Genomic DNA, 140,379 nt, shown 5'->3' on the forward strand with positions numbered 1-140,379 from the left:
GGAGCTCTTTGGAGATCTGGGTGAGTTGGGGTAGGGAGGGGAGAGGAGCCAGGGTTGGAGACTCAGGGACTCCTGGGCTAACTCAAGCCTCTCTCCCCTTCCTTCCTCCTCAGAGTGTGATGAGACACACCCCTGCGAGGGCCTGGGCCGGCATGCCACCTTTCGGAACTTTGGCATGGCCTTCTTGACCCTCTTCCGAGTCTCCACAGGTGACAACTGGAATGGCATCATGAAGGTGAGAGCCCCCAGAGTGAGGACCCTCCCAGGGCTGGCTCTGGCCTCAAGGAGATGGCCCCACTTCTTGGCTCAGGTTGAACTCGATGTGAATGAAAGCATGTAGCCTTCTAGCCTCCATGCTGGAACACTCCGGGACTCCCTCTCCCCAGGACATCCTCTAACTCACACCTCCCAGGACAGTGGCTAATGCTCTCCTGCCCCCTCGGACACCAGCTCTCCGTCCTCCTGCCCTTCCTTGTCCCCTGCAGAGCTCTGTGACACTGGAGACCTGACTTCCTGTGAAAGCTCTGTCCACTGTCCTCCCAACCTCACTCCCCCAACCTGCCTCCCCAGGACACCCTCCGGGACTGTGACCAGGAGTCCACCTGCTACAACACAGTCATCTCCCCCATCTACTTCGTGTCCTTCGTGCTGACAGCCCAGTTTGTGCTGGTCAATGTGGTCATTGCCGTGCTGATGAAGCATCTGGAGGAGAGCAACAAGGAGGCCAAGGAGGAGGCCGAGCTGGAGGCTGAACTGGAGCTAGAGATGAAGACGCTCAGCCCACAAGCCCCCTCACCACTGGGCAGCCCCTTCCTCTGGCCTGGGGTCGAGGGCCCCGACAGCCCTGGCAGCCCCAAACCGGGGGCCCCACATGCCACACCCCACACTGGAACAGCTTCCCACTTCTCCCTGGAGCACCCCATGGTGAGCAGAGACACCCCCCCCCCGCCTCTAGAGACAGGTGCTGTGGGTGCTCAGTGGCTCGTTGGTGGGTGGCGTACAGGGAGTGGGCAGCAAGCAGACCCTAGGGCTCCTCCTGAATCATCTGACCCTCCTGCCTCGATGTGGAGAGGTAAGCAGGCCCTAGCCTGTCCCCAGAGATGGCTGCCCACACTTGCAGTGTGGGGCCGCCCCAGCAAGCCACTGGCACACTTGCTGGCTCATCTGTCCCGGTGCCTCCAGCTTGGCTGGGACTTCCCTTCCTGGCTTTTAGGTTCAAGGTTATTTTCTGTTTCCTACCTGTTTCTCTCTTACGCTTGCCCTGATTTTGCCAAACTTCCTTCCTCCCCGACCCTCAACCTGCCTGGTGCCATCTCTCAGTCTTTCTTCCTGATCTTTTCTTTCTTTCCCCTTCTCTCCCCCTGGGCTCCCCTGTTTTCTATCTCCTATCTCTCCTTCCTCCTCCCACACTCTCTCTTGCCCACCTTCCCCACTGCCCCCTTTCTCTCTCTCTGTTGTTATTGTTACATGTGTGCGCGCATGTGTGTACATATATGTGACCTCCTCTTTTTCTCTGTCTCTTCTCAATCCCTGCCATGACACTTCCCATCACTGCTCCTCTGACCCTCACTCCCCTGACTCTTTGGCTCCCCTTATGGGCTGGTCCTCCCCAGGACAGACAGCTGTTTGACACCATATCCCTGCTGATCCAGGGCTCCCTGGATGGGGAGCTGAAGCTGATGGACGAGCTGGCAGGCCCAGGGGGCCAGCCCTCTGCCTTCCCTCCTGCCCGCAGCCCAGGTGGCTCCGACCCACAGGTTACTGTGTCCCTGTGCTATGCCCCTTCCCCTGACTGTGCTGGGCTGTGCCATGCTGTGCCATGCTTCTGGGGAGGTGGGGCTCTTTCCTGCCCACTGGGTGTCTGGGGAAAGAACAGCTTTACTTCAGTTGAACTGGGCCTGGCAGGAGGTGGCCAGGGGTTCTTCAGGCTGAGATCCACCTCTGGAACACATAGTTGGAAGGTAGGGATGCCGAGATAACACTTCTGAGGGAGAAGAATAGATGGAGGAGGGGTTTGGAGAAGGCAATCTTAAGAAAGAACCTGGAAGAAAAGAGGAGCAGAAGACAAGTTGTCAGTGGGTTAGCAGATGGTCAGAGTGATGAGCGAGATCCAGGAGAGAGGTGCTCTGGGGGTGAGTGCAGGTGGCGAGGGGGCCCACTGAGGGACATGTCTTAGGCCACAGTCTGCTTCTTCTCTGTACCCACTGCCCTCCCCACTAGTTCTGTGTGGCGGCCTTTGAAGCTATGGAAACCGCTGGGCATGGTGGATGCTATCTGTAGCCTGTGGCTTCTGACCTGGCCCTGAGAGAGGATGGAAGGCTCCTGTCAGGAGTGGGTTCAAGGACCTCATTTGAAATAGGACTTGGCTTCTTCCCCAAGCTCTGCATCTTCCCACAGCAGCACATGCTTTTCTCCTCCAATCCCATCTCAGTGCAGTCTTCTGCTTCCTGGGGTCCTCTTCCTTCTCCTCCTGGGATCTGTCTTACCACCTTTGACCCCCTCCACTTGGAGGTGCACCCTAAAACCCTCCTCCTAAGTCACGGACTGCAGGAAAGTCCCTGGTAGACCCAGAGTGGAAGCAAGGAGACAAGTTTCAGCTGAAAGCCTAGTGTTCCATGGGGCATGATGGATGATGGTGGGGGGGCGGCAACCAGGTTCCCAGTACCTGGGACACCTGTTAGCCTGATCAAAGAAATGGACGGTGATCCTTAAATAGGAAGAGACCTTGCTCTAGGGTTCCTGACCTCTTCTTGGATTCAGGCTCAGATAGACTATAGGGTCCTGAATCTGGCAGTGACCTAGAATGATCCCTGAGAGATCAAGTCCATTCTTGAGTCCTCTCATCCTGAAGGAAGGTCACGGGGAAAGGTGCTGGGGGAGAAGATGTTGAGAAGGTGACCAGGCAGTCAGCTCATCTGGGAGGCATGGCCCCACTCTCCTCCAGGGTCCTGCAGGCACTGAAGCCCAGCTGCAGATCCCAGGTGAGCCAGCCAGATGGGGTACTAGCCCAACTGAGTGTGCCCAATTCAGGCCAGCGACAGGAGAGCCCTCCCAGAACCCAGGCTGGAGAGGGCAGGTGGAGGAGGGCCCAGGAGGGGAGATGCCAGAATTCGGAGGCAGGCCAAGTCCTGACAGGCTTTTGGAAGCAGAGGGAATAGGCAGAAAGCGGCCGTCAGGCTGGCAGCTTTGTCCCCAGCACGCCCTACGCTGCTCTGTCTTGCTGGGAGCAGAGAGGCGCTTTGCAGGCCTTTCTTCTTCTTCTTCTTCATTTTTTTTTTTTTTTCTGGTATCTTCTTAAGAGTCAGAAGCCCTCCCAGCTCCCTGCTCCCTCCCTGGATGGCGGTACTGTGGGAGGGGCTGTCAAGATTCCTGCTGCATCTTTAGAACGTGTTTCCCTGTCTCCTCGCTTTGTCAGTTGCTCCAGCTCTTTCCTGCCTGTGCAGCCTCTCTGATCAGAGCAGGGGTTTGAAGTGGGGGGAGGGGAGGTGCTCTCAGTTTACTTGGGAAGGGGGTGGGAAGAGAGAAGGGAGGGACTTTCTCCTTATGCTCTGTGAACAATGGGAAGAGGGACTCTGTGTGTGTGTGTGCATGTGTGTGTGTGCACATGTGAGAGTGCGCACTGTCCTGGTTTCTTATGCCTGATCATCTCTCTCCCTGTCTAGATCCCTCTAGCTGAGATGGAGGCTCTGTCTTTGACGTCAGAGATTGTGTCTGAACTGTCCTGCTCTCTAGCTCTGACGGATGACTGTTTGCCTGATGACACTCACACACTCTTACTTAGTGCCCTGGCGAGCAATGTACATACACACAGCCCCTCACTGCTCCCCGCCTCCCCAGGGGCGGGCTGACTGCAGGGGCTCCGGATCCCTCCCCCCTCACTCTGCCGCAAGTCCTACCCAGAGGCAGCACTTAGTGCCCTAGGCTTTACTAAGGTCTCCCACTGTGGACAAAGAAATTAAATAAGATTCAACTGGGGCCTTGCCCAGAGGGCCCAGGGGCAGCAGTTGCGAAAGGGTTAATCCAGATACCCAAGAGTGACAGAGCTCAAAACAGAGGTGTTATCAGACAGCTGACCAACGTGCCTGTCTGGCCACAGAGTTGGTTTTTGAATTTGGAGCCCCGTGCAGGCCAGCCCTCCCCCTCCCTGCACCCCTCCTTCCCACCTCCCCCCCTACCTCCCCCCAACATGAGCCATTCACCACCACACAGTGGGTGAGAGGCAAATCTCTGTTGCTACCATCATGCCCTTCTCCACCCAGTGGGGGGGTGGGTGTTCCTGTCTCCCCTGTCACTGTCCCTGGGTGTCCCCACGTCCAGAGGGGCTTCTTTGTGTTCTGACAGCTTCTCCACTTTACCCGGCTCTCCCATCCACATCTAACAGTGAGCAGCCCCCTCCTCCCTACCTGCCCCTCCTCTTGGGACTTAAGGAAGGACAGGGGCCCATTTCTCACAGCAGGGCTCTGTTGACCACTGATTCAGGGCCCCTGGGGGTCTTGGAGTGGTAGGCAGAAGTGGAGCCTGGGGCCGAGAGAGGAAGCAGAGGATCCAGACTGTTTTCTGACAGGCCTGCTGGGACTACTTAGCTGGCTGAGTCTGCAAGGGGCCAGGAATCTATGGCCTTTCTGAGACCTAGGAATGGACCTGAGAACTAGGAATGAGAACTAGAGATGGAGAAATCTCTCGGGAACAAATTTTGTTTCCCTCCATCTGGGGTCAAAAGCTGATGACTGCCTTTCTTTGAAATATGATTTAAAAAAATCCACTCTCATTTCTAGTCTGTCCACTAAGGAAAGGACCTGAGACCACGGTATCCAGGTCTTGCTCACCACCCACCACCTGCCAGAGTCACTGTTTAACTAAAGAGAGGTGGGGCGGTGGGTAAACCAGCTGTGACCCATCCCCTTAGTGTTCATCCATCATTCAGCTCACATTAACCCAGCCCTTGTCTAGTGCTGGGTGCTGCGGCTGCGTTAAGAACTGGATGATCAAACAGCCTCTGTTCTGCAGGGAGTCTCTGGCTGCCTCCTCTTCTACTCATTGGGAAGGTCCTCCCCAACCCATCAATCCCCCCACAGCCCCAGCGCAGTAATTGAGATAGGGAGTATGTGTGTGTTAAGTCGCTTCAGTCGTGTGCGACTCTTTGTGACCCTATGGACTGTAGCCTGCCAGGCTCCTCTGTCCACAGGATTCTCCAGGCAATCTCAGGTGGGATGCTGAGGGCGGCTGGTGCTGTTAGCTTTTAACTCTTCACTGTGCAGCTTCAGAGCCTCTCAGTGAGGCCTTGAGTATGAGCTCTTGGGCTGCCTGCAGGGCTGGGGGCTGGGGGCTGCTCTCCCTCCTTTGAACACCTCCTCACCTCTCCGTCATCCCCAGTGGGAAGCTCCAAGATGTAATATGAATAGTTTTCTGGGGGCAGGGCATCCTCCTACCCACTTCCTCTGTGTTTGGAAGGCTCATCCATGTGTCTGGTCCTTCTCCCCAACCACATTCATCCCGTCACCACCTTGTCCAGGGAGGGGATGGGGGCCAGGGTCTGGATGGGGTGGTGGGCTTCTGAGTCCCATCGCCTAGCTCCGCCTCATTACCCAATCTGATGCCCCTCTTCCTCCTACTTCCCCCCGCTCCCCCCCGCCCCCCACACTGTTCCTTTTGCAGATGGAGTCCCACCCTGAGGAGGTGCCCGTCATGCTGGGGCCAGATCTGCTGACTGTGCGGAAGTCTGGGGTCAGCCGAACGCACTCTCTGCCCAATGACAGCTACATGTGCCGGGATGGGAGCACTGCCGAGGGGTCCCTGGGACACAGGGGCTGGGGGCTCCCCAGAGCTCAGTCAGGTACCAAGGCTGGGGGCAGACCCGCTTGGCTCACACTGGGAGATCTGTCCTTGCCTAAGCTCAGTCCTGCCCTCTGGAAGTAGGGGTACTGAGGCAGCCAAAGAGGCCTCTCCTACCTCTGAGGAGCCCCCAGCCTGAAGGGGTCAGCTGCCCCTGCCTGAGGAAGCTCCCAGCCTGAGGGGAGCGGATTTCAATCCAGGGTGGGGATGGGGTGGTGAAAGCAGGGGCCCCAGCTTGGGGAGAGTGGACAGTGGATGGGAGGGACTCAGGTGGGGGCCAGCACATTGACTGTCCAGGTCTTTTCTCTCCCCACTCCCTCCCCTCACAGGCTCCATCTTGTCCGTCCACTCCCAGCCAGCAGACACCAGCTACATCCAGCAGCTCCCCAAAGATGCACCCCATCTGCTCCAGCCCCATGGTGCTCCCACCTGGGGCACCATCCCCAAATTGCCCCCACCAGGCCGCTCCCCTTTGGCTCAGAGGCCACTCAGGCGCCAGGTGAGCTGGTATAGTGGGTGGGCATGGGCCGGGGCTGGCCTCTCTGCTGGGAATCCTAGGCTGTTGGTGATGATGAGGCTTGCCACTTCCATTCTCCCAGGAAACAATTATTGTGTGCCAGTGATGTGCCAGACTGAGTTCTAGATGCTGGGGACCCAATTCTAGGCAAAGCAAAGTGGTCGAAAGAAGAAGCCAGAGACCAGAGGGGGTCATGGTTGTCCAGGGACACATGTCAGGTTGGAGACAGAACCTGGGTCTCTGGATTCCCTGTCCTTGGGCAGAGCTGTCCCACAAGTCTCTGTCCTTGTAGACCTAGCTAAGGGGCACGAGGCATGTTTTGGGTGTCTCCACTTTTGGTGACCCCCAGGGCCCAGCTTCCAAATCCCACACTCAAGGAGCACAGAACAAAGGCTCCGGTGGCCAGGTGAGGCTTGTCTGCCCGCCCCCCCCCACTGTGACAAGGCCGCTGGTCATGCTCTGTGTCCCATGTGTGAGGATAGCTACCTGAGCATCTGCTTTAATCCATCACCTTTGGGAGCAGGCACAGTCCTCAGCTGCTTCGCAAATATTCACTGAGCAGCCTCCATGTCTGGGCACTGGGGACAGGGACAGATGAGACCACGCCTGCCCTCTGGAGCCCATGGTATAATGGCAGAGACAAATACCCCATCAGGTCACTGCAGCAGCAGGCTGCTCACGTGTGTGGTGCAGCAGAGAGCAGAAGAGGAAGGAGTCAGTTTCACTTTGGGGTAAAGATGGTCGGATATTACATCACAGAGTACTTGAGCCCATAAAGTCAAAGGATGCTTGCCATTTGGGAAGGGTATGTAAGGCCAAAGAAATAGCCTGTGCAGAGACTAGGAGATGTGAAGGAGACAGCTGGGGAGCAGGGCTGGCCCGCTGCTTTCTGGGATCACATGGGTTGGGAGCTGCATGGAGCAATTCCTGCAGGCCCGGGGTGGGGACACAATGGACAACAGAGAGCAAACAGTGCATGACCCCTATCTCCCAGTAAGAGCAGACACTGAGAACCCCTGCTTAGGGTGGTCCTGCAGCTCCATGGAGGGGAAGGAGGGGTTGTCTGACCTGCCAGGTGGGACAGTTCATGGGGGAGAGGAAGGCTGCGGGCTGAGCCCTCCCCCCACCCTATACAGGCAGCAATAAGGACGGATTCCTTGGACATTCAGGGCCTGGGCAGCAGGGAAGACCTGCTGTCAGAGGTGAGTGGGCCCTCCCCGCCGCTGGCCCGGGCCTCCTCCTTTTGGGGCCGCTCCAGCACCCAGGCTCAGCAGCATTCCCGCAGCCAGAGCAAGATCTTGAAGCACATGCCCCCGTCAGCCCCCTGCCCAGGCCCAGAACCCAAGTGGGGCAAGGGCCCACCAGAGACCAGAAGCAGCTTAGAGCTGGACACGGAGCTGAGCTGGATTTCAGGAGACCTCCTGCCCATGGACAGTCAGGAGGAAGCCCCGTCTGCACGGGACCTGAAGAAGTGCTACAGCGTGGAGGCGCAGAGCTGCCCGCGCCGGCCGGCGTCCTGGCTGGATGAACAGAGGAGACACTCCATCGCGGTCAGCTGCCTGGACAGTGGCTCCCAACCCACCCTGGGCCCCGATCCCTCTAGCCTTGGAGGTCAGCCTCTAGGGGGAGCTGGGAGCCGGCCCAAGAAGAAACTCAGCCCACCCAGCATCTCCATAGACCCCCCTGAGAGCCAGAGCCAGGGCCCTCGGCCCCCACCCAGTCCTGGTGTCTGCCTCCGCCGGAGGGCTCCATCCAGTGACTCCAAGGATCCCTTGGCCTCTGGCCCTCCCGACAGCATGGCTGCCTCACCCTCCCCAAAGAAAGACGTGCTGAGTCTCTCTGGTTTATCCTGTGACCCAGCAGACCTGGACCCCTGAGTCCTGCCCTACTCTCCCACGCACCTCTCTCCACTGGGTGCCAAATCCTAGCTCCTCCTCCTGGGCTGTATTCCTGAAAGGTTCCAAATGGGCACCAAGGAGGTGCTCCTCCTTGCCTCAGTGACGCTGGGGACCGGCAAGCAGAATTTCCAGAGTTAACAGCAGCAGCCCCGGCTCTGGACAGCCCTGCCCACCTTGGCTCCAAGTGGAGAGAGAGACCCAGCAGAGCTGAGGTTCCCGACACCAGGAGCTGTTGGGAGAAAGCAATACGTTTGTGCAGAATCTCTATGTATATTCTATTTTATTAAATTAATTGAATCTAGTATTTGCGGGATGTACGACATTTTGTGACTGAAGAGATTCGTTCCCTTCTGCTTTTATGTGTCTCAGAATATTTTTGAGGCGAAGGCGTCTGTCTCTTGGCTATTTTAACCTAAAATAACTAGTCTAGTTATGTTCCCTCTTCTTACAAAGCACAAGCTGGGATCGAGAGTGCACTACAGCCTTGACGGGGGCCCATCTTCAGTGGAAAGCAACAACCATTTTGGAAACTGTAATGTAACTTATTTTTTTCCTTTAATCTTGTCATCATTTTCTGTAGGGAAAAAAAAGAAAAAGATTTTACAAATGAAATGGAACCTTTTTATATATACATACATACATATCTATATCTATAATAAAGTAATTTTCCAAAATAAAAAGTTAATCACGGTCCAGAGTAAAAGCCAAAGAGACAGAGTTAGGTATTTCCAGATGGCACTGGACAAAGATTCCTGGAGATGGGGAGTGGGTGGTGGGAAGGGAAGGAGTCAGAGCTGCCTGTGTGTGTGCATGTGTGTGTGCGCGTGCGCGCGTGCCCGTGTGTGTGTGTGCGCGCGCACGCGTGCTCACACAGTACCCAGAGAGAAAGAGAGAGGATACAGCCTGGCCGCCCAGGGGTGAGGGAAGAGAGAAGCCCCTCTGTTCGTGGCAGGCTGGACAAGCAGGGTATACTCCTGCTTCTATCAAAGCTTTATCGCTTCCTTTTAGCCAGGCAGCTCTGTGAATGTGAGTGATGCCAGATTAACTCTTATTTCTGCTGACAGCTATCAGCCCCACATTGAAAGCTGGAAATTGGCATAATGAAGCTGTTTTTGTTTAATGAGGCTGACTGAGGCTGGGGGAGGCGTCTCAGCTGCTGTAATGGGGATTCAGGGGGTGCTTTTTGGGGAGGAGGCAAGTGCTTCTGCGTTTTCCTTCTTCAGGCTTCAGCCAGGGTGACCTGAGTGGTCTGGGCTTCAGCCTGTTGCCCTGGGGGGGTTGGGGGGTCACCAACAGGGCCCTGGCACTGCAGGCACTGCCCCATCAGGGCTAGCAATGGGATTAAGCTATATAAACAGTGAGCTACTCCCTCCTAAGATGAGGGGCCAGGGCTGGGACCTCTCAGTGGAGTTGATAGGGAGATGGCCCCCTGGGGGGGTGATAAATGAGCATCGTCAAGGTGTTTACACTGGCTGCTGCCGCCTGCCCAGTGGGAACCCGCTGAGGAGGGGGGCGGGTTTGCGGGAGGGGAGGTGCGGGGGGAGCGGGGTGGGGGACGGTGAAGGCAGCCAGGCATTCTGGGGGAGGAGGTGGGGAGGAGGAGGCACCAGCAGCATAGCCCAGAACCTCCTTTCTGGTACTACCATAGGCAATATTCTTTTGTCTGAAACAAAATAGTGTCATCGTGCCAAGGGCACTAACCACAGGCTCACCCAGTCTGTCCCTGCCAGCCACCCCCAAACATCTGCCCCAACCCCAATCCCTTGAATACCCCTAACCCCTTACCCCTAGCACCTTCAAACCTCAGGACTCTTGAAACCTGAAAGGCAGCTCGGGCTTGGCAGCTCTCACCCACATCCCCCATTGGAACCTGGGATCCCGGTGAGGTGGGGGAGGCTGCTGGATGGTTGGACCTGGAAGTTTTGTCCAACCCAGTATTTTCTAAGCTGGTGAAAGTTTTTCTAACTGCTCTTTTGGACAGAAATAATACCACTCCTTGACACAAACACCTGTTTTCATCCTCTTAGGGTGTGCAGTAGCATAAAACTCTTTTTCCTCTGGGCTCTTTGGATAGGGAGATGGGGGTTGCATGTAGGAACTGCCTTTTTTTTTAAAAAAAAAAAAAAAGCAAATCTACACAAAATTCCTAGCGTTTTGTCACCTAGGTCTGTAGATTAAGCTTTTATATTTTGGTAGCATTCTGTAGCTGTCTATTCCTTAATGAGGGTAGGAGATTTGGGGAGGATGTTCTGGGGTCTTTTTTTCTTCTAATGGTTATTGGAATCTGGGTCAAGGTGAAGCCAGAGAATTGGGCTGCTTCTCCCTCCCCTCAATCCCAGACTTCCCAACCATCCCCTGCCCCCAGGACCCCTCAGAGTCAGAGTGAATATTTCAGGGGAGAGAATTGTGGCCTCCCTGCCAAAAATGTAAAATCTTTATCAATGATGAAAGCTTTTGTGTCTCATTAAAAGGGTTCTGAAGTAGAAATAATAACACGGCTGAATCTTATTAACACTACGTTATTAACAATCTTAACAACAAGGATGCTAATCTCATGATGCTTGTCTGGATGGTTCTTTGATTCTGCTCTAGGATACATCGGGGGTGGGGAGTGGAGGAGTCTGAAGTAGGCTAGGATGAGGGGCTGGTGGAGGCAGCAGGCCTTGGACTAGGGCCTCCAGGACAGGGTTAGAATGGCCAGGAGCTTCGGGGATGTGAGGGCTTTGGGAGGTAAGAAATCTACTTCTGGCACTTGTACTTCCAGCCTTCTCCTTGTGGGTTCAGAAGAAATTGTGTTAACAGCTGCAGGCCCTCATCTCAGGCTTGGCTGCCTCTTTTTCCTCCACCTCAAGGTCCAGGGAAAGGTCTCTCTAGGGGCGGGAGGACAAGGAAGAGCAAGTGGAGTGAGCGCTAAAAACGAATGCGAGACTCATCTGTAGCCTCTCACCTACTTCTCACAACACCCTAGCAAGCGAAGTACCACCGCTATCGTTTTCCCATGAGGCAATGGGTTCAGAAAGGTTTCAGTGACTTGCCCAAGATCACGCAGCCAGGGGATGGCAGAGCTGAGGTCTGAATCTTGATCTGGCCAACCTCTACACCACTGACTTCACACTACCCCAGCCTCTGTCCCAGTGTGGAAGGTATGGGACGTGGTGTGAGGCGTCCTAAACAAAAAATGCCTTGCTAGGGAGGGCTTCCCCAAAGCAGTCACGTTTGTGTTCGTGAAAATGTGTTCCTGCACGCCCACTTTGGTGTCCTCAGAGGCTTAGAGAAGCCCATAGCCCTCCACCTTGTGTGGAGAGAGGCCTGGCCACAAGGGAACGCGTCCCTCAGCTCCAGGTGCCTGGCCAAGAGCTCGCCAAGGCTGGCTCTGCCATTTCGCAGTCTCCCAAGCACCGCCGTTCCCTAGTGTGATGTTCCTCTTGAAGCTCAAGGCACCTGCTCCCTCCTCCTCCTCCCACCCTCTCCTTTGTCTCCTTCTGCCCTCTCTCCTGCCCCACCCAGACCTCTCCCGCTTTCCAAACATTGTCACCTCCATGTCACCCTTAATCCCCACCCATCAGAGCCCAGTGCACCATGACCTCCTCTCCTCCTCTCACCTTTCCTGGGGGGGCGGGAGGGAGGTGGGTGAAAGGCTGTTGCCAGCAGGGCAGTGAGCACCTTTACCTGTGGCACCTTGGTGCCCCTTCTGTAGAGGCACCTAGCCAGGAAGAGGACACCAACACTGATGGTCCCCTTCTACAAACAGGGGCTGTGTACACCCGCCACGGGAGCAAACAGGCTTGCAGGGCCAGTGAAGGACTCATCTGTGCCTGGGGAATCGCAGCCATCGGAGGGCTGAGCCCACGGTGCCCTGTGATCCCGGCCCACGGCCAGTGGACCCAGGACTAACCCAAGACAGTGGGTTCCAGGAGGGGAATTAATTCTCAAAAGCGAGTTTAGGTGTCAACGGGTGCCCTGCTCTGAGGACACAGCAAGGAAGATCAGGAGGTGGTGGCTTCAGTGAAAACCCAGGAGGGGATTCTGCTAAGAAATGTTGGAATTCTGTGTGTCTTAGCCCTGGTCCAGGTGTGGAAGCTGCTGACTGTGGCTCACCGAGCTAATTAATTCTTCTTGCTTTGAAAACTCCTGAAGCGGGCACAGCAGCCAGGGCTCACACACCTGCCAAATCAGGTCAAAGGGCAGACTGGGAGCACAAGGCCTCCTCGCAGACTCCACAAGTAGGGCCAATGTAGGCCCCACCAGGCTGGGGTCTGGAGGAATGAGGCCCCGCCCCCACCCACAGGAAAAGAAAGCTGAAGTTTGAGAGTTGGAGGTTGGTTTGGGGTTTGGGGGTGCTCCAAGCCTTCAAGAAGTCATGAGGGGTAAAGAAAACAAGCAGAGAGTGGAGGGGAGAACTGGCAGCCTTTCCTGTTCTAATACCTTCCCCTGTCTCATCAGTTCCTACCGACTCTCCCTGTTTGCAGGATTTCCTGTCTCTGGGTCTCCCTGACACCCACTTGCTCTGCTTTCTTCTCTCTGCTGTCACTGCTGCTCAAAGCTATACCTTGCAATTATCTTATCTTTCCATCTTTCTGCCAGGAAATTCCCGATGCTGAGTTCCCCTGGGATGCTCGCTGACAAGGGAGAAGCAGCACACTCTCTGTGCATCCTGCCTGGAGCTGCAGTCAGCTGGGGAGAGGGGATGGGGCTGGAGCCATTCAAGCTGGGGGAGGTTCAGTCCCTCTTTATGCTGCTGCTCAGCCCATAGGTCTTTACTGCTCCTCTCAGGAGCCTCAAGCTGGAAACATCTTGGGTCTGAAAACTCCGAAGAAGAGCAGACAGTGCTCACTGCTGGGCCTGTACCTAATGCTACAGCGGCCTTGCTACTTATGACCTCTTCTAAGGATACAGGATTACTGTTTAGTCAGTCGACAAGTATTTCCTAAAGACCCACTTTGCCAGGCACTATCCTGGGTGCTGAGGATATAGTGATAAACAAGATTATCCTTGGGAAGTCCCTGGTAATCCAATGGTTAGGACTCCACACTTCTACTATAAGGGGCACAGTGTTTGATCCCCGGTCGGGGAACCAAGACCCTGCATGCCATGTGGTCAAAAACAAACAAAACACAAACAATATTATATTTAAGATGTTCACGGTCTTTTGGGGGAGATAAGCAAGACAATCAGTGATAGAGTACAGGGAGGGAGGGCTGTGCAGAGAAAGGATCGCTACTCAGGACTGGGGTGGGGGAGGTTCAAGGAAGTCATGAGGGAGTAGGGCTTGAGCAAAATCTTTAGGGATGAGCAGTTTGTCAGGTACAGAAAGGGAAGTGAGGCATAGGGAGGAGAGCACGCCAAGCAGTCTTGAGGGGGACACAACAGCGAAGGACACAGGAAATTCATCCTGCCCAGAGGATGCATGGAAATAGCCCAGCATTCAGAAGACATGGAACTCATCCTGACTCTGCAGGACAAAAGGAGGGCCTCACTTCTCTTGCTTTGATGAGAATGACCAGCAGCTTAATGCCTAGGAATATTGTAGCTGTTATTCAATGGCTTTGTGAAAGGAGCCACATTCCATGAGAGGCCAGGAAGGGCAAACTCCCAATGAATGCCTCAAGAGAAAGGGGAGGAAGCAAGGACTGCTAGGTGTCCCACTATGATCTCAATCTTGAAGGCTCCCACCCAATGCCACAGGCTAGGGAAAGGCTCTCCAGTAGCAAACTGGGAAGGCTGGGGCCGGAAGGGATGGTGCTGCAGCCACAATGCTGAAGGCAGAACCCAAGCGTCCCAGCCCTAAACTTGAGGAAGGGTTGGCGGAGGATTCCCAGCTGCTCCACACAGAAGCCCAGATCAGCAGGGTGGAAAGAGACCCTAGATGGCATCTTGTCCAAGTTGCCCAAGAAACTGAGTCCCAGGGATATCAAGGAGCTTGTCACACAGTATACTAAAGATTCTACCCAAGCTGCGGCAGAGGGTGGAGGTGATACCGTTGATCTCTGCCCTCGGGAACCTCTCAGACTGGCAAAGAAGACTGATTCTTCACAACTAAATATAACCCAAGACAGACTGTGACAGAAGTGTGAAAACTCTGCAGAGACCTGCTCAAAGATGGAGGGGGCTGGGAGACTGGGTGAGTGGGGGGGCAGGGAGACAGACAAAGGGCCAAGAGGACTTGCCCAGTGGCAGGGGAGAGGCCCCTGGGGAAGGGGGAGTCTTGTCCACCCTGCTCCCACCTGCACCCCTTTCATGCTGGCTCAGATCTCTGTTCTGATAGCCCATGGCTGAAAAGACTTCCTTCTGGAGACTTCCTGCCTGCCCAGAGGGATAGGAGGTGGCTGTGGCTTCTGTGCTATCTTGCTGGCACCCACCTACACCTGTTGCTGAGCAGCCAAGCAAGAAAACACTTTCTTTCAAGAACAAGTGCAGGGAAGGGATCACCTGGGCAGATCCTACAGACAGGAACAAGGCTGGGAGGCAAAAGCAGGGAAGAGGTGCTGGAGGAACGGGAGATTCTTTCTCAACCTCAAGAGGGGTGATGAACTGGCTTCTGGGGTCACATTAGGGAAGAGAGGATGATTAGGGGGAGTGCAAAATTGAGGGAGGGAGGGGTCCAGCATGGCCAAGCTGTGGAAAGCAGGAGAAGGACGCCATTGACCCCTCAACACATAGTACAGATGGGGAACGTGGTGACTCGGTTTTAGGAGGGGCCCTTCCTGGAGCCTCACCTGCCCATCTCCCACCCTTACCAGGCTGAAGTGGAGCCTACTTAATGTGCCAGGAGATACGCTCTATGCTTTACATAGCTTTCACATTTAATCCTCACAGTAATCCTGTGACATAGGTACCTGGATTATCCTTGTTTTACAGAAGTAAAAGTGGATGCTGAAGCAGCTGGTGGAAAATCAGGGAGGGGCAGAACCTCAGGTGGGCAACTGTTCAAGAAAATCATGGGAAGAAGCCACCATCTGGACTATCCCGGGACTCCCCCGCCCATTCTCTCTCCTTGGGTGTACACACATGCGCGCGCGCGCACACACACACACGTGCACACTGTGTGTTGGTCTCTGCCAGTTCCCAGGTAACTCACAAGCTCTTCCCATTTCACAGATGAGGAGACTGACATTCAGAGATGAACGTGACAGGGGTTTATCCACGGAGAGAGTCCTGTTAAGTCCCTTTCCACGTTCCTCGACTCCTGGGGGCCCCTCCCCCAGCAGAGTTCGGGGGCGGGTTGGGTGTGTCCCTCTTGGAAACAGACCCAGCTCCCGCCCTAGCAGCTTCATCTCTCTGGGACTTCTCTCGACGCGGCGCAGGGGCCACCTGAAGGAGTTGTCACTGTGTCAGTGGCCTCCGCTCCTGTCCCCAAAACCTTCCTGGAGCCGCAGTTTCGGGGAGGCGCTGTCGCAATTCGACCCAAAGGGCCCGGGGGAAGGGCTTGCGGGGGCGGGCCTGGGCGGAACGCCGGGGCGGAGGCGGCTCCAGGCGGTCGCTAGGTCTGTCTGGGGCTGGTAGGCGATAGTGCTCGCCCTCCTCGCCGCCGCGCCCGGACCTCATGGACGCTCTGTGCGGTTCCGGGGAGCTCGGCTCCAAGTTCTGGGTAAGGAGGTGTCCCCGGACTGAGGGCGCGAACTGGCTAGCCCTTACACAGCCCCGGGGAAACGGCGATGTGGTGCGGGGAGGAGGCCTGGGTGGCACCGCCCAAAGCCTGGTTCCTGGTGGCCTCCCTGTCCTCCCCAGCCGCATGGCAGAGTCTGGGAAAGCCAAATACTAGGCTCCTCCAGGGCTCGGTGGCTGGCATCCTGAATTCAGAACGTGTCCCCGCCTGCCCCCTCACCCTAGTCCCTCTCTGAGGCTGACTGCAGAGGGCAGAAGAGGCATGTCCCCATCCCCAGATGCTGATAACCCTTCAGCACCTGCCCCATGGACTAGGACTTGGATGCCCCCCCCCACCCCCAGACCCTGGTTGACCAGGTGCTTTGGGAGCCTGGCTGCACTGGGCTTTCCTCTCCTTCAAGGGTTCCTGCTTCTTGGAAAGAGTTCCCTCTTTCCTCTGGGCAAGAGCCGCCAGAGGGCAGGCGGTCCGCACTGCCCCAGCCACAGGAGTGAGAGGCAGCCCTCACTCTGGAGGCAGGGCCTTCCAGGTACAGGGTATCAGGCTTTCCTGGTCCACCCTCTCGTTTTACAGATGGGGAAAGGGAGGCCTAGAGACTTGCTCAAAATCAGTCGGTTAGAGCAGCGTAGAGCTGGGACAGAAAAGCAGGCCTTCCGCTTCACACACCAGATCTCTTTCTGAGACATTAGGCTGCTTTTCAGGCCGCTGACTGCAGACTCCCCGCTAGCTCAGGTGCAGTCCGTGTAGACAGCCCAAGAGCTTCCTTACAGTTTTCAAAACCTGCTCCCGGCAGCTCCTTTGGTCACCATTGCCGCTCTGGGAGGCCAAGTGGTGCTGCGTCTCCGTTTGACGGATGAACTCAGCTCCGAGGTGGTTATCTGGGCCTGCCCAGCGTAGGCTGGCCTCAGATCCAGGGCCTCAGAACCCCAGTCTCTAAATCTTTCTCCCATTTTGGTGTTTGTACAGGTGTACTTGGTGTTACACGTAACTAGTGTGTGTTATCCATGGGTGGGTGCTTGTGTGGGTGCGTGTGCCTGTGTGTGCACCTGTGTGTACATAAGTGTGTGTATACAGTCAGGAACCCTACCCTTGGTCGGTGTTTGGGCTGGGCTGAGGGGAGTTACCTGGATTTTTTTTAATGTGTGGCATTGGAATACCTGTAATAAACGATTTGGGGGGTCACTCTTTTTCTCTGGGTCACTAATCGGCTCATCAGAGATGGTGTGGATTCTCTATGGCTCTCCTTCTTCCCCAGCCCCACTGGAACCCCATCTGTCATCCAGTCTGATCTGGTCACTTGTTACCAGATTCCAGAGATTGCTTCTTTGGCTCAGGAGTAGGCTTCCTCTCACTGCCACTTAAGCCTGGCTGATGTAGCCGTGGCAGATCACACTATCTGAGGTGGCCCAGCAGAGGACTTGTAAATCAAGGGGGCAGATGTGCCCAAGCCTCAAGTGCAAGGGCCCCTTGTTCCTGGGTAGACTGTTAACCCTAAGAGCTTAGGACTCTCCCAGGAACAGACTTTAAGGGACCAAGGGTTGAGGAACTCAGGACTCCTTTCCTGTTCTCAGGCCTTCCATGATGCTGTGGAATCCAAGTATCAGAGCTTGTGGGCTTGGAGCAGCCGGCTCCGCCCCTCATTACAGAGCTAGGGTAACTGAAGGAAGGGATTTTTCAAGGTCATATGACAGTCAGCTACGAATTGCTGGACTGGAAAACAGGACCCGGAGATATGGTTCTAACTTTGCCATTGCCTGACTGTGAACCTTTGGGCTTCTGGACTCCCTGGTCCCTGAATTTCCTGTTGCTTATGAGCTATGTGCCCCTCCCCTGAGAACCCCAGGGTCCATGGGAGTCGGTGCATCTCTGTTAGGTCCAAGAGGTGACTCCTTTGAGGTCTCTGAGTGGATACCTCAAATGACAAGGGAACTGACCACTCCTCTTCCTGACTTCAATGTCTAAGCACCTTCCATCTTCCATATTATCTTCTTGGCTCCTGAAATCTGTTCCAGGCTGTACCCAGTGTGGCTGGTGACTGGAGGTGAGGTGAAGAAAAAGCAGGAAGGTTCTCAGCTCATCCTCTGAGTGTTTGCAGAGCTGAGAGAAGGGGAGGAGGGTCTGAGGCCTGGAGGCTGGAGCTACAACCTCAGCTCTAGCTCAGTTACCCAAAAGACCTGGAGCTCAGGGCTCCTCATTGATGCTGTGCTAGTTTGCAGCTAGTATCCATTGGCTGTCAGGTATACTTGTCCCTAAACCTTTTATCTTTGAGACCTATGGATGACCCACTTTGTTGGAAGTTGGTTCAGGGCAGCCAGAAAATATGTGAGCCAAGGGTGTAAAGCAGGGGCAAGAGACATGGTTCAGGTCCCTCTGGGCCACTTGTTTATTCTACCCAGCCTTTTTGCTAGCTTATCCTCCCAGCCTGTTTTTCTACCTGTGAAATGGGGAAATAACCCATCTCCTAACTTATTTCACAAGACATATGGAGATCAAATTAGAAACAGAATGTGAAATGATTTGAGAACTTAAAACTCTGTTGGTAAGATGTTCATGGGTCATGATATCCCTGGGAAGAGGAATAAAGAGGAAAAGAGATGAGGTTAGCAGGTCTAGATTTGGGAAGACCTACAAAAAAGGGGCTGGCAAGGCCACTGGGCCAGGGGCTCCCATTGGCTGTTTCCTGGGTAATTTGTGGATAAATCCATCTGCCTTAGCCCCAGCTAAAGGTGAGAGTAGGAACCCCAAGGGGACTCCTAATCCCGCTGGACATGTGCACGTGTGCTTTGTACTCACACACACTGTGCACTGGATGAGTGATTCATCCTTTCTTCGACTCTCTCTCTTACCTCTACCCGCCTTGGGATGTATTACCAGCATCCTCTGATCATGCTTGGGAGTGTGTGGAAATAAATTGCAAGAGAATGAACTGTGGCCAGGTGGCCCAGGGATCATGGATCCAGAGATGCCTCTAGAACAAAGAAGGTGGAAGTGTCCGTTTGATGCACCATGTTGCCTCCTGCCTGGAGGATTAGGGGAACACCCACGTGGTGATGAGGGCGCACAGAGCAAGGGCCTCCAGCTGTTTGCCCTAAGGAGGTCTTGACCTGTTTGCAGAATTAGCTTTCATCTGATGGCTCCAGGGAGTTCCTGGGAGGCTGGTGCAGGCTTAGAAATCCAACAGTCCTAACCAGGAGAGCTGTTCAAAAATGGCACTGACTGCCTGAGCAATAGTGAGCTCCCCATCACTGGGGGGCTCAAGCACAGGATTAGTAACCACTTGGTGGTGGTGGTGGAAAGAGGAAGGAGACGGGGTCCTGCCCTGAAATTCTGCGACCAGCTGGGAAGAGAGAATGTGTGGTCAATAGGAAGCTCCCCAGGTCCTCCTCTGAGATTTTCAGACCTCTTTCCCTGACCCTCTCCACACTCTACACATGCTGCACTCTAGTAGCAGCTCTTGGCAGAGTCCTGAGGTCTCCTGCTGGTCAGGCACCATTTTTCACTTTCACTGCTCCCTTGGCTGTTTGCTCACCCTGGGGAGGGGCAGGGCTCTAGTCCCTAGACACTCCCTGTATCTCCCGCTCTGTTCCAGCTAGGGCCATTCTGTTATTCACTAGCTGTGTGACTTTAGGCAAATTGCTCACCCTCTCTGAGTTCCAGCTGGGACCTCCTTCAGGTCTAGTTGCTCCGTTCTGATTCTGAGGACCTGAGCCTCAGACTCAGGGTGGGTTATGACTAGGCTTCTGTGGACTTTAGGGCTCTGGGATGTCAGGGTCTTCCCCAGCCTCCTCCTGGGTCACTGCACAGTCGGAATAGGCGGCCACCATAACATATGAGTAACAGAAAAGGCTCTGATTTCAATGTATTTTGATTCTCAAATGAAGATAGTATCTCCCAAAGATTTGGGAAACTGGCAGAGGCAGGGATGGCTTAGACAGGTAGGTAGGAGGTAGACAACCCCTCAGCCTACTGGACACGAAACGCCACCCCCACCAGGAACCCAGTCCTCCCTGCCAAGCTAGGGGCTCTAGAATCCCTCTCTCCATCCCACCTGGGGCACCAAAACTGAGCCTCTGAACTTCTGGCTCCTGGTAGAAAGATTAGGTCCCCAGGCTGGCCTCTCCCAAGCCCTGATGTCCCGGACCTAGTCTGGAGAGCTGGAGACTTAGGGAAGGAAATGAGTCAAGGAAGTGGCACTTGGGAGGGAACTTTGCCAAGCCCGCCTGCTGGTCCTCTCACCAGGAAATGACCTTGGAGCCCAGGACAAGCCCCCAGGGAGGGAGGCCCCAGTGGGGCCTGCCAGCTGATTGACCGAGGAGGCAGGGTCAGAGCACCTGGGTTGTGTCCACCCCTCCCTGGTGTGGCTGACCCAGGGGCACAGATGCAACAGGATCCCTGTTGGGGTGGGGCAGTGAGACTTTGATGTGTCACTGCTGGGGGTGGGGGGGCTCCCCTCCCCCACCTGGAGCTGTTCCTTTTCCAGGGCTGGATCCAGGAGGTGTTCCTGGGCTGGGGTGGGTGCTCATGGGGGCTAATCCGTGGACTGGATTTCTCCTTCTAACTGGATAGTCAGGTTTCTAGTCCAGCGGCTCCCAGAATGCCAGCTAGTCTGTTACCCTGTGATGGCAGCCCCTTTCCCTCTGCTCTGTGAGAAGAACCACAGCAAGGAGGTGGTTTGAGGGCAGGCTGAACGGCTGAAAGGAGATTTTTAATGTTTCAGGTGATCTGGACACAACATGTTCTATCCCCAGGGTGGTTTGTCATGTTGGAGCCCTGACGGGGCCTGAGACTCTGGAGCTGCACGGCCTGGATTCAGGTCCATGCAAACCGGGGCTGGTCACTTTTCAGCCATGAGTCTCAGCTGTTGTGGACATTAAATAATAATCTTGGAACACAGTGGTGCTTAAGTACCTGAAGTTCTTGCTCGTCGCCAAGGCCCATTCAGAAGCAGAAGGGCCAGCCAGGCTGTGAGCCACAGACTTTTGCCTCCAGACCCAGACCCTTCCAAAGGCTATAGTTAGTGCGTGTGAACAGGCCCATGCCCTTTTTCTGTACCTCCATTTCTGCTGAGATAATGAACTTGTCAGTTGATCCCTTCTCCCCACAACACAGGATTAAGGAAGTAATTACTCTTCTCTTGACAGAGGCTATCAAAAAGCCTGGGGCTCTCGGGGACTGGAAAGTCCCTAAAGGCTCTGTGGCAGAGGGCTCTGGGGTCCTTACTGCCACCTGTCCCCTGGTGGGTAGGGGTCTGTAGGGATTTCAGTCTTGGTGCCCGTGAAGGGGCTCCCCGGTATGTGGTCCACTCTGGGTGCCAGACCTTATCAGTCCCATCCAGTTGTTTAATCACATTGTTAAGGTAGCTGTTGTTGCCATGGAAACTGTGTGGGTGGCAGTTGGGGAGGGCTGTGGTCTTGGCTCCCAGCCCAGCTGGTGTTCTTCAGAATGGGGACTGGGGGCTGGTGGTTTGAGAAGGGATCACCCATCCGACCCTGTGGGGTTGCAAGGAGTAGTATGGGGTCCATGACCTCCACCAACCCTGTCCTTTACACTTAGCTTTGTTTGGGTCAGAGACCCTCTCGAGTGCCTTGGTGTCAAGGAGAGAACAGTCTGAGCTCCTGGGCATTCAGCAGCACGTATGGGTTTTGGAGGGTAACTTTAACTTATTTGTCCATTTATTCTTTCTTTCTTTTGTTCCACAAACGCATAGGAGTGTGGTCTCTGTGCTAGGAACTCTTCTAGGCAGTGGGGCTGCCTAGCTGGCCCAGCAGAACTAACAAACTGGTCCTCACGGAAGACATATTCCAGTGGAAGAAGACAGAAAAATTATAAACATAGCAAATAACTCAGTTATATACTATCCTAGATAGGGATACTATCCCAGATAATGGTGAGGGCTATGGGAAAAGAGGACAGGCTACCAGGGGTGGGGATGCAGGAGCCGGGTGGGGGTCACAGTTCCAGTTTTAACTAGAAAGGTCAGGGTGGCTGTCCACAATCTGAGATCTGAGAACAAGCTTGCAGGTGGTGAGGGCATGAAGCAGCACTGCTGCCTCGAGACAAGCGCAGGCCTGAGGCTTGCACAGAGGGCGGGAGCTAGGTGAGAGAGGGGTGTGGGGAAGCTGGGGTCAGAGAGATGGGGGAGCAGATAATGTGGGTTTCAAGGGCACCCTGGGCTTTCACTCTGAGTGAAATGGGGAGCCCTTGACAGGTATTAACCAGAGCAGTGACATGGTGCGTCACTAAAATGTCCGGCTTAGGTTTCATGAAGACGTGCCTCTAACTGCTGTGCTGAAGGAGACTGCTGGGTAAGCGGCAGGAACAGAAGCAGGGAGACGAGAGAGGGGGTGATGCCACAAATCAAGTGAGAGAGTGGGGTGGAGAGGAGCAGTTAGATCCTGGATCTATCAGGGAGATCCAGGTGAAGATGCCTTTTTATAGATAAAAAGCATTGGATATAATCCTTTCATGTAGTTCAACCTAATAATTTGAAGGTAGAATAGACAGGATTTGCTGAAAAGTTGGGTGTGAATTATGAGAGAAAGAGAAAGAATCAAGGGTGACTCGGAGGATTCCAGCCTGAGAGAAGGAAAGCATTGCCCTGCGTCAAGGTGGGCAGTTTGGAGGAGGGACAGACAGGAGCTCTATTCTGGACGTGTTGTATGTGATGGGTCCTGTCATCGTCTTAGCAGGCTGCTGTGCTGTGCTCTGCTTAGTCATGTCTGACTCTGCGACCCCGTGGACTGTAGCCCCTCAGGCTCCTCTGTCCATGGAATTTTCCAGGCAAGAATACGAGAGTGGGTTGCCATTTCCTCCTCCAGGGGATCTTCCTGACCCAGGGATTGAACCCAGGTCTCTGGTGTCTCCTGCATTTGCAGGTGGGTTCTTTACCCGTGAGCCATCTGGGAAGTCCTCAGGTCTTAGCAGGATGTCTGAAGTAAATAGACGTCTGGGGACAGAGGCATGGTCTGGTACGCTATCTCCTGGAGAGGGCTCTGCCCAACTGTGCCCAGGCCGGATCTCCCTGTGGATCAAAACGGTCATCTGGTCCTCCTAAGATCTCTTGATTGTTGCCACAATGGAAGTTTATGAAACCACAACAAGGTCCCAGCAGCTTCTGCTCTGTCACCTGCTTCCTCCAGTATTACCCTGTTTGAGTCAAGGCGCCTTGCTGTTCATTCTCCCCCCGAAGTGAGCTGGCTGGGATGCTATCACGACTGCCATTACTCACGCGCACAGACAGGTTCAGAGGAATGAAGGTGCTCACCCACGATTCCACAGCTCACCCACGATTCCACAGCTCCTCCAATGAGGACCCACACTGGGTCCTCTACATCAGGGTCTGTTCTCATAGCCACTCCCAGCCTGCCTCAAAGAGCCTTGCCCTTGACCCATCGTAAGCGTGAGTCCTCGTTGTGCCTTTGAACTCAGGCTCTGAGCCCCTACACACACTCTCCCTCGTCAGTGAATGAATAGACCTTGACTGACAAAGTCAATCTGGGCTGCTCCTCGTGCTGACCCTGTGCTGGGAGTTGGAAGGTGTGGGGCAAGAGAGGAGAGGAGTAACAGTAAGGCCCAGTGTCTACCCTGAAGGGCTCACATCGCTGTAGAGAGAAGATATATTCACAGGTGCAGGTCCAAGCAGCACGAGATGGGAGTGGCTTGGTGTTACAAGGCCTGGGTGCTCCTCCCAGCTCCTGACTGCCAGGTATCCTTGGACCTGTTGCCAGAGCAAGTGGAACCTATTTTTTCTTTTGCAAACCAGGCCTAATACTGTTTCTCTTTTGGAATAATGACCTCTTAAGTGCTATAATAAAATGCTGCTGAAACATAAAGGGCCTCGATCACTCAGGTAATAAGTAATTTGCCTGAGTGCCAAGACCATACAAAACAAAGAAAAGCAAAGCCCCTTGGAGGCTGGAGCACCCCAGAAATGCTTTCTGTAGAAGGTATAGCTCGAGTTGGGCCCAGAGAGGTCAGTAGTTCACTCCCTCCAGGCCCAAAGACCAGGTGATAGAGTTGGGGATGGCCTTGGGCCAGCTATCGGACTGGTAACTAAGGGGATGGGATTAATGGGCTTGTGAAGGGTTAAACAGGGTGTGGCTGCCACTTGAGGGTGGCATGGATCAGTACATGGTCCTTTCATACAATGGACCATGTGTAAAAATGGGGAGGAAGGATCCTCACTTGCAACACCGAGGGTGAGATTTCCAAAATGCAGTGCAGAGCGAAGAAGCTAGACATGAGAGATCTAGGCTGTGTGGTTTCCTTATAGGAAGGTCCCACGTGGACAAAATCACATGTGTTTGGAACGCAGAACAGAATTCCCCTGGGATGAAGAGTGGCTAAGAGGAAGCCCAAGAGGAGCTTCCGGGCATCAGCCATGTCTTGTTTCTTGATTTGGGTTCTAGCTACACAAGCATGTTCAGTGTGTGAAAATTCACTGAGGTGTATACTTAAGCTGTGTGTGCTTTTCTGTAAGTATATTATACTTGGGTAAGAAATGTCTTAAAGAGGAAAGCCATGCAGGCCGGGGTGTCTGCCTCCCCGACCTTGGAAGAGCCTGACCAGGCCTACAGTATAATCCCGCTCTATGATCCAGCCCTTAGCCATGGGCCGAGTGCCAGTGCTCAGCAAGAGTTGCTGGTCCTTAGCTTGCTTTGCTTGGGTGACTACTGAGTACTGGGTTCTAGAATACAAGATGTATGTGGCCCAGCCTCTGCTTTCCAGGGTTTGAGTGAAACGCCCCCAAAGCAGGTGTCAGTGGACCTCATGCTCCCTAGAGGCAGGAACCATTTGTCCCAAGTGTACTTCTACCCCCAACCCCACCTCCCCAACCTCCCCACCGAGCCCATAGCAGGCCTTTACCAGAGCATCATCGAGTGGAATATTCTAGAAGGTGGTTCTTTAGGTCTTTAAGTGCTGAGTTCAGAGCTGGAAGGATGCTCAAGCTGGGAGAGGTGGGTCCTAAGCTGGGCCCGCCACCCTGCCCTGTCATTATTGGGATTTTGACAAGTGGAAAGAGGGACCCGACTGAAAAAGGGTGTAGGAGTGCAATTTAGAGTGAAGTGAGTTTGGCACTGGGGGAAAGGAGCAGTGGGAAGGCAGGAGGGGTGCTTGGACTTGGCTCCAGGAGTGGGTCTGGGGACACGATGCAAGGGGCACAAAAAAACTGCATTTCAGAAATCTTGCAACTGTAGGCAGGTGCATTAGAGGCAGAGTGCTGACCCAGATGGAAGTAAAGAGTGGGGACAGGCTGAGGAAGGGGAAGCAGGGTGTGCAGACCACCCCATGAGCTGTTTTCTTAAGATGATAGAACTCAGGCATATAGTTTAATAGTTTAGATAGCTGCTGCTGCTGCTGCTGCTAAGTAGCTTCAGTCGTGTCCGACTCTGTGCGACCCTATAAACGGCCTCCCACCAGGCTCCCCCATCCCTGGGATTCTCCAGGCAAGAACACTGGAGTGGGTTGCCATTTCCTTCTCCAATGCATGAAAGAGAAAAGTGAAAGTGAAGTCGCTCAGTCGTGTTGGACTCTTCGCAACCTCATGGACTGCAGCCCACCAGGCTCCTCCGTCCATGGGATTCTCCAGGCAAGAACACTGGAGTGGGTTGCCATTTCCTTCTCCAGTTTAGATAGCTAGCTAGATAGAAAATTCAAGGCCAGCTGTGGGACTTGAATGCCATGCTTGGACTTCATCTTCTAGTTAGTATAAACCCACTGAAGGTTTAGAGGGAGGGTATAAGGTTATCCTTTTGTTTATTCATTTATTCAACAAATTTTAATCTATTTTAAGCAAATTTTTGGTGCACACTTAGTATGTGCTGGGCATTGCTCTGGGTAGTTAGGATACATCCGTAAATGAAATAAAGATTCTTTCCTTCAAGAAACACATATGCCAGAAGGAAGAAATGAAGGAAAACATATTAAACTACTAAATTATATATATAGCATGTTAGAAGGCAGAAGGTATAGGGAAAAGAAAAAGCAGGGAAAGGTTAAGGGAATGCTGGAGATAAGGTGCAAGTCCAGTTCAGTTCAGTTCAGTCGCTCAGTCGTGTCTGACTCTTTGCGACCCCATGAACCGCAGCACGCCAGGCCTCCCTGTCCATCACCAACTCCTGGAGCCCACCCAAACCCATGTCCATTGAGTCGGTGATGCCATCCAACCATCTCATCCTCTGTTGGCCCCTTCTCCTCCTGCCCTCAGCAAGAGACAATAATAAACAGAGTGGTCAAGGTAGGCCTCAAAGAGAAATAAAGACGCAAGGATGTCTAAGGGAGGAGTGTTCCAGACAGAGAGCAGCAAGTGCAAAGGCCTTGAGGCAGGAACATAACCTGGTGTGTTCGGAAGTAGTACTGAGGCCATTAGCTGGAGTGATGGAGGGAGAAGCAGCAAGAGAGGCCACAGGTTGGCAGGAAGGTGCACTGTGGAGGCCTTGTAGGCTCTTGCACGATGTGTAAAGTGGAGATGTCCAGTAGGCAGCTGGATATAGACTTGAGGATTTGGAGGGTGGTGGGGTAAAGTTAGGGCTTCTCAGGTGGCACTAATAGTGAAGAACCTACCTGACAATGCAGGAGATATAAGAGATGTGGGTTCCATCCCTGGATCAGAAAGATCCCCTGGAGGAGCGCACGGCAACCCACTCCAGTATTCTTTCCTGGAGAATCCCGTGACAGAGGAGCCCGGTGGGTTACAGTCCATAGGGTCCCAAAGAGTTGGACACGACTGAAACGACTTAGCATGCATGCACGCGTGGGAAGAGATAAACTTGGGAGCCGTCGGCACGTAGATGAGACTGGATGAGATTGCCCTGGGGTTGAGTGCAGATGGAAAAGGAGATGGAGAAGAGGAAAGGACTGAGCTTAAAGGGCACTCTGATGCCAAGAGAGGGAACCAACAAAGAGGATTAGAAGGAAAGAAAGACCAGGAAGGAAGGGGAAGACCAGGAGAGTGTGGGCAGGGATCTGGGCCCATAGGGCATAGAAAGGAAGAGAATCCCATGGAAATTGCTCAGGAAGAGATGAGAGCTTGGGCTAGACTGATGGCTGAGGGGCCAGGTGGGAGGGGCCCTGTGGGAGATGTTATCATCCCAGTGTTACCCTCGAAGAAACTAAGGCCCAGAGAGGTAAAGCTCAAGCATCTTGCCGAAGGTCAAACTGTTTGAAAGGAGTAGAGTCAGTAGCAATGAACTTAGCAGTGAACAATATTTACATAGTCAAAAATATGTGAACTCTGAAGTTTATTTAGCAATAGCCTGTGATGTTTCTACACTGGAAGGCTAAGGGAGTTCAAGTGGAGAGGGAGATAAAAGCCTTACCTTCCAGTGAGAAGAAAATGGCAAAGAAAATAGCAAGTACCAAATAGTGGTAGATCATGTAATAATAATGAAAGCAAATTGCTTAAAAACATGAAGGTAGCTCCCAGAACAATGTTAGCATGTTTGAACATATTTACCCCAGGAAAATGGAGTTAGGGGTGGGGAGTAATGAAGCAGGGTAACATTTTCCTTTCCACAGTTAGACTTTTAAAATTATATTCATGTTATAACTTTGAGAAAAATAAAAATGGTAATTCTTTAAACTGGCAATTAGAAGGTAGGAGGTTCTATCCTTTGGTGTTGTCTCTAGGTGGATGGGCTTGTGGGTGATGCCTGTTTTTTATTTGTTTATATTTTATGAGCTTTCTGTAAAGAACGTCTAATACTTTGCAAGAAGGGAAAAAAGGATTAGTTCGTTGGTGGCCTTGGGGGAAAACAATTTTAGTAAAATATATGTTTGAATAGTTTCCCCCATCCATTTCCAAAAAAAAAAAAAATTCTTAGGTGCAAAGACAAAACGGAGGGTGGGGATCTTGTCTGGACTCAGTGCTTCCCAAGGACACAAGACTTTCAGTGCTAGAACCAGGACAGTCCTATGCAAAATGAGACGATGGGTCACCAGGGCTTTGTTTTACAAAGCTCTCTCCACATCACCTTGTTCCTTTGAATTCACTCCCACTGAGGGAGGTAGGCAGGGTTGGGGATGGCCTCCCCTATTTTAACAGAGAGGCAGCTAAAGCCGAAAGAGGCTCCCTATCCCTTCCCTGGGAGACTTAGAGAGGAAGTGGACTCTTCAACCATGTGCATATACTGCTTTGATAAAGTAAATTAATTTTTTAAAAAAGAGTGGAAATCTAGAATGACAGAAAGCAGATCAGTGGTTGCCCGAGAGGGATGGGCTGCAGAGGGGCACAAAGGAACTCGGATTATGGTGGGATATCTGATATCCTTATTGTGGGTAGCAGTTTTGCAGGTGTGTACAACTGTCGTTCATTGGATTGTGCACTTTAAATGGGTGCAGTTTATTGTGCTTGAATTATACGTCAGTTAGAGAGAAAATATGAGGAAATGAGGAAACTAGCACCCTTAGCCTCCTGGGAGAGCTCACACTTGGGACAATGCCTGCTTATTTGCACGCTTAGCCTTTCAAGGTCACACGCCTTCCACCCACTAGGGGGCATGGCGCAGCTCTCTGGCCCAGCCCCCCTCCTGGAGCGTGAGCCCCCTGCTGCCCCTGAATTCTCCTCTCCTTTCCCAGGACTCTAACCTGTCCCTTCACACGGACAACCCGGACTTCACTCCCTGCTTCCAGAACTCCGTGCTGGCCTGGGTCCCCTGCGTCTACCTGTGGGCCGCCCTGCCCTGCTACCTGTTCTACCTGCGGCGCCACCACCAAGGCTATATCGTCCTCTCTCACCTCTCCAGGCTCAAGACGGTCAGAGGCTTGGGGCTCTCCTGTGGGTGGGACCGGAACCCTCAGGGACTGGACTGGGTTCCCCAGCCTCACCCGCCCTGTGCTCAGGGCCTGTCAGCTGGGTCTACAGCCCAAAGAGATAATCTCTGGGGAAGTTCAGTCAAGGTCTCCAACAATGCTCTCCCCACTCTGGAGAAGCTTCCAGCCAGTGCCCAGCCTGGCCCTTGAGGGCAGGCCTGGGCAGATCTGTTGGTTTCAGGACCAAAGACCCCCTCCCCAAGGGGGGCTCTCCGATTCTTTGAGGGTGGAGGCTCCAACCTATGCCCCATTCATAGGCCTTGGGCGTCTTGCTGTGGTGTGTCTCCTGGGCTGACCTCTTCTACTCCTTCCACGGCCTGGTCCACGGCTGGGCCCCTGCCCCTGTCTTCTTTGTCACCCCCTTGGTGGTGGGGGTCACCATGGTCAGTGTGGGACCAGGGGATCTGGGTGGGGGATCTGGGTGGGTTGTGGGATGCTGATGGGGGGGACCATGGGCTCTGAGGAGAAGGCTGGACACCCTGGAAGTGGGTCACCCCAGAAACATCTAGCCATGGGGCATGGGGAGGAGTGGAGTCAGGTCCAGAGGTGTGCTCTGGCCCAGCGCCTGCTGCTCCCCCTGCGCAGCTGCTGGCCACCCTGCTGATCCAGTATGAGCGGCTGCAGGGGGTTCGGTCCTCGGGTGTTCTCATCATCTTCTGGTTCCTGTGTGTGGTCTGTGGCATCATCCCCTTTCGTTCCAAGATCCTTTCAGCTTTGACACAGGTAAGGGGAAAAGAGAAACCCGCCAGGTGCCACCGCTGTCTAGGGATTGGCCCCAGAGCTCAAGGCATTGTTGGCTCCCAGGCTCCTCCTCTCTGCCCCTCCTCAGCTCCCAGGACCTCCTCCGCTATTCAGTCCCTTTTGTGTCCTTCCTTACTTGTTGCGTCTCTGCTGAGAAGCAGGCTGGTGGGCAGGGTGAGAGTCAGTGTAACCAGGGAAATGCAGCAAGATGAGCCCTTTGGTGGCTGCTTGTGTAATGTAGCCACTGCAGTGGTTGCCACCACCGTCCAATGCAGTGTTTGTGCAGCGAGAACGTGTGTGCACCCATGAACAGCTGTGGCTTCCCTGGAATCCCATTATCTCGTTCTCCCCCTTTGTCGCACCCCCCCTCAGTCCCTGGTCTTCCTCTTGATTTTCAGTGGCAGCGGGGGGAAGGTGATGTGGTGGTAGGAGCGCCAGGGATCGATCTAGTGTCTCCCTATTTCTCTATCTCAAGAGAAGTCAGTCAAGTGTATTTAGAAGAGCACAGGCTGGGAACAGTCCAATTACTTTGTGATCTTGGGCAAGTTCCTGAGCCATTTGAAGCCTCATTCCTTCAATTACACAGGGGATGTAGGTGAGCAGGGCAAGTCTCCACCAAATAGCAGACCCCCTGTGATCTTTCCCTTCTCTCAGAGCCCTCTGGTGCCCCAAGAAGTCCTTTGGACTACAGGCCCAGGGAGCCCCAAGCTATGGTGTTGCTCCCCTTTCTCCCCCAGGGCAAGATCTCAGACCCTTTCCGCTTCACGACCTTCTACATCTACTTTGCTCTGGTGCTGTCTGCCCTCATCCTCTCCTGCTTCAGAGAGAAGCCACCGTTTTTCTCCCCCAAGAATATGGACCCTGTAAGTTTTAATGGATGGTGGTAAAGGTGGTTCCACAGCCCACTGCTCAGCCCAGTCCTTCTGGTTCACTCGATCTTCCTGTCACCTCCAGAGTGTGCAACCTGGGGCTTGGAGCAGAAAGGAGTGAGGCACCCTCCTCCCTCTGCTCTGCCTTGAGAGGAAAGATCCTGATTTCCCCTGTCTCACTCTTTTACCTTCTAGAACCCCTGCCCAGAGGCTGGAGCTGGCTTCCTCTCCCGCCTGTCTTTCTGGTGGTTTACAAAGTAAGTTTTCTCTTTCCTAAGCCTGGGAATCTAGGGGTGGGGATGGATAGTTGGGGAGTTAGAGAGAGGAACGGGAGCAGGCCAAGAATTCAGGAGCTTGAGGAACTGTGAACCCCAGTGAGCACGGGGCAGGCAAGGGTGGGGAAACCTGTCTGTTTGGGCTGGGGGCTGAGTGCAGAAGCCAGGCCTAGTCCAGTTCTGATCCCAGGGCAGGCCATGGGGACAGGCCCAGGGTTCTAGAGGGAGAATTAGTTCCCAGCTCTTTGGTCAGGGATAAGCTTGCAGCTGTCATTTCCTTGGGCATCTCTCAGAGTAGCTAAAGCAGGAGAATGATGTCTGTGACCTTGGTGACAGCTCATTAACCATGTTGCACTGAGGAAGCTCCTGGGCTAGGGCTCCATCCAGTGGGTCTTGTCATCACTCAGGGCCCCAGTCAGCATCAATTTCATCACCAGGGCCCAGGAGTCAATGGGGCATCTGAGAAGGAGGGAGAAAAGGCTGGAACTTGGAGTGGGAGTCAGTGACCCCCATCTTGCTCACTGTAGGAATAAAGGAGACACTCTTCTTGGCTACTGTCCCCCAGGGACATCCTCTTGTCTGGAGACCCTTGTCCCCAGGCTCCTAAACTCTGATCCAGTGTGGTGCTGCCTGCCCACTCCAGGTTGGCCATCCTCGGCTATAGGCGGCCCCTGGAGGAGCGAGACCTCTGGTCCCTGAACAAGGAGGACCGCTCCCAGATGGTGATGCAGAGGCTGCTGGAGGAGTGGAAGAAGCAACAAGATCAGGCAGCGCGGTGAGGCCCCCCTTCCCCCAGTCCCTGCACCCCTCCACCCCAGCCCCTTCACGCAGCCCAGGTCTCCTGCAGCCGAGGTTGGTAGATCACATGGCTGGGGGTGGAGGAAAAAACAGGTGCAAGTGGTCCTGGGGTGTGCAGTTTAGGCCTGCGTGGGGCCAGCTGGAGAATGGCTGACACTTCCACAAAACTGTCCAAGGGGCTTCCCTGGTGGCTTAGACAGTAAAGAATCTGCCTGCAGTGTGGGAGACCTGGGTTCAATCCCTGGGTTGGGAAGATCCCCTGGAGAAGGGAATGACTACCCACTCCAGTATTCTTGCCTGGAGAATTCCATGGACAGAGGAGCCTGATAGCTACAGTCCATGGGATCGCAAAGAACTGGACACAACAGAGCGACCAACACTCTGTCTGAGGGACAGTTCTACGATTAACCCAGCCAGTCTCTGACAGCCCTCCTGCACAAGCTCTAATGTCTTTGTGTCACACAGATGACAGATGACATCACTGAAGCGCTGAGGTTTGATGGTGCACCCAGGTGCCCTAGTTGGTGGTGGCATGGGCAGAATCCACACCCAACTGTCTGGCCCCCTACAGTCACCCCTGAACTGCCCTGACTGACTTGAAGGGTGGGTTCCAGAGACTTCCCTCAGGAGGGGCAAGGACCAGGGGAAGAAGGTTAAGGCCAGCATCCCCGCTTAATCCCGCCTTTTATGTGGAGCCAACAGCTGGAGGAGATTACCATCTGATTGAGGGCCTTCCCACTGACCCAGGAGTCTGTCTCTGGCTGACCACTCAGACAAAAAATCTGAGACTCTGAGTCCTCCTTCTTCACCCACATCCCCCCAGGACCAAACTCTTTTGCCTTCCAGCCACAGTCTGGGTCCCAGAAGTCCCATCCTGGTTCTGTCTGAGCCCCTGATGGCCAACTGGCTGTGGAGGAGCCAGGGATCTGGACTTGGTCATCCGTGTCTTGGGTTCATGGCTTGGAGCCTCTGAGACCTAACGGCCTCCAGTCTGCCTGCTGCACCCCATCTCTGTCCCTTCATGCCACCTCCACTCCCTCCCTGCTCAGCCCCCCAGTGACTAGGCCACTAGCCAGCCCTGCCCAAGTCTCCTTTCTCATAGCACTCTCCCTGGAGCCAGCAGTCCTGGAGAGGCAGATACTGGAAATTGCTGGGTGTATAGTTCTTGGAGAGCAGTTAAGCCACCCCTTTGTATATCCTCTAGAACCTGAAGACAGAATCACTTGGGGATTCTCAGCTGGAAAGTTGCATTGTCTGTCCCAATTCTGAGAGCCAAGAAAGCAGCTCCTCCTCTTACCTGCTCTTCAACAGCCCCGGTGGCCCTTGGCTTCATGGGGCTTTTGTACCCATTCCGACTCACTGTTCCTTCCTCCTCGGACCAGACGCCAGGCTGCAGAGGCTTCTGGGAAGAAACTGTCCAGCGAGGGTGAGGTGCTGCTTGAGGGCCGACCCCGGGCCCGGGAGGCCTCCTTCCTGCGGGCCCTGATGGCCACCTTCAGCTCCAACTTCCTCCTCAGCATGGGCTTCAAGCTGATCCAGGATCTGCTGTCCTTTATCAACCCACAGCTGCTCAGGTCTGTGCACGCTCTCTCCCGCACAGCCCTTCCCGGGACGAGGGGCTGGCCTGGGGGATGAAGAGTGGGGAAAGAGCCCCAGTCCAGGAACTGGGAGGGCATCCCCATTTTCTGTGAGACCCTTGGCAAGTGGCAGAGCCTCTGCACCTCCTTTCCCCATTCGCATCCAACTTACCTGACCCAAGTATAGCTGCCAGGCACCCTGATGTATACTTTAGCAAACATTCTCTCTTTAAATCCTCCCAACAGTCCTACAGAGGATGTCCCATTTCACAAATGAGGAAGCAGAAAAACAAAAAACAACAATAACAAATGAGGAAATAAGAACTCAGAGAAATGAAGTGATTTGACCAAGGGCACGCAGCTGGTGGAGATGGATTTGAGTTCAGAGCTCTGAACTCCAGCTATGGTGCCCTTTCCATTTGTCCCCTGAGTAGCTTGGGCTAGAAGGAGCTCTCAAGTGAGGGAATGGGAAGGAGCCCTCACTCCATTGCTCCTCCATTCATGAATTTGTCCATTTGTTCATTCAATGAACATTTTTTGAGCCTCCAGGGTCTCAGAATAGTACCAGACCCTAGGTATACAAAGATAAATAAGATATGGTCTTAAAGTCATGTGGGAGAAACCAGTGTGTAAATCTGTTAGAGCACAGAGTGGGCATAGGTGTACTCAGGTATCTGAAAAAGCCCTCAGAGGTACCCTGGGAAGGGGCAGGGTACTCTTGCCAGCCAGGGAGGTTGTTTAGTTTGGAAGGACAGGCAGCTAACTAACTAGGTGAAGAAGGAGGTGAAGGTTCAGAGTCACAAAGGCCTGAAACAGCATGACTCAGGAATTCCAAGCACTTATGAATGCTAGAGGGAGGGTGTCTGGAGGGAGGGGCAGAACAGCAAAGGGAGAGAGGGAAAGCTAAGAAAATCCTTGACAGATTTGAAGCCAGGGAGGGGCATCTGGCTTGCATCTGGAAGGATCCCCTGCTGGTAGTGTGGGTGGTGTAAGGCAGTGCAGCCAGATGGAAGTGGGCCAACTAGGTCTAAGGAAAGTCCAGGTCAGGAAGGAGCTGGATTCAGGAGCTACTCTGGAAATGGGTGCTTGTGTCAGGGAAAGGGAGGGGACAAATGTGACCTGGGTTCTTGGATAGCTAGAGAATGATGGAATTTTTTTTTTTTTTGCTGAGATAGTGAACTCAGCAGGAAGAGAGACCTGGGCACAGGGCATGGTAGTGAGCTTCATCTTCGCAATGTCAGGCCTGAGGAGCTGGTGGCCCCCAAGGGAGACTCCCAGCTAGACGGGGGTCAGAGAGTTTTCAGAGTCATCGTGGAAGCCCAGGGCTCCATCTCTTTGGCTGACCCCATCCAGAGAGGGGCCTTCATGTGAAGGCCCCAGACAGAGTCCTAGGGCATTCTGACAGGTATGGGGGAGCAGAAGACTAACCTGCAGGGGACAGAGTTGGGAAAAGAATCCAGATTGTGGACCAGGGCACAGAGGACACATCCAGGGGAAGCCATGGCCTCCAGTGAAGCGAGTTGACCAGGAAAATAGAGCCTGAGGAAGGCAACATGGAGTTTGTCGGCGACTTTGCCAAAAACAGAGGCTGAGACAAAGGGGAAGGGCCTGAGAGAAGGGTGTCTGCAGTGGAGATAGGGCCAATGAAGGTCTAGAAACTTCCTATTAAAGTTTTTAGTTTCCTAGGTAACAGAGTCCCACAAACTGGGTGGCTGAAAACAAGAATGTATTCTTTCATGATTCTGGAAGCATGGTCTGAAATCAAAGTGTCAGTGGGTTGGTTCCTTCTAGAGGCTCTGAGCGAGATCTGTTCAGCTTTTGGTGGTGCTAGCAGACTCGACTTCCTTGGCTTGAGACTCATCGCTCCAATCTCTGCCTCCATCTTTGCACGGCATCTTCCTGTGTGTGTGTGTGTGTGTGAGTGTGTGTGTGTGTGTGTGTGTCTGTCTGTCTGTCTGCATTTGTGTCTCTGTGTGCACATCTCCCTCTCTTTTCTCTTATAAAGATGGCAGTCACGGGATTCAGGGCCAGACTATTCCAGTACAACCTTATCTTAACTTGACTACATCTGTAAAGACTCTGTTTCCAAATAAGGTCACATTCATAGGTACCAGCGGAGAAGGCAATGGCAACCCACTCCAGTACTCTTGCCTGGAAAATCCCATGGATGGAGGAGCCTGGTGGGCTGCAGTCCATGGGGTCGCTAAGAGTTGGACACGACTGAGTGACTTCACTTTCACTTTTCACTTTCATGCATTGGAGAAGGAAATGGCAACCCACTCCAGTGTTCTTGCCTGGAGAATCCCAGGGACGGGGGAGCCTGGTGGGCTGCCGTCTATGGGGTCGCACAGAGTTGGACATGACTGACGCGACTTAGCAGCAGCAGCAGTAGCATAGGTACCAGAGGTTAGGACTTAAGCATGTGTTTGGGGGAGTCACACCCAACCCACAGCAGAAGAGGCCTGGCCATGACTGTGGAGGAAGCTCCATGGGGCCAAGGGGAGGTTTGTCCTAACATTGAAGAGACTTGATCATGTTAGTCGGCCAAGGCACAGAGCTGCCAGTGGAGAGGAGGTTCCTGGGGATGAGGCGAAAGGGGGCCAATGATAAAGCACGCTCCTGAAGAGGTGGGTGGGATCTGGGGCTTAGGGGGCAAAATCCAGCGTGGAAAGTCAGAAGGACGCCTCCTGTCCTGAGGCAGATGGAAGAGGGTGAATGTTTGCAGGGAAGTTTGTAGCTGGCAGGGAATTCTCAATGGGAGCAAGTAAGTGGGCCACTGCTGAGAGAGGTGGGGAGTGAGGACAGATCAGAAGGTAAGAGGTGAAGAGGACTGTGGGAGAGGAATTAGATTAGGGTCCTGGAGAAGGTCACTGGGCAGCTCTGGGGGCTGCTGATATTGAAGAGGATAGATTTCAGTGGCGAGAGCCTGTGTAGTCATGCACTGGACTTCAGAGCCCTCAGCAGTCCAAGAAAAGGTGCAGGAAAGTCTAATCAACGGACATGTGGCATTGCTTCCTGCCACATGGTCCAAGGAGGCAAAACAGGCAGGCCAGTGAGGTTGGTGGCCAGAGCGTAATAATGAGGTAGGTGGAGGGAAGCCATGGTAGATGGGAAAGAAGGTGGAGGAAGAGAGGAGTAAGGAGACAGAGCCTTGCGCCAGCTCTGGGCTGATTCTCGTGCTCTGGGTTGGGGCTGCCGAGGGCCAGCAGCCTCCAAATGAGAGGCTTGAGAGAGTGGAGGCTGAGGGGCAAGAAGAGAGCAGCGGTAGGGGGAACAGCCTAGGGGAGATTCCCCACGCTTATTGTTCTCTCCTCCATTTGCAGCATCTTGATCAGATTTATTTCAAACCCCACGGCCCCCAGCTGGTGGGGCTTCCTGGTGGCCGGGCTGATGTTCGTGTGCTCCGTGATGCAGACCCTGATCTTACACCAGTATTACCACTGCATTTTTGTGATGGGGTTGAGGTTTCGCACGGGCATCATAGGTGTCATCTATAGGAAGGTCAGCTGGAGCAGGAAATGAGGGGCTGGGGAGGCCAGCCCTGGGGAAATTTGAAGAGACTTGCATGACCAGTCCATCAGCCAACTGTCCACCTGCAGGCTCTGGTCATCAGCAATTCAGTCAAACGTGAGTCCACTGTAGGAGAAATTGTCAACCTCATGTCAGTGGATGCACAGCGCTTCATGGACGTTGTCCCCTTCATCAACCTGCTGTGGTCAGCCCCCCTGCAGATCATCCTGGCAGTGTACTTCCTCTGGCAGGTGACTCTTGAACCCTGATCTCTGCCTCCTTCCTCTGACTTCTCCTTCCTTCAGACGGGACAAGAGAGAGTTATGCTGGGTCAGCAGAGGGGTGGGGGACAGAACTGTGAGGATGCTGGAGTCTGCAATCAAGTCTTTCCAGCCTGTGAGATTGTCCCTCTCAGAGAACCTAGGGGAGGGAAGAGGGCCTTGGAGACAAGGTGGGTATGACTCTGGCTGTCATTGCCTATCTAGCTGTATTTGCCTTTCTGTGTGTCTGGACGCCCTTCAGTGGCTGCCTGTTTGTCCCTATCTGTTGTCATTATCTGATGGCTGGCTGTTTCTGCAAATGTTTTTGCAATTTTGGCTTTATCTGTATGTCTTCTTTTCACTGTTCATCTGTTTGGCTGACCACTAACTTTTGCTTCAGGCCCATCCCCGCATTTCAGGTCAATAGGCTTCTGTCTGTTGGGCTCTGTCTATATACTCTATATGTTGGTCTGTCTGTCTGTCTGTCTAATCTATCCATCGTGCATCCTCAGAACCTGGGTCCCTCCGTCCTGGCTGGAGTTGCTCTCATGATCTTGCTAATCCCACTCAATGGAGCTGTGGCTGTGAAGATGCGTGCCTTCCAGGTGGGTGCTAACAGACTGAGCTGCTCCTGCCTGGAGCCCTGGCCAGGTCCCTGGAGGAGTACAGTCACTAACCTGGGCCTTATCCACTACCTTGCTTACTGAGTACAAATGGCTGTAAGCCACTTTCACAAACCTTAGCTTACTCTAGCCTTGCAACCCTGGAAGGGTTTTAGAAACATTCTCATTTTGCAACTAAGGAACCAAGGCCCAGAGAGATTACAGCAATCCAGAATCAGACAGAACTTGCCTCTTCTGGTCTAATGAGAGTTTCTCCACCACATTGCACTTTTTAGTGTAAAGAGCCAGTCATTCAGTCCTTTATTGGCAAACATTTATTGAAGTCTTCCCTAGCTTCCCACTGTACACAGAATAAATGACAAATTTCCACTACCACCCACGAGGCCCCTGCTCACCTTTCAAACCCTCACTTCCTGGAATATGGCTAAATTTCAGCCAGTCTGGTCTGTCTTTTCTCCAAATCACCAAGCTCTGTATGCCTCTGGGCTACCATACATACTGTTCCCTGAAATGCGCTTCAGCCTTCCTTGCTTGCCCAGTTCCTTTCCTTCCTTTACCCCTAGCGTAAACTTGGATTTCCCAGTTCCCACCCAAATTATTCTCTCCCAGAATCCTGCTGCTCCCATGGGGGTATGCATACTGATTTAGCGTAAGCACTTATTCAGGTGATTGTTTGCATCCTAGCTACTTCTCCTATCAGATTGTCAGCTTTGTGATGGCTGTGGCCTTCAGTTGTTTATCATTATCTGTCCAAGCACGTGGCCTGGCGCATAGTAGGTACTCAATAAATTGGGGCTGAATGAATAAATTAGTGTGGCCTGCTACACCTTGGGTTGGGGCCTGGGGAACAAAGAGAAATAAGGGATCTGTTCCCTCAGGCTCGCGTGGCTTTGAGGCAGCATGCATGTTCAGGGTGGCCTATGAGAACGTGCCTTAGAAACCCAGGGGAGGGGCCTGGGATGGTCAGTGACGGGCATTGAGGCTGGAGCTGGATTTTGTCCAGCAGAGAGGAAGGGAGCTTGGCTTGGGCATACCAGGCTGGAGTACAGTACAGGCTGGCAGGGAGGAGTGGAGGGCAGTCTAGCTGCCGTGTGTCTGTGAATGCAGAAAAGATATGTGCCCCTATTGGTAGAGGTCTGGGGAGGGGCTCAGGTACGCCCTTGCCACGCTTTCCGTAGGTAGAGCAAATGAAGTTCAAGGACTCGCGCATCAAGTTGATGAGCGAGATCCTGGGCGGCATCAAGGTGCTGAAGCTATACGCCTGGGAGCCCAGCTTCTTGAAGCAGGTGGAGGGTATCCGGCAGGATGAGCTCCGGCTGATGCGCCAGGTTGCCTACCTCCACGCCATATCCACCTTCATCTGGATCTGCACCCCCTTCCTGGTGAGGCGCCCATACCTGGGCTGGTGTCCCGTCTCTTGCTTGGCCAGCCCGGGCCTCTGAATCCAGCAGACTCCACCCTGACACCCATCCCCACCGCTGCCCAGGTGACCCTGACCACCCTCGGAGTATACGTATCCGTGGACAAGAACAACGTGCTGGATGCTGAAAAGGCCTTTGTGTCCGTGTCCCTTTTCAACATCTTAAAAATTCCCCTCAACATGCTGCCCCAGTTAATCAGCAACCTGGCCCAGGTAAGCCTGGGTAGGGCTGGGGTTCTAGTGGAGTTTGGGCAGGTTGATGGGGCTATTTAGGGTCAGGGGATAATCAGGGAGAGTTATTGGAATCGGGGGGGGGGGCGCCATTTGGCATTATGAAGAATTGTTTGGTCAGCGGACTCATGGGCCATTTGGAGTCATTTAGGTAGGGTTTCTGGAAACCCAAGTTCTGGAGACAGCCTTCTCTTACCAACATGGACCCTATCTTTGGCAGTGGGAGCCAGCCAAGACTCAGGCATGAGAAGGGACCCAGCACCAGCATCTGGGCCCTCAGGGGGCCCAGCCTCACTCAGGAAGTTGGGGGCCAGCAAGGGTAAGAGGAGATGGGTGTAAGAAAGGCATAGCTTCCAGGGCTGACTCACACCCTTCTGCATGCAGACCAGTGTGTCTTTGAAACGGATCCAGCATTTCCTGAGCCAAGATGAACTTGACCCTCAGTGTGTGGAAAGAAAGACCATCACCCCAGGTCCAGACAGCCTCTACCTGGGCTTCCCAGCCACTTCTCCGGAAAATTCTGTTTCAAACTTTTCACTTTTCTCTTGTGGCCTCGTTTGCTTCATCCTCCTTTCCCATCTGCTCTCACTCTGCCCTCCTCTCTTCTGGTTCTTTACTCTCCTGTTACCCCTCCCCAGGACCCCCATCACCTTCCTTCTCTAGGGCGCTTCTCACTCCTCCCTGCCACCTCCCCTCACCACCCCCAAGCTTCCCTGTGTCCCCGTTGGTTCCTTTCCATAGGGCTCTTCCACCCAGGGATCCTCTCCCCCTTGCCCTGGGCCCCCTGACCCTGTGCACCTCTGTCTTCCCAGGCTACGCTGTCATCATACAAAATGGCACCTTTACCTGGGCCCAGGACCTGCCACCCACCCTGCACAGGTACCAGCTTCTCCTTCCCTTCTCAGCTGCCTAAAGTGGACCACAGTTCAGATCGTAGCAGAACCCACCCCGCTCCCACTCGTCAGCTTTTGACCTGGGAAGCAGGAAGAGCCTCAGCTTACCAGGGTGCTGTCTGAAAGGGAGGAGAGCTTGGATCTTCAGGTGGAAGGTGGGGGACAAAACCTCGATTCCTCCTCTGACTGGGCTACTTGTCTCCTTACCCCCAGCCTCGATATCCAGGTGCCAAAAGGGGCACTAGTGGCCGTGGTGGGGCCTGTGGGTTGCGGGAAGTCCTCCCTGTTGTCTGCCCTGCTGGGAGAGATGGAGAAGCTGGAAGGCAAGGTGTATATGAAGGTGAGAGGGGCAGGGATTACTGGGAAGGGAAGCTTGGCCAGACCTTGGGCAAAACCTGAGGGAAACTCCTTTGGCCAGGGTTCCGTGGCCTATGTGCCCCAGCAGGCATGGATCCAGAACTGCACTCTTCAGGAAAACGTGCTCTTTGGTCGAGCCCTGGACCCCAAGCGGTACCAGAAGGCTCTGGAGGCCTGTGCGCTGCTAGCTGATCTGGAGGTTCTGCCTGGTGGGGACCAGACGGAGATTGGAGAGAAGGTACAGTCTCTTATCTCACTCTCTGGGGGAGTTAGCACATACAGCTGTCAACCTCAGTCCAGCTCAGATCCAAATAAGCGTTCATTCATTCACATATTCATCTATTAATGATGTCATGCCTAGCTCTGAAGGCACTGGTAAAGCAGATCTATTACTGGGGGAAGCTGACTTGTAAACAGGTAGGGGCTGTAGGATGTCCTGGAGGCCAGGCTAAAGGCCTGTTCAAGGTACTGGGAAGGAGTAAAGGAGGTAGTCTGCATAAGGAAAAGCATCACTTTTGAGCTGACTCTTAACAGCTAAGGAAGAAGCTCTTATCATTCATCAGATTTTATGACATACCTCCTATATGCCAGGCAATATATTAGTAAATGTGTGTCCGTGCTGAGTCACTTCAGTCATGTACAGCTCCTTGTGACCTCATGGACTGATTCCTCCAGGCTCCTCTGTCCATGGGATTCTCTAGGTAAGAATGCTGGAGTGGGTTGCCATGCCCTCCTCCAGGGAATCTTCCTGACCCAGGGATCAAACCCACATCTCTTATGTCTCCTGCATTGCAAGGTGGGTTCTTTACCACTAGCACCACATGGGCAGCCCATACATTAGTAAATACACCAGACTAAAATCTCTGCCTTCATATAGCTTGCATTCTAGTGGGGAAAGATATGTTAGCAAGGTAAATCAGTAAAATATATAATATTAGATGAATGCTAAGAGGAAAGGATGTGCAAGGTTGTATTATCAGTATGCTTTGTGAAAGCCTCACTGAGAACTGGAGACTTGAACAAAGTGAAGGAGTGGTCTGTATCTGGGAACATGAAGCCCTGTCTGGGACATTTGAGGCAGAGAGAGCAGTAAGTGCAAAGGCTCTGAGGCAGGAGTGTGATTGGGGCATTTAAGGACCAGTGAGAAGAACAGGGTGGCTGGAATGAAATGAGCAGGGATGAGGAGGAGGAAGTGAAGTCAGTGAGGTATCCAGGCAGCAGACATAAAGCCTTAAGTCCACTGTAAGGACTATGGCTTTTACCAAGGGTGATGGAAAACCTTTAAGGGTTCAGTTCAGTTCAGTTCTGTCCCTCAGTCGTGTCCAACTCTTTGCCACCCCATGACAACACCCCAGGCTTCCCTGTCCATCACCAACTCCCAGAGCTTGTTCAAATGCATGTCCATCGAGTCAGTGATGCCATCCAACCATCTCATCCTCTGTCGTCTGCTTCTCCTCCTGCCTTCAATCTTTCCCAGCATCAGGGTCTTTTCCAATGAGTCGGCTCTTCGCATCAGGTGGCCAAAGTATTGGAGCTTCAGCTTCAACATCAGTCCTTCCAATGAATATTTAGGACTGATTTCCTTTAGGATGGACTGGTTTGATCTCCTTGCAGTCCAGGAGACTCTCAAGAGTCTTCTCCAACACCACAGTTCAAAAGCATCAATTCTTCAGAGCTCAGTTTTCTTTATAGTCCAACTCTCACATCCATACATGACCACTGGAAAAACCATAGCTTTGACTAGACGGACCTTTGTTGGCAAAGTAATGTCTCTGCTTTTGAATATGGTACCTAGGTTGGTCATAGCTTTTCTTTCAAGGAGCAAGCATCTTTTGATTTCATGGCTGCAGTCACCATCTGCAGTGATTTTGGAGCCCAAGAAAATAAAGTCTGTCATTGTTTCCCTTGTTTCCCCATCTATTTGCCATGAAGTGGTAGGACTGGATGCCATGATCTTAGTTTTTTGAATGTTGAGTTTTTAAGCCAGCTTTTTCCTCCCCTCTTTCACTTTGATCAAGAGGCTCTTCAATTCTTCTTCACTTTCTGCCATAAAGGTGGTGTCATCTGCATATCTGAGGTTATTGATATTTCTCCCGGCAATCTTGATTCCAGCTTGTGCTTCATCCAGCCCGGCATTTCACATGATGTACTCTGCATATAAGTTAACAGGGTGACAATACACAGCCTTGACGTACGCCTTTCCCAATTTGGAACCAGTCCGTTGTTCCATGTCCGGTTCTAACTGTTGCTTCTTTGAGGGTTAGTGTTAGGGTTAAGGATGGAGGGCATTCGATGCAATTTGGTGTGACTGGAGGTTAGCAAGATGCAAAAGATGCAGGGTAATATGTAGAACTTTGATGACTTTAGTTAAGGTTTTGATCTTTACCCTAAAAACCTTGAGATATCAATGAAAGGTTTTATTTTTGTATTAATTTATTAGTTTTTCGCTGCTGCAAAATCTACATGACGTAAATCTTTTTTGGCTGTGCCAGGGCTTGGCTGTGGTGGAGGGTTCTTTAGTTGCAGTGCGTGGGCTCTAGAGTGTGGTGGCATTAGCTGTGGCATAAAGGCTTAGTTGCCCCATGGCATTTGGGCTCTTAGTTCCCCGACCAAGCAAGGGTTGGACTCCTGTCCCCTGCATTGGAAGGCAGATTCTTAACCACTGGACCATGAAGAAAGTCCCCATAACATAAATCTTTAACTTAAAACTCTTTAGAAGTATATAGATCAGTAATGTTAAGTTCATTCACACTGTTGTGCAACCAATCTCCAGAACTCTTTTTATCTTACAAAACTAAAACTCTGTACCCATTAAACAACAGCTTTTACTTATCCATTCACCCCTCAATGGACACTCGGGTTGCTTCCACCTTTCATATATTGTGACTAATACTACTATGAATGTGGGTGGGCAAAGGTCTTTTTAAGACCCTAGATACCCTACAGTGGAATTTGTAAATCAATTCTATATTTTTATTCTTTGAGGAACTGCCGTACTGTTTTCCATGATGGCTGCACCATGTTATATTCTCACCAACAGTGCACAAAGGCTACAACTTGCACACATCCTGGACAACACTTGTTGTTTTCTGGGGGGGTTGTTTGTTTTTTTGGTTTTGTTTTTTGATAATCACCATTCTAATGGATGTGAGGTGATATTTCATTGACATTTCAATTTGCGTTTCCCAGTCATTAGTAATGTTGAAACACCTTTACATAAGTAAAGTCATATAAGTATAAGATAAGTAAGAGTAATGTTCAAAACACTTTTACATGTGTTTGTTGGCAGTTTGTATATCTTCCTTGGAGAAATGTCTATTAAAGTCCTTTGTCCACATTTTAATCAAGTTGTTTAGTGTTTTGTTGTTGAATTGTAGGAGTTCTTTATATAGACTAGATAGTAACCCCCTATCAGATATACGAGTTGCAAATATTGTCTTCTATTCTGAAGGCTGCCTTTTCACTTTGCTGACTGTGTCCTTTGATTGCACTGAAGGTTTCAGATTTAATGTAATCCAGTTTTTCTATTTTTACCTTTGTTGCTTGTGCTTTTGATGTTATATTCATAAAGTCATTGCCAAGTCCAATGTCATGAAACTTTTTTCCTGTGTTTTCTTCTAAGAGTTTTAGAGTTTCACCTCTTTTTTTTAGATACTAAAGATTTCAATGTATATTCCTTCAAAACAAAGACATTCTCTTACGGATCTATGGTTAAGTTATCAAAATCAAGAAATTTATCATTAATACAGTGTTACTATCTAAAAATCACTGTCTGACCTTTGAAATGTCATCGTTTATCCCAGTAATGTCTTTTTTAGTTGTTTTCTTTCCTGGTCTAGAATTCAATCCAGGATCATGAGTTGCATTTAGTTGTCATATCTCTTCATTCTCTGTCAATCTGGATAGTTCCTCAGTCTCTGTCTTTTATTTTATTTTTAAATATTTATGTATTTATTTTTGGCTGTGTGGGGCCTTAGTTGCATCGTGCAGGATCTTTGTTGCGGCATAAGAGCTCTTTCTTTGGGTTCTTCCTTACGCCACGCAAGCTTCTCTCTAATTGTGGCACACAGGCTCCAGAGCATGTGAGCTCTGTAGGCTGCCACATGTAGGCTCTCGAGTTGAAGTGGGCAGGCTCAGTAGTTACAGGGCGAGGGCTTAGTTGCTCCACAGCATGTGGGATCTTAGTTCCCCAACCAGGGGTTGAACCTGCATCCTCTGCACTGGAAAGCAGATTCTTAACCAGTAGACCACCAGGGAAGTCCCAGTCTGTCTTTTAGAATATCAACACTTTTGAAGAGTACAGGCCAGATGTTTGGCAAAAAGTTTCTCAATTTGAACACAATTAATTTTGGGTTTTTTTTTTGGCAGAGGGTTGGGAAACCAAAGTAATGTTGTATCCTTGGTGCGTCATAATGGGAGGCACATGATGTCAGTTCGTGTCTTACTGATTAATGTTAACTTTGATCTCTTGCTTGAGATGATATCGTCCATTGATGATTTCATTTTATAACCTTCACTGATTTTTGCCTGAGTCAATGTTACTATGATGTGGGCCAAATGTTGATTTTGTAACTCCATTCTTTCTATGATTATTGGTTGGGATTTTACTCTAAGAAAGAGCTTTCCTCTTCTCCCTTTTTACTTATTGTTTAGTTTCTTTTTATCAGTGCAGGCTCAGGTTTGCTTATGTGATTCGGTGGATTATAATCCATTACCATCATTTTTTATTTGGATGTTCAATTTGTCAGTGAAGAGTTTTAAGCAGGGACATGAATCGCATTTTGAAAAGCTGCCCTGGCTGCAGTGTGAAGGGGCCCAGAGGCACAGGAACCAGTGGGGAGGCTCTCATGTTGGTCTGGGGAAGTGATTTGGGCCTGAGCCTGGCAGTGGGGATGAGAAACTTTTAAGCAGGAGTCTGAGATGATAGGAACCCAGAGCAGACCTCCCCATCTACAGTCTAACTCCTCCTTCCCGTCTCTCCTGGACCCACACTGACCTCACAAGCCTGATTTGTGCCCAGAACATAGTAGCACCGAAGGAAGCCTGGCTGGTCGAATGCAGACATGTTCACATGGCTTAGTCACTATAGCTGCCGTGGCCACCCCTCATTTCACAGCAGCTGCAGCTCCCACCCCACATTTGCTGTCCCCAGGGGTCAGTTTCTCAGGGTACCCCTAAAGAGCTGAGCCTGTTCCAGAGGGAATGAGGAGAGCTGGTGGCAGGAAAGCAAGGTGTACCTCTGGGGTCTGCCCGCTGGGGTCTGCCTTGCTGCTATGTGTCTGACTTTCTGCATGATGGGTTTAAGAGTGATCTTACTTTCCCTCTGGTATGTGAATGATCTCAGGGTTGATGAACTCTGGGGTGGATGCTGGGTTTCCATTCTTGCTTTTGCCCTTAACAGTTTGGACTTTGGATGAAGTCATTTATCATCTTGGGCTCTAGTTTCTTCATCTAGAAAGTGGGGCTAATGATACCTCCCTGGAAAGACTGACATGAGGACCAGAAGGGATAATTGTTACAAAAGTCATCTGCAGACCATATGGGCAATGGGAGACTAAAAGGTCTATTACCTCCTGGGGATTTCCAGCCTCCTAGAGTAAGACGGTGGAAGGTAGGGAAACCAGCTGGGCAGGGAGCAAGTTGTCCTCACCTGCTCTGGGGGGACTGTGAGAGCCACCACCCCTTCGTCCATGACCTTAGAGCCTCCCAGTGACAGGACCAGGCATATGAAATGTGAATTTAGAGGTCTGCCTTGCTGAATGATAATTGACAGGGCCTTTGTCCCCCTTGTGATGGCCTGACTCTCTTCCACCCAATACACACTTCTCACCTCCCTTCTCCATCAGGGCATTAACCTGTCTGGGGGCCAGCGTCAGCGTGTCAGTGTGGCCCGAGCTGTTTATAGTGATGCCGACATTTTTTTGCTGGATGACCCACTGTCAGCCGTGGACTCCCATGTGGCCAAACATATCTTTGACCAAGTCATTGGGCCAGAAGGTGTGCTGGCAGGAAAGGTGAGGCTCCCAGAGGCTAAGCGGGCTAAAATGAAGTCTACGGCCACAGGAGAGGACTGGTGGGAGGCCAAGGGGTTGGCTGATACCTGGACACATGGAGTGCCTACGGAACAGGCTGGGCAACCGGGGAAACCTGGGGCAGGGTAGGCAGTGCCCCTCGGGCGCTGAGTTGCCTTTGGAGAGCACAGGTTGAGTCCCTGATGTGCCTGCTCCTGCTGCTGGCATTCAAGCACCTCACGCTTGCTCCGTGGCCCCGCACGTGCCAAGGGTGTGTGCTGAGGGCAGTAGGCGTGATAGCCTGCTGCCTTCTCCCCAGACCCGGGTGCTGGTGACGCACGGCATCAGCTTCCTGCCCCAGACAGACTTTGTCATAGTGCTATCTGACGGGCACGTGTCTGAGATGGGCACCTACTCGGCCCTGCTGCAGCGGGATGGCTCCTTTGCCAACTTCCTCCGCAACTACGCACCTGATGAGGACAAGGAGCACCAGGAAGCCAACAACAGCCCAGGTATCTGCCATTCCTGGCTCTTCATATTCCCCTCCCCTCCCTGCATCTTCCCTGTCCTGGGGCATCTGAGCATCTCTGGACAGCCCCGGTGTTATGCAGGGAGGTTCTGGAGTACTTGGATCATCCCTGTGATGTCAGACATCAGCAAGAGGGAAAGTAAACTGGATGACGTTGAATCCCTCCTCCTCCTCCTCTTCCCTCAGTCTTCCTATGTGTCGAAAGGGCCTATGGGCCCAGGCCCAGCTTGTACAGCAAGGCTGTTTTACAGATGAATTGTTTAGCAAACATGCAAGTGCTTTTTGTGATTGTTCAGTTGCTCAGTCGTGTCCAACTCTTTTCCACCCCATGGACTGCAGCCAGGCTTCCCTGTCCTTCACCATCTCCCAGAGCTTGCTCAAACTCATGTCCGTTGAGTTGGTGATGCCATCCAACCATCTCATTCTGTATCATCCCCTTCTCCTCCTGCCTTTAATCTTTCCCAGCATCATGGTCTTTACCAATGAGTCAGTTCTTTGCATCAGGGGGCCAAAGTATTGGAGCTTCAGCTTCAATATCAGTCCTTCCAATGAATATTCAGGACTGATTTCCTTTAGGATTGACTGGTTGGATCTCCTTGCAGCCCAAGGAACTCTCAAGAGTCTTCTCCAACACCACAGTTCAAGAGCATCAATTCTTCGGAGCTCAGTTTTCTTTATAGTCCAGTTCTCACATCCATACATGACTACTGGAAAAACCATACCTTTGACTATGGAAGTGCTTAGAAAAGTCATTTATTTATCAACAAATATTTACTTATTGAGCAGCTAACTTTGTCCAGGCACTATTCCAGCAATAGTGAGATAGCACTCTTGATAGTACTACAGAGACAGCAATGAACGAACAGAAAAATTCCCTTCTCATGGAGCATATTGAGACATTGAGACCCCCGTGTTGTTCAGTCCTGGCTCTTCAACCTCAGGCTCCAGGCTGGCTCTCAGACCTTCTCCTGGGCTTTCTTGTCTACTTCTGTATATGCAGTTACCGTGTCTTGAGCATTTACTAAGGGCTGTGCCTGTTGCAAGCTCTTGACACACATTCTTTCCTTTAATCCTCACAATGACACGATGAAGTAGGTACTATTATTATCCCCACTTTACATGCCTGCCTAAAGTCATGTGGTGAGGAAGTGGGATTTAAGCTCAGCCAGGCTGACTCCAGAGCCCAAGCTCCTGACCCTTATATTTGAATCCTCTTCTACATAGTCCCTGATGGGAAGCTTTTCTTCCTGTCTAACATAAGTCTTTCTTGCTGCCTCTTTTTTTTTTTCTCAACACAAAATTGGTCATTTATTTTTATTGTTGTTCTTGCTGCCCTCTCAGTCCCTCTCATCTTTCCTTTTGCTTATCCATTCAGGCCTCTTTATTGGAGTGGGACTGGGGGATAGCAGGGCTTTGCAGGGTGAGCTTGCCAACCTCTCCTTTCTGCCTCCCCACTGCAGCCTTGGAGGACAAAGAGGATGAGGGAGTGTTGATGATTGAAGACACGCTCAGCAATCACACAGACCTAACAGATAATGAGCCCGTGACATACGAGGTCCAGAAGCAGTTTATGAGGTGAGCTCCTGAGAACTGTCCACCCCCGGGAGATGGTGGCAGGGCCCCCACGGCCTGCTGTGGAGTGGGGCAGGTGGGTGTTCTCCCTGACACTCCCCGAGGATCCAGCTGGGACTCTGTCTGTGGTTGTGCTGGAGGCCGCCTCTCTGGGCCTGATCCGTTGCCTCCACAGACAGATGAGTGCCATGTCCTCGGAAGGAGAGGGCCAGGGTCGGTCTGTGCCCAGGAGGCGCCTAGGTGCGGCAGAAAAGGCCATGCCGGCAACCGAGGCAAAAGCGAGCCATGTGCTGACCCAGGAGGAGAAGACAGAGCTGGGCACTGTGAGTAGGGTGGGCAAGGAAGGCTGGAGAGGCTGGCAGGCCCCTAGCACTTCCAGTGCTCATGGGAGTCCTCTGTTTGACCACTGTGGCCACACAGGTGAAGCTGAGCGTGTACTGGGATTACGCCAAGGCTGTGGGATTCTGGACCACTCTGGTCATCTGTCTGCTGTATGGGGGTCAAAGCGCAGCTGCCATTGGGGCCAACGTGTGGCTCAGTGCCTGGACCGATGAGGCTGCAGCGGGCAACCAGCAGAACAGCACCTCCTACAGACTAGGTGTCTACGCCGCCTTGGGAATTCTGCAAGGTGAGCCTGCAGAGATACTTAGAAGGGGCACCAGTGGTCCCTTCCTCAGCTCTGAGCGGCTGGGTCCCCCAAAGCATGCCCTTGCCTCTGAATCTCTCTCTACCGTCACAACCCTAGTGACTCCCTGGCCCTCCCTAGCCGTCTACCTGCCTCTAGACCTGTCTAGCTCATCCTAGCTATGCCCTGCCTTTGAGTCTGCCTAGTTCACTGAGGAGATCCCTCATCTTGGAACTTGCCCCTGCATTCTGCCACCTGGCCCAGGTGAACAAGTGCCCCTCTGCCTCCTCCATCAGGGCTCCTGGTGATGCTGTCTGCTATCACGATGGCTGTGGGTGGTGTCCAAGCTGCCCGCTTGCTTCACCAGGCGCTGCTGCACAACAAGATGCGCTCGCCACAGTCCTTCTTTGATACGACGCCCTCAGGCCGCATCCTCAACCGCTTCTCCAAGGACATCTACGTCATTGATGAGATTCTGGCTCCCACCATCCTCATGCTGCTGAATTCCTTCTACAACTCCATCTCCACCCTTGTGGTCATCGTGGCCAGCACGCCACTCTTTGCTGTGGTCATCCTGCCTTTGGCTGTCCTCTACCTCTTTGTCCAGGTGTGCCCTGAGTGAGTGGGCATGACTTAGCATGAGCGTGGCTGTTGTGTGGGCCGGGCTCTCTTGGGGGCCATCTGTGGCAGATGTAGGGAGGGCACACCCCCCTTCACCTTCACAGCTGGATTTGAGTCAGTAAACACCTTTTTGAAACTCATTTTCCTCACCTGTAAAATAGAATCATGGATCCCACCTCATAGAGTTATCAATAGGATAAAATTCTTGTAAATTATGACTGGCCCTGGAACTCCTTCCTGCTGGCTATTTTTTAATAAAATATTGTCAACAGTTTAAGACACATTATCCTTCCCTTGCTTTTAGGTATCATCTAAACTTACATGCCATATCATATGATGCATATATGATATGTGATGCATATCTTATTAACTTACATGGTTCTTAACATAGATGAGTGATAATATTCAGATACAGCTAACTGTGAAAGGCATTTATGTTGCTGATCCCCTGTCCTGCCATTAATCAGTTGATGAAGGTAACCCACAGGTGGCAGAAGCTCAGGCCTGTGTGTGAAGACTGTGACCTGGGCTGCGCTCTGTCCTGGGACAGGGACTTTCAGCTGTACATCCTGCATGGTCCTGGCCATCTTGGGGCCCACAGGGTAGAGGATGGAAGATGGAGGCAGACTGTGGTTTTGTGGGGCTGACATTTAAACAACTGAGGGGTGGAATGGGGAGAGGTTCTTTAAGAAAAAGAATATGAAATTATCTTATTTTTGCAAATTTGGCAAGATTTTGATTGTGTGAACACATTGCCAGGCCCCTAAGTGGAGATAGGCATTGTCACTGACTTGGGAGGCAAAATGAAGTCAGTGCGATACTTCAGGCCTGCAGAGTGAGTGGCCAGGAGCTGAGAGGGAATTGGGAAAGGCTTTGTGGACAAAGTGGCCTGAAGGACTGAGCAGAGCTGACCGGAGGGGAGAGAGTGGGCGGAGTTCATGGAGCCATATCAGGACCCCAGGTCTCGGGTTCTTTCGGGCCAGGGAAGGGAGTGAGGTCTTATCGGGCAGTGGGACGGAGGGGGAGGTGGCACGGATGGGCCCAGAGGACACGCAGAACTGAGCTGGGATTCCAGAGTCCTGACTCTAAGTTCTTTCTCCAACCTCTGTCAGCGCTTCTATGTGGCTACCTCACGGCAGCTGAAGCGGCTGGAATCTGTCAGCCGCTCGCCCATTTATTCCCACTTTTCGGAGACGGTGACTGGCTCCAGCGTCATCCGGGCCTACAGCCGCAGCCGGGACTTTGAGACCATCAGTGATGCTAAGGTGGACACCAACCAGAAGAGCTGCTACCCCTACATTGCCTCCAATAGGTCAGAAAGCACTCTGTCAGCCCCTGCTCCTTCCATGAGTTTCCGCCAGGGTCTCTGCAGGAGAGAGCCTGGTGTTCCAGGTCCAAGCCCCTCCTTTCCCCTAAACAGCCCTCTTCTTGCATCTGCCCCATTTCCTTCTTGCCTGATCTCTACAGGTGGCTGGGGATCCGAGTGGAGTTCGTGGGCAACTGTGTTGTGCTCTTTGCTGCACTCTTCGCTGTGACTGGAAGAAACAGCCTGAGCCCAGGACTGGTGGGCCTGTCTGTGTCCTATGCCCTACAGGTACACAGAGGTCTCAGCCCCAGAGTAGGGCCGCCCCAGGGCAGAGGCCAGGTTTCATAAGCATCTCCTGAGTACCCCACTCTACCCAAAACGGGGACCAGCCATAGATTTTGATCTCCCAAACTGTGAGCTCCCAGTCAAGCATGGAGAGTCACTCCCACCAGCAGGGGATGATACTTTGGGGTGTGCAGATCTTAGTGGAGGAAGGACAAAAGGTAAGAGCCCAGAGGAGGTCTCTACCTGGGAGTGTTGGAGAAATGACCTTGGAGCTTGGCCCCAAGAGACAAATAGAAATTTGCTGTGCCTGCACAAGATCTAGAGGTCAACCTTGACAGGAGTCCTGGGGCAGGGACCTGGAGAGCTAGACTACACCTTATTTCACAAGCCTGCAGAGAAAGTACCTGGAGCAGGTGACTAGAGCCTGAGCAGGTCACCCTGATATCAGCTGATATTGTCAAAAGGTTAAACAGCTGCAAATGGAATTTTTGTGAAGCAGATCATATTTGCAATGCCTCAGGTGACTCAAGTCTTTGAGTTTTGATAAATAAACGACAATCCAGACAGGTCAGTCTTCTCAAACTATTCAGTATGCCTGTGAATCACCTGGAGATCTTAAACTGTAGATTCTGATACAGTAGGTCTGGGGCTCTGGCTTTTGCGAGTCTATCAAGACTTCTTGATTCGTGAAGTGTGGTCCGAGGATCAGTTGCATCATCTGCGAGCTTGTTAGAAATGTAGATTCTCTAGTCCTACCACAAACCTACTGAATCAGAAGCTACATTTTAAGAAGATTCCCTGGGGAATCTTTCTTGCGCGTGTTAAAGTTTGAGAAACACTGGGATGGGGGTGCCATTATCACTGCCTGAGGTACAGTTGTGATTAGAGCCCCAGGTGGTATAGCCATGGGTTTGCCCAGGCCCACCTGGGTCATAGTTGGGATAGGAGCATAATGAAGGAGTCTGAACTCCTCCCATAGCCATGTCAAGGGAGCACAGATTGCCCCACTTATGACCCAGTCCCTCTGGCTAGGTGACGTTGGCTCTGAACTGGATGATACGAATGATATCAGACTTGGAGTCTAATATTGTGGCTGTGGAGAGAGTCAAGGAGTACTCCAAGACGGAGATGGAGGTGGGTACGGAATCAGCCTGGGGCAGGGAGAGTTGAGAATAGCTGGTAGGGGTGCTTGATGGCCCACCATCCATCCCTACATCCCCCTAGGCCAGCTCTTCAGGTGGCTCTTCATTCAGTCCTTAAAGAGAGTCAACCAGAGGTCTATGTGAGGAGGTGTAGAGGGTTCAGAGTTGGACAAGACAATTCCTGATGAGTAGATAACAGCTCCCGTGTTCCAAGCCCTCCTCAGTCACAGTACTTTGTCCTCCCTGGGACCCCCGGTCCGGTGACCTGCCTCTGTCCCTCGGTCCATGAGTTCATCCAGCCTGGATTCTGTGCTCCACCAATGCCAACATTCTCAACTCCCTGGCCCTTCTCTCTCAGTCATCCTCTCTCCAGTTGAGCCCATCTGTCTACCTTCTACATGCCGGTGCTCGACTGCTAAAATGTTGCTGGAGAAAATCATTGATTTTACTTCAAGTTTATAACCACACACCACTGCTGGGTAGTCCCATCTTGCTTCTCCAAGAAGCATGTTTCCAGTTTCAGAAAGATTTGCTTCGGCCATTCCCTTTCCTTAAGCTCCCACTCCCTGTGCTCAGTCATCGACCTGGCCTAACAGTTCAATGAGGAAATAGGTTACGAGATGTGAACTCCCTTAGCCTTCTCGCCTCTGGACTTTCAAACCTGCCTGTGTCGCTTCACCTTTTTCCTCTTTTAACAGGAAATGTCCCTTCTCATTTCAAAGTCTACTCCCTCTACTTGTTCGTGTGGCCACCCGAGGACTTCACTTCCTTAATTACATGCTACATCATCCTTCTTGCTCCCTCTGTTGGATGATTCCCATCCACATGCAAAAAATATGCACTTGTACCTTCCATTCTAGACTCTCAAACCAACCCTCCCTTTCCTGTGTATCCTGTATCCCATTTCTCTGCTCTCCTTTGTCATGAAACTAGCTTTAAAACAGGTGCTCTCCCCCCGCCTCGTCACCTGCTGGCTTGTCTGCCTCGTGCAGCCTGGTTTCTGGCCCTATCACTCCACTGGATGCATTCAGCAGTGACTTCCTTGGTTCCAGAGGTAAGGACACTTCGCTGTTCTTCTCTAGTTCAACCTCTCGGCATTATTTGGACAAAATAGCCCTCGCTGCTTCTTGAAGGCACTTCATGGTTTCTGTGACCTGAGCTCCTGCCCTGTCAGCCCCCATTGAGCCCCCACCCCGTCTGTTCCTCCCAACCTGGCCTCTCCTGCCCCTGGGGCCCCCATCCGTCCCTGTCTTCTCCCAGCTTCTCTTATCACCCCCCTCCTCCCCCCATTCTCTGGGATCTTCAAATTCTCTCTCTTCATGCCTAGCATTACAATTTCCCCTGTCTACATACATGATCCTTTCTCCATAGCCTCAAAAATTCTGCCCCCAATCCTGCTACCCATTGTTTTGATCCCTCCTCAAGAGAGCATGGCACCTGACTCCAATACTCTTGCCTGGAAAATCCCATGGACAGAGGAGCCTGGTAGGCTGCAGTCCATGGGGTCTCGAAGAGTCAGACACGACTGAGCGACTTCACTTTCACTTTTCACTTTCATGCATTGGAGAAGGAAATGGCAACCCACTCCAGTGTTCTTGCCTGGAGAATCCCAGGGACGGGGGAGCCTGGGGGGCTGCCGTCTATGGGGCCGCACAGAATCGGACACGACTGACGCGACTTAGCAGCAGCAGCAGCAGGAGAGCAGATTATCTGTACTGGCCGCTTTGTTTCTTGATTGCTGACACTCTGACTCCCCCTCTGTCTCCCCAAGTAGCAGCAGAGAGATCCCTTAAAAACATACCAAATCACATTATTATTCTGTGCATGGCCCTACATCTTACTCAAGGTAAAACAAAACAAAACAAAACAAAACAACAGTCCTTAAACTGCCCTGCAAAGCCCTACATGGTGGGGTCTTCCACCACCTGTCTCCTACCTCCTACCTTTGTCACTGTGCTCCAGCACACACCTGGAGGTGTTTATCCTTGCTGTTTCCTCTGCCTGGCATGCCTTTCCCTCAGATATCTACTTGTCTGGTTCCTTTACTTCCTGCAGGTCTTTATTTAAATATCACCTCCTCCAGGAAGCCTTCCCTGACCACCCTGTACAGAACAGCAACAGCAGGCACTTCTCCATACTCATCACCATCTGACATTACATAGACTTACTTGTTAATGGCATGCCTCCTTAGATTAGGATGTGAGCCCCACAGGAACAAGGACTTTGTCTACTTTACCGTTGCTACCCCACCACCTGTCATGGAGAAGCCACCCAATAATAAAGAATGGTGAAAGGGGCAGTCGGGGCATGTGGAAGGGGCTGCTTAGGGATCTTGGGCATGAGGGGAGTAGAGGAGGGCAAAGTTCTGTGGGGGATAATGTCAGATGGATAGAGTCATTGAACCACAAGGTTGGGCCGCACAAGTGCCAGGGGCTCCCCGCCAGGCTCCCTGGCAGGTGAGGATGGCAGGGGCCTGGGAAGAGAGGCGGACTGAAGATGGAAGAGGGCTGGGCTGGGGAAGAGATGTCGCCCTGATGCAGAACCTGTCCTCCCCTGATGGCCAGGCCCCCTGGGTGGTGGAGGGCAGCCGTCCGCCAGCAGGCTGGCCACTGAAGGGTGAGGTGGAGTTCCGAAATTATTCCGTGCGCTACCGGCCGGGCCTGGAGCTGGTGTTGAAGGACCTGAGTCTGCGAGTGCATGGTGGCGAGAAGGTGCGTGCGGGGCGGGTTTGTGCCTGGGGAATGTGGGTCTGTGGGATGGCAGGCACCCAGCCTAGAGGTCTGCTTAGCCTTCCGAGGGAGTCCTGGAGACAGACTCACCAACTCCCCAGCCTTTGCCTGACAGCCTCCTACCCCCTCCAGGTGGGGATCGTGGGCCGCACTGGGGCTGGTAAATCGTCCATGACTCTCTGCCTGTTCCGCATCCTGGAGGCGGCTGAGGGCGAAATCTACATCGATGGCCTCAATGTGGCCAACATCGGGCTCCATGACCTGCGTTCTAAGCTGACCATCATCCCCCAGGTACCAGTCTGGCTTTGTCTGGTCACACTGACCAGTGACCCTGGGGGCAGGCTCCACGCTTGTCCTGTAGCTTGAGGTTCAAGACTGGGACCTCTATCTGGGAAGCTGGGGAGCAGGACAGCAGGAGCAGAGCCACAGAGGGACCATGTGTCATGGGTCTGGAAGGGACAGATGTATCCTGCTCAATATCACCCTGTCCTCTGACCTCCTAGACCAACAGAACCACAGACTCTTCCATACGGCCCACACCAGAGGTGTTCTATCCTGCTCTCCTGGTTTCACAGCTCTGAATTACATTTCACTTTTCTGGCTTCTCTGGAGTATTTTGCTGCCCACTGGACACTTTGGAGTCAGATTAGCGGCTCAAGGTTTCTACTTTAGCAGAGGACTTTGGGTTGGCAAAGCTGAGGTTTATCATGTCTCCACAGGCATTTTTCTATCTCCTTGGCCATTGCCTCCCTCCTGGAGGGTTGGGGACACAGTGGAAATGCCTCCACCTCAATCCCTTTCTTGTTCCCTGGCCTCGGGGCCCATGGCTCCCTATGGGGCCTGAGCTGCCTCCCTCTGAGGACTTGCTTTGTCCCCAGGACCCCATCTTGTTCTCGGGGACCCTGCGCATGAACCTGGACCCCTTTGGCTGTTACTCAGAGGAAGACATGTGGCAAGCTTTGGAGCTGTCCCACCTGCACACATTCGTGAGCTCCCAGCCTGCAGGCCTGGACTTCCAGTGCTCCGAGGGTGGGGAGAATCTCAGGTAAGAGCTGGGAGTGGGTGGGTCAGGAATAGCACTCCGCTGCATTAGAGGATCTAGCATCAAATGACACCAGGCCAGCCCTCTCCTGCCCTCCCACTCCCATCTTGTTGTGGTTGAGTCACTAAATCGTGTCGGACTCTGCAACCCCACTGACTGCAGCAAATAAGGCTTCCCTGTCCTTCACGGTCTCCCAGAGTTTGCTCAAATTCATGTCCATTGAGTTGGTGATGCCATCCAACCATCTCATCCTCTGTCGCCCCCTTCTCTTCCTGCCGTCAGTCTTTCCCAGCATCAGGGTCTTTTCCAGAAAATTGGCTCTTCACATCAGGTGGCCAAAGTATTGGAGCTTCAGCTTCACCACCAGTCCTTCTAGTGACTACTCAGGGTTGATTTCCTTTAGGATTAACTGGTTTGGTCTCCTTGCTGTCCAAAGGACTCAAGAGTTTTCTCCAGCACCAGGATTCCAAAGTATCAATTCTTCAGCACTCAGCCTTATCTAGGGTCCAACTCTCACCTCTGTATATTACTACTGGAAAAACCATAGCTTTGATTATATGGACCTTTGTCAGCAAAGTGACATCTCTGCTTTTTAGTATGCTGTCTAGGTTTGTCATAGCTTTTCTTCCAAAGAACAAGCATCTTTTAATTTCATGGCTGCAGTCACTGTCGACAGTGATTTTGGAGTCCAAGAAAATAAAATCTGCCGTTATTTCCATTTTTTCCCCATCTATCTGCCATGAAGTGATGGAACTGGATGCCATGATATTCACTTTTTGAATGCTGAATTTTAAGCCAGCTTTTTCATTCTCCTCTTTCACCTTCAACAAGAGGCTCTTTAGTTCCTCCTCACTTTATGCCATTAGAGTGGTATCACATGCATATCTGAGGTTGTTGGTATTTCTCCAGGCAATCTTGATTCCAGCTTGTGAGTCATGCAGCCCAGCACTTTGCATGATGTACTCTACATATAAATTAAATAAGCAGGGTGACAATATTACAGTCTTAACATACTTCTTTCCCAATTTGGAACTAGTCCATTGTTCCATGATCAGTTCTCTTGCTTCTTGTCCTGCACACAGGTTTCTCAAGAGACAGGTAAGGTGATCTGGTATTCCTATCTCTTTAAGAATTTTCCACAGTTTGTTGTGATCCACACAGTTAAAGGCTTTAGCATAGTCAATGAAGCAGAAGTGGATTTTTGTTTTTTAATTCCCTTGAATTTTCTATGACCCAACCAATGTTGACAATTTGATCTCTGGTTCCTCTGCCTTTTCTAAATCCAGATTGTACATCTGGAATTTCTCAGTTCATATACTGTTGAAGCCTAGCTTGAAGGATTTTGAGCATTACCTTGCTAGTATGTTGAATGAGTGCAACTGTACCATAGTTTGAACATTCTTTGGCATTGCCCATCTTTGGGATTGGAATGAGAACACCTTTTCCAGTCCCGTGGCCACTGCTGAGTTTTCCAAATTTGCTGGCAAGTTTAGTGCAGCACTTCCACAGCATCATCTTTTAGGATTTGAAAGAGCTTAGCTGGAATTCCGTCACCTCCACTAGCTTTGTTTGTAGTCATGCTTCCTAAGGCCCACTTGACTTCACACTCCAGGATGTCTGGCTCTAGGTGAGTGAGAAAGTGTATCTTTCCCTTTGTCCTTCACCTTTCACTTCTTTTCTCAGCTGTTTGTACAGCCTCCTCAGACCACCACTTTGCCTCTTTTTGTGTTTGTTTTTCTTGGGGATGGTTTTGGTCATTGCCTCCTGTACAATGTTACTAACTTCCGTCCATAGTTCTTCAGGCATTCTGTCTACCAGGTCTAATCCCTTGACTCTATTTGCCACATCCACTGTATAATCATAAGGGATTCGTTTAGGTCATATTTGAATGGCCTAGTGATTTGAACTCAGGGGGCACTCTACTGTATTGAGCATATCTGTGTGCCAGGCTTCTCACTGACTCCTCACACAAGCCCCAGAGAGACTGAGCTAGGGCCAAAAGCGCACAGCTGGGAGAAGACACGCCTGGGCTTTCAGCTAGGTCTGGGAGACTCCAAGGCCCCAGTCAGTTTCCTCTTGTGAGGTTGTCAGTGCTGTGCTTGGCCTGATGAGGGGGCTGTGGACCGAACCTGTTGAGAAGACCAGAGGAAACATACAGAACTTTAGGGAAGTCTTTTATTTTTTCCAAGTTGGATGCAATTTTGTCTCTGGTTTAGAATGGGCAAAGTGAGCTCTCCAGGCCTTTCTTTGCTTCCTTATAGCCCCAGATTTTATATCCCTAGCCACTGGGTCATATATCAGAGAGAGTCAGAGTCACTTCTCACTGAGTCTAAAAGCTTGAGATACATGTGCCTGTGTTAACTGTGTGGTTTGGGGCAAGTTGCTTAACCTCTCTGTGCCTTCGTTTTCTTAACTCTAAAAGGAGTCGGGGACAACAGTTCCATTCCTTTGGCATCATGCCACCTGACAGCCACGCTGAAAACAGAAACGGATGAATTAAATTTTGGAATTATGTATTTTATTTAGCCCAAAATATCTAAAATATTAGATATCTAAAATATTAGATATTTCAAATCACTTCAACATGTACTTGATATAAAAGCTATTCTGGATATCTTGCATTTTTTCCTATTAAGTATAAAATCCTGTGTGTATTTTTACACTTACAGCACTTTCACTTTTCACTTTCATGCATTGGAGAAGGAAATGGCAACCCACTCCAGTGTTCTTGCCTGGAGAATCCAGGGGGAGCCTGGTGGGCTGCCGTCTATGGGGTCGCACAGAGTCGGACACGACTGAAGCGACTTAGCAGCAGCAGCACATCTCGATTCAGATTTGCCTCATTTCAGGTAGCCCACATTCACGTGTGGCTAGTGGCCATCATTTGGACAGGGTGGTTTTATGGGTTTTGTGATGAAATGGAAAGCACTTAGACTGGATACACTCCTGAGAAATTTAGCTATTCTTATTATTCTACTCAGTCCATACCTGAGTGGACTCTCTCCAGACAAAACAAAAACAAAAACTTGTACATTTCAGTTCAGTTCAGTTCAGTTCAGTTCAATCGCTCAGTCGTGTCCGACTCTCTTTGTGATCCCATGAATCGCAGCACGCCAGGCCTCCCTGTCCATCACCAACTCCCGGAGTTTACTCAAACTCGTGTCCATTGAGTCAGTGATTTCTTCCAACCATCTCATCCTCTGTCGTCCCCTTCTCCTCCCGCTTTCAATCTTTCCCAGCATCAGGGTCTTTTCAAATGAGTCAGCTCTTTGCATCAGGTGGCCAAAGTATTGGAGTTTCAGCTTCAACATCAGTCCTTCCAATGAATATTCAGGACTAATTTTCTTTAGGATGGACTGGTTGGATCTCCTTGCCGTCCAAGGGACTCTCAAGAGTCTTTTCCAACACCGCAGTTCAAAAGCATCAATTCTTTGGCGCTCAGCTTTCTTTATAGTCCAACTCTCACATCCATACATGAATACTGGAAAAACTTAATAGTGTTCAAGGCACGTTGGCCTCCACTATCTCCTTTAGTCTTTACTGCAGTCTTGTGGGCTAGAAATGAGGCTCCAAAGTATAAAACGATTTGCCCAAGGCCACTTAACTAGCAAGGGGTTGGGCAAGCACTCAGGGAAGTGGGAGTTTTTGCCCCAAGCCTTTACTTGCTGCATCATAGCCACTGGTGGGATGCCCCCACCTCCAGAGTCAGCCTTGTAAGAATCAATGTGTCCAGTCCCTGGATCTCACTTACACAACCAGGTTGGGGTGGCTGGCAGACAAGCCTAGGCTACCAGACCCTATGCCCCATAGCTGTTTTTTGGCCCATTCTCCGATCCCTGCTTGCCATCAGCACGTCTCACCAGATCACCCCTCCATCCCCACATCAACCAGGACCTGAGACAGAAATCCACTCCCCTCCTCCCTCCCTGAGCTTGTAGTCACTTTAAGCATAACCTGTATCCTGTGCCAGTCCCACCATAAATCAGCCCTAAATTCTATCTGGCAGCTCATTCTGCTGCCAAAACCTTCATTAGTTGCGGGAATGGGCTGAAAGAGAGCCTGGTCTTCACTTGGGCTGGAGTGACTCACCCCTTTGGGAAGGGCTGAGGTATTTGTCCTTGGGTGTGGGGGTGCTGTAGCCTCTGTGGTTGGGAACACTGCCTTGCTTTGTTCATTAGCTCTGGCTTCCAAGGCAGGAGGTGCACCCCTCCTCCACCTCTCCAGTGACTAGACATGGGGAGCCCCCTAGATCCTCCTCTGCCCTGCCCCTCTGAGTTCCCACCATAGAGCCCTGATCTGTATTCCCTATGGGGGCAGGAGATGGCTGAATTGTGTGATATTAGGCTCAGCAAGATGGCATGATGTATGCAAATACCAGGAGGAGTCATTTCAGTGTGTTATTACTAAGGTGTAAATGACTAATAGAGTGAAACAGAGGAACATGGTGACACTAGCTAAAGAGTGAGAAGAGGGAAGAAAGCACAGAAAGAGGGAGCCGGGGGTGCCAGAGAGAGACTGGGGATTTCACAATGGTAAGTACTGGCTCTACCTCAAGGCTCCTCATTATCCCGGTGGTGTCCAGACCTCAACTCTGTGTTCCAGGAGTACTGGGCTAAGGCAGAAATGGGAGAGGTTAGACAGAGAGCCAGCCCGAGGCTAGTGAAAAGGAGCAGAGACAGAAACAGCTTGGGGAGTAAAGCCTGGGGGGCAGGTTGGGGGCACCCAGCTGGAGACTTCCTTGCTTTCCCTACTCCCAGTGTGGGCCAGCGGCAGCTCGTGTGCCTGGCCAGAGCCCTGCTTCGCAAGAGTCGAATCCTGGTGTTAGACGAGGCCACGGCCGCCATTGACCTGGAGACTGACGACCTCATCCAGGCCACCATCCGCACCCAGTTTGAGACCTGCACAGTGCTGACCATCGCGCACAGGCTGAACACCATCATGGACTACACCAGGTAGCGCGCTGGGACCCGAGCAGGGAGGGGCAGGCGAAGGGACAGGCAGATCATCTGGATATGTGGATGTGGGAGCCTTGGGGGATTATCTATGGTATGGAAGGGGGATAACAGCATGGGTTACCTGGGCACTGGGTGCACAGTGATGGTTTCTGAGACACAAGGGACACTTTGGAGGTACCAAAATGTTGGGAATGGGCATGTTGGGGCTCCCTGAGGCTTGGTTCACTCCCCTACCCCAGCCCTTAATGCTGAGATGAGGGGAACCAGATCCTTCATGCTAAATCCTGTCACTTCCTGAGCACCTGCTTCATTTGCTCCTCATCCCCACCCTGTGGGCATAGAGACCAGGAAGCCACTGAGGGAAGGTATATGATGCTTGGGTCCCTGCCTCGGTGAGCCAGACACACCATCATGCAGAGTAGATGCTTTGTTGTGGGAAAGCAGAGGGCGGAGTCCCAAGCCTGGCTCTGCTGCTGTGTGACCTTGGGCAATTTGCAAAACCTTCATGAAACTGTCTCTTGAGGTTGTTGTAAGTAACCAATGAAATAAAGTATTAGAAGTGCAGGTGATCCTAGAATATGTTCATTTCCTCCCTAACCCCTTGTTGTAATTCTCCCTAGAACCAGCTTCTCAAAGAATTAGGGAAGAAGCCTTGCTCTTGGCATCTTACAGCTTCCCTGGGGAGTCAGCTCATTCAGCCAAAAGGAAAAAATGTGCCCTATTCTCTCATTGTGCCTAATGTCAAGGTGTGGCTCTGGAGGACAGGATAGGGGTTGGGGGACTCAGAAGCCTGATGGAAGTGAGCTGGTACTGGACTGCCAGCCTAGCTCCTTTGGAGGCACAGGAGCTCAGGGTGAGGAAGAGGCAGGAGGCTGCAAAGAATCTATGCTGAGGTAGTATGGTGGGAGTACCTCGACAAGGTTTCATTCCCAAAACAAACACCTGCAGGATGTCGGGAGGTGGGGAAACACATGGACAGGGCAATGGGCAGACCTTGTCCCTCTCTCAAAAGTGTCCCCACACAGGTCCCAGGGGCTCGGAAACCAAGCTGAGAATGCCTGATGCTACTGTCTGTTCCATCCCCACCATATCCCCGCTCTCCACTCTTATCCAAGACCCACTGGGAGAAGAGTGGGTAGGAAGGCTTGAGCCCTGGGTCCACACAAGGGAAAGGGCCAGACCGACAGGATCTCTTCCCAGGCCTAACTGAAAATGGTTTTCACCAGCAGCCCTGAGGGGCAAAACCTCAAACTGACCTTGGAGGTTGGGAGTTCAGTCATTTGAGTGGATCAGGCAGAAATTAACGACATAATCACACTACTGAACATGTAATTAGAGCCTGCAGGAAGGAAGCAAGGGTCCACATGTGTAGGCAGAGGAGCCAATCCATTCAGGCAGTGAAGGAGCCCAGGGCCTGGGCTTAGAATCCTGCTCACGCCTCACCCTGGGAGGCAGCTTGTCGGCCCTGCACTAAGAGCATCCTGTGTTTAGTTAGCAAGAGATTCTAAGCCCAGGCCCAGGCTTGAATTCTCGTCCTTTAGGGCACCAGCCAAGCCCTAAAGAACGAGTAAAAGTTGGGTAGCAAGGAGGAGATGTGATAGGGAGGGAGCCGGAAATTTCAGGAAAAGGCTGTAGCACGTGCAAAGGCCCGGAGGTAAGAGGCACAAGAGTAAAAAGGGAGAAGGGGCAGTAGAACCAAGAGGAGGGGAAGAAAGCTAGGCCTCACTCTGCTGCACTGAGGGCCATGGGAAAGCATTTAGTCCTCACCCCAAGAGCAAAGGGAAGCCACTGAAGTGAGGTGGGCAGTCGCCTAGACTTCAGTTTGGGCAGTGGCTAGACAGTGATGTTCACAGACACACCTCTTCCCAAGGGGCTCTTCCAGGAGCCCCACAGGTGGGTCAACGACTGCATGCAGTCCAGGCCCTCCTACTGGGGAGCATCTCCTAGGATGTGGGGGAGCCCTGTCTGCTTCCACCTCACCCTGGGAGCCAGCTTGTCAGCTCTGCACTAGGTGTATCCTGTTTAGTTGACAAGAGAGTCTAAGCCCAGGCCCAGGCCTGACTATGTGTGGGCGGGGGGAGCAGCCGCCAGATTTGTAGCCAGATTCCAGCGTCAGGCCTCATTCCCACCGTGTGCCTTTGTGAGTTGGCACAAAGCAGATGGATACATACAGGCCCATGGCTCCCTGCGCACACTCCTGTGACCCTGGTGAGGGGAAGGGCTCATTAAGGAAGGTTTTCAGAGCCCTGACTAGCAGAGATGAATAGGACCTTGTGTTTGATCCCAGAAACTGCCTCATCTGCCAGAACAGCAAATGGAGTGGCTAAAATAACCAGTCTTGCAAGTGTGCACATGCGGCATAGCGCTTGTGTTGGGTGGGTTGACTGAAGTGGAAGGGTTGGCATGTCACTGAGGGGTCTGAGCTGTACTCAGAAGGACAGGGTTGGACCACGAAGCCAGATCTGAGCTGACGGAGACCTGACCACTTCTTTTCTTTGGCTAGGGTCCTGGTCCTGGACAAAGGGACGATAGTTGAATTTGATTCTCCAACCAACCTCATTGCAGCCAGAGGCATCTTCTATGGGATGGCCAGAGATGCTGGACTTGCCTAAAATATATTCCTGGTTTTTCTTCCTGGACATTCTTAAAGTTTCCATCACGAATGGAAAGGACACCAAATATGTCTACAGAATGGACTTGATGGCAAATGTTGGGGACATTTGTTAGGTCTTTGTCCCTGCCAGGTGCCTCGCAGGATAACCATGCTAAATGCTTCAGGGGGGGAAGTGAGGGCCCAGAGGTGAGTGACATGCCCAAGGTCATTGCTAATATGTGGCAGAGCCCAGACTAGTCCCCGAGTCTCCTGATTCCCAATGTGGCATTATTTCCACACTGTACTGCTTATAATCATTTCAAGGGATGACCTCCCTACCCCCATGATTTTTCGTATTTTCTAATCTGAAGTGTTTCTGGTTTTGTTTTTAAATAAAGCTTTCTCCTCTTCGAACAGAAGACTGCCAGGTCACACCATCCCTAGGAACTGAGTCCAATACTCATTAAAAATGGAGCACTGATGAAATAAAGCTACGTGTTAACAATACATACACTCCAATGTAGCCTTTCTCTCTGTTCACAAGGTCTAGGGGCTAGGGCCTTCAGAGGAGGTGGAGAAGAAGGAGGGAGACGCAGAGGTAGCCTTTATGCACATCTACATGGCTGGAATTATCTGAAAACTTCAGACCCAAGAGCTTTTGGCTGGAAATACTGTCTTCACGGCCAAAACTCACTGGGTAATTGCCAGTAGTTCCTGTTCTGCTGTGTAGAGGCTGTAAAAAAGTGAGAAATAAAGCCCCTGATATCTGACCTGAGGCCTCTTGAGAAAGCTGCTGTGAACACCTTCACATTTATGTCATCCCTCAGACCACTACGCCTGCTTCTCTAGGGGATAAGAAGTGCATGGCACTTTATCTCCTTGCCCCTTTAGCATTCTGTTCCAGACAGGTCTCCATAACCCATGAGGTCTCCAAGTCATTCATCTTCCTCACTCTGGCTGAAGCTGACTGTGGGAGCACAGAGCAGCCCCGGGCCTACCCCCCGTTTTGAACATCCTAAGCGCTGGTAAATGAGGGGGTAACTTGCTTTTCTGAACAAGTCAACGAAATGTTTATTTTTCTACAGGTCAGAATTTACCTGGCACGCGGCCTTCAAGTCTTCTGGTCTCCTCTTTCATTTCTTCAACCTTTATTCTTGGTATAATGTGACTGGTTATGGATGATGTTTTTTTTCCCCTCCATCCTAAATGGTTTGCAGTAGGTGTGGAGATGGCTCCTTTGATCTGATTTTTCTATATGCGTTGGGCCAGCCTGTGCTGCAGGACTATTTGTTAAAGGTTAATCACATTTTTGGGGCTGGCCGTTTCTGCCCAGGATGTTTATGAGTGTACAGAGGAAGACTTCCATCCTTGTGATAAAGCAAGTATAAAAGCACCAAGGCCCAAATTATTCTGCTTCTCCTTGGAGCTAAGAAAAGGTCTTTGCTATGCTTCCTGATTTATCAGGCCAATTTGGCATGACGTATGCTTTGTGAGGCTCTAGCTGCCCCAAACCAACAGAAGTGCAGATTCATTCGGCATCATTCTCAGCTAAAGATCTGAAAGTGTAAGGCTGTATTTCCTTTCCTATCTTGGAAGTTTGCCTCTGAGCTCACTGAGACCCTGACAGGTGCTGACAGCCCAAAGGAGAGACTCAGTTGTATAAAGTAAACAGGATAATCAAAAAATGTGGTTAATAGAGGATGGCCTCCATCTAGCGGGCTCAGCTACTCTGGGGAAATGAAGCTGACTGCTGTGAACTTAGAGGAAAGACTCCGCACAAAATATCTGTCTCTGGTGCCACTAAGCGCCAGACTTAAGCGCCACCACGGCAGTAGGATGGAGGAGGCTCAGGTGGGGACCAGTTCCTTCTGTTCTTCCACCAGAGGGTTTTATCCCTGAAACTGTTCAACAATTTGAACCCCCTATGATTAGAAGTATACAGAGCTGTTTAGGAGGACAAAGTTAAAGAGTAGGGGCTTAGTCAGTTAATATTTAATTTTAATAATACTTATTATGCTTCAACAGTCAGCAGTGCCCAAAGTGAATATTTACACACAGTGTGAACACATGCTTTAAATATGCAGTAGAGGAGGCGGGGCGAATTCACAATTAACAAAGCTAAAAAAAAAATCCTTGTTATAAATTACACAAAACATATAAAAATATTTCTCTGAATGCATAGATTAAGACTTTAAGCTCACCTACCAGCAACTGTGCAGTCTAACTCCACTGCCATACTCAGTCAGTTGACCACAGAGGACTTGATAAAAAGATGCAGTGCAGGGTCCACCTCTCACTTGTGACTTCCTCAGCCTCGTTTCTAAGCCCAGGAAATGCCCTGGAGCTACTCCTCTGTATGCCACCTCCCAGCCAGGGACCTCCACTGCTTCTGAGAATCTCTAACTGATCTGGATGGCTAGAAGAGTACTAACCCCAGTGATTTAGACACATGAATTAATACTGAATTTATTTGTTCCAAGATAAAACTAGCCTTAATTGTATCAGTAAATTGTAACTTTTTTCAAAGGTATAGGGAAAAAAAGGTTAGTATTTCTAGCTTCTGCCTGGTTGAAACACAAAGGAAATTTCTTCTTTAAAGTATTTCAGAGAAAGGGAGTAATAAGTAACCTTTACTCTGCTAGACAAACACTGCACAAAGTGGGTAACTCACCATCAGTAATTAGTGTATTACAATTAAGTCACTGAACAGTGACTCCCCGTCACAAAGTTGGCCTTGAAAACACCTCAACCTCAGCTCAGCATTTAGGCAGCAGCAGGAGGCCATTATCTTAGCACAACACTCTTCCACTGACATCTTCTGCACCTTCTCTCTCAATCGTAGTGTTCCAATAAAATTAACCCAGTTAGGAAGTTAAGTTTCTTTGGAAACTATAGGCACTGTGGGGAGAAAGCTTCTTAAGACAGCAGGGATGCTCTTCAACAGCTGGCTTCAAAACCCTGCTCTCCTGACTGTCTAAGTGTGCTCATTCTTATTTCTAAAGTTAAGCTATTTAGTTCAACAAGACAGTGGCTTTTCTTTTTAACATTAATGACAGTGAAGGGAAGGAAAAGAACCCTTAAATGCATTTGTTACAAAAATTCTTACGCCATGCTCAAGAGTTTAATCAGGTGTTTGTTTCCAGAACAAAGCCTGGTAGACTCACACTGACTTTGTTAAGTAGGTCAGTGACGGTTGTGGGGGGATCCCTAAGATTAAACAACTTGTTTACAAAAGCAACAGATTTCAGAGTTGTGTAAAAATCTTAATAATTTCAAAATAATCTTTATCTTTGATACAAAAATAAAGATGCTAACTCCTTTAGTTCAGTTTCCCACAATAACCTTTAAAATAGCAACAGATTCTGCCCGGAAAATTGCTTTTCATTTCTAGTGGAAAATGAAAGTGGAGAACATGGACCAGCAATGTTTGTGCTCGTCTCTTTCAGTGAAATTAAACAGAAAGGCGAAGACAGAATTGCTTCAGTTTAAAAAAAGAAAAGTAGCGGTTGCTCTTTTAGAAAGCGTCAGAGAGCCCTCTAGCGACCACAATGGGGAGTTAATGCCGAGATGACTACAAGCAATGGCTAGAGACGGAAGTCATGAGTGTGTACAATGGAAAAGGTGGGGGGAGGGGAGGCTCTTTTGGTTAACAGCGTATTTACATTAGGTAACTGTATTCTTAAATGCTTTAACCTGAGTAACATTTATAAATATGCTATGTGAAACCTCACAGCCACAAGTCACACCAAAATTCCCGTATCCAGCACCTGCGCTTTCCCGTTGTCCTCTCTAGTCAGTTCACATTTCAGGAGAGTCGTGAGCATGCAACACCGAGGGAAGCGCGTCCTGGCCCTTCAGCTGCGCTGTCAACAGGCCGGAAGCAGGCTCTGCTCTCTCTCAGCCTCCGCCTAGACAGCCCTCTCACATACACAGAAAACACACTAGTACAGAACCGTCGGCTTCTGCCTCTCCAGGCCACTTCTCAGCTGTTCACAGCTTCAAGCAATAGGTTTGTTGTGCACCAAGAGGCTTGGAAGAGTGGCACCGCTGCTTGGGGGTCAGGGGCTTCCTACCTTGGCAGAACGATGTTAGTGTATACTACGAAGTGGCATCGGGGCCCTCCTTGGGCATCCAAGGCATTTAGATCAATGGCTTGTCCTTGGCCCAGAGGTGATGCACACTGTCACAATACTCAGTAGTAAAGGCTCCTGCTGCATTAGTAAGTCAGTTTTGAAGCTCTCCTATTGTAGCAAGGCCTTTCAGTCAGTGAGGATGCAGCATTTCTGAACAGAAAATTATTTTCACTTATCATTAAAACCAGTTCCAGCTCTTGAAAATCTTGGAGTCGAGCAACATCTTTGTCCTGAAACAAAAATAGGTTAAATAGGTTAAGAGGAGCCACTCGTCTCTATGGTTCTGGTGTCCTGTGTTGAAACCAGTGATAGTGCAGGAAAATCCCCAGGAGCATGAACTGGGTGAAAACCTAGAAGCCCTCAATAGCAGCTGTTGCTCCAAGATGAGCACACCATGAAGCGTAGTGCAGGGGTGTTTTCCTCAGGTGCCCTGAGAAGCCAGAAGCCTGACATTCAGGGAACCCAGGGATGTTGGGAGGGTCACACATGTGCCTATATGGATGTGCCCCGTAATTAAGCCTGGTTCTTACATTATAAAGCACAAGGCACATCTGATAGTATACTAAGGTAATCCTTACAGATCACTACAGAGAAACAACTAAAAATAGGTACATGTGAACAGTAATTCAGAACATTCTCTCTGGTATCCTACAACTTTTATAAATGGCAGTATCTTCACAGGCCCAGTAGAGAAAAGAAAGCTCAATGGAAGACCACCCTTTGCTCTTTTTCTATTCTTTTTTCATTTCTTTAACTATGACTCACATACCCCAAGAGGAAAGTACATATTTTCCAAATGGAAAAATCAACCACGTAACAGACCTTTCTTACCTTTCTTACTAGAGTATTGGGTAACTTTCTGATCTTCTCCACTTGATCAGGATTAACACCCAGCTCACAGCAACTCACTCTGAGCAGCTCTTGGTAGGTGAGCTCCTGTCGGTCCAGTTCAATTTCAATGAAATCATTTTCTCTAAGAGATGGGTTCTGAATCCTCACCTTGAGTACCAGCTCTAGGGAAAAGGGGAAGAAGCGTTAATGAATCATTCTGGCATAGTTAGCTGATGCAATTTAAAATCTTTTCCAGAAGACGGTTACTGTTAATCATGCCCTGTGCTGAAGACGTATGCCACCCAATAAGAAAACCAAGCACAAACAGTGCAGTTTGCTCGGGCTCAATTCTGGCTCTGCTGGTGCAGCTGCCTGCACTGTCCTCCTATATCTAACACTGTGGTTCATAAAGTAAATAAACTTATACTTTATGCAGCAGAAGGAAATAGTGGACAACCATCCCAACTGTACAGAAGGATAATTTACTTCTGCTACTGGAGCTAAGCAGGTAAAGGCTTGAGAATGGGTTTGGGTATCAAACTACACATAAGCAGGGTATGGGGAAAAGAGAAAAGGCGGCGTGGGAAAGATATGGTACAAGAATTACTCTACAAAGATATAACAATTGTGGATCTAAAGATATTTATGAGATGTGAAAATCCTTGCAATAAACACAGTACAAGAGCAAAAAGATAAACTACTAATAAAAATGAAGTCTAACTATGATTTAAATGCCTTACTTTAATAAGGGAAGAATCTTGGCTTTGGGAGTAAACAAAGACCATTATTCGTGGGTCTGGGATCTAAACAGTCTGCCCCTAAATTCTGAGCCTGGTTGCAAAGCAGGCTGAAGCTAAGCACATGTGTGCTTCTGGTTGCTCTTTATATGGCATCCCTGGGCCACGGTTATCAGCACCTAGAGTAACAGGTCCTTAAAGAAGGCAGTTACTTATATGGAAAAAGAAAAGTAAGACTAGACCATACCCTGTGGTGTCTGACTAGAATTGGAGGTATTAACATAAGCTTAGAGTGTTTAATATTTTAAATTATAAATAGATATAGCAATATAGAGAAAAAGTAAATATGTGTGTTTGTTTGCTTGCCTTTTAACTTCACTAATCCTCTCAGGCTAGCGTGAAGCTTGATATCCAGGAAGTATATGTTCATTTTCTATTATTCATCTAAAATATCAGTGGAGAGTTTGTTGCTTTTGCCATAAATTGTGGGAGCCGCTTTCAACTCTCTTTTTTTGTGACCTTTTGAACCTTGAATGACTGTGATATGAATGGGTATATCCCTCATCTATCCTGTACTAGACGTGTGACTCTGGACAAATGACCTGTCTCTTTGTGTCTAAATTTATCCATTTCTAAAATGTACTAATGGAAATTCTATGGTGGCCCAGTAGTTAGGACTCGTTGCTTTCACTGCCAAGGCCTAGGGCCAACCCTTGGTTGGGGAACTAAAGTCATGTGGCACAGCCAAAAAAAGTAAATAAAAATAAAATGTACAAAATAATGCTCTTTTTACAAGTCTGTTGTAACAATTAAATGAGAACTCAGAATGCTCTGAAGTTATGTTATTATGTTAACATAACTAGTTATGTTACTAGTAAGTTAGATTATTAAACATAAATGTTTAGTTTATAAATAAAGCTTCCCGGTGAATCTTTCATTATTCAATTGTTCTTTATTGTTTGCTTGCTTTTTTCTTTCTTTTCTAACTGTCCTCTGAATGAGCTTAGAAGAAATGATACACTAGTAGCAATGAGCAAATCTAGTGTTCACATTCTGGTTTCTGAATACCACTCTGCACCAAGAAAAACCAGGGCTCCTTGGAGAAATGCCGGATTCCAAGGCTGGGGCCGGGAAGCTACACTAGGGAGCCTGAAACATCTTGCTGCACCACAAAGTAAGGAAATGAATTAAGAATAATGAAGATGTCCAAGAGACACAAGCTCCAAAGGGGCTCCCTCTGGATCAGTCTGGCATAATTTGAACATCGAAATAAGGATACTAATGGATTATCATCCAATAAATAATAATCTATGCATTTTCTACTGCTGTAAATGGCAGAGAAGGGAAAGCCCTTCTTTATAGGAGAACACTGCTCATTCGGGCTTCCCTGGTGGCGTCTGCCTCCAACGCGGGAGACCCAGGTTCAATCCCTGGGTCGGGAAGATCCCCTGCAGAAGGAAATGGCAACCCACTCCAGTACTCTTGCCTGGAGAATCCCATGGATGGAGAAGCCTGGTGGGCTACAGTCCACGGGGTTGCAAAGAGTCGGACACAACTGAGTGACTTCATTTTCACTGCTCATTAGAGCAGAGAAAAAAATGAAAACATACTCTACAACAGGACTGGCCTGGACTCTTCAAAAATCTGAAGGCCAAAAGGATAGTTAAAGGTCGAGGAAATGCTCCAGATTAAAGGAGACTATGCTACCATGACAGCCTAATACAAACACAGCAGGCTGGAGTAGAGGGAGTAAACATAGCTACAAAGACACCGCTAATCAGCTCATAATATTTAAATACAGACAGTGGATTAAAGAATAGTATCACATCAAGGTTATATTTTCTAAATCTGATCGTTGTATTGTGATTATGTAAGAGACTGTCTTTGTTCTTGGGGCTTCCCAAGTGGCTCAGTGGTAAAGAATCTGCCTGCCAACGCAGGAGACGCAGGCTTGATCCCTGGGTCGAGAAGATCTGGAGTAGGAAATGGCAACCCACTCCAGTATTCTTGCCTGGAAAATCCCATGGACCGAGGAGTCTGGTGGGCTTAGTTCCTAGGGTCACAAAGCGTCAGACTCAACTGAGCACACACCCTTGATCTTAGGGAAAAAAATACGTAAATGGTTCTGAGTAAAGAGGCAAAAAATAATTTGTAAATCTCATTAAAGAGAGTTCCTTTTACTAGTTTTGCAACTTTTCTGTAAGGTTGTAATTATACTCAAAATTGCAGCTGAAGATGGAGAAGCCCTATACAGTCAGCAAAACTGAGACCTGGAGCTCACTGTGGCTCAGATCATGAGCTCCTTATTGCAAAATTCAGACTTAAATTAAGCAGGGAAAACCACTAGGCCATTCAGGTATGCTGCTGCTGCTAAGCTGCTTCAGTCGTGTCCAACTCCATGCGAGCCCACAGATGGCAGCTCACTAGGCTCCCCCATCCCCAAGATTCTCCAGGCAAGAACACGGGAGTGGGTTGCCATTTCCTTCTCCAATGCATGAAAGTGAAAAGAGAAAGTGAAGTCATTCATGTCATGTCTGATTCTTAGAGACCCCATGGACTATAGCCTACCAGGCTCCTCTGTCCGTGGGATTTTCCAGGCAAGAGTACTGGAGTGGGGTGCCATTGCCTTCTCCGCATTCAGGTATGACCTAACTCAAATCTCTTATACACAGTGGAAGTGACAAACAGATTCAAGGGATTAGATCTGATAGAGTGCCTGAAGAACTATGGATGGAGGTTGGTAACATTGTACAGGAGGCAGTGACCAAAACCATCCCAAAGAAAAAGAAACACAAGAAGGCAAAGTGGTTGTCTGAGGAGGCCTTACAAATAGCTGATTAAAAAAAGGGAAGTGAAAAGCAAAGGAGAAAGGGAAAAATATACCCAACTGAATGCAGAGTTCCAAAGAATAACAAGGAGTGATAAGAAAGCCTTCTTAAGTGAATAATGCAAAGAAATAGAAGAAAACAATAGAATGGGAAAGATTAGAAATCTCCTTAAGAAAATCGGAGATACCAAGGGAACATTTCACGCAAAGATGGGCACAATAAAGGACAGAAACAGCAAGGACCTAACAGAGGCAGAAGAGACTAAGAAGAGGTGGCAAAAATCCACAGAAGGACTGTAGAAAAAAGGTCTTAATGACCTGGATAACCACAATGGTGTGGTCACTCACCTAGAGCCAGACATCCTGGAATGTGAAGTCAAGTGAGGCTTAGGAGCATTACTATGAACAAAGCTAGGGAAGGTGACGGAATTCCAGCTGAGCTATTTCAAATCCTGAAAACTCAGCAGTGGCCACAGGACTGGAAAAGGTCAGTTTTTATTCCAATCCCAAAGAATGGCAATGCCAAAGAATGTTCAAACTGCTGTACAATTGTGTTTATTTCACATGCTAGCTAGGTAATACTCTGAATCCTTCAAGATAGACTTCAACAGCGCGTGAACCAAGAACTTCCAGATGTACAAACTGGATTTAGAAAAAGCAGAGGAACCAGAGATCAAATTGCTAACATCCACTGGATCACAGGAAAAGCAAGAGAATTCCAGAAAAACATCTACTTCTGCTTCATTGACTACACTAAAGCCTTTGACTGCGTGGATCACAATAAACTGTGGAAAATTCTGAAAGAGATGGAATAGGAGACCACCTTACCTGCCTCCTGAGAAACCCATATGCAGGATGAAGCAACAGAACTGGTCATGGAACAATGGACTGGTTCCAAACTGGGAAAGGAGTACGTGAAGGCTCTATACTGTCACTCTGCTTATTTAACTTATACATAGAGTGCATCATGCAAAATGCTGGGCTGGATGACTCACAAGCTGGAATCAAGATTGCCAGGAGAGACATCAATAACCTCAGATATGCAGATGATACCACCCTAACAGCAGAAAGTGAAGAGGAACTAAAGAGGCTCTTGATGAAGGTGAAAGAGGAGAGTTAAAAAGCTTGCTTAAAACTCAATATTAAAAAAATAAATAAAAATAAATAAAAATAAAAAACTCAATATTAAAAAAAAAAAAAAAAAAAACTCAACATTCAGGACTTCCCTGGTGATCCACTGGCTAGGACTACAAACTCCCAGTGCAGGGGGCCTGGATTGATCCCTGGTCAGGAGACTTGATCCCACATGCCAAAACTAAAGACCCTGCATGCCACAACTAAGACCCAGAACAGCCAAATATTTTCTTAAGAAAGAAAAAAAATAAAACTCAACATTCAAAAAACAAAGATCATGGCATCCAGTCCCATCACTTCATGGCGAATAGATGGGGAAGAAAGGAAACTGACAAATTTTATTTTCTTGGGGTTCAAAATCACTGCAGACAGTGACTGCAGCCATGAAATTAAAAAATGCTTGCTCCTTGGAATACAAGCTATGACCCACCTAGACAGCATATTACAAAGCACAGACATCACTTTTCCAGTAGTCATGGGTGGACCTGAGAGTTGGACCCTAAAGAAGGCTGAGCACCAAAGAATTGATACGTTGGAATTGTGGTGCTGGAGAAGATTCCTGAGAGTCCCTTGGACAGCAAAGAGATCCATCCAGTAAACCCTAAAGGAAATCAGTCCTGAATATTCACTGGAAGGACCGATGCTGAAGCTGAAGCTCTAATACTTTGGCCATCTGCTGTGAAAGAGCTGACTCACTGGAAAAGACCCTGATGCTGGGAAAGATCGAGGGCAGGTGAAGGGGGTGACAGAGGATGAGATGGCTGGACGGCATCACCAAACTCAGTTGGTTATGAGTTTGAGCAAACTCCAAGAGATGATGAAGGACATGGAAGCCCTGCAATCCATGGAGTTGCAAAGAGTAGAACACGACTTAGCAACTGAACAATACTCAAAAGAGGTAAGTCCTATCCCCACTCCTCAAAAAAATAGGAAGTAAAGAACTAGACCCCTAGACAACTTTGCCCTTTTCAGAGGCTACTTGCTGATGAGAGGTTACCTTGCATATTAAATGGAAATGCTCCAGTGAAGAAAAATGGCTGGAATGCTGGCACTGGTCCTGCGTATGTCCCATTTTGAGGCTCCAGAGACATTGGTGGCTTGGACGGGACAGTAGAGAACAGGGATCGAGTCTGACTCACTGGTGGCTGACAAACAGGACCCGGTTTTGTGCTTTCTGGTGTTCTAAGTATGGCAGAGGGGGCAGACACATCCCCGTTCTGAACCAGTGCCAAAGAGGTGTGGTCCCGAGGAAAGGGCCCAAGCAGGGGAGGTTCCCCAGGGGGCAGCAACGGAGGAGAGCCATCTACAGGCGGTGATGCAGGAGGTGTGGAGGGGCCCCCATTCTGTAGCTGGGCTGAATCCTCTGATGCAGGTGTATAGATAAAAGGGAAGGCTGGGTTGGCCAAATAGTTGGGAACAAACGGCAGTTCTGACTCCTTCTTCAGCTGGGGGTGGTCATCGCTGTCACCATCATCATCTTCCACTTAAAAAGATGAAAACACAGAGCACTTACATAGTCCTTTAAAAATGAGCAAATAAAGGGACTTCCCTCGTGGTCCAGTGGTTAAGACTGTGCCTCCCAACGCAAGGGGTGCAGGTTTGATCCCTGGTCAGGGAGCTAAGATCCCTCATGCCTCTTAGCCAAAAAACCAAAACATAAAACAGAAACAATACTGTAACAAAGTCAGTAAAGACTTTAAAAGTGGGCCACATCAAAAAAACAAACAAACATTTTTTTAAAAAAAGATTTCACACAAAAGAAATTAGCAAGTCTCCTGTGAAAGCTAGTGTCCTTTGGTATATAACAAATATTTTGGTCAGTGTTTACTGCAAGTTTTTTGTTACCATTTCTATCTCCTTAAAGTTTACAGATTAAAAAACCCAAAACTTTCTAATGTCTACCTTTCCAGAAACAGCATGGAATAATTATCTTGGCACAGTAAGACTATCTTGTTTCTAGAAACAGACTGGCTATTTAGCATCCAGAATATATACAGGGGATATACATATATATTTAGATACATATATATATATAAAACTATGACTGATTCACATTGTTGGCACAAACTAACAAAACATCTTAAAGCAAATAACCTCCAATTAAAAAAAAAACAAACTCTTTTTAAAGAATATATACACTGATACCCTAAGTCTCAGTTTGACAAAATCAACCTCAAAAAGACTTACCTCCCATAATCCTCCTAATTTCTCTTCTTGATGTTAACTGGACGGGCATTTCTCCCTTTGTGGTAAGGATCTCTTTGTCAGCTCCTGATTTTAGTAAGTAAGAGACCACCTGACCATGATTGCGCTTACACGCCCAATGCAAACAGGTCCTACCCCCAAAAGAAAAAAACAGAGACTGAAAAAGTGGAGGGGTGATCTGGGATTTCAAGCTCTACACATCAGCAAATAAATATACGCAAGCCTGTTAGAGTATAGCTAGAACTAGAAAATCAGACTGGTAATTTTAACTTTTCGGAAAGCAGATGATCGAAATATTTAATATGCTTAAAATTTATTTTAAAATTTCATTTCTGATCCTTGGAAAGAGCTAATTTATCCCAGGAGCTTTACTGCAACGGCTTCCAGAAGGCTGGTTGCCTGGCTGGCTAGATAACTCTAAAGATACTGCTCAGTGTCCCTCATTATATTTTCCCGGTCTCTTTAAAATATACTTTTACATGGCCATATTCCTTTTAAGAGAGTACCAAAACTTGCTTCATGTGCATCAAATGTCACTTGAAGATGAAATATTGTCAGGCTACTAACCATCTCTCATCTGCAGCTTGCACTGCCACTAAAATTATTACTACAGCAGATTCCTGTCTGAATCTGTTACTCTTTTGCTTTTTACTTTTCTTTCCTTCACACATACACAAAAGGATTTCCATTTTTAAAAGTTCAATTCTCTAGTTCTCTCCAGAAGGCTACAAACATATTCTCATTTGCTTAAATACAAGGCACCACACACATACTTTTAGTTCCTAAAGCATCTGAAAAATACACATCAACGGCCAAAATTTTTGAGAACTCTTCTGAAGTATTGATTCATTTAAGTAAAACTAATTGCTTACTATTGTATACTTAGGAAGGAATTATGCACCCTTTAAAAGAGCTATTATTTTAACACTGCACAGAAACAGGATCAGCATGCTGGCCAAAATTCCATCTTAACAGAGCTACTAAATTCATCCCCATGGAAGGAAAATACTTTTTCTCCCTCTGTTTTGAAATGTCCTCATTCACCAACTCTCTAATTGAACTGAGATAAGTATCTTCAGAGCTTTTAGACGAATACAAATATGGCAAAGGATAGAACATATGTTCAATAGTGGGGATTAGGTCACCCACTTAAGAAGTATAACTGTCTAGAGAGTACATTTGGTTCCAGGAAAAAGCAGATTTGCCCTGGGTACCTCAAGGTTTATGACTTACAGAAAGCCAGTTTGTCTGGCTGGCTAGGAGTAAACTCCACTGATGTTTCAGAGTGATATTTGAAATTATTATTCATTAGAATCAGATTATCAAAAAAAAAAGAACCAGATTATCCAGGAGCCTTTAAAATGTACTTCATCATTAAAAGAATTCCAATTTGGAGAAAATAAAAGAGTCTTGATATGGACTTCTAAAATATAAGCACCATGAAGATAAGGAAGCATCTGCTTGAATATACAGGTACTTAATTGATATTTGCTGAATCAGTGAACCAAGGACAAGGTGGATACTGCTTAGAGTAGAAGGATCCTGTATATTCTTGATTCTGGGCAAACTGTAGCTGAGAGTGTGTTTGTATATGGCTGTCTTGAACACTTGAAAAATGAATAATTATAACGATAAGCATTCAAAAATGAATAGAACATGATGAGAAAAATATGTTCTGTTTTGGAAATAAAGTGCTCACTTGTAAGTAGTGAATCACTCGTTCACAACAAACCTGAGAGTGAAGGAAGTAATATTCTGCCAGTGGGTCTGAGACATTTTTGGACAAACCAACTGCTGAAGTGTCACCATGTAAAGTGGGGCTAAGTCAACACGGCACGATCCCCCACAGTCCTGTACCCTGAGTGATCATTTATAGCCCAGATCTGGGCGGCTCCAGACAGCCGTAATTCACAGGCACGATAGCCAGGCAGTATTTTCAACTTCTTCGTGAGCCATTGTACTTGTTTCTTAAAGCCAAGGGGTATGCATGACACCTGAATTACAGCTGATGTGGGAGCTCCATCTCTGACAGTCAGAATATCCTATCAATGCTGGGAAATACTGGTATTTCAGACCAGAAATCTGAAATATGGACATCCTATCAGTGCTGGTAAGCATTTCAGACCAGAGGCATAAATTTCAATTGTGCAGAAATTGTGGTTACTGGGCAACTAAAAATTAAAAGCAGTAACCATTCTGCTTTTCTGTGCCACTGACTATGTTTTCTGAGGGTAACCTTTATATCTGATTAGCCGGCACACTGCTTAATTAGAAAAAAGAAAAAAAAAAAACCCCAGAACTTCTCTGGTGGTGCAGTGAGTAAGAATCCTCCTGCCAATGTGGGGTACTAAGGTTTGGTCCCTGGTCTGGGAGGATTCCACATGCCTTGGAGCAACTAAGTCTGTGAGCCACAACTACTGAGCCCATGCTCTAGAGCCTAAAAGCCACAACTACTGAGTCCATGCACCCTTAAGCCTGGTCTCTGCAGCAAGAGAAGCCACTGCAATGAGAAGCCCTCACATCCCAACAAAAAATAAAGCAACAGAAACCCAGCAGAGCCAAAAATAAATAAGAAAAAAAAAGTTAACACAGATATAGTACTTTACAAACTGGACATTGTTCTAAAAGCTTTACGTGTATTAATTCATTTAGTCCTCTAAACAACCCAAGTTAAGTACTATCATCAACACTCTCCAGTGATCTAGCGGTTGGGAATCCACCTGCCAATGCAGGGAACATGGCTCGATCCCTGGTCCAGGAAGATTCCACATTTTACAGGGCATCTAAGCCGGTGCGCAGCAACCTCTGAGAGTGTGCTCTAGAGCCTGAAAGCTGCAACTCCTGAGCTGGAGTGCCGCAAATACGGAAGCTGGCATGCTCTAGAGCCCCTGCTCTGAAACAAGAGAAGCCATGGCAATAAGAAGGCCTTGCATGGCAACTGAGAGTAGCCCCTGCTTGCTGCAACTGAAGAAAGCCCATGTGCAGCAACAGAAGACCCAACAAAGCCAAAAATAAATTAATTTAAAAACAAACAGGCAAGAAGAAAATTCTCCTACTTTACAGATGAGAAAGCCGAGGCAGTCAGCAAATAAGTAAAACAAACAGTATGGTAAACAGCAATTGCATTATAAGGACAGTAAAGTAAGGAAAGGGATTAGGGAATGCCAGAGATAGTGGAGGGGCATGGCACAACTTTAAGTTAAGGACCCAGGAAAGATTCATTCAGGGGACATCTAAGCTAAGACCTAAAGGAGGTGAAGGAGAAAAAGCATTTAAATGAAGGGAAGAGAAAACACAAGGGCCTTGAATGAACATTGTGCCTGGTGTTTTGTTTATTTATTTTTGGCTGCACTGGGTCTTGGTTGCTTCACAAGGGCTTTCTCTAGTTGCAGCGAGCAGGGGCCGCTCTCGAGTTGTGGTATGTGGGCTTCTCATTTTGGTGGCTTTTCTTGTTGCAGGGCACTCGCTCTAGAACGCTCTGGCTTCAGTGGTTGGGGCACGCGGGCTCAGTAGTTGTGGCTCATGGGCTCTAGAGCTCGGGCTCAGCAGTTGCGGTGTACAGGCTTAGCTGCCCCAACAGCACGTGGGATCCTCCCAGACCAGGGATTGTCCCCTGCACTGGCAGGCAGATTCTCAACCACTGCACCACCAGAGAAGTCCTGTGCCTGGTGTTTTCAGGAAAAGCAAGAAAGCCAGGGGAGGGAACGAAGGGAGCAAGGGGGTCAAACGAGAGATGAGGCTTAGAAATAGAGTGTGGGCTGAGGGACAAGGATTTGAACTGTAGGACCCTGTGGGCTTTTCCTCCATTTGAGATTGGAGCCATTAAAGGGTTTTAAGCAGAATTAAATGATCTATGTTTTGAGTCAGGATTCCTCTGGCTGCTGTGCTGAGAAAAGATATAGGATAGGACTAATGAGAAGGCTACTGCATTAATCCAGGTGACAGATGGTGGCTTTGCACAAGAGGTGTAGTGGCAGAGCTAGTGAGAAGCGGTCAGATTCTAACTACATCACTGCTAGTGAAGCTGGCAGGATTAGCAGCTTGACTGGATGCGGGTTGTGAGAGAAAGACAGAAGGTAAGGAGTGCACCAAAGATTCTGGCCAGCCAGTGCAGCTCAGATGCTCAGATGAGGACTCAAGCAGGATGGGGACAGTTAGGGATATGAGGGAGACCAGGAACTCAACCCTGGACATATAGAAGTCCTGTTAGATATCTTCCCCCACTTAAATCTATGAGAGCCTCTTCATAGTTCAACAATCTTATATTTTTCTGAGCACCTACTATGTGGTTAAGAAAGTATGGTTTCTAAGACTCCTCATGACCACTGCAGAGGGCACGGGTTCAATCCCTGGTCAGAAATTAAGATCCCACATGCCCCGAGGTGTGGTCAGAAAAAAAGAAAATTGTGTGGGGTGGGAAGGAGGGTCAAGAGGGAGGGGACATATGTATATCTATGGCTGATTCATGTTGACGTGTGGCAGAAACCAACACAATATTGTAAAGCAATTCTTCTTCAATTAAAAAAAAAAAGCATGGTTTGGAGGCACATGCTGGGTTTCATTCCCAGCTCCATTAGTTACTGTAAATTCTTAGGGAAACTACTTATTCAGTTTTCTTATCTGTAAAACAAGAGGATAATAGCTCTGTCCCTGAGCCGCTGTGAATGAGATGACAGACATAAATAATATATTTGGAACCTTGTTTGCACTACAGAGCAAGCTCAGGAAATGTTGCCTATTTACATTATGCTGCATTTCCTTAAATGCTCACAACTCTTCTGAAATAACTAGAAAATGAAGCGACTCTGGCAAGGTCATATTGCTAAGCAGGAATGGAGAAGAACCAGCACTAAAGTCCAGGCTTGATCTACACAACACTGCCTCCCAGTGCCAAAACAATGATTCACAGCTTGTGAACCACACAGCAATGCTAGAAATCACACACAGAAACGCAAGCTAGTTTGTAAACACTTAAACAAAATAAAACAAAAAAAGCAGTTTCTACTGTGTTTCCTGGCTTTCTCAACAGTTACCCAGGCTGTTTTCTTTGGGGTAAGTTGGTAGATGAATTTGTGAGGAAGTAAGGAAACTGTGATTCTGGTCCTGGCTATTAATAGTTGTGTGACCTAGGGCAGGTTAATCTCTGGGATTGAACCTATCTCCAATGTCCCCTTTTGTTTTAAACTGTATGATTCCACTTTAAAAAATAAAACATTTGCAAACTCACTTTAATTCTCAGCTAGCAAACAGCCTGGTTACGCATTACTTGGATCGAGTAAAAAAATTTAAATGTGAAGAGAGCGGAATAACACCACATTCAGTAACTTAATACAAAAAAATTTGACCACCAGCACTTCTTAAAATGTGACTCCTTATTTAGTTGGGAAGGACTCAATCACTGGCAGGCATCTGAAGTCTTGGATAAAGTCTCATATTTCAAACTGTTTTAAGAAAACAAAGCAAAACATTATGTAGGGTTAATGAATGAGTCTTCCTGCCACAGGCAGCTGTAGGTAGCAGCAAATCACTGCTGCAGTAAGGCAACAGAAAAGCAGAATAGCAATGCAAGTGATTTATTTTCCCTAGTCTTGGGAAAAGAAATCGTGCTAGTTTATAAGATCCACGTTTGCTCAACTGTTTATGCTTTTTGCTGTGCACAGATGTGTTCTTCAGAGTAATTCCGAACTCGAACTTGGGTGAGCTCCAAATGAGCGTGAGAGTAATCAGCACCTTTTGGGACACGTTATGGGGGTGGGGGTGGGGTCGGCGGGGCACGGGGCGCCAGCATTCGGGTGGGCGCTGCCGGCGCAGGACCACGTGGGCCGGGATTTGGGCACGACACGCCGCAGACTCTCCGAGGCAGGGGGACCAGTGCTAGCCTCCAGAGCGCACAACCTCGCTGGCTCCGGGTGCCGGGCCACGCCTTAGCGGGCTTCCGGGGTTGCGCTGGGCCGAGGCCGCGTCCCGGGCTGGATGCTCTGACCCTAGGCCTCCCCCGCTCCCCACTTACCAGCCGTTGACCTCATTTTGGGAGTTCACATCCACCCCGCTCTCCACCAGTTTCCGCACCTCCCGAATGTCCCCCAAGGCCGCGGCCTCCCGCAGCCTCTCCTGTTGCTCCTTTTGCTCGAGGAGAGCGCTCATCTTTCTTTGGCCCCAGGCCCCCGCCAGGGCACGCCCGCCCAGCCCTGGCCGGTCAGCGCCGCCGCCGCCGCGGACCACTCCCCGCCATGGAGAGACCGCGCGGGGCACAGCTGCCCGGCTCGCGCCGCAGCCCGTGCCGAGCCAGGGGCCTCTGTTCCCCCTTCTTGGCACGCCCGCCGCTCCCCTGCTGCTCCCGGCCCGCGGGCCTAAACCTCCTCCCGGCCGCGCCTCCCACAGGCCGGCTTCGGGGGAACCTATTCAGAGTGACAACCCTGACCCAGATATTTTCCGTTCCTACCCTCCGCGCGCGCGAGGACTGGCTGTTTATGTAACTGCTGCACAATATTATCTGCCGTGATTCACCAACTATTTTTAGACCTCCCCACCCCGCAGCTTCCCTAGAGGAGGACAGAAACGAGGGAAGGGAAGAATGCGTATTTGAGAGCCAGGAAAGCCTAATCCTCTGGAGCAGGCTGTTTACCACGCATCAAAAGTAATTGGTTTAAGAAAACAGACAAAAATAATAGTAATAATTGGTTTTGTTTTTTGCCCAGTTTGTTCGGCTCTTTTTCCTTATCTGAATCAACTCTTGCCTACCAGGGTGGGGAAATGGGCTGAAAACGATCCCACTATTATATGCCCATTATTGCAGAAATAGAATACACGGCTCTTTCTTTTGACACTGCCTGGGACCATTCAGTTTGATTATTTATTTCAATTGCTGTTGTCTTACATTTTAGAGATTTCTTCTAATTCGGCTTTCAGGAAAAATATTTACACTGTGCTCAGGGTCTATAAACTGTGATTCATTACTGTTTTTATTTTATTTTTTTGGTTACTGCTTTTAAATCATAATTAATTACTCTTCGTGAAGGCCATGTAAGGAAAAAAGAAAAGAACACCAAAGAGGCTTTCAAGTTATCCCAGTCTTTAATATCAGGAGCTAGGGAGAGAAGTGGTCCAAGTATAAACAGCATTCTTCCTGACTCTATGCCTAATCAATCTAATGAGGCTCAGAGCCTGGGCTGGCACTGCTTTACTACACAGCAGGAGAAAAAGAAGAGTATTGTTTTGCTAAGCCCAGGTTCCTGGGCAAGATCTTCCAATGTGGCACAGGATGAAAGTTTGCAGATGGGGTTGGAAGGATTAAGGAGTAACCCTGGGGTGGGGAGGAGGAAGGCCTGAACACAAGAGATAAAATAGGAAATGACAAATTTAGGCATGGAGTTTTTATTTCCCTCTCTTGGGGCAGCCCAGGGTTTGCACAGCAAGCACTTTTCTTGCTGTGCCTGCGTGCTCAGTCACTCAGCAACCCCATGAACTGCAGCCGGCCAGACTCCCTGTCCATGGAATTTTCCAGGCAAGAATACTGGAGTGGGTGGCCATTCCTACTCCATGGGGATGCATCTCTTGCATTGGCAGTCTGGATTCTTTACCACTGAGCCACCTGGGATGCCCTTTTTTCTTGCTACTGTTTTATGAAAAACTCATATCTGTTTATTATGTTACAGACATTCACACAGGACACAGCGCACCCCAGGTGGTGCTGAATATAAACTGACTGCATGCTTACACTGACCTTAGAGTGAACTGGAACTCTGCTTGAGGTTACACTTTCATTTGTCCCCCAATACAAACTTTAATTCTCAGCATGGTACTCCACCTGAAACTGATGTGCAAAGTAGTACTGGAATTGGGCCCTTCAGTACAATTCAAGTGACAGAGGAGTAGATAGTGGCCTCTTTTTTTTTTTTTTTTAATAGCAGTTCAAAAAGCTTGGTAGTGAGTGCACATCAAAATCTGTGAGTTCTCTTTGTAAGGATTTATTTATTAAATTACCCATGTACCCTACAATAATTATCGAATCAACGAACATAAATATTTTCTTAAAAACCTCTGGTGCCTGCATGCTAAGTCACTTCAGTTGTGTCTGACTCTTTGCGACCGTACCCACTGTAGCCCACCAGGGTCCTCTGTCCATGGGATTCTCCAGACAAGAGTACTGGGGTGGGTTGCCATGCCCTCCTCCAGGGGATCTTGCCGACCCAGGAATTGAGCCCAGGTCTCCTCCATCTCCTGCATTCGTAGGTGGGTTCTTTACCACTAGCACCACCTGGAAAACCCTAAACAACCTCTACTTATCTCTAACTCCAGTATTCTGCTTGTTATTCTCACATTAAAAAAAAAAACAAAAACCTTTCTCCGCAAACAAAACCTTTACCCTGGCCATAACTGAATGCAACCTGATGGTTATTCATTTCCATTTATCTACACTTTGTCTTGTCTCTAGGGAATTATCTTAACTCCCTGGGTGTATCAGACATGCATTGTTTGCCAGGCACTATTCTAGGCACTGAAGATCCTGCTGCAAAGAAATCAGAGTCCCTTATTTAAAAAAACATGCAGTCTAGCCAGGGGGACAGGACAAATAATAGGATGTGATAAACATTATATATACTAGAAGTCCTATGGCATATAGCATGTGAGTATGGAGATTATAACCAGAATGCTTTAGTTTGTATACCAGTTTTGCCTCTCATATCATCTTGGATCAGTTTCTTAACCTTTCTATGCCTCAAATTCTACATCTCCAAATAGGGATGATAATAATAGCACCTACTTTGCAGGATTGTTCAATGAATTGAATGACTATGTGTAAAGTTTGGATGTTGAAAACACTCTGTCATGTATTACAACAAGGTTGAGTCAAGGAAGATAGCATCTGATAGCATAGGAGGATAAGTGGTGGTCAGGAGACAAAGATAATACCCAAATTTCTGGCTGGGCAGATAGTAGTGCCATTTACTAAGATTTGGATCAAAGAATGAAGAGAAATTTTGGGGTATGTTGATGAATTCATTTTTGAATCAGTTGAATTGAGCTTTCTGAAAACATTTAATTACTGCTGATATCAACATTTACCCACTGCCAGACACTATGGTAAATGCTATACATGAATTGTCTCAGTTATTAATAGTTCTCACAACAACCTTTTAAGTTAGGACCATCATTATTATCTGAAGCATAGAGAGGTAAGTAACTTGCCCAGAACTGTACAGTTTAGTGACAGAGTGAGGCTGTAAAGTCAAGAAATTCAATTCTAGAGCCTGTGCTTTCTTTCCTGATTTTCATTTGAGTGGAGATGCCTAGTAACAACAATAAGCCCGGTAAACAGTCATGAATATAGGTATCATATTTCAGAAGGAGTTCTGGGCTGGTGATTTGGACTTGGTAGTCATCAGTAAAGGAGCTAACTAAAATCATGGGGACAGAACTGATGGCCCCAAGAGAGCATGTTGAATGTCAAGAGAAGGCAGCCAAAGACACCCAAAGAACAACCCAATATTTTATTGATGGACAGAAAAGGAGAAATCCTCAAATGAGACTGATGAGGAGCAACTGGAATAGTAGAAAAAAAGCAAAGGAATGAGAGGGTTTGGCAAAAAGAGAGTGATGCACAGGGTTAAATGCTGCGGAAAGGGCAAGAAAGAAAGGACTGGAAAGTGTAAATAGATTTAACCACAAGGGCATTGCTGGTGACCATGGAGAGACAAGTGGTAGAGATGGCACCCATATGATAATGGGCACTGCATCACCCCAACAAAGCTGTAGGGTTCATCACATGCATCAATAAATCTGCATGGCTATTTTCTGCACTCCTCTTCCATGGAATGTATTTTACACCTGTTGTACCAAACAGCAATTTAGACACTGACATATAAACTTCCTAAAAAGATAAAGCAAAGACAAAAGCATTTCTCTTATTAGAAACAAGATATACCATTACTTATAGCTTCCCTGGTGGCTCAGCGGTGAAGAATCCACCTGCAATGCCGGAGACGCAGGTTTGATCCCTGGGTCACCCCTGGAGGAGGGAATGGCAACCCACTCCAGTATTTTTGCTTGGAGAATCCCATGAACAGAGGAGCCTGGCGGGCTGCAGTCCATGGGGTCACAAAGGGTCAGACGTGACTGAAGCCACTGAGCACGCATCGTTCTTCAAACATTATTGTACGTTAACTTTCATAATTTGCAATGCATTCATAAAATACTTTGTAGACACCTAGTTTTTTAAAATTTTATTTATCTAGTCATTTATTTTTGACTGTGCTGGGTCTTCGTTGCTGCTTAAGGACTTTCTCTAGTTGTGGTGAGAGGGGGCTACTCTCTAGTTGTGGCACACGGGCTTAATTATCCCACAGCATGTGGAATCTTCTTGGAGCAGGGATCAAACCCGAGTCCCCTGCACTGGCAGGCGGATTCTTAGCCACTGGATCGATCACCAGGGAAGTGCATAGACACAGTTTTCACAGACAAATTAAAAAACACTTTTTAGACATGAATGTCCTGGTTTATCACGTTAAGAATTTCAAACATTACTTATGTTAACAGAAACAGTGGAGTTGGAGTGTACTGTGCCATCTCCAAGCTGCATAACGAGAACCACCAGTGGTACTATGAAACTTCTCACTCTTTCCAAGGCATGGTTCTTTAAACTTGTGGATGTCAGCCCTCGTCACTCCCTGTGCTTTTGGACTGGTTTGGTGATCCACTGGGTGTTAGGATTTCTTCTGGTAGCTTTATGGAATGAGGATAACCTCAAAGAATCTGTCTGTAGAAACTTCACCAACCCCAGTAAGAATCCAGGACTCTCAGATCCCCACAGTGGCATCCGGCTCACTCCTCCACAATAGAATGAAGGCTTCAAGCAAACTTTAAGCCATGATAATCAGGCTTGCTGTAACTGGCACCCTTAGGCATGTGTGGCCAACACAGCTCACGGGAATCTGATCCGTGACATAACCTTGCTTGGTCCTGTGTCCAGGTCTGCACGCTTTATGAGGCCGGGGAGGGTGGAGGGTCCTGCGGGGTGCAGAGAGCAGGAGTACGGGCTGCAGCCCACCTTGAGGAGAAAGTGCTTTGCATGAGACTGCTTCTTCCTCCACTGCTCCTGGATATATTTGTAAGTGCCTATTTTGGCTTCCCTTTGAGATAAACTGATGGCTGCCTCCAGACGGAAAGGGAGAAACTTTCATTTAAAAAAAAAAGACTGATAATTGCAATATCATGTGACCAACGCCAAAATGTACAAGGTAAAATGGCAGCACAAAGAAGATGATCAGTTGTTGTGTGTGACAGGCAGCGAACGAGGCTCCAGGTTGGCTTTACAGAGCTGGTGATGCTTGGCATGTGACCTGAGAAAGAAGGGTAGGTGTTTCTGGGGGGAGGAAAGAGCATTCCATGTCTAGAGCCGTGTAATGTGATGTGGGAGGAAGCAGGGGTGTTCAGGGTGTGAGGGAATGGTAGCAAAAAGTTGGAGAAGCAGGTAAGATCATGGATGACCTTGGTGTTTCAATTTTAGATGGGGACCCATTGAAGGATTTTGGGCAGGGAAGAGACATAACCAAGTTTACATTTAAAAAGATTGAGGCAGCAAAGCAAATGGAGGATGGCCTCATGGGACCACACAGAAGACTAGGAAGCATTAGTAACTGTGGCTTTGTTTCTATATTTGTTCCCCAGAGCTGTCAAAACAAAGCATCAGAGATTTGGGTGCTTAACAGAAATTTATCCTCTCACAGTTCTGGAGGCTAAAAGTCCAGGATCAAAGTGTCAGCAAGCTTGATTTCTCCTGAAGCCCCTCTCCTCGGTTTACAGATGGCTACCTTCTCACTATGCCCTCACATGACCTGTCCTCTTTGTGTGTGTCTACCTGGTGTTTCCAAATTTTCTCTTATAAGGGTACCAGTCAGATTGTATTGGGGCAGGGTAGGAGCTCTTGCCTCTGAGACCCAGTTTCTGGCACGATGCACATGCGCCATTGAAGTCTGCACAGTGAATGAGGGAATTAGAAGTTCAGTGGTTAACACTTCGGGTGCCAGAGTGGAGCCCAGATTAAACCCTTCATCAGGAACTTGAGATCCTGAAAGCTGCGTGATGCAGGCAAAAAAAAAAAAAGTTTCAGTGAGCAGAGTCTGTAACTCTGCACTCAGGTTTCATAAGTCCTGTTTGTAGTTCAGAACGTATGCTTTTTTCCCCCTTTTTGGTGGTCTTGGCAGTGGTGAACCTACCAAAATGCTTCACTGAGAAAACAGCAGCCATCAACTGAAAACTCCCTCATCCCACCGCTACATCTACAAACAGATTTCTTTTTTCTTCTGTAGGTGTAGTGGAGAAAAGGTCCCTTTTTTCTAGGAAAGGCCAATATGCCCTGGAGCCTACAGGGTTTCCCTTCTTCTATCACCTTTCCTCCTTAAGAATTTGGAACTTTAGCTATTCTGTTATCTTCTACCTTCTCCAACACTCAGTTCAGTTCAGTTGCTCAGTCTTGTCCGACTCTCTGGGACCCCATGGACTGCAGCACGTTTCTCTGTCCATCACAAATTCCCGGAGCTTCCTCAAACTCATGTCCGTCGAGTCAGTGATGCCATCCATCTCATCTCCTTTGTCGTCCCCTTCTCCTCCTGCCTTCAATCTTTACCAACATCAGGGTCTTTTCCAATGACTCAGTTCTTTGCATCAGGTGACCAAAGTATTAGTCTCCAACACTCAACATATTCTAATTTCCCATAGTAAAAAAGCCTTCCTTACCACATACCTTTTACATCTCACCCTGTCTTGCTGTGTCCCTTCTTAAAATGAGTTGTCCATCTGCCATTTTACCCTCTCATTATCCCTTCATTCTTTTTTTTGTGTGTGTGTGTGTAATAAAGTTTTATTAAAGTATAAAGGAGATAGAGAAAGCTTCTGACTAGGCATCAGAAGAGGGCAGAGAGTACCCGCTTGTTAGCGTTAGCCATGAGTTTATATACTCTCCAATGAATCCAAAGAATGTCTGGAGGCTGTACAGACCTCACCAGACCTACTCCCATAATCTACATTTTAAGATAACAGAATTAGCCAGAAGGTTTAATCCAGAGACTGTCCTCAGGCAGAATACATTATTGTTAAATAATCCTTAGGAATGTAGAGAAGGAAATAAAGTTTGTCCTTTCTTCCTCCTTGAGAATTCCAGACCCTTCTCTCCTTGGGGACCCCTAGACTTCTTATCTACCTGCCTAGGAAATGACTCTCTCATGCCTCCCTTTTCTTTTAGGAGAATTATGTTGCCTAGGGAAAAGGGGCGTCATTCTCGTTCCATAACTGCTTCCGAGCTGAGAAGGGGCATTGTCCCTAAATTGGTGAGGCAACATATTCTCCTAATCCTCATATTGAGGATATCTGATCCAGGGGCCCCAAATAGTAGTTGGAGGAAGGTGCAGCAGTAGCAGGAGTTTGAGCAACCATTTGTAACTTAAACGCTTTCATGCAGCTAGAAACAAATCCAGTTACACAGTTACAGATGTAAGGCAACACAATCAAAATTAAAAGTCACATTATGTCCATAGTTAAAGTGCAAAGTGTTGCACCAGTCCATTTTAGGGTTGGTAGATGTCATCAGATGAAGAAGAGGCATCGCAAGTGATTGTTGTCGAAGGTATTCACAGACTTGAAGAAAGTCCTTTCCTTGAAGTGGAGATGTCCACCACGGGAAGCCTTCCACTTGTCCTAAAGGATCCTGGTCGAGCCCCCAAGATGAAAGATTGTTGTTGAATCACGACGCCGGGATTCTTGGCCCCGGAGGAGAAGAATTCAATCCGGAGCAAAGACGAGGCTTGATCGCTCAGAGCTTTTGTGTAATAAAGTTTCATTAAAGTATAAAGGAGATAGAGAAAGCTTCTGACATAGGCATCAGAAGGGGGCAGAAAGAGTACCCTGTCCCTTCATTCTTTGATCCATTTCAGTCTGACTTCCAGCTACAGATCCAACGAATTCTCTTTAGTCTTCTCATGCCAGACCTTTGGCAGACTTCTACAATGCTGGTCACTTTCACCTCCTTCCCTGACTATACTCTTCAGACTTTCCTCTTACATCTTTGGCTTTCCTTTCACAGCATCCTATGCCGGTTCCTTCTCTACCCCTTTAAAGCAGCATCTCTCAAATGTTTGGCATCTTCAGGACACTGAATGAGAATCCTGCCAGTTTCGGGTTTACTTAAAATAATGATGAACATTGCTTCATGTAATGAAATGGCCTTGTTATATACTACTCTCTCTGCCTTGGATTATTTTCTGTCTGCTTTGCTTGTCTGGAGAGCCATCATCTTTTAGGTCTTAAGTTATTTCCACAGACAGTCCTCTATGTTACTCTTTGATACAACCCTATTTTCTGATCATAATTTTTGTTGTTGTTTAGCTAATGATTAAACTTAAAATGTGTTGGGCCTGTTCCACGTCTCACGTGTTATTTTCACAGTAACATCTTATGTAAGTAGGGAGGTATTACTGTAAATCCTAATTTTACAGATCGAGAAAGGAAGGCAGAGTGGCAGAGCTGAGATTACCAACCTAGACGGTCTGTCTTTAAGAGTCCATACTCTAAAGGGTGCTAGAGTACTTAATACTACAATTTATGTTTATTTATTTATTTATTTATTTATATAATGACTCTCACTCTCTAATCCTCAAGGTCTGTGAGAGCAAACTCCGGTCTGGAAGGCATACTCCTCCCTACACTCCTCGTGACCTTGTAGAAACTGCCTTCTCTCTTCCTGCCTTGTTAATCTGGGGAGTCGGAGTGGGAGGACTAACCCAGGTAGAAGAAGCGACAGGCTCAGGGGCTAGAAGAACGGAGTCGGAACACGGCAAGAGTGCTATCTTCCGTTTCCTCCACTAGAAGACGGCACAGAGAGCGCCGCGTGAGATAAGTGATACGCTACCCGCTACCCTTTTCTCCATTTCAGCGTGGTGTTGAAGCTTCGAGACGTAGGCTCCTACTCCTGTGAAAGAGTAGGCAACGCGGGCCCACGGAGGACAGCAGCGGACTCGGCCACCGAGAGTAGCCTTGGCGCGGCATAGGGCGACGCCGACGTGCAGAGGCGGAGTCCCGGCCTCGGCAGGCTCCGCCCCCGGGCCGGCGGAAGCGGCCCGCTCTCAACTCCCAGGTCTGGGCGTGTCCCCGCCGGCGCACGCGCGCGAACTGCATGCTGGGAGGGCGCTCGCGCGGCGGCCATTTTGTCTTATCGGCTCCTGGTTGGAGGAGGCGTATAGGCCTGCTAGGGCGCCTGAGAGGTTCGCGACTGTGTTGCCGGCGTTTTCTTTGGCAGGTGCCAGGGCTGGTGGGAGCAGCCGCCCGAGGAAAGCACCATGATTTCGGCTGCGCAATTGTTGGATGAGTTAATGGGCAGGGACCGAAACCTCGCCCCGGATGAGAAGCGCAGCAACGTGCGGTGGGACCACGAGAGCGTAAGTCCCGCGGGCCTTGGGCCTGTGCCTGGGCGCCATGGGGGAGGGGAACGGCGCGGGCTGGGGCTCGCCGGGGCCTCGGCAAGGTTTGGGGCCCGGCCGCCCCGGGGTCAAGTGTCTGACCCCGTGGCTGGAGGGAATCGGGAGAATAGCCCAGGAGGGAGGAGTCTGCCTGGATCCTTGGTTAAGGGATGATTTATTGTTGTTTAAGTATCAGGGAAGTTAAAAAAAAAAAGACTCTTGGCAAAATTGAAAAGCAGCTTAATGAGGCAGGGAAACGCGGGAAAGGAAGGAGTATTTTTGTACAGCTAGAGGTTTCGGAGTTTTCACCTCGCTGTGAAATAGGGAAAAGGGCAAATTTGGCCGTTATTTGGCTGAGCGTCCTATCGTGGCAGTATATTCAGAAATGTTTCAGTTTCGACGCTTATACGGGGCAATAAAATTTTAAAAGAGGTCTTGATAAGGTTCACCGTGATTTACAAATATTGTTTGATAGCAGTACGGTCTAGTAAGCCATTCTTGTAGATAATTGTCAAGGCTTTTTCTTCATAGGAAACTCTTTGGTCCTCTTAACCCTGTAAGAGTAAGTGAGTATAAACCCAATTTCACAGATGAGACTTGAGAGGCTCACCCAAGATCTTGTCAAGTTAAATGGCGAAACTAAACCTAATCTTTGTAGTCTTGTTCACTTTCCAGTTCTGTGAACATAGTTGAAACGTTTATTTTAGGTCTTACCTGAAGAATGGATGTATAATTAACTTCACGTGCGATTGTAGTCAAACAAGATAAAGACAGTTGCTAGTCAAAACATGAAGGAATTGTTAAATATGCCTTTTTTTTTTTTTTTTGGAAGTTGCTTACTCATTTTAAACTTAGGCTTTGGTCACATTAAGATTTCTCTTTTGCTAGTGTTTGACTAGACCTATGGGGAGTTACCCGATTAGTATTGTGAAGTGTTACAGTAGAATTCTTTGTACCGGTGAAATGGTTAGATAATATCACTGACTCAGTGGGCATGAAGTTGAGAAAACTCCGGGAGCTAGTGAAGGACGGAGAAGTCGAGTGCTGCAGTCCATGGGGTCGCGAAGAGTCGGAGTTGACTTTGCGACTGAACAACAACAAATTCACACATTAGAGGTGAAGCTTTTAAAATCTTTTTTTCCCCCGACTTTTGGGTTTTTCCTCTCTCCTCAAAATAAAAATAAGAGTAACTTTGTTGCTTGCCTTGACCCTTTCCTCTTGGTAGGCATTTCTTTGTCAAGATAAAGCAACTTTTTCTTTTGCCACTCAAACTTTGCAAAAAGGAAAAGATGAACTTTATGTTTCACTTGATGTGCAAATAGGACATTTATCTATTTTGAATTACAGAGAGAAAATTGCTTTTGATTGCGTGCTCATCAGCTGTAACAGCCTGTTTGCCTAATTGGTTTTGAACAAGGATTGTGGAAAAACGTTTTTCCCTGGTGGTGGTTTATTGCCACATTGCGTTGGATGCGATGGGTTTATAACGTTAGCAACGATGAAGTTCTCAGAAAAGCAACTTAAGTTTTATGTCATCTCAGTTATAGTAAGTCTGCTTTCCTTTCAGGTGCACCCTCCCTTCAGTTTTAGTGTTTCTCACTGATACAAACTTTTGTCAAAATATTTTATGCCTTTAATAACAGATTGCACTTCATTTTGGATTCAGGGATTTGAAAAAGTCAGTGCTGGTGTTTCAGATTTCTGTCTGCAAGAAAACGTTGGTACAGACCAGGAATGTAGCATGCGGCTTTTCCTAAATAAGTTAGAATTACTGTAGGGTTTTATAAAGCTGAGGAAACTTGTGGCATCACTTCTGGGTCACTTGGTGTTTGTTGTTGGGTGTTGGCTAAAATTCTGGAGGAATGGCCAACCACAGTATATACTGTAAGGGGTTTTTTTTTTTTGGTGGTGGTGGTGAGGGTTTGTCTGCACTGGGTGGCTTGTGGGATCTTAGTCCCAGTGAAAAGTGAAGTCGTGTCCTACTCTTTGCGACCCCATGGATTGTAGCCTGCCAGGCTCCTCCGTCCATGGCATTTTCCAGGCAAGAATAGTGGAGTGGGTTGCCATTTCCTTCTCCAGGGGATCTTCCCAAGCCAGGGACCAAACCCGAGTCTCCTGCATTGTAGGCAGATGCTTTTACCATCTGAGCCACCAGGGAAGTTCTTAGTCCCTGACGAGGGATCAAACCCAGGCCTTGTCAGTGAAGGTGAAGTCCTAACCATTGGACTGCCAGGGAATTCCCCCAATATTTTTGCATTCCAGTTCTATCTGGAAATTTTTCTTTGCCACACTTGCACTAGATGGGGAAAGCCATTTCAGCTGGGCGAGGTCCTTTTGTTTAACAATGAAATGGAAACTTTATTGTTAAAAGTAATTCCTAGATATCTGTATTAGCCTGATCTGTGGAATTTGTTTTAAATGCAGAGATGTACTTCATCACTGCCCACCCCCCATTCTGATCCTGTAGGTTTACAGAAAGGCCTCTGAAATCTGCATTTTTTAAATGGCATCTTTATGCACTCTAAAGCTTGTAAACGACTGCTTCCTGACCTACTTCCTCGGCACTATGTTTTTAAATGTTGAACTAGAAGCACTTGGAGGAAACTTTTTTTTTTAAGTGAAAGCTGTATTTGTGATGCAGATTATTGACCTTTCACTTATTTGTAAAGATATATGTAAGTAACCACTCAGGGAAAGTGCTTTACTATACAGGTGTTTCCAGCTTTTGTAGATTGTTAGCTTTTGATCTGAGAGAAATTGGTTTGCAACTAAAGCCATCAGCTTTAATACTGTTCCAAGGATTCATTGACACACCTCCCTCCCTCATTGATTAATATTTTACATTTCCTTGTGTTTTTTTATTAAGCACTTTGTTTTCTCTGCTTTATTAATCCTAAACAACCAGAGTAATGAGGAAAGCATGTGATTTTAACTGCCTAGGGTGAACACCTTTCAGTTATGTCCACATGGGAAGATTTCAGTGTTAGAGAAGGCATTGGTAGCCTTTGGATAATCTGGAGTTGAGATTGTAGGGAATTGTAACTAACATCTGGTCTGGAGCTTTTATTATTAAATTTATACCAAAAACTTTGTAGTTCAGATTGAGGATTTTATTTTGTCGTGAAAGTCGCTCAGTTGTGTCTCTTTGTGACCCCATGGGCTATACATTTCATGGAATTCTGCAGGCCAGAATACTGGAAGTGTGTCATTCCCTTCTCCAGGGGATCTTCCCAACCAGGGATCGAACCCAGGTCTGCATTGTAGGTGGATTCTTTACCAACTGAGCCACCAGGGGAGCCCAAAAGTAAAAATTTTTTTAAACCATTAACTCTGATTCTAATATATAAAATGAGACCTTGTTCATCATTTATCGAACTCTTGTATGCCCTCTGTTCAGTGAACACTTAATAATTTATGAGGGGAATTGAAATAAATGTTCTTTTCTGAAATCTTCCCAGTGTTAACAGATACCATCACACTGAAAGTTGTTTGGAAAAGAAGAAACAGTTAAGGTTACTGTCCACAATTTTTATTTGTGGCTTTTTTTTTTTTTTTAACTAAAAAAGATACTCAGAATCTGAAAAGGAAACCAGAAGCAACAAAAACAAAAAATTAGTAATTATAGTGCATGACATTTACACGTGTTTTGTTAGTTTTAAACCATAGTCATCAAAATGTTTTTTTCTGCCATAAGTGTAGACATTTCCTGCCTCAGTGTATAGTACATGGTAAGTCTTGGGCTTCTTGGAATTTCCAGCAGTCTCTGTGTAATGTATATAATTACTGTTTGCTTTTTCTCTCCAAAACTTATAAACAGAAGTGAGTGGTGGACTGGACTCTTTGTATCCATGTGTGTAAGACACATTATCAGTATATGACTAGTATTATTTCCTCTGTATCTCCTACTGCTTTCATTATTTTGAAGCAGTTTTATCATTTCAGCCTTAAAGACATGTCTAAATGTGAGGATGAAAACCACAAAAGACATGTCTAAATGTGAGGATGAAAACCACAGTATTATCACACTGAAAATATTAAAGTATTTCCTCAATCTTTGATTGCTTCTGGAAAACCATGTGCGTCTCATTAGACTTTACCCCCCCCCCTTTTTTTTGGATGCCCCATGTAGCTTTCGGGGTCTTGGTTCCCAGATGAGGGATTGAACGCAGGCCCTCAGGCAGTGAAAGCTCGAAGTCCTAACAACTGGACAACCAGGGAATTCTGTGTCTCATTAGACTTGATTTCTTAACAAGGGGAGAAAGTAGCTTAAGTTAGTATACAGTGCTTCATTGTTTATGAAATATGTTTAATTTTCTATTTCTTGTAAGTTAGGAAGTTCCTTTGATTATTTTACAAAAATGTATCACTTAACATTTTTTTGTATGTTTGGTTGCAGTGAGTCTTCGTTGCTGTGCATGGGCTTTCTGCAGTTGCAGCGAGTGGGGCCTGCTCTTGTTGCAGAGCACAGGCTCTAGGCACTTGGGTTCAGCAGTTGCAGCAGGCAGGCGCAGTGGCTGTGGTGCATGGGTTTAGTTGCTCCGCAGTATGTGGAGTCTGCCTAGCCAAGGATCGAGCCCGTGTCCCCTGCATGGCAATCGGATTCTTATCCTCTGTGCCACCAGAGAAGCTCTGAATGTTTTTTTTTAATAAACCTTGTTAAAAGTTGGGACAAAATGACTTTGGGAAGTAATGGAAGGCTTCTTAGCGGGAGAGAGAAAGATGTTTACTATCCCTGCTGCTGTGGAAAATTGATTAAAATTTTATGAAAACTTTGTGTAGGCAATGAAAAGAGTGAACTCTGATTAATTACTACATTAGAAATTGATGTTACTGTTTTATGTTCCCTCCAATTTAGGCTCATTAAAGTGATTTTTTTTTTTTTACAGAAGTAAACTTGGCTTATGTAAGTATGCATGCGTGTGTGCATGCCAAGTTGCTTCAGTTGTGTCTGATTCTTTGCAACCCTATGGACCATAGCCCGCCAGGCTCCTCCATGGGATTCTCTAGGCAAGAACACTGGAGTGGGTTGCTATGCCCTTCTCCAGGGGATCTTCCCAACCCAAGGATCAAACCTGCGGTCTCTTACATCTCCTACATTGACAGGTGGTGTCTTTACCACTAGCTCCTCCTGGGAAGCCTGTATAAGTATAGTATATAATTAACAACTTTCATTTATACTGTGGAGTCTTTCCTTGTAGGTACAGTGTAAATGTACCTTAGTTTATTTCATGTAGATTATGTCGAGTTCTTTTACAATTACCAACCAAGCTGCAATGAACACTCTAGTACATAGAACTGAATCACTTGTAGGATAGGTTCCTAGAAAGATGACGACTGAGTTAAGTGCACATTTTACATTTTGATGGATGTTGCCAGGTTGTCCCACAGCTCTAGTCATGTTTGGAGTGTTCCTTTTTCCCAGCAGTGTATCTAATGCCAGATTTTGTTTTTATTTTTCACTTTGTTTAATGTGGTGGAAACTCACGATTAAATTTTTCTAGTCAGATTCCTGAGATTGTTTGTATCTGCATTCTCTTAAGTGGTAGTGAAAAGTTTGATATTGAACGCTTCTGGTCTTTGCTATTACCTTAATTTATCAAGAGAATCACAATTATGTTGTGGTTGTAGTCCTGGCATACTGCAGTCCATGGGGTCCCAAAGAGTAGGACGCTACTTAGCAGCTGAACAACAGCAACCACAAATTCTGCCCTTGCCCCCCACCCCCCGCCCCCTCTTCTGAGCCCCTTTGGTTATCAGATTGTTAGGTCCATGATGGACATTTAGTAAAGACTCGCTGAATAAAAGACTTAATATTTTTAATTAAACATTCTCAATCTCTGGGAAAGATTAAAACAGTTTAAGTAGCTAGGGTTTATTGGGTAGAGTAACAGTTGTTTTCATGTACCATTTCTTTACAGCAGTATCTTAAGCAGAGTTGGAGAGTAAGAGCATACAGAACAAAGAATTAGGAAAATAGGTTTTAATCTGTATTTTGTAAGTAGCCTGATGCCTTCTTGAAACTCTAATACTTTGGCCAGCTGATGCAAAGAGCTGACTCATTTGAAAAGACCCTGGTGCTGGGAAAGATTGAAGGCCGGAGGAGTGGGGGACGACAGAGGATGAAATGGTTGGATGGCATCACCGACTCAATGGACATGAGTTTGAGTAAACTCCGGGAGTTGGTGATGGACAGGGAGGCCTGGCATACTGCAGTCCATGGGGTTGCAAAGAGTTGGACACGACTGAGTGACTGAACTGAACTGCCTTCAGAGCAGATCATGTGGTTGATTTCATCTCAGATGGAGTGATAGGACTAAATTACAGGTAGAGCTGCTGGCATATCTTGTTTGATTGTCTTGAGTGCCTAAAGACATATTTAAGAAAGTAATGAGTATTTTAAAAAACAGACTGATTTGCCCATTTCTCTCAATAAACATACTAAAATTTACAGTCCCACTATGAAATAGTTATTATCTCCTTTTTTTGTATTGAGAATACCAAGGCAGAGTTACAGATTTAGTTTTTCATAGTTGAAAAGTGGCAGCAAAAAATCAAACTGTTTTGATTCTCCAAGCATACCGATTTCCACTTGGCTATTTTCATACTCTGCTGAGTTTGTCTTTTCATGCCTAGAATGTGTTATCATTAATTTCTGAACTTAACCAGTTCAGAAACTTAACCAGGTTAAGCTTTACCACCTGACATTCCTGACTAAATTCCTATTTGTTTTTAGTGATGCATGTACTGACACACTTAAAATGATGCAAAATTGAACAAGTCAGACTTTTTAATAATTAGAAGAGTATATAGCATTTAAAAACATTAGCCTTTTGCACATATAGAGCCCTTTTTAGTTGAGGTATAGTTGATATTATATCAATATAAGTTTGGGGTATACAACGTAGTGATTTACAATTTTTAAAGATTGTACTCTATTTATAGATCCTATAAGGGGCTTCCCAGGTAGCTCAGTGGATAAGGAATCCACCTGCAGTACAGGAGGAGTTTGATCCGTGGGTTGGGAAGATCTGGAGGAGGCCATGGCATCCTACTGCAGTATTCTTGCCTGGAGAGTCCCATGGACAGAGGAGCCTGGCGGGTTCCATAGGGTCATAAAAAGTTGGACACAACTTGAAGCGATTGAGCACACACAGAGTTACTATAAAATATCAGCTGTATTCCCTGAGCGGTACTTCTTTGTAGCTTATTTAACTTATATTCTTATATATCTTAGTCTGTGCCTCTTAATACCCTACCACTATTTTGCCCCTCCCTCTTCCCTCTCCCCACTGGTTCTCTACATTGCAGTCTGTTTTGTTGTTGTTATTTTCACTAATTTGCTTTTTTTTAGATACCTCAAATACATACAGTGTTTTGCCTCTGTTTGGCTTATTTCACTAAGTATAATTCCCTCCAAGTCTATCTGTGTTGTTGCGAATGGCAAATTTCTATTTTTCATGGCTGATTATTGTTCTATCATGTATATTTACCTCATTTTCTTCATCCATCCATGTGTTGATTGACATTAAGGATGCTTCGATTCTTGGCTCTTGTAAATAGTGCTGCTGTGAACATTGGTATGAATTAGTCTTCATTTTATTTGGATGTATACTCCGGAATGGAATTGCTGGATTAAATATAGTAGCTTTATTTTTAGTGTTTTGAGGAACTTCCATGTGGTTTTTTCAGGGTGGCTGCACCAATTTACATTTCTACCAGCAGTGTACCAGGGATTCCCTTTTCTCCACATCCTTGCCAACGTGTTACTTGTGGTCATACTGAGCCTTTTTAATAGAGTATTAGAATTTCCAAAAGAAAATGGTACAAATATACTATGACCTATCACTACATGTAACAGGATTAATATTGATATAAAGCTAAATCTGTTGTTTAGACATGATATTTTGAATCTGGTTGTTCTTTATGACCTTAGTTCTTCTGGACACAGCTTATGGAACCTCACTGCTTCAAATAAGTGTAAAACATTTGACCTTTGAAGCAAAAAACAGTATTTCAAATGCAACATCCAGTTCTAAATGTCTCAAAAAAAACTCATTCAATCCTAAATTTAGTAGACCTTTTCTATGTTATACTTGTACATTGATAATTTACCCAATAGCAATTAAGGGTTATATGGAGATATTTCGAAATTTTGCTTAACAGATTTTGGTTTGCAGTGTTACAAAATTAAATTTAGTATAGAGCAGTCTCAGAATGGCAACCCACTCCAGTGTTCTTGCCTGGAGAATCCCAGGGACGGGGGAGCCTGGTGGGCTGCCGTCTATGGGGTCGCACAGAGTCGGACACAACTGAAGCAACTTAGCAGCAGTAGCAGCAGTCTCAGAATATATCTGAAGGAGTTACAAAAGTACCCATGGGAGAGAATTGAAAATTGGTCTTATGTTAATAATTCTTCCTCATACCTTAAAAGTCACTCAGTGCTGGCATGTGTGAAGATATCCAGGACACCTTAGGGCCTGTTACGAGATCTCTTTGAGTGAAAATACTGAACTGGATAGTTTTAAATGAGTGTTATTTGGAATTTAGGCAGTGATTTCCAAATCCTCGTGTGTAAATTGGTTCTGGTCTTTAACAAAGTTAAAACAATAAGAACACTGCAGAGTTTTTGTTTTGTTTTTAAATTAAAAAAAAATCACCTTTATTCTGGATGTCTTTATCCAAAATTTGTTTTTTTCTGGGGAGTAAGGCAGTGATTTCTATTATGGTAGAAATCGAAAATGCTCTCAACTGTCAGTCTTGCATTTCTTATACTGAAATCCAGGAGCCTGAAAGTCATTAATTTGCCTAAATGACTTAACAAATGATATTGTTCTTAAACTTACGTGGTTGAAAGATGTAGATCATGAAATGAGAAAATGGTTATTTGGCATCCTTTTCTGGCATAATTTTAAAACTGACCAGTTTCAAAAAGTTAAAGTTAACCTTTGTTTTTTTCACTAGGTTTGTAAATACTACCTCTGTGGTTTTTGTCCTGCGGAATTGTTCACAAACACTCGTTCTGATCTTGGTAAGTAAATTTTCTATAATTTTTATTGCATTTATGATTCAAGAGAAAGTGATACTTTATAATTTTGGAAAGAAGTTTTCTGTTAAAGGTGTTGATAATTTTGTTCCTGGCTTTTTAAAAAAATGTATTAACAAATGCCAGTCTAATTAAACATGGTGGCTTATTTGAATCTACATATGTATTTCCATTCCCTCCTGAAACCCCTCCACTAAAATGAAAATTTAAAAACAAAAAAGGTGTAAACGGAAGACGAGATAACATTAGCGATGTCAACAAATTTTTGGAAGATGACAAGTGGATGGAAGAATAGCAGAGAAACCTGTATCCTAAAAGCCTGCAGAAGGGGATATTAAACAGAAGCAAGAGTTTGATCAGCAGAACCCTGGACAGGCTCAGGATTTGGAGGCATCAGGTACCATAGAAGGCAGAGTTGAATTATGGGGCTGAAAACCAGAGATTAGTCTAGTTCAGGGTTTCTCAACCTTGACATTTGACAGTTTGACCTGGAAAATTCTGTGTTTGGGGAGGTGGGAGGGTCTCCTGTGAGTTACAGGATGCTTAGCAGCATCCTTGGCCTCTATGGAGTAGATGTCAATAAAAATCTCCCAATTTGGACAACCAAAAATGCCTCCAGGCACTTCTAGATATCCCTGGGGGCAAAACTGCCCCATGTTGAGAAGCACTAGTCTGGGTGGTCTGACCTGTGCATCAAGTAATTCTGTCTCCCATGCCAACAGCACTGGAGACCAGGGGGTTATGTTCTGAAGAAATTGGGCTAAATGAACCACAAAATGCAAAAATCGACCATTTTCTCTCCAGGATGGTACATAACTAGTATCATTCTAGAAATATAAAATGGAAATTAAATTCGTTAAGCACAATGCTTGCCCTGAAGCATAAAGAGCACATTATGGCTGGATATATCTAGGTATTGGGATTTTCAGATGTAGGACAGGGCAGTAATGAATAAAAATGAGACTGTAAGAGAGATTAAATGAGTCTGTTTTCTTAATAGTGAGGTTTTCCCATTCCCTTCCTCTGCCCTGTTCCTAGAAGGATACAGCCAGATGTTTTTTCCCCAGGCAGAAGAGAAGAGGATTCTTTAGAGAAAGTGAACAGTTCCAGAGAAGTGATCTACAGGTACTGACCCTTGGGGAATCTCCTAAAAGAAAGTCTTGCTGCCTGATTTTCCTGTGGTAAAGCCTGTTAGTTCACAAACCCTGCCTGTGCATACCAACTTCGAGTCAGATTTTGGAAGTATTTTGCCAGCCAAGATTGCTATTTGAAGAAAACCTTCAAACAGATTAACCAAAACCAACAGAAAAAAAGAATTTAGTGGAATATGGTGATAATGGGAGAAAACAGAAGAAAAAAGTTTTAAAGCTGTAACTAAATTGAGTATCCCCAAAGAAATAAGAGAAAATATCAGGAGGAATAGGATGCTATATAAAAAAAAAGTTTTTAAAAAATAAAGAGTTCTTGAAATTAGAACTAGAGAAATATGAACATCAGTGGGAGGTTTTGAGGATAAAATAAATTTGTGGTATGTTGAGAAAAAATTAAAATTTGAAAAAATTCTATCAGTCCAGTGCTGTGATAGCTAATTAAGAGAGTTCCAGATAGAGAAAACAGAAGGGAGAAAATCTTAAGATTGCATTACTGAAGGATTTTACTCTCTAGATGGAGTGAATCCTTCTAGAACTCAGCACAGCAAATGATAAAAAGATCCATACCAAAGCACATTATTGGGAAATTCCAAAACACCAGGGGTGGGGTGGGGCACACAAGATTATCAATCAGAATATCCTCGATTTGTCAGTAACAACACTGGAAGCTTGAAGACACTGGAGAAACATCCTCGGGATTCTGAATGGTAAAATGTTTTTACCTAGGTTAGCTGTATAGCCAAACAGCAAAATACGAGTGTGAAAAAAAATATTTTCAGCCATGCAGGTCTCAACAAATTTAACTACCAGGAACCTTTTCTGTGGAAACTCATGGGTGTAAACCAAGAAGGAAAAAAATAGATCCAGTAAACTGTATCTAGTACAGACCAGAAAAGGACTTTCAGAGGATGACAACTCTATTAGTGAGCTTAGGGAAAAAAAGGTAGCTCAGATTGAAGCAGGATGGAAAGCTCATGGAAGAAAATAAAGCTGATTTGATTATCTAATATATTTTGAATCTTGAGGGAGATTATTACTGAGCTAGTTTTGATAGCTGAGTTAGTGTCTGGAGTGAATTTGGAAATAGAACATACAAGAGACTGAACTGAAGAAAAACCAGTAAGTGTATCAAAAGTGTCATCATAATGCCCTTTTTGCTTAACTTGGGAGTTAATAGGACATGGCATCAAAATATAAACACTGAATGTTCATTTAAATTTTTCATGCCTAAGATAAACCAAAAAAAAGGCAAGATAAGCATAGAATTCAGAACTGGAGGCAAATTCCAGAAGATAAAGCTAAAAGGGTTAAAATTGATTGCCTTTTGGAGATGGTAAGAGGTAGGACTAGGGTGCTAGTCTTAACAGTATTCATAGAGACTCTAATAAAATGTCAGTGGTGGTTCAGACCAAAGGTCTGCTGTCATCCTAGCTTACTTCTTGGCAGTAAGGAACAATTTTCTCACCCCTCCTCCTCTCTTCCTTTGCCATACGGCACACCTTGAAGGCTAAGGAGGACAGTCGTCCTGTGCATACTTGGGCACGCTGCTCCATGAGTTAGTAGGCTCAACTTAGGTGTCTGCAGACTACTCAGTGATTAAATGGACCTTCTTTCCTTTTTTAAAAAATAGACTTCCTTTTGTTTTGGCAAGAGAAAAGTTAATTTCAATAATGTATATTGAATACATTTATATTTCTTGTTGTTTTAGGACCATGTGAAAAAATTCATGATGAAAATCTACGGAAACAGTAAGTTACCTTTTTTGGGATCATCCTCACTCCCAGTCATTATTTACTTTAAAGGGGACAAGGATTGAAGAAATAATTTATGTAAAATGAAATGTAAATTTAAATGTAAATGTCTGTTAAATGCTACCTTCTTTACCAGGATGAGGGGGCAGCTAGAAATTCACTTCTTATGTATGTGCCTGGTTTACTCTTCAGTACTTTTCTTCTTTTTTTTTTTTTTTTTAAACTTTTTTGGGTATACCACATGGCTTGTGGGATCTTAGTTCCCAGACTAGGGTAAATGTAAATTTATGTAAAATGAATGTCATGTAGAGGTCCTACTCATTAGTTGGGGGTTATAGAAAGTGATACAGCTATATGTAGCATCACCATACGAGTTCATACTGTATGCCAAGAATGAGCCTAAGCTTTTTTTCTATATCTTATCTGTTTTTTTATTTTTTGCTAAGTTGCTTCAATCATGTCTGACTTTGTGACCCCCTGGATTATAGCTCACCAGGCTCCTCTGTCCATGGGATTCTCTGGGCAAGATTACTGGAGTGGGTTGCCATGCCCTCCAGTTTTTATTTTTTAGTTTATTATTATTTTTTGGCTGCTCCTCCCAGCTTGTATGATCTTAACTCCTTGACCAGGGATTAAACCTAGGCCATGACAGTAAAAACACTGAGAGTCCTAACCACTGGACCTCCAGAGAATTCACTTGCTTTTTTTTTTTTCCTTTCATATTTGTTTTTTAACAGACCTAATTTTATAAATGAAACTTGTCCTGGAGCCAGGGTCACAGATCCAGTCTAGTGTTCACCTAGATTTGCCCAGTTGTAACTTCTGTGCTCTTAATACACTGTTAAATGCTACCCTCTTTACCAGGATGAGGGACAGCTAGAAATTCACTTCTTATGTATGTACCTGGTTTACTCTTCAGTACTTACTTACTTTTTTTTTTTTTTTTTTTTTTTTAACTTTTTTGGGTATGCCACATGGTTTGTGGGATCTTAGTTCCCAGACTAGGGTTTGAACCCAGGCCTGCAGCAGTGAAAGCAGGGAGACCTTGGAATTCCCTACTCTTCAGTCTGAATGCAGTAGTAGTTCATGAGATTAGTGAACATAGAATATGAGAGTTGTAAATGGATAAAAAATTGGAAAGAAAATAATATTTATTTTCATTTTATTAGGTATGAGAAGAGTTCTCGTTTTATGAAAGTTGGCTATGAGAGAGATTTTTTGCGATACTTACAGAGTTTACTGGCAGAAGTAGAACGTAGAATTAGACGAGGCCATGCTCGTTTGGCATTATCTCAAAACCAGCAGTCGTCTGGGGTGAGTATGAATTAATTTACGATCTTTGTAAAGTGTCCTTTCCTCTGGAAAGCCAGCGATCTCCCTAGTATTGAAACTTGGGCTCAAGTTCAGTCATTGCTCTCTATGTTTTAAAATGACATAAAACTTAAAAAGTTGTGTTTTTTTTTCAGTCTTTATTAGTAAATGAATATTTTGCTAATCGGAAATTTTTTATCTTAAATATCAGTAACTGACAAAATATGCAACTGATTAACAAAAATTGAGATAATTGAGTTACTGTCCTTGTGATTTAGCATTTCGGTTATTAAATATGAATACTAGGTATGGTATATGGAAGGCTAAATGTTTATTTTTATATTTTAGTTGTTGATAATACACATTCTGTTGTCTTCATCAGGCAGCTGGTCCAACAGGCAAAAATGAAGAAAAAATTCAGGTTCTAACAGATAAAATTGATGTACTCCTGCAGCAGGTAAGAATTGGAACTCCTACTAGAATTGCTAAAATTAAAAAGACTGACAGTATCAAATGTTAGTGAAGATCTGGGCAAACAAACTATTTTACTCTGTTGGGATTATTTAAAGTGATGCAGAGGCTGGTCCGAAGGTAGTGAGTTATCTCAATTGATTGTTCACAGTCAGTTACAGATCGAACTCCTCGTTCTACTCTTCCCCCCTTCTCACTACTGCACTTGACTAGTCTAAAAAAAAATAAAAAATAAAAAAAATAAAGTGATGCAGAAACTTTGGAAAAGAGTTTCTTTCTTCAAAGGTTAAGAGATGCACTGTGAGCCATTCCACTGCTAGATATTAATCTAAGAGGTGGAAGCATATGTTTACACAGAGTTGTATACCAGTGTTTATAGAGGCTTTATTCATAATAGGTGCAAAAAAAAACCCCACCCCAAACAAACCTGGAAACAAATGTCTGTCAGGTTAATGGGTAAACCAATTGTGATGTACCTATACAGTGATAGTACTCAGTGATAAAAAGGAATTAACTATTTGTAATAATATTGATGAATCTTAAGATAGTAGGTTGAGTGAAAGAGGCCAAACCCCACAAAAGGAATAGAGCACATGGTTCCATTTAAATACAGTTCTAGAAAATGCAGACTGATTTATAGTGACAGAAAACAGATTGCTGGTTGCTTTGGGAGAAGGCGCAACACAGAGACAGTAGGAAACTTGGGTGGATTTGCTTATTATCTAGACTGTGGTGTTGATTCATGGAAGTCAGACCTTACAAAATTGTCTATCCTAGAAACCTTCTGTGTATTTCCTGTCAGGTATACATAGTTAATGCTGTGGGAAAAAAATCGATTAAGGGTAAATTAAACCCAAAGAGGCTTCACTAAACAAAACAAATGCGAACAACTTCTATACGCTAATGAAGCTTGAGGGTAAAAAGAAAGATAATAGGATAGTGTGGTTAGAAAGATATCCTGACTGCTTTTTGAATTCCTCTTAGATTGAAGAATTAGGATCTGAAGGAAAAGTAGAAGAAGCCCAGGGAATGATGAAATTAGTTGAACAGTTAAAAGAAGAGAGAGAGTTGCTTAGGTCCACAACTTCGGTGAGTAGCAACCTCATTTTGATATAACCATGCTGTTAGCTGTGTATTGCTAGGATCTATTCCTATTTATGACTAATTTTATAATGTCATCAAACTTTTATTTTAAAGGGCCACGTAGTATTTATGATTTCAGGTCATAAATGTAATAAAAGCTCTGTTTTTACATTTATATTACAAAATAGCTTTAGACAATGTGTAAACAAATGTCTGTAATTTTGTTTCAATAAAACTTTGCAAAAACAGGCCTCTAGCTGCTGGCTTGCTAACCTGTGCCTTAGATAGTTAAGTATTTTGGTTGGGGATAGGTTTTGGTGGTTTCTTGTTTTTGTTACTAATCAAATTACTTAGTTCATATTTACCTTACTACAAAGTTGGTATACTCTTAATAATACCCCTACTTACTTAACTTTGAATTAGATGATACAGTATACGTGTTTTGGATATTGATGGTAAAATATAATTGAGCATTGGTTCCCAAATATTAAAAGGGTATGTTCAGATTATATGCAGTGAGTTCAATTCCTTAATGATTTTGAAACACTTTTTAAATTATTTTTATTATTTTTGGTTTTTTTGGGTCTTCATTGCTGTACTTGGGCTTTTTCTAGTAGCAGAAAGTGGAGGCCACTCTCTAAGCCCATTGACTTCAGTAGTTGAGGCACAGGGGCTGTTCAGGTACACCTCGAGGGCCCTGCCTAGAGCCTGCAGGCTTCAGTAGTTGTAGCACGCACTCTCCGTAGTTGTAGCTTTCAGGCTGTGGCGTGCAGGCTCGGTAGTTGTGGCATATGGGCTTAGTTGCTCTGAGGCATGTGGAGTCTTCCCAGACCAGGGATCAGACCTGTGTCCCCTGCATTGGCAGGCAGATTCCTGTCTACTGCACTACCAGGGAAGTCCCCCAAAACATTTTTAATATGGAGTCCACATCTTTAACCTGTTGAACCAAGCAGGAAATGAATTTAGACTAAAATAGGTAGCTTTCTGAGAGGTAGGTTAACTTTTTCGAGGCAATATGTAGTTCAAGGGTTATAATAGAGGGATGGGGTCGTAATACTTCTTGAAAAGTTGATTGCTGTTGTCATGCTTCCCCTGTCTAAAAGTTACTGCTAAGTATTATGTCTTTGGGGAAATGGAAGGTAGCAGTTCACAAAGTTAAAAATCTTTTCTAAATGTTAAAAGTATTTTTGAGGGGAATTTGTTTGTTTTCTTTTGATGAGATATTTTATAATAACTGATTTATCATTTCAGACAATTGAAAGTTTTGCTGCCCAAGAAAAACAAATGGAAGTTTGTGAAGTGTGTGGAGCCTTTTTGATAGTGGGGGATGCCCAGTCCCGGGTAGATGACCATTTGATGGGAAAACAGCACATGGGCTACGCCAAGATTAAAGCTACTGTAGAAGAATTAAAAGTAAGTTTCTTACGAGCATACATTTTAGCTACATCTAGTACTTTATGTTAGTGTGGTTAAGAATTGATTGTGTAGATTTAAAACGCTCAATATTTTTGCCGGGTTATTTGAGGTAGTGATAATTCCTGTAATATTTTGTTATTTATCAGATGAGCAAAGTGCTTTATTTTCTTTGCTCTGTAGTGTCAGGAATTTGGGAGAAGGAATATTCCTGAGGGTTTAGTCAAATATCTTGTCTGCATACATGGCGTTAAGATTTCTCCAGTTCACTTTTAGGTATCAAATTTCATAAGTTGGTCTACAGTTGATTCATGTTAGGTAGCCATTGTTTGACAGCGTCTTTAAGGTTATTTCGTTCTGAAAAAATTGAATTTGATTTCTTTAGGAAAAATTAAGAAAAAGAACTGAAGAACCTGATCGTGATGAGCGTTTAAAAAAGGAGAAGCAAGAACGAGAAGAAAGAGAAAAAGAAAGGGAGAGGGAAAGAGAAGAGAGAGAGAGGAAAAGACGGAGAGAAGAGGAAGAAAGGGAAAAAGAAAGAGCTCGGGACAGAGAAAGAAGAAAGAGGAGTCGATCACGAAGTAGGCATTCAAGCCGAACTTCTGACCGAAGATGCAGCAGGTCTCGGGACCACAAAAGATCACGAAGTAGAGAGAGAAGGCGAAGCAGGTATGTTGAACACATGAGACAGTGCCAGGCATATAGTGAAAGTGTTAGTTGCTCAGTTGTGTCTGACTCTTTGAGACCTTGTGGACTGTAGCCTGCCAGGCTCCTCTGTCCATGGAATTCTCCAGGAAAGAATACTGGAGTCAGTTGCCATTCCTCCTCAGGGGATCTTCCCGACCCAGGGATTAAACTGGGTCTCCTGCATTGCAGGTGGATTCTTTACCTGAGCCACCATAGTGAGTGTGCATTAAATAATAGTAATTACTGGTGAATTCCTTGGTACTTGGGATCCTCTTAAGTCTCATTAAGCACTCAGGCAGATGAAAGTTGAATCAGTGAACGAGTTCATCTTGTAGGCAACTTCACTGCTCTTTCTTAGGCCGTCTAAGGAGATTTGATGCAGTCTTATTAGGGAGTTAGTGTAATGGATGAGTGCTTCTCTTATTGATTCTGAGACATTTAAATCATAAATTATTTGGGGTAGGATTACCTATTTGAAAAATTGAAGTTAAGGACTTTCAATTTTCAGTTTTTAAGGTTTCTTATATAAATGATATAAATGTGTTTTAATAGTAGATTGTATTCATTTGCCTTTAAGAGTGGTTTTTGCTTTAAATAAGAGTATGTAATTCTTCAAGGTTTTTTCTCACTGTAATATCAGCTGAAGTCGCTCTCCTTTTGTTTCAAATCATTTAAGAAGTAGAGATCGACGACGAAGCAGAAGCCACGATAGATCAGAAAGGAAGCATAGGTCTCGTAGTCGGGATCGAAGAAGATCAAAAAGCAGAGACCGAAAGTCGTATAAGCACCGGAGCAAAAGTCGAGACAGAGAACAAGATAGAAAATCGAAGGAGAAAGGTTAGTTTTTGTGAGAACTTGATTCTTTAAGGGACCGTTTTCACTTTGTCTCCTCACTAACTCACTTTTCTTTAGACAAGCAGAGTTCCACTTCAAGCTATATTTATTTTTACTTTGATGAACCCCATTCAAGAGGAGACAAGTCTTATTTTCTCTTGTGCTGATCTATGAGAATGACAGTTGACCTTGTGTTTTCTTAGAACATGTTAAAGTCACATCCTTCAATTTATAACTTGAAGGCTTATCATTTAGATTCTTCCAAGTATTGCATTACCTGTTAGGATTATTAGGCTGTAGAATTCTTGGTTATTGGCAACATTTTTTAGTTATTTGGCAACACTTGCTGCAGTGTTCCATAATACTTTGAAGAGTAAATGTACAGTATTGCATTGGTCTTCAAGTACAGCATTTAATTCTTTAGTACTTCTAAGTTTTCATAAGTTGAATGCCTTATGTGTACGTGTCGTGCCCCCTCCCCCCGGTGCGTGCCTTTTCTTATTGAAACATGCATTTTCCTATCTATTTTTTCCTTTGATTTTCTGTGGCATTCCAGTAGCTGGTTGACTGCATTCTTAATCAACTTTTCATTTTGTCTTTGGCATGTTTTCACAAGGATATTCTCACCTTTCAATTTAGCCTTCATTGAACGAGGAACGATAATTCTTTTACTCATTAGGGTCTCATTTCTGCGTATACTTCAGATTCTTTGTACACTTTTTTCTTGGACTGGGCTATTCTGCTTTGCATGGATTTCAGGAATGAGAGAAAGGGCTTATTTCTAATTTTCTTGGCTCTGCTTATTCCATCCTGTTCTGCCTATCTCTGTCCATGTTTGATCACCAACATATGTGTGCTCATGTATGGATTTATTACATTAGACATGTATGTGATATTCATTTTCTTTTATGAAATTAGTCTGGTTTTTGTGGGGTTTAACTGAGTTGAGTTAGGAAACTAGCAAACAGTGGATTATCTTTCTTTTTTTTCTTCAATCTTCAGCTTTTATTTTTCCTCGAATAAGTGCACTTTCTCTTTTTAAAATAGTTAGATATATTGGCTTTTTCTAGAACATGGAGCAAATGTTAAAAAGTAGGGAACAGGGTGATTTTTAAAATTTTCATGAGCTTTAGTATATCTGCCATTTAAGTTCAGAAGTTATTTTTGTGATTCAAAAGGCAATTGATACCAAGAATTAACTGACTTTTATTAGTTTTTAAGTAAGCTTCACTCAGCCTTTTGGCAAGACTTTCTGTGTAATGTATTTGGGGGGGTCAGCTCTCAACAACCAGATATATCTCTTGTCAGAGATGAAAGTAATCACTTTGAGAACTAAAGCTCTTCACTGTATCTTCATTTGTGTCACTTAAAATAGTTGGATTGGTTCTCAGGGACAGAAACTAGGTAGCTTTTATAACTATTTGGGATCAAAATTGAGCACTGGCCTGACTTAAAAAGAGTTTGTGTAATTTTTAGAGAGAGCAGAGAGAATGAATTGCTAAGCTATGACGTCATAGCATATAATCAGACTTGTTTAAGTGAAATAAACTGCACTGTGTTTGGATTGTGGATGAATGGATTTCCTGGTGAGATGTGGAGGCAGGAGTGAAGACTGGATTCAGGGAAACTCTGCCTCTGGTCTGTCTTGAAAGATTGGGTTTGCCATTATAGAGTTATTTAAAATGTTGGGATCTCTTTTAAAAGTGACATAATTTATTGACTTTTTCTAATAACCCTGTGGCCAGTTAGCCATTCTTGTATATATAACTGAAGGCCTGAACTTTGAGGTCAGATGTGATGAGTAGTAGTGAACATTTGATGATGACAGTGAGGAAGAGGGAGCTCATGTGCTGTAATGAAAGCACTTTATCTCACTCCACAAACAAAAAGTGGTTTCTTGCACAAACCTATCTTTGTTACCACCAACCAGTTTAGGGTGCTCTCTTTTGTCAAGAGAGGTTCCTTTTTTAATCCATAGCCCTAAAGTCCACCACACTTTGTGGATGTCCTTAGGACTATTAAGATCTACCATATTTATATAGGGCAGAAGATAAGATTATTGGACTGACTACTAGTCCTCTACGGGGCAACAAGACGACTCTTCCTCATTGAAGCTACCTGTGCACCGGAGAAGCCCATAAGGCACAAAGGGAGGACTTTCCCACAAGGTCAGTTAGAGCACACTGTACTGGCACAGTTCTCATAAGCGAACAGAGAAGACATGAAGCAAGTCCTGCAGTCAGCTACTTGGACATTGCTTTGTGAATTTTGCAAGTGTTATGGACTGAATATATTTCTTCACATAAGATCTTCAATTCTTAATGTTCTTGAGTGAGTGCCCCCCACAGCCCCATAACCATACTTTTTCGTTACCATCCCTCTCCCAGTTATTTGATGTTGTGTCTTAACAACTTTGTCTAGGATCTGTAGAGGGCTCTGCTTCTCTTAAAAGATCTTTCTGTCTTATCAACTATTCTGTTAGACCAGCTATTCTTAGTTTTAAAGAGAAAGATGATTTTCCTAGGTTTGTAGTTTGCTTTAAAATTTTCTGTAGAAATCCTTTGTTAGGCAGTAATTGGAACTGAAAAAGCTAGAACATAACTTGCTAAATGTACCACTTTTTGCCTCTAGTCTCTAGTTTCACCATTCCAAAGAAAACAGAAGGAAAATTTGACATTTTTTTCACCTTTTATTTGCAGCTGAGATGAATTTTTATTTCTCTCTTTGGAAAAAATAATTTTGAGATGGCATATATGTTACTTAGTGAAGCACAAAAGTTCAGTAATTGAAATGGGATTTAAGATCCACTTTCATTGGTGTGTTGTCCCTCTTGGGTCTTCAGATATATATAGGTATAAGTCATCTTTTGCATTTAAAAATATATAGTTGGAGAAGCATGCCTACAAATGTTCACCTTTTTGCAGTTACTGTTTTTACCGTTTTAACTTAGTTCATGTGAACACAGTTTTTTGTACTGCCTCTCTTGCCTTTCCCATTGCCTTTTGATGGTCTTTAACTCCAAGTGAAATTTACTCAAGTTTTAGATTCTGCAGTGATTTGGTGTTCCCTGTGCATACCACCAGTTTGAGAGAACTTGCCCAGTATTTTTACCTTTTGCTTTCTGTAATTCCCTGTCCTGCCCTCTCCCTCCTTTATAAATTGCAAATTTTATCCCTTTGATAGATTTATCAAACTGTGTTACTTGCACTCTATGGGAAATGATTGTCTTTTCATCTCTAAATTGTTTTCACTTTTCAAAGTGTCATATATGTTTTGTATTTTACTTTAAAATCCATGATCAATGTCTTCTTTTATGGCAGAAAAGAGGGGATCTGATGATAAAAAAAGTAGTGTGAAGTCCAGTAGTCGAGAAAAGCAGAGTGAAGACACAAACACTGAATCAAAGGAAAGTGATACTAAGAATGAGGTCAATGGGACCAGTGAAGACATTAAATCTGAAGGTGACACTCAGTCCAATTAAAACTGATCTGATAAGACCTCAGATCAGACAGAGGTAAGTGTATTGTTTCTCACTTTGATTAGGGCTTTTTGTTACTGTTTGACAGTGCAGCGTAAGTATGCACAGATGAAGATGGAACTAAGCCGAGTAAGAAGACATACAAAAGCATCTTCTGAAGGAAAAGACAGTGTAGTCCTGCAAAACATTTTGAGGTACATTGTTTTGTCTCAGCTATTTTGTAGCAGACTCGTGCCCCCCGTTAGTGTGCCTCTTTGCAAATTATTGCCCACGTTTGTAATATAGTCGCCATTGAAAAGTTAATTATCCTTTTTTTAGGGATTTTGCTGTCATTTCTTGTTTTTTTTTTCTTTTTTTTAATAAAAAGGTTGAACTGTTTTTTATTTTTTTTTCTTTTTGGTATTAAGTCCATCTTGTGTTGGTACATTGGCAGAGACATATGCTTTAAAACTTAAATATTTCTGAGGCACATGTTGGACTACTTTGTTTTAATTAAACTGCTAGTATTTCTTTGTCAAGGATGTTTCTAGTTTTTTGCTTTATTGCCTTGCATTCTAATGCAGTTTGTTCTGTAACTCGAGAGCCAGTAGCATTGGATTGATGGAAGTGTAGGGTTTATGAATTATTGCAGCTGACTACCATACCTCACACAGCGTTGGTGTTGTGAGCGGCCCATGAAAAGCCAAATTAAAAATCAAGGATTCAGTCAAACTAAGCAGGTACTCATGCCAGGTACTCCTTTCTCTACCCACATCCATGTTTGAATGCTATTGCCTGTGATCTTTACGCTTAACTGTTGTGTATCTTTTTGTTCTTTACAAGAAGCACAGAGGGGTTTTTTTGTGTATTGCGTGAAAACTTATAATCAGATGTTAACAGAATGGAATTTTTTTTCAACTGTGTGTAGGGATGCAGTGGTGCCCAGAATTAGATATCTTAAAAGAATTTTAAATACAATAAACACTTCATATTATTCGCCTTGTTACATTCAATGCAATTCTCAAGTCTTTAAGAGGTATGTTGTGTTTAATATTTCCTACTGTGTAGGAGAATTTGCAGTCAACCATAGGTATATTAGGAATAATCACTGGCTGATACATTTAAAGCAGCAGTGAGTAGCAAGGACAGACACCTTTAAACAGAAACACAAAGAACTGATGAACCATGTAGAATGAATTTGGGCTTTTAAAGAACTGTTAAAAGTCAGTCTTTATGAGGGTTCTTGAAACCTGTAAACTGTTCATTCTTTGGGCTAGTGGCATGGGATTAAATATTCCTAATGAAAGGAAGTACCAATTAGTTGAATTATTGATGACCTTCCTTTTCTAGGATAGCAATATAATGTTGTATTTGTGTGAGCCATTCACATAGAGGCAAGCATACACAGGCACATGGTTTTAAAAAACCACACTGATGCCTTGATAATTGAAAAGAATACAAACATTCCATATACATATATTAATTAGCAGTTAGTGACTGGGCCACTTAGTCATGAAAATTTGCCTTATACATGTTGTCTAATTATCATTTTTCCGCAAATTTTGCTTTGTAGGAATACTGTTGGAAGATTTTTGGAAGAAAACTGAAAACGGCATAAAGTGAAGATCGACATTAAAATGAGGTGAAAGAAAACTATAGTGGCATAGAAAAAGTATAAAGCTCGGTTAGTTTTTTTTTTTTTTTTTTAATTAAAAATTAATTCAGGACTGATGTGACCTATCAGATTTCAGAACATGTATTAATAGCATATATATGCCACTGAAAACTTAGGTCCTGTATCATATCTTTTTCTTTAAGACTTTTTAAGAAATATTACCTAAACATGTGGCTTGCTCAGTGTTTAATTGCAAGTTTTCATTCTTGGGACTTTGAAAACGAGATTAAACGTTACTATTTGTGTGAATCAGACTAAGTGGGATTTCATTTTTACAACTCTGCTAGCCTTTGGATTTAGAAGTGAAAATAAAGTATCTCCGACTTTCTGTTACAGATTTGTCTCTTTGTCATTGAAAAGTTTTAGTATTAATCTTTTTTAATAAAGTTATTGGACTCTGAACTAGTCCCTTGTTTTAAATATGAGATACGCTGTTACTAGAGATCTTGGTGTACAGTTTTATCTGATTTGTTCTGTTTAAGACTAATTTTTATAGAATTTCCACAGTTTAAATGTTTTAAATAATGGTGCTTCAATTTTTAGTAGTTATGAATACATTTGGATTTTGCTTTTAATAACGAAGATATACAATGAACTGGAATATATTTTTACATCCCTGAGAGATTTCTTTAGTAGTAGAAAATTCAAAATATCGTTCTGACAAACACTATTATCCTCTAGCTGTGAAATAATGATGTAGAAAAACATTCAGACACTTTTAGCTGGTTTTTTGTCTTAGAAATCCTGTATCAAGATTTTTTTAACCTGGTCTTATTATAAATATATTTATTTCTGTGTATGGAGTGTATCACATCAAACGAGGATTTTTAAAAAATGTTTAAGGTAATGGGAGTGTGTGTGTGGGTCATGTATGGCAAATTTGGCAGCACATTTCTACCTATAGCCAGCTTGTTGATTGTATAAAAGTATTATTAGCTCCAGCTGCATGTGTCCTAGTTCTTATAAATGACAGTTCTTCATGATTTATAGTTTTCAGATATTGCTATCAGTTTATAGGTAGAGAAACTTGAGTTGGTATGTTAAATGACTTACCTGATGTCTTAGGACTTCATGTTGATGGAGAAACTAGCACATGGAATCTAGGTCTCCACCTCACAGTCCACTGCCTCACTTTATGCCACTGTAGTTGTTCTAATAGGCATAATAATAGGCTACAGAATTTACTAAAATAACCTCCACCAAACTTTGGAAAAGAATGACGCTTCAGAGGCTTTGTATGAAATAATGCTGTGGGGACAGCACTCTTGGCTCAACTAGATGGAGATAGATGGATTCTCAATTTGTGAGAATTAATGTAAGATGGGAAAACAGTCTAACACAAAGTCAGCCACCTCCCGAGCACTGCTTTGTGTAGTTTGACAAGATGTGGTTATAGAATAAAGGTCATAAAGTGATAGTTTACCAGTTTCTATTACTGAGTATTAAGAAAAACAGAAAACAGAAAAAATTTATTTAAGTATTAAGATACTTAGTCATTAAGGTGTTAAATCCGGTATTAAAATGCCAAGTTTGTTCTCTTCTGCCTCACGTAGAATTGTTCGCTAATTTATTTTAATGAAGTACAATAAATGAGTTTATGAAGTCTTCATCATCTTCATCTGTATGGATCACTAATGAACTTAATACGAAATTTGAAGGGGAGGCCTGGTCGCTTGAGGGTCTGTGACTAAAGGTTTTGGAGATCTAGAAATTGGGTCACATCCAATACCTGAAATTAATCTTACTAACCACATTCACAAGAATCCCATGTAGTGATCATGTGCTTGTTTACATTGAGAAATACACATTTCTCTGGTGCAGACCAAAAAGTTGTCAGTTGCTTCATGCGTATTTCTCTTTGAAAAGCCTTCGGGGGAGCCAATTTTTACTAACCAGATTACTTGGTAAGACTGCAAGCAGCAATCAGTTCTGAAAACTTTTTTTATTTTGGAAAATTTAAGACGCAAAGGTAGGACAGTGTAGTTAACTGATTGAAGTTCATCACCAATAAGATTCAGTGACCGTTCTTACTCTCTGTGTGTCCCCTGTCCCTGTTATTTTCAGGCAAGTCTCAGACATACTTAATTTATAAATGTTTCTGCATGTATCACTAAAAGACTTAACATTTACTGATTTAAATAAATTGGATAAACTTGAGTTCATGCAGGTCTGGTGGGAGCCTGGTAATTGCTGTTCTGGCATCCTCCTTTTTGCAGGGTCGTGACACTCGTCTTCACCCTTTTTGTTAAGACATCTTTTCTTCAAACAGACCATAATACAATAATTTTTCAAGTTGTATTAAAACATCTTTCTTGCCTTCTTGAGCTCATTTCGTTACCCAGCCTAGAGACGCCTTCTTTCCTTACACAGCATTATTTGCCTGCGGGTGGTCTCTGGCTTCTTCAGTGCAGTGCCACAGCCCTATTTCTAAAGTGTGAGAGTACTCTGACCACATGTGGGTTGGGTTCAGTCACTTGATTAAAAATTTTCAGAGATGTTAAAACTGAACAATTTAGAATGGAAGTGTTTTTAACTGTGTCTGTTCTGTGCTTTCAAAAATGTGTTGTAGATGAGCTGTGTGAGTATTTTTTAAATGTGCATAAAATGAAAAATACTTGAACTTGTGTATATTTTCTGTGGGGTGGGACTTCCTGCAGGGTTGGTTTTCAGGTTTGAGTTTGGACTGATTTTTAGTTTATGAAAAATTCCCCGGGTGACTGCTTTCTAAGAATTTTGTATGACAGACTTGTGTATGGTTTGGGAAGAAGTGTTTTGTGATATGTCTCTTCTGCTCCTGCTCTTCCTGTCCAGGAGCTACTAGTGTTAATTATTTTTCCAAGTGGTTTTGTGGGGAGGTGGGTGGTGGGGGATGTAATCATTTATATGTATGAATCTCTTAAAATATATCATAGTACAGCATATTTTTTGAATCTTTCTCTGTTCACCCAGTATATTTAGAAACATTTGGGATATAGGAGATAGCAATTTTAAGTTAAAAAATATAGTTTCAAAAGTCCATTTCAGTAAAAGAAGTAAATGTATTTTTCATTGTATTAGATTTTTTAATTTCCTAATTTAAAAATGCAGTTTGAGTTTCATAGTTGATCTGTTTTCTTCCCCTTGGCCATCTCAAATAGATCAGTTGTCATCAGCTTTAAAAATGTTTAGGAACAACAGCTTCAGAACACAGTTGGGTACAACTGTGCTGTAACTTCTTCTGGCTGCTCCATCCCTAGATACATACCCTAGAGAAACATTTATGCATGTGTCTCATAACAGCATCATTTGTAATAGGCAGAAAGGAAGCAAAAACAAACTGGAAAGACTTTAATGTCCCAACAGACCAGGGGACAAATATGTGGTATGTTCCTTTAGTGGGATTCCAAGAAGGCAGACTGAACTACAGCTGCACATGTGAACGTGGATGAGTCTCTGGTCAAAAAAGCAAGTTGCGGAAGAATAATCCAGTTCCTTTTCTGTGAAAGTCAAAAACAGTCCATAAATACATGGTAAATGGAAAGCAAGGAAATGATTTAACACAATTCAGTGTATTGGAGGGAGATCATGAAGGGCAAAAGGATCCTTCAGAAGAACTGGTGGTGATTGTTGAAGCTGGGTGGGTGGCTTCTTTTTTAAACTGTATGTGTATGTGCTTTTGTATGTATATTTCTTAATAAAATTTAAATTTTAAAAAATGGGAAAAGGTCTTGATGTAGGTAGTAAGTAGTAAAATAGATACATAAACAGTGTATTTCATGGAATTAAAGTGATAGGTTTAGAGTATTGTTTCTCGAGTTCCAGACTTAGGGTTTTAATTGTAGTCTTTAAAGCTAGAGACAGGGCCTCCATGTATGTTTTCTTTGTGATACATTATTTTTATCTTGAAGTAATATTCATTTGGGTGTCTGCCAGGAAACTGATTCTGTTTCTGTATAATCAGCTTCCAAAGAAGCTTTTTCTCCTAGATTTATCCCAATCTAGGAAGGAAACCTTGCCATTCTCCTGACCCATGGTCAGCACGTCCTTCCCTTTGTTCAGGTTACATTGTCACCTCAGAGGGGCTACTCTTGGTCCTTGTTTTTCTCTTAATAAGTGTACTTACATGAAGTGTTTAAATAATGTTTGCTCTGTAAAGGGGAAGTGGTTGAAATTTGAAAGGCAGCTCAGTTCAGTCGCTCAGTCGTGTCCGACTCTTTGCGACCCCATGAATCGCAGCATGCCAGGCCTCCCTGTCCATCACCAACTCCTGGAGTCCACCCAAACCCATGTCCATTGAGTCGGTGATGCCATCCAACCATCTCATCCTCTGTCATCTCCTTCTCCTGCCCTCAGTCTTTCCCAGCATCAGGGTCTTTTCAAATGAGTCAGCTCTCTGCATCAGGTGGCCAAAGTATTGTAGTTTCAGCTTCAACATCAGTCCTTCCAATGAACACCCAGGACTGATCTTGCAGTCCAAGGGACTCTCAAGAGTCTTCTCCAACACCACAGTTCAAAAGCATCAATTCTTCGGCGCTCAGCTTTATAGTCCAACTCTCACATCCACACGTGACTACTGGAAAAACCATAGCCTTCACTAGAGTACATAAAATTCATGTAGCTAAAAGGCCTTGTATCAGTTACCCATGGCCCTTGTATACTTCCAAATAAATACCCCAAATCACTTGATTATAAGTGAACCATAAGCATTCTAGACCACTACTAAATATATTCTGGAAATCTTTTTAGGATAGCATTCTGGTAACTGATTTGTTTCAATGACTTGAAAATGACATAATCTTACAGCGGAATTGTATGTCACTCAGAAATTAAGTTTTTACTATCTGTGCATGAAATAAATAATAAAAATTATTCTTGGGACTTCCCTCCCAGTTTGGTGGTTAAGACTCCACTTCCACTGCAGGAGTGAGTTTGATCCCTGGTGGTGAGGGAGCTACGATCCTCTGTCCCAGGTAGTGTGGCCCAAAAAAAAAAAAATTTTTTTTTTTTTTTTTCATTAAAATTACTCTTGATGCTTCAGATTTTTTTTAATCTTTTGGCTTAAAGCTATGTTGCTTCTAGAAAATACATTTGATGCAGGTTGTATTAACTTGAATGGGTATGCGTATTTTACCAACCTTGTGGTAATTGCCCTTATTGATCTTACTGTGCTTCTAGGTGACACCTGTGCAGGTTCTATTGTAAGCTTTCCAACAGTGCTGTTTTCAAATAAATTTATTCTACCATGTTCACTTAAAAGCAACCTAAAATCTCTTTTCCACAAGCAGTGATTAACCAACCCTCAGTCCATGCCTCGGTTTATCTTCTTTAAGACAGATTGAAAATAACAGGGACAAAGCACTTGGGGCTTGGCCCCTTTTCATCCCCTGTCACAGCCCTGGCAATGGAACACCAAGCTTTGGGTGGCATTGGCTTTCATTAGGGGGCATGCTATCTTAAAAGTGTGACTTGGATGCCAGACTTAGATTTGGTGCTGAGGTTCTCCTAACCAAAACCCCATGGGTACTAAGTAAACTGCAGATTTAGGTTTCATACTCATTTCATGAATAAAATGGAACACATTTCACTTGCACTGTTCAGAACATTTTCCCTTTTTTTTGGGGGGGGGGTGAGATAAATGTTGATGCAATGCCTTAGTGTCCCTTCACCCTTCATCAGGAGTGAGCTGTTGAGGATTTGGAGATGAGAGAGGGATGGCTTATTTCAAGTGCTGGAGGAGATTAAAGACATTGTGCTTGCCCAGGAGGTCTCTGGTACTTTTTCCTCAATTGCATAAGAGTTAGCAATGGCTTCACACTGGTGTGTAAAAAAGTGAGTATTAATGGAAGTTGGTAAATGGAGTCAGGCAGGAGTGCAAATTCAATGCTGTATGCTGTGTCTTGGCTCTTCTGCAAGTTGTTAGGTGAAAAAGTGTGTAAGTCCTGCCATTTAAAGGTGGTTAAGAGCCATGTGCACCGCCATGATTCTTGGCCTCTGGGCCAGTGGCAAGGCTTAATCGCTCAGAGCTTTTGTGTAATAAAGTTTTATTAAGTATAAAAGAAAACTTCTGACACAGACATCAGAAAGGGGTAGAAAGAGTGCCCTCTTGCTAGTTTTCAGCAAGAAATTATATAAGCTGCTAATTAGAGAAAGGAAATGTCTCAAAACTCAAAGAGAGTGGCACCAGACCCCTCACCCATAACATGCATTTTGAGATAGCATTGGCACAAGGTGAGTCATCCCGTGCCATAAAATTGACATGAATCTTGAAGAGAGGCAGGTTTCTGAACAAATACATAGTTTTATTAACATAGCTTAAGAGAACATTTCCATGAGTAAAACATACTGGTTGGTTGAGCCATTATTGGTTCTGAGTCTTAGGTGGAACTGACTTGAAGAAAGAGTCTAAGGTAAATACATAGTTCATTAACATAGCTTAAGAAAAGCATTTCCATAAGAAAAACACATTGGTTAGCTCAAAGTTTGAGAAAAGTTCAGGTGGAACCAGGTGTCATGACAACATAGAAATTTTAAACCTTTTAATTTTGTACAGAGAAGGGAAAAAATTATATCTGACACTTGTTTCCTCCTGTCGTTTAAGAGAAGAAAAAAAGTCTGACGCCTGGGGACCCCTAGCCTTCCTGCCTGTTACCCTGTCACCATTTTGTAGATTTCAGGGTTGTAAGACGGAAATGATGGTAAGAGATGGGTTTAGAAGCTAGGACCTTTAAACCAGGGTGTCAAGTGGGCCCTGGCTTTCCCAGCCCCAGTTAGCTCACCCTGCCCTTAATGGAGTTGTGAACAGAGCCCGGCCACTTGTCCTGAGTCTCAGGAGTGCATACATGTGCCTGACCAGGACTGGGGTACAACTTTACAAAATAAACTTGTGTCAAAAGTACTTTAAACGTGCTCTACTCCCAAGCCTAGAGAAGTTGCACAACAAGGAAATAAGTACACATATGAAGTTAGCAAACTGTTAGCTGCATCCAGACTTCATTATTTACAAAATATTGATTCCGGTTTTTCATTTCTGCGATTTAATATGTCATTTTTGCAGCTTTGCTGTTGTAGCAGGGCTTCTCTAACAGAGATGGTGTATATTCTGTCAGTGCAGAGCTTCCATTTTTCATTAAAATGAGTTCTACTTCCTGAAAGTCCTGTAGTCTTAGAATGTCTTTGTCCTTAATATGAAAAAGAAGTTACATAATGTTTCATAAACACACGTAAACTTATGGTGAAAAGGCTAAACAGGATTGCCCCAGCACTGTTTTCTTTCCATCCATGGTAAACTGAGTCAGCAGTTGAGGATTGTTTTCCTTTCCTGTTTTTGTGTTTCAGACCTTGTTGCTGATTTCCAAGGGGAATAAAGTCTCAATTTTAAAAAGACTTTAGTCTATCCAGGGCACTAATATATATATATATATCTGAAAGTATGACCATCCCACCACTTTTAGTTTCCAAAGAATATACTGTTAAGCCACGGCACCAATAAGAATTGCTAAAAGGCATTTTGATAGTTGCTTTTTAAAAAATGCCCAAAGAGATGAGAGGTTTCCCTCAAGTTAAAAGATGAGATTTATTTTGAATCAGAAAAATACATAAAAATGCCCCCAGTTTTGTTTCCTGAGATTGCAAAGGCTTGACTTTGCTAAGCAGGTAAGAGTGGCTTTGTATTTTCTGTCCCCAGGACCAGTCAGTCTGTTGAGATGGAAGGCTGGCCATACATACTGAGCTAGGGTTTTAAATTTTGGTTGTAATTCAGAGAATTAAAAAGTGAGTAAATTAAAGGTATGCAAATCTGTAAAAGCACCAGATTGAAAATAACCTAGCTGCCATGTTTGGCTATCCTACAGCTAAAATGTCCAGTGTCTTGGATTTGTTTTCATAATAGTAATACAAAAGCTAGTGATCGGCTTCACTGAACATAATTTTACCCACCTAGAGCCCAGTCTCTATTTAGAAACTTGTAAACACCCTACCTTTCTGAGCAATGTGTTTGGTAGCTTTCTGATCTTCTCCACTTGCTCTGGGTTAATCCCCAGTTCATAGCAGCTTGCTTGTAGTAGATTTTGGTAACTTAACTCTTGTCTATCCAGTTCAACTTCAATGAAGTCGTTTTCTTTGTGGCTCTGAATTCTGACTTTAAGTACCAGCTCTGGGTCACCCACAAATTTTTATGTAAAAGAAAATAAACATTTTAAACATCAATTATAGCAAAGAGCTGAATAATAATATAATAAAAGGCATATATAAACTTTTAATTATCTGAGGTTTTTATAGGAATGCTGGGCAAGCTCAGGTATAGGCCCCATTATACTCACCAAAAGGCAGTGTGAAGCCAGGATCTAAAAAACCCAGTGTGTGACATGCAGTACCTTTGACAGTACATCTGTGTTGGGTGTGACTTGTTGGGTGTGCTTTGTTGGCTGTTAGAAACATTTGAAGAAAATGTGTAGCCCTGGGGTGCTATATTCTTAAGGGTGCAGATCATCCTGTTGGCTCCTGTTGGATCCCCTGGGACTTGAGGGGCAGATAAACAGGATAATTCTACCGTCTTTGAAGACATCTTTGGGTTTCCCTGATGGCTCGGCTGGTAAAGAATCTGCCTGCAAAGTGGGAGACCTGGGTTCAACCCTGGGTTGAGAAGACCCTCTGGATAAGGGAATGATTACCCACTCCCGTATTCTGGCCTGGAGAATTACATGGACTATATAGTCCATGGGGTCGCAGAGAGTCTGACATGACTGAGCAACTTTCACTTTTCACTTGGAGACAGTGGCATTGGGTGAGTCTTAAGTCTTAAAACTTAATTGTCATAAGAAGGAGCAGTTTTGACTAAAGGTGGAGAAAGTTGATGAAGCCAAAGGATGAAGTTGGCTTTGCAGCATGACCTAGGGGTTGAATCCTCACCTGGGCAGGTGTCATCAGGTTTGGTATTACCACCTGGATCAGTTGGCAACTGTTGATTTGAGCCTCCTTGTTTGTATTCACCTGAGAAAGAATTGGAGGAGAGGTGAGAAACAGCAGCAGCTCAGCATTTAGCTGTGTGCCAACTCTGCCAGTTAGACGAGGAATAGAGCCCCATCACCACTGTCTGCTCTGCAGCTCCTCACAGGAAAAAACTCGAAAAGGGCAGTAATTAGACTTGAACAGGAATTTTCCTTAATTGCTGCTTAAATCATGAAAAGGAACTGAGATAGTGTTTTTTAAATGATATGTAATCTGAAGAAGAAATATTTATAATCTGTGTGCTTAACTCGTTTCTACTTAAATTTATTTGGCATTGAGAGTTTTGTGTCTCCAGATCTTTAGCGGAGTTATGCAGTTAAGAGAGTCCCTTTAATAAGGAGAAGTTTCTCAACCAGAGGGAAGTGAAAGGAGGGAACATTAGAGCATCAAGGTGCCAGGCCTTTTACATAGAATATCTTCCCAAGGCTGCTGTGTGCGGTGCTCATCCTTGGGGAAATGATTCAAACAACAATTAAAAACCCAAAGTGACCTTTGTGCTGGTGTTTACAACAGAAGAGAAAGATTAATCAGGTGACTTCAGGTAAATGTGATTTTACAGTTGTAGGCCTGGTGAGATCAAGATACACAGTAGTGTGAAAACCTGGAAGGGGGTCGAGAAAGACCTCCCTGAAGGCTAAGTGACCTGACATCTGAAGGTTGAATCAGCTCTACTAGATTCAGAGGGTGGAGAGAGAAGAGCTTTTCAGGGCCTGGGAACAGCAGAAGGCCCAATTTTTAATATTGATTTTATGTTGAAATCATAGTTTTGATTTACTGGGTGAAATAAATGTATTAGAATTAATTTCACCTGCCTTTTAAATGTGGCCGCAAAAAGAGTTTAATTACCTATGTGGCTAGCGTGCTAAGTCGCTTTAGTCTTGTGAACCCTATGGACTGTAGCCTGCCAGGCTCCTCTGTCCTTGGAATTCTCCAGGCAAGAATACTGGAGTGGATTGCTGTGCCCTCCTCCAGGGGATCTTCCCAACACAGGGATTGAACCCATGTCTCTTACGTCTAACCTGCTTTGGTAGGTGGGTTCTTTACCTCTAGTGCATTACGTAATATTTTAGTTGGACAGTGCTGGTGTGAGTGAAAGGTCTTTATTCTAGAACAGTGTCAAGCCATTAGACGGTGTTCAGAAGAAGACTGTCATAATCAGACTTGCATTTTGGAAAAAAGAATCAGAACAGAAACCTCATTGGCCTCACAATAATCCCATTGGGTGTAGGTATTATGCCCATTTTCAGACAAGAAAATTGGGGCTGAAGGATAAAGTAACTTGGAGTTTGCTCCAGGAAATGGCAGGACCTGGATGTGACCTAGTTAAGAGGAAAGTGAAAAGAAATTGTTAGTCGTTCAGTCATGTCCAGCTCTGTGATCCCATAGACTGTAGCCCTTTGTGATCCCAAAGGCCTGGCACCTGTCATCTGTCCATAATTCTCCAGGCAAGAACACTGGAGTGGGTAGCCGTTTCCTTCTTCAGGGTATCTCCCTGACCAGGGATTGAACCTGGGTCTCCTGCAATGCTGGCAGATTCCTTACTGTCCGAGCCACTCGGGAAACTGTGGCCCAGGGCAAAATGGCTACCCAAGGAATTGCAGCCCCCCCGCCGAATGCTGTTACCTGGGTGGGGGTGACTTGCCTCTTCCCTGCCCTGTGGACCTCAGAGCACGCCCTGCCTGGACCACCTTTTGCTTGAGTCACTGCCTGGTGCAAAGGTGACAGCAGAGTGAGGGACTTTGGTGGAGGCTGGAGCGTGGTGGGCTGAGAGGGGAATCACACATTCGAGCCACAGCTCCCAGTCTCTCAGCAGGTGCTCCGTTGTCCCATCTGATTTTGCTTACAAAACAAACTCAAAATTATAAAAAATTTCAAGCCAACAACCACAGAGCACTTACTCCCAAGCGTGAGGTCTGTCTGATGCAGGACCCTGCACATCTGCTCTGATCTCAGGCCCATGAAGTCAGTTCTGTTGGGGGCTCAAACCGTACTTTTTCCACTCTGCTGAATGCTTCTCCAAAAAATAAGATAGTCTTGCCCAGTGCAGTGCTCTCCCAGGACAGAAATAATGTCCCTGTGCCCTTCCACTCCAGCCGAGAAGGGAGCTCCACGCTGGTCTGGGAGACTGAGTGACCCAGACACCTGAACTGTAACAATGCCCTTCTCACCCCTTCACTACTCAGGCCACACAGCATGAGACACCCCCACATGCAAAAGCATTTCATTTTCGTGATGGACCTGTGGATGGACAGGGTCTCTGAGAGGTCAGAAAGCATGCTCTTTGAAGTCTGGCAGATTTGGATCTGAATTTTTCCTATGCTATTTAGTAGCAGTGACACCTGAGACAAGTCACTTTTCTGAGCCTGTTTTCTGATCTGGAAAATGGGATTAATAATCTCTACCTCACAAGTTTATAAGAAGGAATGAGAAAATGCACAGAAAATACAACCACTCCTAGCATGTACTGAGCACCAGTATTTGCTGGCTGCTATTATTAATTATAGCTGTTGATACTTGCCTCCCTCTGAAAGCACCCGTGGTCTACTTGCTCTGCTCTTGACTACACCACTGGCAGAGTGGAGGACACCCCACCCCTCCTCGGGCCTCTCCCCTATCCTCCTTGACAACCATATTGGAAACAGGATTTAAAGACTCACCTGAGGGCTTCATATCCAGTTGGGGTTCAGCCATGAGTAAGTTCTGTAGTCTGTCAGATCAGCAGCCCCTCCAGCATTTATACTGAGCTTCCAATCAAATAAAAGGCATGTTTTAAAGCCTCAGTGCATCTGTCTGCTTTGAAACAATATGTTCTTGTCATTGGCCAGTGAGATAGAGCAGGGTCGGCCTGTTTTACAGATAGGCAAACTAAGGCTCAGGTGTTTCGTATGACTTGCACAGGTTGCTGCAACTGAAGGAAGGGACTAAAATTCAATGCTCTTTCCTCTCACCCTGTGTCCATGGGGAAGCAGTGCAGGCTAATAATGCCCACCCAAGGGCCCCTGAGAGGGGAGGCCTTTGGAGGCACAGGCCTCCTTGGGAAGAGTTAGTAGCTACTACCTCAAGGGATAAGAAAAGTCAAACAGTATCTCAAACAGACTCCCTCTTCTCCCCAGTTCTCTCTCCCCTTTCTCCCAGCACCTTCTTCAGCATCTGTGCGTGACAAGAAAGCAAGAGCACCTGGGGACATACCTGGGGAGACCCCTCTTCGGCAAGGATCCTGAGTCCTCGATTCCAAACCAAAATGGTGAAGGCAGGGGCTGGAGCAGAAGGTTTAGAAGGGTGGGTGGGGCTGGGCAAAGTCCTGGGCAGGGCTGCAGTCTCAAAGGGCTGAAGGTAGGAACTCACATGTTGGGGTGACTCTCTCATTTCATTGAACGCTCCCATTCCAGTGTCAGAAGTGGGGCATCAGGTGGGGCTTATTATCATGAGGCTAGAGGCAACCGTGGAGATCAGCGCCCAGAAGTTTCTCAAACCAAGCTGTGCATTGAAATCACCTGCAAAGCATGATGCGGGTGTTGGGATTATACCCTCCAGTGAGTCCTGCTCATTTTGTCTAGGGTGCAGTCTGGGCCCTGAAATTTTAAAAGCCCCCCAGCTGTTTTTAATGTGTGGCCAAAGCTGAAATTCACTGATTGGACCAAACTGCCTAAGGTGCAAATGGGGAAATGGAGACCCAAAGCAGATAAATGCTCCGTGATAGTCACAGGGGCAGCTGAGCACAGGCCTGGAGCTAGATCAGGGTCACCTTGCTGCCAGCCTGACGCTGTCTCCTCAGCATGCCTGGTGCTCTTCTGCCAAGAATGCAGGAAGCCCCGCCCTGGGCAGAGAAAAGGAAGCAGCAGGGGTTCACCTGGCTTGACCTAAGGGAGTGGAAGGAAATGCACTTTGGCCAGCCCTGCTGCCAGGGTGTATCACCCTTGAACAGAGCCACCCTGCACCCCTCACCACCCCTGTGTGGTGGGGCTGTGAAGGCAGAGAGACTGGGGATAAAAGTGCTTGTGCTTTGAGGGGGAGCCTCTTGCATCCCCAACATCCCCATGTCACTTGCTCTGTCCATACACTTGCCCACTCCCCATTCACTGGTTCACTCATTCATGCATTCTCTCAACAATACTCACTTTTTCTTGTTGTTTTGGGGAACCCTCTTTTTTCTTTATTGATTGCACTGTGTGATTGCGGGATCTCAGTTCCCGACCAGGGACTGAACCCCAGGCCATGGTAGTGAAAGTCCAGAATCCTAGCCGCTAGGCCACCAGGGAACTCCCTTATATTTTTATTTTTTAAATAAAATGCTCTAGAGTACAAAGTCTAATGTTAAAAATCAGAACCCATTAGCAAACAAGAGCAAACTGTTTGGAGGCAGCCACACAGGCCTGGGTGTGTGTCTTTTTTCATTCATTATGTTGGGCAGTTAAGGGGCCCTTCTATTTAAATATTAGCTTTTCTTGGGGGGGGGATAGCATTCAATTTTGATATAGTTTTAAATTTACATAAAAGTTACAAGAATATATACCCTTTACCAATGATTAACAATTTGCCATACTTGCCTTTAATTCTGTCTCTTCCTTGGTATATATATGCGTGTATATGTGTATAATACACACACACACATATTTTCCCCCTGAAATTTGAAAGTATGTTGTAGACATGCTCCTTTATCCCTAAAGACTTCAGGCTGTGTTTCCTAATATCAAAGATATTCTCTTATATATCCAAGATACAAGGATCAAAATCAGGGACTCTTAACTTTGATATAATAATGCTCTCAGCTAAACCATAGTCCATACTCAAATTTTTCAATTAACCCAACAGATCATTTTTAACACCTTTCCCTGGCCCAGGATCTCATTCAGAGTTATACATCATGTTTAATTTTCCTGTCTCAGATTTCTTTAGTCTAGAAAAGTTCTTCAGCCTTTCTTTGTTTTTCCTAATATTGACATTTTTGAAAAGTCCAAGCGAGTTGATTTTGTGGTTTGTCCCTCACTTGGGTTTGTCCAGTATTTTGTTGTGATTAGGATCAGATTATGTCCTTTGATTGGGACAGCACAGAAGTGGTATGTCTTTCTTAGCACATAATAATGGGAGGCACATCTTGGTTTGTCCCATCTTAGGGGATGGTGACTTTAATCACCTGTGAAAGGAATTGTCTGCCAGGTTTTTCTATTGTAAACTATGTCTTTTTTCCCTTTCTTAATTAAGATCTAACTTATGTGGCTGCTAAGTCGCTTCAGTCGTGTCTGACTCTGTGTGACCCCATAGATGGCAGCCCACCAGGCTCCGCCATCCCTGGGATTCTCCAGGCAAGAACACTGCAGTGGGTTGCCATTTCCTTCTCCAATGCATGAGAGTAAAAAGTGAAAGTGAAGTCACTGAGTCGTGTCCAACTCTCAGTGACCCCATGGACTGCAGCACACAAGACTCCTCCGTCCATGGGATTTTCCAGGCAAGAGCACTGGAGTGGGTGCCATCGCCTTCTCCTAACTTAAGTGGAGGTACTGTGAAACCGTACAGATATCCTGTTCCTTCTTCAAATATCCTATTCCTTCCTCCACTCCAGTTTCCATGAGTTATAATCCATTAATCCCATTATTTATGTTGGTGCTCAGATTATCCCAACTGTGTACAGTATCTCCTTACAGCTATTTCCTGTATCCTGTAATCCTTTCCCATATTCCATCACTTTATGAGCACTTTCCTACTTCTTGGCACATCAACTTGTACTTTCCCTGCCTCAGCCCTGGATTCCATCATTTCTCCAAGGAGCCACATTCTGTTCAGTGGAGAACAGTATACTCCTTCCTTTGTGGATGCCAAGAAGAACGCGTCTAGGTCCTTTCAGTGAAAAACTAGGGACACACATACACACACATGTCTGTACCTATTTTTTGTGTGTATGTTAATATATTAAACACAGCAAGTTCATACTGATACTTCTGGTTTCATTTAAAAACAAAAGAATTTCCCCTAGCTTTCTCCAATTCCATTTTGTAGTTCTTTTCCAACTGTGGGAAATCTGGCTCCTAATTTCTTTAATATATTTACTCATTTGCTCAGTCTGACAATACACAGACCAAGTAGTTCCAGAATTGCTTATTTGAAATACAGTCGGGTTGATTGTGTTTGCATTTTAGGATTCTTCCCAATCCTTATTTACATATATATTTTGAGTATATAGCTTGATTCTAAGAGTCAAAACTATTCAAAGCTTAGAGTCGAGTCACTCAACATTTCCATCCCTTCCCTGTGTGCTCCTCTGTCCCCTGCAGGAAATTATATCCTCAGTTTCTGACTTCCGGTGCTGCTTTTTGAAAAATCAAACAGATACTTATGTATTTCCTTATTATTCCTTTCTTATAGAAACAGTGGTATAAAAATTCTTCTCTATTTTGCTTTTTTCCCCACTAAACAATATATCTAGAAATCATTCCGTATCAGTTCATAAATATCTTTCTCACCTTCCCCTACCCTGTATAGTGTGGGGATTCTATAGTTTATTCACCAAATTGTTTATGTACAGGGATTCAGTATGTTCCCAATATTTTGCAATTACAAACAGTGATATAATTAGTAATATTGTACCCATGTATTTTTTTATTATTGGAGATACATATTCTGGGTAAATTCCTAGATGTAGGATTCGTGGGCCAAAAGTAAACACAAACTTTTTGTTCAGTTCAGATCAGTTCTTTGTGACCCCATGAATCGCAGCACGCCAGGCCTCCCTGTCCATCACCAACTCCTGGAGTTCACTCAGACTCACATCCATCGAGTCCGTGATGCCATCCAGCCTTCTCATTCTCTGTTGTCCCCTTCTCCTCCTGCCCCTAATCCCTCTCAGCATCAGAGTCTTTTCCAATGAGTCAACTCTTCGCATGAGGTGGCCAAAGTACTGGAGTTTCAGCTTTAGCATCAGTCCTTCCAAAGAAATCCCAGGGCTGATTTCCTTCAGAATGGACTGGTTGGATCTCCTTGCAGTCCAGGGGACTCTCAAGAGTCTTCTCCAACACCACAGTTCAAACGCATCAATTCTTTGGCGCTCAGCTTTCTTCACAGTCCAACTCTCACATCCATACATGACCACTGGAAAAACCATAGCCTTGACTAGACGGACCTTAGTCGGCAAAGTAATGTCTCTGCTTTTCAATATGCTGTCTAGGTTGGTCATAACTTTTCTTCCAAGGAGTAAGCGTCTTTTAATTTTATGGCTGCAGTCACCATCTGCAGTGATTTTGGAGCCCCCCAAATAAAGTCTGACACTTTTTCCACTGTTTCCCTGTTTATTTCCCATTAGCTATTACTAAATTTCCCTCCATGAATGTTTAACCATTTTGGATTCCTACCAGCCACATGTGAAAGCAACATCCACAGTGTTGTCAAGTTTTGTAATTTTTCCAATCAGTAAGAGATCAAATGTAAAAAGGTAGGTTTTATTATTATTGAGGTGTGGGTGAGGCCAACAGATCAGGAGACAACTGACATTGAAAAGATAGTTTGTTACAGTTCCAAAGAGGAGGAGGACATGCCATGCCACACAGGGCCAGGCAGGGCCCAGGGTTGGCCAGGAGGCAGAATGAGTGGGAAATGTAGACAAGAGCCTTTTTTTCATGGGAAGTAGGAAATCTAGGCAAGTATAGGATTGTCTACTTTGTATCATTTCAATGGGCTCCTGTAGGGGCTGCCCCTAGCTGTCTGGTACCTGGTCCTGGGGTTCATGGGGGCAAACAGAGTATGAGAACTTTCTATCCTGCCACATTGGAATTCTTTTACTGTTCTAGCTTTATCTGTTAGTTGTTGTTCAGTCACCCAGTCAAGCCCGACGCTGCAGCCTCATGGACTGCAGCACGCCAGGCCTCCCTCTCTGTCCCTCGCCATCTCCTGAAGTTTGCCCAAGTTCCGTGTTCATGTACATGTGATGCCATCTCATTCTCTGACGCCCTCTTCTCCTTCTGCCCTCAATCTTTCCCAGTATCAGGGACTTTTCTAATGAGCTGTTCACATCAGATGACCAAAATACTAGAGCTTCAGCTTCAACATCAGTCTTTCCAATGAGTATTCAGGATTGATTTCCCTTAAGATTGACTGATTTGATCTCCGTGCTGTCCAAGGGACTTTCAAGAGTCTTCTCCAGCACCACAGTTCAAAGGCATCAATTTTTTGGCACTCTGTCTTTTTTACAGTCCAGCTCTCACAATTGTAAGTGACCACTGGGAAGACCACAGCCTTGACTATATGGACCTTTGTTGGAAGAATAATGTCTCTGCTTTTCAACACACTACGTTTGTCATAGCTTTCCTGCCAAAAAGCAATCGTCTTCTGATTTCATGGTTGCAGTCACCATCTGCAGTGATTTTAGAGCCCAAGAGGAGGAAATATGTCACTACTTCCACCTTTCCCCCCTCTATTTGCCATGAAGTAATGGGGCTGGATGCCATGATCTTAATTTTTTTAGTATTTAGCTTTAAGCCAGCTTTTTTACTCTCATCAAGAGGCTCTTTAGTTCCTCTTCACCCTCATCAAGAGGCTCTTTTCTCCCTCTTTGTTTTCTGCCATTAGTGCGGTATCATCCGAATATCAGAGGTTGTTGATGTTTCTCCTACCTATCGATTCCAGCTTGTAACTTATCCAACCCAGCATTTCTCATGATGTGCTCAGTGTATAAATTAAAAAACAGGGTGACAGCAGACAGACCCTGTACTCTTTTCTCAGTCTTGAACCAATCAGTTGTTCCATACAAGGTTCTAACTGTTGCTCCAGGTTCCTCAGGAGACAGGTAAGATGGTCTGGTATTCCTATCTCTTTAAGAGCTTTCCACAGTTTATTGTGATCACACACTCTAAGGCTTTGGTGAAGTCGATGAAACAGAGGTAGACGTTTTTCTGGAATTCCCTAACTTTCTGTATGATCTGTTAGTAGGCCTTCTTAATTGTTGGTGGATAATTCTTTATGGGCCTCTTGCATGCAGTTAGTGGAGCATAGGCATTGGCTGTCTTTGAACTTGTTTAAGAATATTTGTATAGTGAAAACCTTGAAAGTTAGAGATAATGTCTCTCTTTGGAGCACAGGGCAGATTTCTTTTTTTCTTTTTTGGCCATGCTACTTGGCTTGTGGGATCTTAGTTCCCTGACCAGGGATTGAACCTGGGCACTGGCAGTGAAAGTACCAAGTCCTAACCACCAAACTGCCAGGGAATTCCCAAAGGGCAGGTTTTCTTCATTGTTCAGTTGTGGGGAAATTAACAAGATGGCTCCAGTCAGGCTCTCTTGCCCTGCACCCTCACGCCCTCTTGCCCCATGTTCTGTAAGCAATGATTTTGCTCAGTTACGTAACAGCTGAGATCACTGATAGCACTGTGCATGTGCCTCATGAGGTACTTGCTTGGTTGCAGGCTACTCTGTGTGGTATGTCTGAATAAGCTTCACCTGGAAAAGCCCTGAAGGGTTATGTGCAGTTAATGTGTTATATCTGCTGCTACGCCTGCTGTGCCAGCCAGGAGAGAATAAACACGTTTGCAGTTCCTAGGCTCCTCTTCCAGCCTCCTAGCTCACGCCTTGCCTACCATGGGCTCAGCAAAGTGCACAGAGTGAGATACAGCAAAACAATTGGCATCACAGAGGGGATCAGTGAGACACCGATATAATAAAGATAACATCTCCCTTTGGGACCAAGGTCAGGCAGGCTGATTGCCCAATAGAAAAGATTCTGGTTTCCTAAATTTGAGGATCCTCCTCTGTAAACATTTTTCTTAAAAAAAAAAAAATTTTGCATATGTTACTTGGAAAAATTATTTTCAATGACTGAGGAAAGTATTGAGGCAAATGGTCCAGAAGACAGCCTACAAGATCCTCCCTCACATGGAGAAGACAGCTGGGAGCTCCTGGCTCCTGGGGATGTTATGCCACCACTGAGCCAGAATAGACCTCCTGAAATTGCAATAAAGAGTGAGAAACCAATACACTTTCCTGTTTCTGTGATTAACAATATAGGGACCAGGCAAAAATAACTTAGCTGCTTGCTCCAGGAAATATTTGCTCCTGGGAGATAAGACTGTGAATCCATTAAATAATACTTGGCCCTTAGCAGACCCTCAGACTGGCTTCTAGAATTGGAGACCCAGCTAAAGATTCAATTTGGCTTTATAAAAAAGATGGCAGCTCTGGGAAGGGAGGGCAGCACAGGAGGAAGAGTCCTACTGGGTTATTTGTGAGTGCAGGGCCATCTGTGATTTGCTTAACTCTCTCTGAGCCTGTTTCTTTATCTGTATAGTGGGTGATAATAAGGTTCCTTTTATACAGTTCATGAGGTTCTCACGGCAAGCATACTGGGGTGGTTTGCCATTTCCTCCTCCAGTGGATCACGTTTTGTCAGAACTCTGCTATGACCCATCTGTCTTGGGTGGCCCTGCACGGCATGAGTCATAGCTTTATTGAGTTACACAAGCCCCTTCACCACAACAAGGCAATGATCCAGGAAGGGGTCAAGGTTATGGTCTTCCCAATGGGCACATACAATTGTGAGAGCTGGACTGTAAAGAAGGCAGAACACCAAAGAATTGATGCCTTCAAACTGTGGTGCTGGAGAAAACTCCTGAAAGTCCTTTGGACAGCACGGAGATCAAACCAGTCAATCTTAAGGGAAATCAACCTGAATATTCAGTGGAAAGACTGGTGCTGAAGCTGAAACTCCAGTATTTTGGTCATCTGCTTTAAACAGACAAATCATTGGAAAAGTCCCTGTTGGTGGGAATGATTGAGGGCAGAAGAAGATGTCAGAGGATGAGATGGCTGGACAGCATCACCAATGCACTGAACATGAACTTGGGCAAACTTCAGGAGATGGTGAGGGACAGAGAGGGAGGCCTGGTATGCTGCAGTCCATGAGGTGGCAAAGAGTCAGACATGACTGGGTGGCTGAACAACAACAGCAGCAACTAGAATGATTCCCTCTGTTCCGCAAAGACAGAATGTAAGAGCTCTGTATCAGTTGTTACTATTGTCATTGCTTGATAGAATCCTGGTTGGTTTTAGAGAAGCCAATTCAGATGAAAGCCTTGGGCGACCACTAGGGTACAGGAGAGGACGGGGGCCTCTGTTTCTTCAGGGTCAGTTGTGTTTATCAAAGACCTTTCACCCACCAGCACCACTTTCCCTCAACTGTTTTTTTTTTTTTTTTGCTTTACATTGTATTTTATTTTTTAAACTTTAGTTGTGTATTGGGGTGTAGCTGATGAACAGTGTTATAATAGTGTCAAGTGAACTGTGAAGGCGCTCAGCCATATATATACAATGTATCCATTCCCCCTCAAACTTCCCTTCCATCCAGGCTGCCACATAACACTGAGCAGAGTTCCATGTGCTATACAGTAGGTCCTTGTTGGTTATCCATTTTTATTCATTTATTTATTTATTTTAAAGTGAAATGCATTAAAATTTATTTATTTATTTATTTTTTGGCTGTGCTGGGTCTTCAATTTCTGCATAGACTTTTCTCTAGTTGCAGAGAATGGGGGTTACTCTTTGTTGCGGTGTATGGGCTTCTCATTGTGGAGAATATTGTGAAGCTTGGGCTCTAGGTGAGTGCGGTTCCAAAGTCGTGGCACAGAGGCTAGTTTCTCCCCGGAATGTGGGATCTTCCCATACCCAGAATCAAACCTGTGTCTCCTGCATTAACAGGCAGATTCTTTACCGCTGAGCCACCAGGGAAGCCCCCAGTTATCCATTTTAAATATCGCAGTGTGCACATGTCCATCCCAAACTCCCTAACTACTCCTTCCCCCATCCTTCCTCCCGCCTCCCCCTGATAACCATAAGTTTGTTCTCTAAGTCTGTCTCTTCCTGTTTTGGAAGTAAGTTCATCTGTATCATTTCATTTTAGATTCCACATAGAAGGGATGTCACACACTATTTCTCTTCCTCTGTCTGACTTACTGCACTCAGGATGACACTGTCTAGGTCTATCCATGTTGCTGTAGATGGTATTATTTCATTCTCTTTAATGGCTTTCTAATACTTTTTAACAGCTAGTCCCTTAGCTGTTTTGTTTGCTTCTTGGGGACAGGGGGCACTATTGTAGCAAGGTATATATATATATATATATATATATATATATATATATATATCCCCCTCCCCCGCTTTGGTCCTGGATTCAGCAAGAAGGCTCCCTTGAGATGCTGATCTATAGACAATTGTTACAGATCAGCATTATGTCTATAGACAGCTCTTATAGATAGCTGGCTGTTAACCTCCTATGGTGCTTGAACTACAGGGTTGGAGAGTAGAGTCCCAGAGCAGCTGCACAAAAAGGAGATTTTAATAATTTGTTAGGGTGGCAGTTTGTCTATTATGAGGGCGTCCCTGGTAGCTCAGCTGGTGAAAGAATCTGCCTGCAATGCAGGAAAGCTTGGTTCAATTCCTGGGTCGGGAAGATCCCCTGGAGAAGAGATAGGCTACCCACTCCAGTAATCTTGGGCTTCCCTGGTGGCTCAGCTGGTAAAGAATCCACCTGCAAAGCGAGAGACCTGGGTTTGATCCCTGGGTTGGGAGGATCCCCTGGAGAAGGGAATGGCTACCCACTCCAGTATTCTGGCCTGGAGAATTCCATGGACTGTATGGTCCATGGGTTCGTAGAGTCAGACACGACTGAGTGACTTTCATTTAGTCTATTATGCTGCCACTACACCACAAAGTTCAAGAGACTAACAATCCTACCCCAGGAGAAGGAAATGGCAACGCACTCCAGTGTTCTTGCTTGAAAAATTCCATAAACAGAGGAGCCTGGTGGGCTACAGTCCCTGAGGTAGCAAAGAGTCTGCCACAATTGAGCAGCTGAGCACAGCACAAGAATCCTCTCTGCTGTCTGTGGGGCTTCTCCCTAGGATGTTGCTGCTGCTTTTGTTTCTCTCAGGTTTGGGGTGTCTTCCTCACTTCTGGAGACTCAGGCAGGCAGGAGGCTGAGAGTCCCATCACCTGCCCAGCCTACCTGCTGCTGTGAGCTGTGAGACTGTCGCTGCCCTGATTCCTTTCTTCACATCTGTGTCTATGTGCTGGTTAGTATCTATGGTATTTGTTTTGTTTTTTTCAGGATCTACAAATAATTTTATTGAACAAATAACCCAACAGCCTTCCTAGATTGAGGACTACCCTCCCCACGCCATTTCTCACACTTAACTTAAAGCACAGAGTTTGCACAGTAAGGAATTAGAAGTCAGACTTTGCCCCAACAACATCATGGACTAGATTAGTTACAGGCTATTTGCAAGCTTTTACATTTTAAGTATTCCTTTTATGGTTGTTCTCTCCTTTCTGCCCCTACACAGGGCTCCAGTGTTTTTGTCTTGACTGATCCTGAAAGGATGGGCATACCAAATGGAAAGGGGTTGTGGGCTCCTCAGAGCTACTGGCACCAACCCTAAGGTGCTGTGCCTTACCAAAGGGTTGAGGATGTATAAGGGCAAGGAGGACTAGACACAGTGGGTGGGATGGGGCACAGGCATCCAGAACCCTTCCTGATCCGCCTTCTATGCCCTCTCAACTTGGGGTGGGGGCTAACAACTAGTTGCAGTGGGGAGGGATCATCCCAGCTCTGGGTAGAGGGAGAAACCTCCTACACCAGTCCCTGCTCTTATTAACAGTCAGCAAATTGTCCGTTCATCTGGGGCTGGGAACAAATGGGCAGGTAGGCAGGAAGAATCAGGCTTGTTCTGCCCCCAGCTTCTGTCCAACACTGGAGTAATGGAGGTAGCAAACAATTGAAATGCTCCAACAAGAGAGTAAAGGCAGTGAGGGAAAGGAAGTTCCCACTTGTGTACAGCTCCCATAGCCCTGGGGCTGGAAAAAGGCAGACTTTGCTTGTAAAGTGCTGTAGTCTCCAGCAAGGCTGGGCCCTAGCAAGTTTGGAAGAATGCAGGCCAGGCAAGGGCACAGGAACCAGACATTCTTGACTAGCATGTGCCCTGCCATGCTCCTTGTAGGGATTGCTGGGAAAGGTGGACTGGTAATTCCGCCATCAGCCCTCGCCAGCTACCAGTCACCTCTGGTCCACATGCAACCAACAGCCAACCAGCGTTTAGGACAGCCCTGCTCACAGCTGAAGGTTCCAGGCCAGTGGAATTTATTCATGGTTGTGGCCCCAGTCTAGGTTCCTCACTCGAAGCCACACCTTGAGCTCGGGGATTTCTTGCTGGGGCAGGAGGTGTTTATGCCTGTCACTGCCCTAGGCTCACACCTCACAGAAGTTCACAGGGAAATCCACAGGGATGAATCCAGTTTCACGGTGCCCTGAGGAATCAGGTTCTTAATTCACCCGCCTCAGTTTGGCCTGCTTCTGCCTGTTCTTGCTGACAATTGTCTCCTCAAGGAATTCGTGAGCCAGATCCCATCCTTGTCATAGAACATGGAGCTGTGGCTCATGAATACAAAGAGGGGCAAAACTTGGGCCTCACAGTTGCACCAAAGTTTGCTCAGCGACCTCCAGGCCAAGACCTCCCCGCCCCAAGGCGAAGGGCCACAGGCCCCGAGCTTTGGAGTCACTGGTGCCCATGCCAGGGCGGCAGGTGCATGGCAGGCCCCGGGGCAGTTTCGCTCTTACAAGGCCGTTGCTGCCATGCCCTGCCTGGGCCTTGGCTTGCAGACGCTGCTGCCGTTTTCTCTCCACAGAAACCTCTGGTATTTGTTGGTTTTTATTTACAAAGCAATATAATGCTTTTGATTGAAAAAAGAAGTTAAAAAAAAAAAAAAGTCAAACCCTCAAAAGCATGGAAAGTGAAAATTTCAGTTTTCCTCGTTTACCGCTGATCCTCTTTACACTGTCTGCACTGTTTGCGGAACCCAGGGTAGGCAAGGTGCAAGCTAAGAATCTGGAAGGAGTCTGGAGGAGCTGTAGGAACTGCAGATATATTTATTCTCTCCTGGCTGGCACGGCAGCCATAACACAGCCACAGCATATCCATGATGCCACTCCAGTGTAGCCCCGGTGCAGCAGCAGCCAGGGCTTTCATGACGAAGCTCATGCAGGGGGACCACACAAAGTAGCCTGTGGCCGAGCGAGTACCTCGTGACACGCGTGTGCAGTGCTGTAAGCGACCTCAGCTTTACATAACTGTGCAAAGTCACTGTTTATAGAACACAAGGCGAGAGAGCCTGACTGGCGCCATCTTGTTAATTTCCCCATGCCTGTGCACCTTCCAGGAATCCCCAGAGTTCCCACAAAGGCAGGGGTGTCTACTGCCTGGTTCCCTGATGAGTGTCTAGCATGCCGGAGAGACCAGTGTTTGGTGCCTTGGGGTACCCAATGTTCGTTGAATGAATAAAAGAATTATGAGTAAATGAGCATGAGTAAACTCATGGTATGAATTTTCCAGTGTTTTTTCTATGTGTACACCAGAGAGAAAAGTGGTATCATGCTATAAATGTGGTTCTGAACTTCCTTCCAAATTAAACGAATCACTATGGGTATTTCTCCTTGTTACTGTATACTAGGAAATGGCAACCTACTCCAGTATACTTGCCTGAACAGTCCCATGGACAGAAGAGCCTGGCAGGCTACAGTCTGAAGTGTCACAAAGAGTCAGACGTGACTGAGCCGCTGAGTAGCAGTAGCAGGGTTTCCCAGCTTTGACACTATTGATCTTCAGGGCAAGATTGTTCCCTACTGGGGCACAGTCCTGGGTGCTGTGGGATATTGAATAGCATCCCTGGGTGCCACCCACCAGATGCCAGTAACACCCTCCACCATATGATTAAAAAATAAAAGGTTCTCTAGATGTTGTCAAATGTTCCCTGCCTGGGAGGCAAAATTGCCCCTGAAGAAGAATAGCAGTTATATAGATTTACCTCTTTTTTTTTTTTTTGCCATCTCAGAATATTCCAGAATGTCCTCATGGAATTTTTTAGCTAATCCTTCATTAATGCACCATTGCTTCCAGACCCTTGTAATGGGCCTACCTGAACATTCAGAAGTCCTGAATGTAAGGACTTCTGCAGGAAATTCCTACAAATGGGATTGCTGGACCAGAGCAAGGGCAGGCTTGTACCAATTTGTGTCCCTTCTGACGGGGCACAGCGAATGGGAATTAAATTTTGTCTTTGCCAATCTGATGCTGTTTATAAGTAATGGAACTTCTTGTTTTGTCCTCTTATAGAATTGTATTTGCTATTCCTTGTAGAAAAATGTTAAAAACAGCAATGATTATGAGGAACTCCTTCCTAGCTCTGACTTTAGCTGTGTTCTTGGAAAAAAATGTTATTTTATAGACATGTGTGTGTACATCTTATAGATATAAATTCATTTTCCAAATTCTCTGCACTAAGGCTTTAATGTTATTTTTGATCTTAAGTTTGCTTATGAGAGAGTTTTAATGTTTCTAAGTGATTGGTGGGTTTCATTTCTACTTGTATTATTTATTTCTAATCTTTTCAATCGTGGTTAAAAAGAAAATAGGGCTTGTGTATAGTATTTCTTTTGGAATTAACAGATTTCCTTTGCAGCTTAAGTCAATTTTTGCATATGTTTATAAACAGCACATTACCACTGCAACTACCCCAGAGCTACACCCGTGCAGAGACACCCCTGCTGTGTCCTCAGAGCTTTGGACAATACCCAGCATATAGTCAGTGCTCAGTGTAAATTTCTCAAATAAAGGAGTGGGTGAGGGGTAAAGGTGTGTTTATTGCTGTAACATATAACTTCTGAGAAACATGATTATTTTCTTTGTTTTTCAAGTATTCAGTTCATTTCAGTTGCTCAGTGGTGTTTGACTCTTTGTGACCCCTTGGACTGCAGCACGCCAGACTTCCCTGTCCATCACCAACTCCCGGAGCTTGCTCAAACTCATGTCCATTGAGTCGGTGATGCCATCCAACCATCTCATCCTCTGTCATCCCCTTCTCCTCCCACCTTCAATCTTTTCCAGCATCAGGGTCTTTTCCAATGAATCGGTTCTTCCCATCAAGTGGCCAAAGCATTGGAGCTTCAGCTTCAGCATCTAGTCCTTCCGATGAATATTCAGGACTAATTTCCTTTAGGATTGACTAGTTTGACCTCCTTGCAGTCCAAGGGACTCTCAAGAGTCTCCTCCAACACCACGTTCAAAAGCATCAATTCTTCGGCACTCAGCTTTCTTTGTGGTCCAACTCTCACATCTGTATGTGACTCCTGGAAAAGCCATAGCTTTAACTATATGGACCTTTGTTGGAAAAGTAATGTCTCTGCTTTTTAATATGCTGTCAAGCTAATATGGTCATAGCTTCTCTTCCAAGGAGCAAAATTTCATGGCTGCAGTCACCATCTGCAGTGATTTTGGAATCCAAGAAAATAAAGTCTGTTACTGTTTCCATTGTTTCCCCATCTATTTGCCATGAAGTGATGGGACCAGATGTCATGATCTTAGTTTTTTGAATGTTGAGTTTTAAGCCAGCTTTTCACTCTCCTCTTTCACTTTCATCAAGAGGCTCTTTAGTTCCTCTTAGCTTTCTGCCATGAGTGGTGTCATTTGCATATCTGAGGTTATTGATATTTCTCCCTGCAATCTTGATCTCAGCTTGTGCTTCATCCAGCCTGGCATTTCTCATGATGTACTCTG

General features: G+C 46.3%; 5 protein-coding genes, 1 long non-coding RNA gene and 2 pseudogenes across 21 annotated transcripts in view; 4 read left to right on the top strand and 4 right to left on the bottom strand.

Annotated features, from left to right (window-relative positions):
• The window catches only part of CACNA1G (calcium voltage-gated channel subunit alpha1 G), a 62,289-nt gene extending 53,738 nt beyond the window's left edge, over nucleotides 1-8,551 (top strand). For 6 of the 13 annotated variants that reach the window (XR_005721853.1, XR_005721854.1, XM_040245661.1 and 3 more), the window contains 6 exons: nucleotides 1-20; nucleotides 114-235; nucleotides 571-924; nucleotides 5,656-5,833; nucleotides 6,162-6,331; nucleotides 7,486-8,551. The exon at nucleotides 1-20 is cut by the window's left edge. Coding sequence is in view for 11 of the 13 variants with exons in the window: in XM_040245661.1 (XP_040101595.1) it covers nucleotides 1-20; nucleotides 114-235; nucleotides 571-924; nucleotides 5,656-5,833; nucleotides 6,162-6,331; nucleotides 7,486-8,226 (1,585 nt within the window). In the remaining 2 variants the exon portion in view is untranslated. Of the gene's footprint in view, nucleotides 21-113; nucleotides 236-570; nucleotides 925-1,613; nucleotides 1,758-3,662; nucleotides 3,798-5,655; nucleotides 5,834-6,161; nucleotides 6,332-7,485 lie in introns of all 13 variants that reach the window. The other 7 variants (XM_040245656.1, XM_040245655.1, XM_040245659.1 and 4 more) reach the window with 2 other exon arrangements.
• Nucleotides 8,552-15,695: 7,144 nt separating this feature from the next.
• On the top strand, nucleotides 15,696-64,135 carry ABCC3 (ATP binding cassette subfamily C member 3). Of its 3 annotated transcripts, XM_040245667.1 has the most exons (31): nucleotides 15,696-15,835; nucleotides 28,427-28,603; nucleotides 28,918-29,043; nucleotides 29,246-29,383; nucleotides 30,139-30,264; nucleotides 30,466-30,527; nucleotides 31,189-31,320; nucleotides 32,726-32,917; nucleotides 36,244-36,421; nucleotides 36,520-36,681; nucleotides 37,203-37,295; nucleotides 38,492-38,695; nucleotides 38,800-38,946; nucleotides 39,349-39,436; nucleotides 39,777-39,843; nucleotides 40,071-40,197; nucleotides 40,276-40,452; nucleotides 46,061-46,228; nucleotides 46,545-46,737; nucleotides 48,215-48,329; nucleotides 48,502-48,649; nucleotides 48,747-48,954; nucleotides 49,248-49,558; nucleotides 50,685-50,884; nucleotides 51,040-51,166; nucleotides 52,196-52,297; nucleotides 54,870-55,016; nucleotides 55,167-55,325; nucleotides 55,913-56,079; nucleotides 60,834-61,028; nucleotides 63,535-64,135. In XM_040245667.1, exons 1-31 carry the CDS (start codon nucleotides 15,791-15,793, stop codon nucleotides 63,641-63,643), a joined length of 4,590 nt encoding a protein of 1,529 aa, XP_040101601.1. In that variant the 5' UTR covers nucleotides 15,696-15,790; the 3' UTR covers nucleotides 63,644-64,135. The 3 variants fall into 3 exon arrangements, 2 of the variants coding, with proteins under 2 accessions (XP_040101601.1, XP_040101602.1); XR_005721855.1 differs by lacking the exons at nucleotides 55,913-56,079; nucleotides 60,834-61,028; nucleotides 63,535-64,135 and having other exon boundaries at nucleotides 49,319-49,558; nucleotides 55,167-55,277; XM_040245668.1 differs by lacking the exons at nucleotides 54,870-55,016; nucleotides 55,167-55,325; nucleotides 55,913-56,079; nucleotides 60,834-61,028; nucleotides 63,535-64,135 and adding an exon at nucleotides 53,239-53,332.
• A 1,466-nt stretch (nucleotides 64,136-65,601) lies between these two features.
• On the bottom strand, nucleotides 65,602-81,869 carry ANKRD40 (ankyrin repeat domain 40). 2 transcript variants are annotated; one of them, XM_040245724.1, is made up of 5 exons: nucleotides 81,502-81,869; nucleotides 75,474-75,622; nucleotides 74,284-74,769; nucleotides 68,589-68,770; nucleotides 65,602-67,987 (listed from the first exon to the last, which is right to left on the bottom strand). In XM_040245724.1, exons 1-5 carry the CDS (start codon nucleotides 81,633-81,635, stop codon nucleotides 67,841-67,843), a joined length of 1,098 nt encoding a protein of 365 aa, XP_040101658.1. In that variant the 5' UTR covers nucleotides 81,636-81,869; the 3' UTR covers nucleotides 65,602-67,840. The 2 variants fall into 2 exon arrangements, with proteins under 2 accessions (XP_040101658.1, XP_040101659.1); XM_040245725.1 differs by having other exon boundaries at nucleotides 75,474-75,557; nucleotides 81,502-81,838.
• Nucleotides 81,870-86,020: 4,151 nt separating this feature from the next.
• On the bottom strand, nucleotides 86,021-90,659 carry LOC120866628 (annotated as a pseudogene).
• On the top strand, nucleotides 90,648-116,577 carry LUC7L3 (LUC7 like 3 pre-mRNA splicing factor). Its single transcript, XM_040245708.1, is given in 12 exon segments — nucleotides 90,648-90,919; nucleotides 99,902-99,968; nucleotides 102,843-102,882; nucleotides 104,055-104,199; nucleotides 104,579-104,653; nucleotides 105,652-105,756; nucleotides 107,002-107,163; nucleotides 107,549-107,832; nucleotides 108,527-108,687; nucleotides 112,005-112,145; nucleotides 112,251-112,396; nucleotides 112,398-116,577. Coding segments are annotated over 12 exon segments (1,470 nt in total). The 5' UTR covers nucleotides 90,648-90,820; the 3' UTR covers nucleotides 112,443-116,577.
• LOC120867348 lies at nucleotides 104,660-105,544 on the top strand. Its single transcript, XR_005721859.1, has 2 exons — nucleotides 104,660-104,764; nucleotides 104,914-105,544. It is a non-coding gene; the product is annotated as an uncharacterized LOC120867348 (long non-coding RNA).
• A 4,252-nt stretch (nucleotides 116,578-120,829) lies between the features above and the next one.
• ANKRD40CL (ANKRD40 C-terminal like) lies at nucleotides 120,830-125,492 on the bottom strand. The gene is made up of 4 exons (XM_040244430.1): nucleotides 125,459-125,492; nucleotides 122,703-122,783; nucleotides 121,772-121,947; nucleotides 120,830-120,973 (listed from the first exon to the last, which is right to left on the bottom strand). The coding sequence occupies exons 1-4, from the start codon at nucleotides 125,490-125,492 to the stop codon at nucleotides 120,830-120,832; spliced, it is 435 nt and encodes a 144-aa protein (XP_040100364.1).
• An 11,526-nt stretch (nucleotides 125,493-137,018) lies between these two features.
• On the bottom strand, nucleotides 137,019-137,339 carry LOC120867347 (annotated as a pseudogene).
• Nucleotides 137,340-140,379: the final 3,040 nt, after the last annotated feature.

This window comes from Oryx dammah, unplaced genomic scaffold (assembly GCF_014754425.2).
Source record: "Oryx dammah isolate SB20612 unplaced genomic scaffold, SCBI_Odam_1.1 HiC_scaffold_8, whole genome shotgun sequence".
In the NCBI taxonomy this organism is placed as follows: Eukaryota; Metazoa; Chordata; class Mammalia; order Artiodactyla; family Bovidae; genus Oryx; species Oryx dammah.

What these genes read in the sequence shown, in the direction of transcription:
- ANKRD40 (XM_040245724.1), bottom strand. Translation starts at nt 81,635, where the DNA reads ATGAGCGCTCTCCTCGAGCAAAAGGAGCAACAGGAGAGGCTGCGGGAG. An exon ending in CAAAATGAGGTCAACGGCTG is followed by an intron (nt 75,623 to 81,501) that starts GTAAGTGGGGAG and finishes TTTTGGGGGTAG; the next exon opens with GACCTGTTTGCATTGGGCGT. An exon ending in ATTTCCATTTAATATGCAAG is followed by an intron (nt 68,771 to 74,283) that starts GTAACCTCTCAT and finishes CCTTTTCCCTAG; the next exon opens with AGCTGGTACTCAAGGTGAGG.
- ANKRD40CL (XM_040244430.1), bottom strand. Translation starts at nt 125,492, where the DNA reads ATGGCTGAACCCCAACTGGATATGAAGCCCTCAG. An exon ending in ACTGGATATGAAGCCCTCAG is followed by an intron (nt 122,784 to 125,458) that starts GTGAGTCTTTAA and finishes ATTCTTTCTCAG; the next exon opens with GTGAATACAAACAAGGAGGC. An exon ending in ACCTGATGACACCTGCCCAG is followed by an intron (nt 121,948 to 122,702) that starts GTGAGGATTCAA and finishes TGGGTGACCCAG; the next exon opens with AGCTGGTACTTAAAGTCAGA.
- ABCC3 (XM_040245667.1), top strand. Translation starts at nt 15,791, where the DNA reads ATGGACGCTCTGTGCGGTTCCGGGGAGCTCGGCTCCAAGTTCTGG. An exon ending in TAGGTGTCATCTATAGGAAG is followed by an intron (nt 36,422 to 36,519) that starts GTCAGCTGGAGC and finishes GTCCACCTGCAG; the next exon opens with GCTCTGGTCATCAGCAATTC. An exon ending in CAGTGTACTTCCTCTGGCAG is followed by an intron (nt 36,682 to 37,202) that starts GTGACTCTTGAA and finishes GTGCATCCTCAG; the next exon opens with AACCTGGGTCCCTCCGTCCT.